This window comes from Podarcis muralis, chromosome 16, assembly GCF_964188315.1.
Source record: "Podarcis muralis chromosome 16, rPodMur119.hap1.1, whole genome shotgun sequence".
In the NCBI taxonomy this organism is placed as follows: Eukaryota; Metazoa; Chordata; class Lepidosauria; order Squamata; family Lacertidae; genus Podarcis; species Podarcis muralis.
Window position 1 is genome coordinate 1,274,596 of NC_135670.1, and position 130,463 is coordinate 1,405,058.

The 130,463-nt window shown below is 45.0% G+C and overlaps 8 protein-coding genes across 8 annotated transcripts; 1 reads left to right on the top strand and 7 right to left on the bottom strand.

Moving 5' to 3' along the window:
* Positions 1–286: 286 nt before the first annotated feature.
* LOC114586902 (vomeronasal type-2 receptor 26-like) lies at positions 287–16,557 on the bottom strand. The gene is made up of 6 exons (XM_028710756.2): positions 16,481–16,557; positions 13,775–14,066; positions 11,446–12,306; positions 10,467–10,694; positions 1,943–2,069; positions 287–1,188 (listed from the first exon to the last, which is right to left on the bottom strand). Exons 1-6 carry the CDS (start codon positions 16,555–16,557, stop codon positions 287–289), a joined length of 2,487 nt encoding a protein of 828 aa, XP_028566589.2.
* Positions 16,558–20,162: 3,605 nt separating this feature from the next.
* Positions 20,163–32,480, top strand: LOC144325866 (uncharacterized). Its single transcript, XM_077920638.1, has 6 exons — positions 20,163–20,199; positions 25,648–25,809; positions 27,421–27,507; positions 28,607–28,758; positions 30,064–30,173; positions 32,378–32,480. The coding sequence occupies exons 1-6, from the start codon at positions 20,163–20,165 to the stop codon at positions 32,478–32,480; spliced, it is 651 nt and encodes a 216-aa protein (XP_077776764.1).
* Positions 32,481–34,160: 1,680 nt separating this feature from the next.
* LOC114586909 (vomeronasal type-2 receptor 26-like) lies at positions 34,161–41,806 on the bottom strand. Its single transcript, XM_077920639.1, has 6 exons — positions 41,547–41,806; positions 40,165–40,342; positions 38,191–39,051; positions 37,274–37,501; positions 35,242–35,368; positions 34,161–35,062 (listed from the first exon to the last, which is right to left on the bottom strand). The coding sequence occupies exons 1-6, from the start codon at positions 41,804–41,806 to the stop codon at positions 34,161–34,163; spliced, it is 2,556 nt and encodes an 851-aa protein (XP_077776765.1).
* A 2,345-nt stretch (positions 41,807–44,151) lies between these two features.
* On the bottom strand, positions 44,152–50,786 carry LOC114586904 (vomeronasal type-2 receptor 26-like). Its single transcript, XM_077920640.1, has 6 exons — positions 50,590–50,786; positions 49,504–49,681; positions 47,841–48,701; positions 46,944–47,198; positions 46,300–46,426; positions 44,152–45,053 (listed from the first exon to the last, which is right to left on the bottom strand). Exons 1-6 carry the CDS (start codon positions 50,784–50,786, stop codon positions 44,152–44,154), a joined length of 2,520 nt encoding a protein of 839 aa, XP_077776766.1.
* Positions 50,787–52,764: 1,978 nt separating this feature from the next.
* On the bottom strand, positions 52,765–60,840 carry LOC114586905 (vomeronasal type-2 receptor 26-like). The gene is made up of 5 exons (XM_077920641.1): positions 60,623–60,840; positions 59,604–59,895; positions 57,755–58,615; positions 54,811–54,937; positions 52,765–53,666 (listed from the first exon to the last, which is right to left on the bottom strand). Exons 1-5 carry the CDS (start codon positions 60,838–60,840, stop codon positions 52,765–52,767), a joined length of 2,400 nt encoding a protein of 799 aa, XP_077776767.1.
* Positions 60,841–62,698: 1,858 nt separating this feature from the next.
* LOC114587197 (vomeronasal type-2 receptor 26-like) lies at positions 62,699–71,840 on the bottom strand. Its single transcript, XM_028711205.2, has 7 exons — positions 71,784–71,840; positions 70,729–70,904; positions 69,204–69,381; positions 66,834–67,694; positions 65,301–65,528; positions 64,741–64,867; positions 62,699–63,609 (listed from the first exon to the last, which is right to left on the bottom strand). Exons 1-7 carry the CDS (start codon positions 71,838–71,840, stop codon positions 62,708–62,710), a joined length of 2,529 nt encoding a protein of 842 aa, XP_028567038.2. The 3' UTR covers positions 62,699–62,707.
* A 1,454-nt stretch (positions 71,841–73,294) lies between these two features.
* Positions 73,295–80,593, bottom strand: LOC114586912 (vomeronasal type-2 receptor 26-like). Its single transcript, XM_028710764.2, has 5 exons — positions 80,450–80,593; positions 77,729–78,586; positions 76,693–76,920; positions 75,795–75,921; positions 73,295–74,690 (listed from the first exon to the last, which is right to left on the bottom strand). The coding sequence occupies exons 1-5, from the start codon at positions 80,591–80,593 to the stop codon at positions 73,789–73,791; spliced, it is 2,259 nt and encodes a 752-aa protein (XP_028566597.2). The 3' UTR covers positions 73,295–73,788.
* Positions 80,594–86,025: 5,432 nt separating this feature from the next.
* On the bottom strand, positions 86,026–111,243 carry LOC114587121 (uncharacterized). The gene is made up of 11 exons (XM_077920642.1): positions 110,876–111,243; positions 103,905–104,330; positions 101,957–102,262; positions 100,628–100,762; positions 100,347–100,477; positions 98,094–98,196; positions 92,805–92,942; positions 92,605–92,691; positions 90,958–91,260; positions 88,523–88,671; positions 86,026–87,010 (listed from the first exon to the last, which is right to left on the bottom strand). The coding sequence occupies exons 1-11, from the start codon at positions 110,946–110,948 to the stop codon at positions 86,816–86,818; spliced, it is 2,046 nt and encodes a 681-aa protein (XP_077776768.1). The 5' UTR covers positions 110,949–111,243; the 3' UTR covers positions 86,026–86,815.
* Between the last annotated feature and the right edge of the window lie 19,220 nt (positions 111,244–130,463).

Here is a 130,463-nt window from a genome sequence, read left to right on the forward strand (position 1 = left end):
ATCAGGAACAAGGAGGGATATATTAAATATGAAGAGCAATGGGCAGAGCATTATCTTCCACGTTCAGGCTGGGACTTAGCCTGTAATAGCCTATTGTTATCTGAACTCAAAGAGAATTGGTTGTGAAACACCACTTTCTGAATTGCAGGACTATCTCAAATAATTTTGATCCATCAGAGACAGTGACCAGGAATGGAATATAACTAATTTCTCGTTACATGCAGCTCAATACAATAGGGTTAAATTACAGGTACATTTAATATTTCTAGAAAGTAATGTTGGTTCTTTAATTATTCATCCTGATTAGCTGCCTCCTGCTGTTCAACTCAGGCCTCAGTAAAATGACATAGCATTTGGGGGAAAAGATGCAGCCTAGTAAGCCAGAACCAGATGCCAAGATGGAGAAGATCTCCACAGCCACCATGTATTTGCCCTTGGTGCTCAGGTAGGTTGGAACAAAGGACAACCAAACACTGCAAAATACTAACATGCTGAAGGTAATAAATTTGGCTTCATTGAAACTGTCGGGCAGTTTTCTAGCTAGGAAAGCCACAATGAAACTGCCAAAGGCCAGTAAACTCATGAAACCCAGGACACAGTAAAACATGATCGTTGATCCTTCATTACATTCCAGTAAAATTTCTGTAGTCATTGAATGCATGTCAAGATCCGGGAATGGGGGAGAGGTTGCCAGCCACACACAACAAATTGCAGATTGAGTAAGGGTGCAGGAAAGAATAATGGATTTGGACAATTTCCCCCCAACCCATGTTCTGTATTTAGACCCTGGTCTTGTGGCCATGAAAGCGAGAGTCACAAGGGTGGTTTTGGCCAAGATGCAAGAAACTACCAATGAGAAGATCATGCCGAAAGCAATTTGTCGAATGAGGCACGTCACCTTCTCAGGTTGGCCAATGAAGAGCAAAGCACAAAGGAAGGAGAGCAGGAGGGAGATGAGGAGAGTGTAGGTGAGGTTCCGGTTGTTGGCTTTGACGATGGGAGTGTCCCGGTGCTTAATGAAGATCCAAAGCACCCAAGCTGTGGTGATAGAAAAGGAGAGGGCAAAAGTGGCCAGACTGATCCCCAAGGGTTCTCCATAGGACAAGAAGGTTATTTTCTTGGGAAGGCATCCATCCTGGGCATTGTTTGGGTAATGATCTTGTGGACATTGAAAACAGTCATCCATGTCTGGAAAACAAAAATAAATTTAGCTTCCAAGGCAAATGACATTGTTCCTTCCTCCTTCCCTGCCTATGAACTTGAGGAGACAGCAGCAGCGGGGAGGAGGTCTATGGGCTTCCTTCTTTCTTGGATCAGGCCCCTGCGGCAATTCTTCCACCAGTCCTGTGCTCACTCCCCAGGCCATCCTGCTGCCCTCTACCAGGTTCCACATATCCACCTCATTCTGACAACTTGAGGTGGGACACTCTCTGCCCTCACTGTCATTTCCCCCGAGCAACCCTCTTCTGGGTGATCTTTGTCCTCCCCCAAGGCATTCCTGCACCCCTCCCTTTGCTGGCACCCTCTTCCATGCCCTCTGTGTATGGCCAATCTGACCCATGGCAATACAGTCATACCTTGGCTCTCAAACAGAATCTATTCCGGAAGTCTGTTCAATTTCCGAAAATGTTCAAAAACCAAGGCACGGCTTCTGATGGGCTGCAGGAGTTTCCTGCACTCATTCGGAAGCCGTGTCAGCCGTGTCAGATGTTTGGGTTCCAAAGAACGTTTGCAAACCGGAACACTCACTTCCAGGTTTGCGGTATCCGGGAGCCAAAACCTTTGAGTTGCAAGGCGTTCGGGATCTGAGGTACGATTGCGTTTAACTGCATACTATCAGCCAAATCCATACAATTTAAGAATCAGGGAAATTAGTTTCTGACATGCATGTACTGGATCATACCTGATGGAGTCTATAAATACTGTCCAAAACATCTCTTACCTTCCTTGTTGGAAATCTTTCCTTCTGAACATGGGAGACAATCATAGCAGCAAGATGGCTTCCCTTCCTTTTTGGCACGACTATAACCAAAGTGGCAGTTCTGATTGCACAGAGAAGCAGGTCGTGACTGTTTATTTTTAAGAGAGAGGGAGAAGAGAGAGAAGTTAGGTAGTTCATGTCTCACAGGCCCATCCAAGAAACCTGCAGTTTAGAAATCAGTTGGTGTAAAGAAAAATAACAGAAGTTTTGAGTGAGGGTTCCTTTTAATGCAACCACCACAATACTGGACAGAGTGTTGGAACCTCTGTCATTAGAAACCCATAACCATGTTAATTATTATGTTGTTATCAAAATGTTTAGAATAACACTGAAGATTCAGGATAAAGACATTCTCTTTTAGCAATATTGTTAATGTACTAGGGCTGTGCGAGGACCTCTGGAACCTGATCTGTGGCTCCAGTCTGTAAATCTTACCTGATTTATAGCCTCGTTTGGATCATGATCTGGATTTTACATACCTCCGGAAATCCCTTTGACTTGCATTGTGAAGCAAAATGGGCACTAATTTCTTGTTTATTTGACATAGTGCCATGAAGGCTGGGGACACTGAAGTCCCTACAAGGGGATTCACCCTCCCAAATTCCAGGTGGGTCACTCCAGGGGCTTCCATGCTAGTCCCCTTTAAAAATCCATTAAAAATAAAATATTACAAAGACCATGTGTCAGAGCTGCCCGAGGTCCCAGCTCACAAAGGACCAACGCCAGTTCGTTTTTATATACAAAAGTCTTTATTGAAGTTCAGTTTCACTTTCACAGCCGCGGCGCGCAGCTCTACGTCTCAAACTCTAGACCGTTGCACTGCTCCTGTCACTGCTTCCCCCTTCGGGGAGGCTAGCTGGACCTGACCTCCCCTCCGTTCCCCCACTCTCCGATAGAGGCGTGGTCAGCCCTGACTCATCTTCTCTCCCTGCTGGAGGAGACGCTGGCCCTGACACATGGGACTCTTCCCCCCCACTACGCTCTGGTGGGGAAGCTGGTCCTGATCTCCCGCTGCTGCTTTGGGAGTCCACGCTGGCCCCTTGTTTCTGGTGCGTCCCCCCTGGGACCCCCCCTTGCCCTGACCATCGGCGCCCCCTTCTGGGAATCTTCTGATTCGCTGGAGAAGCTCATGGAATCTCTCGGGTCACTGTCATTCTCCCCTCTGCTGCCCTCAGATTCTTCCCCTTCGCTCTCCATTTCCTCTCTCTCCTGTGCCTCTGCTCCTGAGCCCCTGACATCCATCCCCTCTCGAAGCCCCCCCTTCCCCCCTCCCCCTCTTCGGGTGCGGGTTCCGGGTGCTCCAGTGCTGTGGGGGTGAGTGCGGGATACCGTTCTTTCCCCCTGGTGTGCAGCCGGCCAGCGGGATCCGGCCAGCCCGTAATGGGCTCGTCGACGTCGATCTCCTCTGCTTCCATCTCTCTGCAGTTGTGCTCGAACCCAGGATCCTCCCCCAACACGTCCATGTCCTTCCCTCCCCCTGTTACCTCGGGTGATGCTGCGTGTAAGGGCCCCCTCAGCAGTTCCCTGCTCCACCCCACCTCCGGTTGATTGTCCCACCAATAAGAGCGGTCTGTGACAAACCCCGAGAGTGATCCCTCTGGGGAGCTTGTTTCTGGCGCCGTTTCCTCAGCTGATGAGAACCCCTGGAACGTACTGGCTGAAAGTGTGGGTGTGAAAAGCCAGTCGTCGAAATAATCTGCCGGCATCGGTCTGTGTGGGAAGAGTGCATTGAACTCATCTTTGAGGTAGTGCTCCTCCACGGCATAGTACGGTACCCACCTGTTGGTGCTGGCCGGGGTACCTTCCCTGGCGAGGAGATATTCAACTCCCTCTTCCCCCCATCTCGAGTCTAAAATCTCCGTGACCTCGTTGAGTGGTGCCGCCCTCGGTGACCCCTCCCCTGTTGGCGATTTGCTGAGTGGGTCTGGTGCGTTCCCTGGCGCCTGAAACCTGTGGGGTTCCTTGTAGGGTGTGAGCACTGACCTATGAAAGACCGGGTGCATTCTGGAGCCCTCCGGAAGTGTCAACCGGAAGGCCACTGGATTGATTTGTGCCTCGACTTGGTAAGGCCCTAGCTGCTTGTGTCTGAGCTTCTTCTTAGCTAACGTTCTGGCCGGCACTGCCTGGGCTGCTAACCAGACCCAGTCCCCCACCTGGATGTCTTCCCCAACTCTCCTGTGCCTGTCTGCCTGCATTTTGTAGGCGTGTTTTGCGAGTTCCAAGTGCCTTCGGAGTTGCTCGTGGACCTCCTGTAACTCTGCTGCCAAGTGCTCTGCTCCCCGTGGCTCCCCCTCCCCCTTCGTCTCTAACCCCGGGAAGGTTCTGGGATGCCGCCCATTGTTGGCGAAGAATGGTGTCACTCCTGTAGACCCGTGCTTCGTGTTGTTGTAGGCAAACTCGGCCAGCGGTAGGTAGTCCACCCAGGTCGAGGGCTGTTGATTCGCATAGCATCGCAGGTACTGCTGCATGATGGCGTTGACCCTCTCCGCTTGTCCGTTGGTCTGCGGGTGTCGTGCCGACGCTAAGTTGATCTTGACGTTCAGGATGCCCAGCAGCTTCTGCCAGAAGCTCGAGATGAATTGGCGCCCCCGGTCGGACAGGATGGACCGTGGTAAGCCGTGAACTTTGAACACGTGGTCTATGAACAGCTTGGCGGTCTGTTCCGCTGTGGCCACCTTCGCGCAAGGAATGAAGTGCGCCATCTTGGTGAACAGGTCTACGACCACGAGTACCGCTGTTTTGCCTCGCGAGCTGGGCAGATCTGTGACAAAGTCCAGGGCCACTTTCTCCCACGGTTCGAGCGGCGTCTGTAGCGGTTCCAGCAGTCCCGCCGGCTTTCTGTGTACTGGTTTGGCCCTTTGGCATGTGTCACACCTAGAGACGTAATCCGTGACTTCTCCCCTCATCTTGGGCCACCAAAAGTCTCTGGCTACTAATTCCGCCGTCTTGTCCTTGCCGAAGTGCCCAGCGCTGGGCGCGTCGTGTAACTGTTGCAGGACTTTCGCACGGAGGTCGTCTCCCGGCACGTAGAGAGCCCCTTTGCGGATGAGCAGTCCGTCGCGTATCTGGAACTCGTCGTCCTTCGCTGTGCCTCTTCGCACCTCCTCCATCTTGGATTGTGCGAACGAATCCGTCTGCAGCGCGCGACGTACCGCGTCCAGGTCCACGGTGGCTGACGCGCACGCCCACGCTTTCAGTGCGAAAATGTGTTTGGCCGCCACCGGTGCCGCTTCCTCGAGATACTGCGGCTTCCTGGATAGTGCATCCGCCATGACGTTGTTGTCTCCCGGGATGTATTCTATCCGGAAGTCGAAATCCGCAAAGAACTCCGCCCAGCGGATGTGTCTCTGGTTCAGGAACTGCGCCGTGCGCCAGTACTCCAGGTTCTTATGGTCCGTGCGGACCTGCACTGTGTGTCTGGCTCCGATGAGGAAGTGCCGCCACGCCTTGAAGGCTGCATGAATGGCCAGCAACTCCCTGTCCCAGATGGTGTAGTTCTGTTCCGACTTGCTGAGTTTCCTGGAGTAGAATGTGCATGGCCTCCAGTCCCCTTGCGGATCTTGCTGCAACAGGACCGCCCCCACAGCTCTGTCCGAGGCGTCCGTTTCAACCCTCATTGGTTTGCTGGGGTTTACGTGTAGCAGCTGTTCTTCGGATGCGAAGAGACGCTTGAGTCTCTGAAAGGACTGCTCCGCCTGGTCTGTCCAGGTGAACTTCTTCTTCTTGGAGCTGAGGGTGTCCGTGAGGGCCGCCGTCTCCATCGCGAACCCCTTGATGAACTTGCGATAAAAGTTGGCGAAGCCAACGAACTTCTGGACCTCCTTCCGATTGCGCGGGCTCTTCCAGTCCAACACCGAGCGGACCTTGGTGCTGTCCATGGCGAGTCCCTTGTCGGACAGCTTGTAGCCCAGGAAATCCACCTCCGTCATGTTCAACTGGCACTTCTCCAGTTTGGCGTAAAGTCTGTGCTCCCGTAGTCTCTGCAGGACCTCCTTGACATCTCCCTCGTGAGCCTCCTGCGATTCCGAGAAGATCAGGATGTCGTCTAGGAAGCAGACGCACGTCTTGTAGAGGAGTCCCGCTAACACGTGGTGCATGAAGGCTTGGAAACAATGGGAGCCATTTTGCAGACCAAACGGCATAACTCCATATTCATAGGTGCCTAAAGGCGTAAACATGGCCGTCTTCCACTCATCGCCCTCCCGCATGCGTATAAGGTTGTACGCCCCTCGTAGATCCAACTTGGTGAAGATTCGTCCCTTCCTCACCGTCGCGAGCAGGTCGTCGATCTTGGGCATGGGGAATGCTGTGGGCTTTGTCCTGGAATTTATGATTCTGTAATCAACTACCAGCCTCCGTTGGGGCGTGTCTTTCTTCTTCACGAAAAACATGGGACTGCCCCCCACTGCTCTGGATTCTCGGATGAATCCCCGCTTCAAGTTGTGATCTATGAACTCCCTGAGTTCTTGCAGTTCGTCTTCAGACATGGAATACAGTTTTCCAGTCGGCAGCGTCGCCCCCGGCAGGAGGTCAATCTTGCAGTCGTAGGGCCTGTGGGGAGGCAGCTTGTCCGCTTCCTTCTCGCAGAAGACCTCCAAAAACGCCTTGTACTTGTTGGGTACCGCTTGCACCATGCCTAAGTGTAGCTGTGGTTCATCCTCTTGCCCCTCCTCTTCCTGGCTGGTCCGGATGCAGTGTTCTGCGCAGTAGGAGGAGCAGAAGGTCAATTGCCGCTGGTACCATGCTAATGCCGGGCTGTGCCTATCCAGCCAACTCATGCCCAACACTATGGGCGTGTCCGACAGGTGGGTGACGTTGAAGCTGATGACTTCGCGGTGATTTCCAATTTGCATTACCATAGGCGGTGTTTGCTGTACCACCTGTCCTCCCAGTAGCTCTCTGCCATCGACTGTGACGATGTTTAGGGGCATTGTGGCTGGTAGGAGCGCTATGCGATGTTGCCTGATGAAGTCCACTCCTACAAAGTCTGCATTACTACCAGAGTCAATGGTAATAGGGACTTCCAGGGTGAGTCCATTGGGCAGCTGGAGCGATGCGGTGAGTTGCACCACTGGTTTGGGTGGGAGGGGGTCTGTGGGCTGTAAAATCTCTGGGGACTGCTTCACTGACTCGCCTGGCTGGGCCCCAGTGCCTCTGCCTCCAACCAGGCTTCGTCGTTTCCCTGTAGCTGTTCCCCCTGCTGAACTGCTCCCCTTACTGTTGCTGAGGCTGCAGTGTGCCTCTGGATCCTCTGGGGACACTCTTTGGCCATGTGCTGCGCACTGTCGCAGATGTAGCACTTCCTGTTCCCTCTAGGAGCCTTCGCCTTGACTGCTCCTGGTGTTTGGGCTCTGGTCGCTGTCTGAGCCCTGGCACCACCTGTCTCCATCGGTTCTTCTCCCCCCTCCAGTGGAGGCGTGGATTGCGCGCGCCCTGTCTCTCTGGGTAGGAAGGGAGTTGTTCTGGCTGGTGTGCGCCCCAAGCTTCCCTCATCCCTGCTCCAAGGGCGTTCTTCCAGTCGCACCCCTATTGCCAGCGCTCTCTGGACGACTTCTGTGGTGCTGTTAGGTCTCTATCCCCTCGCCAGCTCATCTTTCACGGCCCCATTTAGTCCCTCCCAGAACAGATCCCTTACGGCAGCGGAGTCCTTCTCCCAGCCCAGCACATTTACTAACGCAAAAAAAGCGGGAGTGATATTGTCTCACAGTGGCTTTGCCCTGCTTCAGCCCATGCATTTCCCTCCTGGCCACATCCACATCTACCGTTGATTTAAAACAATCGTCCATAGCCTTGATAAATGCTTTTGAATCTTGGAGGGCGGGATCATTTTCGCGCCATAAATTGCGCAGCCACGATTTAGCTTCCCCATGCAGATGAGTTATTATGAAGCCCACTTTCTCCTCCTCATCTCTAAAGTCTTTCCGAAGCAAATTGAGCGCGAAAACTATGTCTGCTCTGAAGTTAGGATACTGCTGCAGGTTCCTGTCGAAGTGCGCTACGATGCTGCCCCCCCTCTTCCCGAGGCCAACTCCCTCCGGCTTGGGTCCTGGCAGCCCCTCTTTGCCCAAACGTTCCCACCTGGTCCGCAGATCCTGGCAGAGCGCTACAGCTTCTTCCTCTCTCTTTCTGGATGCTGCTACTTCTGCGTAAAGCGTCGTGACTGCTTCTTGCAGCTCTTTCACCTTCTCCTCTGTAGTCATCTTTGCCTATCTTCGTGAGCTCGCAAAACACCAAGTTTTGCCCCTCGCTGCGCCAGCTCAATTCTATCATAAAGGGTTCAATTCTATCATAGAGACAGAGCTTACTGTCAGAGCTGCCCGAGGTCCCAGCTCACAAAGGACCAACGCCAGTTCGTTTTTATATACAAAAGTCTTTATTGAAGTTCAGTTTCACTTTCACAGCCGCGGCGCGCAGCTCTACGTCTCAAACTCTAGACCGTTGCACTGCTCCTGCCACTGCTTCCCCCTTCGGGGAGGCTAGCTGGACCTGACCTCCCCTCCGTTCCCCCACTCTCCGATAGAGGCGTGGTCAGCCCTGACTCATCTTCTCTTCCCGCTGGAGGAGACGCTGGCCCTGACACATGGGACTCTTCCCCCCCACTACGCTCTGGTGGGGAAGCTGGTCCTGATCTCCCGCTGCTGCTTTGGGAGTCCACGCTGGCCCCTTGTTTCTGGTGCGTCCCCCCTGGGACCCCCCTTGCCCTGGCCATCGGCGCCCCCTTCTGGGAATCTTCTGATTCGCTGGAGAGGCTCATGGAATCTCTCGGGTCACTGTCATACTCCCCTACGCTGCCCTCAGATTCTTCCCCTTTGCTCTCCATTTCCTCTCTCCCCTGTGCCTCTGCTCCTGAGCCCCTGACACCATGAGTGCTCAATTCTGCAACTTCTCATACTCATGTGTTTGCCCAGTTTCTTACACCAAGTATTTGAGAACCTTTGTGTTTATCTTTTTAAAAACCTGGAGATTAATGGGCAGGCAGCAGCCCACTTGGTAGGATAACAAAAGTCAGGGGTCTTCTGAGGGGCAAATTGTCAGCAAAGAGAAAAAGTAAAATATTCATTGAAGTCGCAGTAGAGACCCTATCATAGCATTGGCTGATTCAGGAAAAATACCCAATGCCTATGCCAAAGCCGGCCTAAAACTGTAATCAATAAAGTTGTGGCCATTTAGATCACAAGCCATTGTCATTCCATTTTTGCAGCATCTGCACTTCCAAACTCCTCCCACCGGTGACCTCTGGCCCGCTGCACTTGGGTTAAAAAATAAAATGGTGTAACACCACTAGGATGCAGAAAACAAGCTGGGTCCTTAATAGTTTGAGTTCCTCACTTGAAGCTTTATAAATTTATATATTGTAACATCACGAATGGAAATCATTAATTATGTAGCTGTTGACTAAGGGATTATTATTATCATAACTGAAATGTAACCAACATTAATTGAGATTATGGAACGCAGTGATATGAGATCGGAAACGCACCCAAACCATTATGGGGGGAGCCACTTTAACGAAAACGTATTAATTGGAAGTTGATTGGCACTTTGATAATTGTATTATTTGGGAATGAATTGATAATTGTTATAATTTGGCTATTATTGGGGGTATATTGGAAAACTAATAAAAATTATTTTAAAAAGCAAGTGAGCTGTGTCCTTCTGATATTTTGTTGTGAGAAACTATAAATGCAGCAACAACAGCAACAATGATTAGCAGTGAGAAAATTTTAAAACACAGCAAAAAAAAATTTAAAAAAAGAACACACAGAAGGATAGGACTGGGATTGACTGGGAAAAGATAGAAAATAAACCCCTTCAGTGTCACACTGCCCAGCATGTGATTGGAGAGTGTTGGGTGGGGTCTCCACCTAGGCGTTCTCCTTATCTTCAATTATAATTAACAGTTGCCACATTTCAGAGACATTCTGCTCTTAAAAGGGGCTGCTCTGAGGTACAAAATGGCACAGATTTCTACAAACTGATTTTGGATGTGCTGGTCCACCCTGTAGTGATTTGTAGCTGCTTCAACCCTATCAGGACAGGACACCAATTGGCCTGAATGGGCCTGGTTCTGTTTGGGAGTTGGCTGAATCTGCTGCACAGCCAATTATATCACACCATAGAATTGTTGGAAGGGATCCCAAGGGTCATTTAGTTGAACCCCCATATGTTAGTAAAACAGGAATTAGACAACCTATTCAGTTCCTTTGAATATCAAGAAGGGATAGCCCCAAAGCTTCCTGAATGCTTTCATCAAAATCAATCCTTGTCCCTCTGTCCAATGTGTTGAGCTCTTGTTTGATCCTGATGTATTCCTCATCAATATTGGAATCATTACTTTGGAAGATGATCTAGATTGGTGCTGTGGTCCCAGATCTCCCAGCCACATTTAATTTAACTGTGAGGGATATCTGTTTTAGGGTTTAACCAGTGAAACATTTATTGACCATTGAGGAAATGAATGGAGAATCCCTGGAGTGGACTTTACCTGGTTGAACCTGTTGGGCCACACAATGGCATCATAATCCAAGCTGAAGCCTTCTTCCGAGGCAACCTGTGTGTCCATTGCTCCAACTTTGACTCTGATAAAGGACTCATTTGGCAACACAACCCAATTGATTATATCAAATCCAGTAATTAATTCCCCATTTTGGTCAAGGGAAACTTTCCCCCCAACACTATTGTTAAAAGAGACTCTTCTCAGAATTTTGTGGAGCTAGATCAAAGGGAGAATAAAAAATGGAATTCATAACGATTTGTTGAACAATTTACATTTACAAGAAGTTGATTACATTTCACATGTGAGGGCTATGGTTCATTGTTCTTTAAAAGACTATGCAGGTTAATCTTTGTCATTTTTGTATCAGGGACTTATTAGAAATGGAAATGCTCTTTGGAGAGTATTTTTAGCACTAGGAAAATGATATGAAATCTTAAATTCAATCTGTCCACTGAGATCACAGCACTCAAAACAGTTAAATATCAGAGGATATACAAAAAAAGTGGGAATGATATGAATTGTTTTTAGAAAGAAACCAGAGCACTCCATGTCTTAGCAGTGATATGCATTTATTATAATATTTTTTATCCCACCTGCACAACTCTCAAAGCAGTTAACACCATAGGGTGCAAAATAACATAAAATGACATAAAACAAGTTCTAGATACTCACAGATATAGTAACCTTTTTTAGTTTAGGGTTGCCATATTTCAAGCCATTAAAATCTGGACAAAACAATTGTTTTGGGAGCAAAGTTGTTGAGCTTTTTTGGCAAAATTGCAGGAAAAAAACTACCATTTTTGAGCTATTTTTATGGAAAATCAGCAAAAACGGCACTGCTGACATTGGACCGATTACTTAGAAATTTGACCAATTTCCGCCCACACACTGCTGCTGGCTGCAGTATTCTGTATATGTCTGGGAAAATCTGGACATATGGCAACCCTATGTTGGACTCTCTCATTACCTGCCAGGAGCGTAGACTTAGGAAATCCCATTTCTCTTTTTCTGCCATTGCTCTGTATTTTATTGTGTGGTGATGCATAGCATTCAGAGCATGTGCAAGAGCATATAGAGCATTGTAGACGGCATAGCTGTGGCTACTTGTCTTCATTTCAAAAACAGATGCAGGAAGGTCCTCCAGCTTCTCCTCCCCAGTGCAACATTTGTTGTGTGCTTTCTCTAGAGATGGATGAGGGAAAACACATTCAAATGCTGCTTCCCAGAAGTCTCTGATAAAGCCATCTTCAACTTCCAAGTTAGGATTTCTCATCTGAAGAAATTTCTGGAATCCAGGAATCTCCTTTGAGTGGACTGCAAAGGATAGAGCTCCATGGAAGACTTGTACGTCCAAATATTTCACAAATGAACACGAAGCGAAATCCATCTGGGCTGTCATAACCCAGACCTTTGTCTTGGATTGCATTGGTATATCATCTGTTCCTTGAAGCTTGAGCATGGCCCGCATTACCATCATGGTATGAATTTCACCATTCACAAGCACAACATTGGCAGTGCTTTCCATAATAATATCCAATGCTTTTGAACCTTCCTCAAGTGTTTCATAAAACTCACTGGAAAATGTTAGTTTAGGAAATGTTTCTTGAAAAGCAACGCAAATGCCTCTCTCGGCAAACATGGGAAGAACATTTTGTACAAACATCTCTCCAGTGTCGTCTTTGAGAGATAACACCCCAATCCATATCCATCTGAAATGCAGCAGGAGCTGGAGAATCCCCTTATATTGATGAGACCCCTTTGGGAACATCTGATGGAGAAAAGCTCCTTGGATGTTGCTATTTGTCACAGGAGAAGAGCCGTAGATGAGCTAAAGAGGATAATTTTTAAAAGAGGGAAGTGTCACAACATTAAGATATCAGGTTTCAACAAAACTAAATATTTTGGGGCTTTTTTCCTTTGATTAACGTTTATGGACAAGAAGGTCCCCTGCCCCCCCAAAATAATTCCATTAGGTTAATAGAATTAGAAGGGAGTGGTTTTGGAAAAGTATTGATTTAAGTGACTTTTAGTTATACAAGGCAGGTGGGTGTATATATATCAATTCATAGAAAACATCAAAGAATTTTACAAAAACTGGACATAATAACTATACCATAAAAACCCTACAAAAAAAGAGTTAACATCAGAAATCAGGCAACTATGGTAGAAAGATGGACTCTTCATTGCCTACGTAAAACTGATGGTATATAAAACTTTTCAGCAGACATTTACAAGTTGAAGCAGAAGACAACTGCTAAGTCCCTGTTGACTTCTGTGGAGAATGTGGCAAAAATTTTCAGTGACGCCATGAAATTACGCCCCTATAGATCTTTAGAGCCAGCTTTGTTTCTCACATTGTCTGGATGGTTTTATCCCAAAGTACCTCCTACTATGTTTTGTTACCTGTGTTGTGTTCGGATCCATATATGCAATGCACTCTTTTTACGCCAATAAAGGAGATTGGGTTGAATTGAATTGAGTCAATACTGTGCAAATCACTAAAAGCTTGGTTTCTTGTGGTAGTCAAATGAGCCTTGTCAACTCATGGAATGACAAGAGATGCTCCTGCATATGATCTTAGTGATTGAGCTGAGATATAAGGGTTCAGGCAGTCCTTGAGGTACCCTGGACATAAGCTTTGTAAATTTGGGTGATGTATATATGCAGTTGGGATGCCAGGAATAGAACAGTGAGTCGAACAAGAAAGAAAGTATGTTAGAAAGATATGGGAACAGGAGAGAGAGAGAGAGAGAGAGAGAGAGAGAGAGAGGGGGGGGGGGAGAGAGAGAGAGAGAGAGAGAGAGGGAGAAAGAGAGAGAGAGAGAGAGAACTAGGTGAAACAAATTTAAGGTCAGCTAGTGTGCTGATTTATAGGAAATTATGTCATACGGATTGGCCAGTAACGGTTGATTGATTGAATACTGTGTTAAGGTGATAAAAAAAAGCGTTTTCCATTTCAAACAATGCAGATCATGGATTATGTTTCTAAAGCCTTAAGAAAGAAAGTCAATCCCTGTACAGGCAATGACTTTCTAACTGGCATTGGCAAATCTTTCTAATTGGCATTTATGGATATTATGTTTAGAGAGGAAATGCTTATCTCCACTGTAGCACTCAGTTCTTCCCATACTAGTACTGGTTGCTTTGTAACTTTATTCTACTGATTCAATTAACATTAGCAAATGTGATTTTTGTAAACCTTTGCATGAAATCAAAACACAAACCTCCCTCGGCAAACAGGGTAAGAATGTTTTGGACAAATCTCTCACCAGCAAATGTCTATACACTTAACTTACTTGTGGCATCTTGTACATGGACAGGACAGCTGACATGTAGAGACATAAGTCGGAGTTTGGTCCCCCAACGGCTGCTACTGGAGTGCTCTCACCATCACACTTGTAGTTGGGGGTGAGTCTGCCCCGTCCAGAGAGGAGTTCCACTGAGGCATGATAAGTCCATCCTGCGGTGAAATGGCTGTTATATATGTGGCAGCCCAGTGTGACATTGGGTAAGATATAGGGGTTTTCATTGATCTCCTCTACAGCAAATACAAAGGCCATAATGTGCTGGTAGAGTTGTGTCACTGACCTGGAAATGAGATTCATATATAAAAATGCACAGAACTAAATTAAACCAGAGGTGAATGAAATTGATGGCAGCTTTTGACAACAAAGAACTGGCAAGAGTGAGAGATGAAACTATGGCAAAGCTACAAGGAGCAACTGATGAGCTGGAAGAACTCACTTGATGAATTGGGAGAATACAGGCATATGGAGAAATGAAGCAACTCAGTGATAGAGCTGGGATTCTGGGAAACATAAACGAGGTTATAAATGGAGACATGGAGAGATTTCTGGACATCTATGGAATGGAGAGAGAAAGAGCTCTCCCTACGACTTGGAGTGATTAAATCCCTGGCATGCTTTGTGGGGGGAAACAAAACCAGAAGAAATGTAAATGTAAATGGGATCAGGCTGGAAAAACATAGCAAATACTACAAGAAGTGGAAATTGAAGGTAAAGAACTGAGTGTGGAGCAATATATATTGAATATTGTCTTAATGTATGTTCACAGATGTGATACTCTTATACATACAGAGAGGGAAAGATTTATCGTTATTTAATATGGAGGTATGCTTGCTGAAATTGGTGGAGGCAAAGCTGGTATGTTTAGCTACTGAAAAACTATTGCTAACTTTTAGCAATATTATAAATTGGGAACCGTTTCTGGACTTGTTTGAAATTGAAGGTGAACACACAATAACTGGATTTCAAGATTGGAAAAATACTGGTTTATGGGTACTGGAATACTTGAATGTTGTGGAGTGAATGTTCTGAATCATTCTTTTTATGTAACTGACAGACAGAATCTGAAGCCCTTTTATTTTATTTTTTCCTGTTTTTCTTTCTTTTCTTTTCTCCTTTCTTTTTCTATAAAGATATCTAGCTGTCTCAAAAAGATCAAAGGCTTCAGGGTATAAGAAAGGAGATTCTGACTAAACATCAGGAAGAGATTCCTGATGGTAAAAACTCTTCAACAGGGTAACCGACTCCCTTGGAAGGTTGTGGACTCACCTACATTGGTAGTTTTTAAGCAGAATTTGGATGGCCATCTGTCATGGATGCTTTAGTTGAGATTCCTGCGTTGCAGGGAGTTGGACTAGATGACCCCTGGGGGTCCCTTCCAACTCAACAATTTTATGATTCTATTAATATATGCACCCAGTGTAGGAGAATGTTTGGTAACATTGGCAGACAAATATGGATGTGTTGTTCCCATGAGCAGGAGGACATATGCATTCACATCACTCAACTATACATAGCAATACTTTAGTTACTACTGAACTCTGGAAAACTCAAAAAATAGAATGTGCTTTTCTTATATTAATTGCAATTTATTTTGAGTTAAATCCTGAGATATTTTGTAATTAAGGTTGTGCATTTGGAAATTTCACATATTCATCACACATTTACATGTGTCTCAGAGTCATGCTTCCCACAGCAATGTGCATGTATTTTTCTAGGGCAGAAACTTAATATACCATTGTTGTTGCTACTAATATTATTACTTTTGTTACTACAAGTCCTAATCCCATTACTGTTGCTGTTGCTGCTGCTTGTACAAATGATAAGAGCAGGGGGAAGATTTTTAAAATGAGTTGAGGACATCGTAGTTCTCATTATTCTAAGGATAACCTAAAACTCACTATTTGAAAGTGATGAACCATTCCTTTCAGCATAGGTGACCGATAAACAATAAATGAATCCAAAACTAAAAATGGGAAATATGGCGGGGGGGGGGGGAGTCTCTACACAAATAATGTGGAAAGTACTAAAAGCTGTTGATTTTGAAACAGAAATAGTTTAAAAGAGCTACTCACAGTTGTGTGTTTGCTCACTACGAACAGACACTGTTTATAGTTACCAATATTGATTGAGCAAATTTACCCTCAACCATAAACACTGGAACTGTTAAAAGGGAAAAAATGGTGCATAATGATGAAATAATATAGTTAAAGCTATAGTTTTCCCTGTAGTGATGTATGGAAGTGAAGGCTGATTGCCGAAGAATTGATGCTTCTGAATTCTGGTGCTGGAGGAGACTCTTGAGAGTCCCATGGACTGCAAGAAGATCAAACCTCTCCATTCTGAAGGAAACCAGCCCTGAGTGCTCACTGGAAGGACAGATCCCGAAGCTGAGGCTCCAAGACTTTGGCCACCTCATGAAAAGACTCCCTGGAAAAGACCCTGATGTTGGGAAAGATGGAGGGCACAAGGAGAAGGGGGCAACAGAGGACGAGATGGTGGGACAGTGTTCTCGAAGCTACCAACATGAGTTTGACCAAACTGTGGGAGGCAGTGGAAGACAGGAGGGCCTGGCGTGCTCTGGTCCAGGGGGTCACGAAGAGGTGGACACAACTAAATGACTAAACAACAATATCACAAATGTGGAATATTTTGATTACAGGTGTATAATATGGTTAGCAAAGTACATCTCCTTACACATTGTCATCAAAGAGTTCAGCAGATGGGGGCTCCTCGAAGGTTGTTATACTTGAAGCTATATAAAGCTGTGACATAACGCCAGCAATGATGAGGTCTCCAGACTGATAATATTGGTGAAGAATAGGAAGAGGTTCCCAGAAGCAACATTGAGAAATAAGAACCTTGCATGCAACTGGTAGCAGCAGCAATAGTAACAAGTTTGCAAATAGTGCTATCTTGAAGGGGAAAATCTTAATTTCTTCCCATACTGTCATTTGACTGTCCCTGAATGACAACATCTGAGCAGAATAGCCACACATGTAGCTGACGCAAAGCCGGAATTACACGATGTAAAAAAAACCAGTAATCAGACCGACAGAGCCCTGGCTCTCAGTAACACAGGTTGTGAATGACATTGGGGATATTAATAACACCCAGCAGTCTTGGTTCATAATTCTGCATTTGTCCACTGGAATTCCCTAGCAGCAATGAGAAGAAGTAGACGTAATTATGATTAATTTTGTAATTACAGGACAGACCATAATCTGCCCTGGCTTTTAAGTTTTTTGTCACATTGCAAGAAAAAACAACATGTTTTTCATATCTCACCAAAGTCTTAACTGGCGCTCCTGAATGGGCGATCAAGAAAGTTATAATGAGAAACAGTGGAAACAACTGTGGAAATTGGGACCACACACATACACACAAGTTCTACAAATGGATAACCATTTTATAATAAACCTATTTATTGATGTTGTATATAACCTTGAATAAATTCTAACAGGGCCATCTTTTCAAAACTTGAATACATTCATAATCCAAATTAAATATCCAATGTATAAGAGTTATCATATGTATTTCCCGATATGTATTAAGAGCTTCAATCAATTAAAATACAGCTTAAAATCAGATTAAGATCAAAGTAAAATCAGATGGCAGCCCTCCGGCCCAACTATTTATGCTGGTCTTATATGGGCTGCTTGGAAGAGCTAGGGAGGCCGCCTACATGCAGGGTCTTATAGAAGGTCCTTATAAAGGAGGGGGAGTCAGACTGGGCCCCAACCAAAGGCATGGCAGAGCAGCTCCGTCTTGCAGGCCCTGCGAAAAGATGTCAAATCCTGCAGGGCTCTGGTCTCTTGCGACAGAGTGTTCCACAAGGCTGGGGCCAGGGGCTGCTGAGAATAGTAATAAATGCCTTGGAATTTTAAGAAAGAAATATCAATACAGTGGTACCTCGGATTAAGTACTTAATTCGTTCCGGAGGTCCGTTCTTAACCTGAAACTGTTCTTAACCTGAAGCACCACTTTAGCTAATGGGGCCTCCTGCTGCCACCGTGCCGCCGGAGCACAATTTCTGTTCTCATCCTGAAACAAAGTTCTTAACCTGAAGCACTATTTCTGGGTTAGCAGAGTCTGTAACCTGAAGCGTATGTAACCTGAGGTACCACTGTAAACCATTTGCAATGTTCTTTTGGGACACAGAAAAGGCTTTTGATAATATATCTTGGGTCCTCTTAAAAAAAGTAATTGAAATCATGGAATTTGGAGAAAACAGGAAGAGCTATTACTGCCATATGTTCAGAACAATACGCAAATTTAATAGTAAATGGGATACTTTCCGAGAAATGTAGTTATGAAAGGTGCAATAGAAGGTTGCCTACTTTCACCACTATTGCTTATTTTGGTTGTAGAAACCTTATGAAGTCAAACTTCGGTTGCCAAATGCCTCCATTTTGGAATGTTTTGGCTCCCGAATACCGAAAACCCAGAATTAAGTCTTCCGGTTTTTGAACGTTTATCAGAAGCCAAATGTCTGGTGTGACCTCCGCTTGAGTGCAGGAAGCTCCTGCAGCCAATTGGAAGCTGCGCCTCAGTTGTCGAAGATTTTGGAAGCTGAATGGGCTTCTGGAATGGATTACGTTCAACAACCAATGTTTGACTGTAACGATAATAGTCTTTTAACCTTTCAATGATAATATATAATTATAAAATTGTTTATGTATGCAACAACTGCAGCAAGGATTGGAAAAATAAGTAGCATAACAGATCTGAAAGACACATTTTGCTGGGTTTATGCTTTATGTAGAATGCTAAATGGGAGGAGTTCTGGAATCCCTGACATCACAAGGGAGGTGGTTCTTAGCCAGTGGGAGGATGTAGCACCCTTAAGAAGAAATTAGAGAAGAGATTGGTATATGACAGCACCAGGGTATCCAAACAGAAAAAGGTCTGGAGGGTGGAAAACATTCATTATGAGCTGTGATATTTCTAGGGTCCTATTCCAGGGCCAAAAGGTCACAAAGAGGGGAAATGGTCAGGAGGTTTATGAAACTACAGATCGTTTTTCTCTTTGAAATACTAGAACTCAGGTTCATCCAATGAAACTGAGTAGTGGTACATTCTAGGGCTGTCTACAGGTGCTCTCTTGCCAGTGCCCCCTAATGGCTATTTGGCCAATGGCAACCACCAAACAAGCAAGAGGTTCTTTAGATTTCACTGGACAGACTCTTAGGTGGAGACAAACGTTTATTAATTGGTAAACATTAGCAAAGAAATTCATCAGCAACATAGAATGGAGTCTAATATAAAGCCAACAGCAACTGGAATAAACTACAAAGTTGCAATATAACCAATAAGCAAAAATTCTTAGGCAACAGTAATCGTAATACAGATAGAATAGTTCTACATGTTTCCCCAGCTGATGGAGATTTGAAAGACTTATCTGGGACACTTCAGACTGGCTGATGGTCATTCTCTTCACATTCTGGGCCCTGGAGATCCTGGACCCCGGGGAGATCAGGCTGGCCTCCACCAGAGCCTGGACCTTTTCAGCCATGGCCCCGGCCTGGTGGAATGGTCTCTCACAAGAGACCAAGGCTCTGCAAGATATGACATACTTCCGCAGGACTTGCAAGATGGAGCTGTTCCACCAGGCCTTTGGTCAGGGTTCAGTCTGACTCATTTTCTCTTTGTATAAGAACAAGCACGAAGGAGGCTTCCCAGCCCGCTCACAGGTCCTTATAATATCAGTCAAAACAGTTGGTCCTGGCGTGTATTAACTGCTTTCAATTTTAACTTTAGGATCATCATTTGTCCAGTTTTAATTTTAATTTATTTGAATTAATTTTTGGATGCATTTTAATTGATTGCTTGTTTTATGCATATTGTATTGTTTATATGATGTTAGCCTCTCTGAGCCCAGCTCCAGTTGGGGAGGGTACAAATAAAAATTTATTATTATTTATTATTATTCTGGAATGGAACATAGAACAATGTATCATGATCTCCCCATCTCCTTCAGTTGCTGGCCCTTATATAGTCCATAGCTTAGGTCTCACGCCACGCTGGCAACAGATGTAATTCATGATATAATTACATTCCCATCCTTTGATGTAATTATGTTCTCATCCTGTGTGGCCCTCATCCCACCCCCAAAGCCGTGGAAGAGGTGCTGACCATGGGAGGCCCAGCAGGCCTCAGGCCGTGCCAACCACGTGGCCCCAATCCAGCCCCGATGCCAGGAAGGAGGTGCCAGCCACGGAAAGGCCTAAGCCAGCCCCACCGTGGCCCCAGTCCCTTGCCTGGCCCCGAGGGGAAGCCATGAAGGTGAGGAACATTTACCTCACCAAGAGCGAAGTCCAGTGATGCATCCAGTAGGAAGAAAACAAAGCCCGTTGTCCTGCCGAGATGGGGGTGGGCGATGGCCAACCTGCACAAGGTGGGTGGCACCGGGCCAGGTAAGACCCACGAGGTGTCGCAAACCCCGCCCAACTCCTGGAGGGGGTGTGAGCAGAATTTACGCTCCCATCTTTTCACTTCTCAAACAGCCACGTTCCTTATATTAAAGCTGCAGCTACATTGGAAACCAGGAGCACCACATTCTGTTTTATTCCCTGGCAATACAGGTGCCCTGCTCTGATTCATGGGCCCAGTTTGTCAATCCAAATCATGATCAGAAAATACAAGTCTTTGGCAATCCCATTTGCTAGCTCAGATGAAGAAGAAGAAAAGAGGAGTTTGGATTTGATATCCCGCTTTATCACTACCCGAAGGAGTCTCCAAGCGGCTCACAATCTCCTTTCCCTTCCTCCCCCATAACAAACACTCTGTGAGGTGAGTGGGGCTGAGAGACTTCAGAGAAGTGTGACTAGTCCAAGGTCACCCAGCAGCTGCAGGTGGAGGAGTGGAGATGGCTTAAAAAAGGAATTAGACAAGAGCCCTCTTCGTTTCTTCTTTAAGCCACAGCATCAGCTGTCAGGCTGGGTCTTTGCAAACAGAAAACAAAATGCCACGCCTGGAGAGCCTGTGTAACAGCTTCCCCTCTGCTTCTTTTCCAGTTCCAACTCATGGTCTCCAAAGTCTTGCTAGATTCAATTGGATTTATATGCATCTCACTGAGACTGGATCTTGTACTCCATCTTTTATGATGATCAGGAGGTAGTTCTATAATTAAATGTATATACCTTCCATCAAGGGTGGGGAACATGTGACCCTCCAGATGTTATTGGTCTACAATGCCCATCACCCTCAACTATTGACCATGATGCCTATAATGGAGGGCATTGGCACCCAGGAACATCTGAAGACCTCATAGATCCCACACAATCTGTCAAATGGTGAACATCTTACTGGAGTTCTGTAAACTAGATGTCCAGGAGTTTAGAGAGGGATAGGATGCAAAATATGAATGTGCTATATTACCTTAAACAATTTTCAGAAATGCCTTGGAATCCATATAGAACATCTCTTTTGGTTTAAAACTGAGACTGATCCAGCAGAAGAAAAAGAAAGGTGTTTCAGTTATACTGGACTCAATAACTTCTTGACTGATGGTCGCATACTGATAGATGCCACTCTGTACCTAATGTGTACATAGTGTTATTCTACATTTGTTGTTGTCTTATTCTAGTTTGTTATTCCACAGACAAAACTGAGAGGATGGGGAAGCCAGCGCTAGCAAAGCGTGCAGCATTCAGAAGACATGCAGTGTCCAGAAAGCGTAAAAGAAAAGAAAAGGAAACTGGTGATCTGTATACAGCGCAGTCATATGGGTTGAGGTTTCTCATAAAGTAGAGGAATGCACAGGAAAGGGAAGTTGATGGAGAGGCGGGCAGGGAGTGGAACCGGTCATGTTGTGCCAGGGAGGAGTGCGGAGAAAAGCCCACACAGCTCTTTGGGTGCCAGAGGTCCACTAAGCCCCATAGAAACCCCAGGGGTGAGCCCACTCTTTGCTGCTGGCTGTTGTGTTCCTTTAGTGTGTGCAGTCAGGAATGGCTGTACAATTAGGCAGAATGAGGCAGTTGCCTCAAGTAGTAGGTGTTGGGGTGGGTAGAGATGTGTAGACCAGGGGGCAGCAAACTTTTTTGGCAGGGGGCCGGTCCACTGTCCCTCAGACCTTGTGGGGGGTCTTGAATTATTATTTTTTTTAAAAAAAATGAACGAATATTTTGAAAAATAATAGTGAACGAATTCCGATGCACACTGCATAGAATTAATCCGTTCCAGACTTTTAAAAACAAACCCTAAAACAATTTAACACGTTTTTGCAATTTAACATGAATTTTCCTATCTAACGAGACCATTGAGCCGTAAAATGAAAGCAATAAACAATGTACTGTACTGCAAAATAAATAAGGCAGTATTGTAGATGATAAAAATTAAAATTACGGTAATTTTTTTTCCTTATCTGCACTGATGATAGTCATTGTTTGGATGGGGGGGGGGGTCCTCACCTGGGTTTGGTGCATAGCTGTCAACTTTTCCCTTTTCTTGCGAGGAATCCTATTCAGAATAAGGGAATTTCCCTTTAAAAAGGGGAAAGTTGACAGCTATGGTCTGGTGCTGCGTTGTGACCTGCTGGGCCTCCTGCTGCCGGCACCTCTTCCGCGCTTCGGGGGTGGGATGGGGGCCCCCCTGCTGGCAGTGGAGGCCAAATCGCCACTGCACCGGCGGCAGGACTGTGGGAAGGTCTTTGGAGGCCCTCCCACCTTTCGCAGCCCTCCCACCGGCAGGGATTATCTTGGCGCTGCGTTTCATTGGTAGAGCTGCTGCAGCATCAGCTCTACCAATGAAACACAGTGCTGGGATGAGGGATGACCCTGTCACTGCGTTGGCTCTACCAGTGAAACACAATGCTGGGGTCAGCCCTCAGCCCTCATCCCGGCGCTGCGTTTCACCCTCAGACTCTCGGAGGGTCCTTAAATGGCCATGTGGCCAAGATTTACAACCCTGTCTGGCCTGACTCGGCCCGCGGACCATTGTTTGCTGACCCCTGGTGTAGACCACACAAGCTGCACTGCACCTCCTCAGCTAGTCTGCTGCCCCATCAGCAGCATAGAAATAGGAGCCAATGGCCAGCCCAGCTCAGCTTGTGTATGTGGAATTGTGTGTATGGAGGGAGCATCTTGTCATTTGCCTGGGGGGGCAGAAAGTAGTATCAAAGGCTACTGTCTTCTGATCCAGACATTGGTCAGAAAAGTTTCCTCAAGCAGCGAGGCATCTCGGCTTGCTTCTTCCACCTGCTTATCCTCCCAAGTGCCCACTCCTTGAACAGTTGAGTGTCCCTGGCTGATGGCTGCCACAGCACATGGAAACCCTTTTCCCTGGGGTGGGAATGGTATGTTGACTATTGATGGCTAAAGTAAAAATTTTCTTTCTTCAAGCATCAGCTTTTCACGAGTTGGTTACTTACTTCAAATCTCCAACGGGTGAAAGATTTTTCATACTTGAGATTTTCATCATTGCTGCCTTGACACTGCTGATTTATATGCTATGTAAGTACATAATTGGCGTATGCTGATACTACTGTCGTGGGCTTTGCTTCAATGCCAATAGCATTTCCAAAAAGAGATGGCAGGATCCACCTTCCCTTTACCCCTTTCATCTCTCTTTGATTTCCAGGGGTGAGTTACAGCTGCCACCCAGTGAGAGCAATGGCACTGTTTTGTTCTCCCTGAAAAAGTGAGTTCCAGCACTTGGAAGAGAGACATAGGCTAACACAAGTCCCTGGGACACCCTGGACAATTCCCTTTCCCGGTTTGCAATTTTCTCCTCCTTTCCCAACTAATCCTCATTTGCCGTGGGAGAGCCCCCATTCCTGGTTTCGCCACGCTGCCCTGTAGCGTTCCCAAAGCAAGGAAGGATTGGACTCTGATTAATAAAATACACACGAGGCTTGACCAGCAAGACTCTGGGAGGAGTGTGTATAATAATAATAATTCTCCACCCCTCGGCCCAGGTCGTTTTTACACAGTGTTGGTAAGAACCAATCAGATTTCCTCTGAGCATTTCAAAACCCCCATGTGGGGACAAAGTTAAAAGTTAACTACAAAGAGCTAATTTGAACATGTATAGTAATCCAGAGTAAATTATTGCACTTGGGCAAAAAAAAAAAAAAAAAAAGAAAAAAGAAAAAAAAAAGAGAGGCACAAATACAAGATGGGTGACACCTGGCTTGAGAGCAGTACATGTGAAAAGGATCTAGGAGTCTTGGTTGACCACAAACTTGACATGAGCCAACAGTGTGACGCGGCAGCTAAAAAAGCCAATGCAATTCTGGGCTGCATCAATAGGAGTATAGCATCTAGATCAAGGGAAGTAATAGTGCCCCTGTATTCTGCTCTGGTCAGACCTCACCTGGAGTACTGTGTCCAGTTCTGGGCACCACAGTTCAAGAAGGACACTGACAAACTGGAACGTGTCCAGAGGAGGGCAACCAAAATGGTCAAAGGCCTGGAAACGATGCCTTATGAGGAACGGCTAAGGGAGCTGGGCATGTTTAGCCTGGAGAAGAGGAGGTTAAGGGGTGATATGATAGCCATGTTCAAATATATAAAAGGATGTCATATAGAGGAGGGAGAAAGGTTGTTTTCTGCTGCTCCAGAGAAGCAGACACGGAGCAATGGATCCAAACTACAAGAAAGAAGATTCCACCTAAACATGAGGAAGAACTTCCTGACAGTAAGAGCTGTTTGACAGTGGAATTTGCTGCCAAGGAGTGTGGTGGAGTCTCCTTCTTTGGAGGTCTTTAAGCAGAGGCTTGACAACCATATGTCAGGAGTGCTCTGATGGTGTTTCCTGCTTGGCAGGGGGTTGGACTCGATGGCCCTTGTGGTCTCTTCCAACTCTATGATTCTATGAAATAAAAGAGGAAGCAAGGAGGAATGCTTTTCGGAAACCCCAGAGGTCATAAACAGGAGTAAACAGGAGAGGAAGGATAAGGTAGTATTTACCATCTCCTTGTGAACGATTAACAAACTACATCAAAGCTACCTTCTAGCTTTAGGACCGAGGATGCCAGATGAACAACTGGTCTGTAGTTTAGAATGCTGATATGTGCCTGTCAGGCAGAGAAATAGGACAGAGACGCAGAGGCGTGGATTGATCAGAAATCATATCAAAATGGCTCAAACCCAGTCAACGCAATGCTTTCATTGCTGACACAAATGGCTTGCTCCATAATTTTTATAACTCCTCATAGCAAACCCACCTGATCACTACATGGCCTCTGCTAGTGCTCCAGTCCCATGAAGGAAAGTGCTTGGGGGAAACAGGCTGGGGAGGATAAGGCCATGGCCAATGTGGGTGAGTCCAGAGCCTACCTAAATATCGAGATATATGCTGGGGTTTTTATCAGCTAAAATTAACCAGGACTCAGTTCTGGCCCCTCTCAGGTGGGTGCCCCTGCCATGTGTTCCGGTGCCTCTTTTTCTAGTAAAATAGCACTGGATAGATGAACACAAGGCCTATTTGGCTAGATAATTCTTTTTTAAAGGGCACTCCAAAGTAAGCAAAGCGCAGGGGGAGGGAACCAAATGACCAAGAATTTCCATATTTTAAGCATGAGGCAGCCTGGCAAATGCAAGTCTGTAGGACAAAGAGGGCAGGTGTATCGAGACACCCCAAAATCTAAAGCTTTCTAAGGAAGGCCAACCATCTGGTGACAGAAGTAGCAGGCCAAATGGACACAGGACTTCAGACCACCAGGGCAGCTTAAATCAAGGCACTGGAACCCTCAGTCTAAGGGCTGAGAGCAGAAAATATTAATAGAAGTCATTTTCATGTTTTTGTTGATTTGACTTTTTATTTGTCCTTCTCCATAAGGTCCCGGGGCATGTTTGTTGTACAAGTCGGCAATTTAAATTCAATATTAATAGCAGTTTGAAACCAAGTATCCCCTCCCCCAGTTTATCAGACTAGCGTGCTAGAACACAATTTCTTCCTTTCTTTTCTACCTACTTCCTTCTTAGATCAGAAGGAACTGGAAAAAAGACAGGAGTTTCAAATGGCAGTGGATATGATTCGAACCGTTCTGGTTGGCATTGATCCAGTCTATATAGACAAGGAGGGTAAGCATTTTATATGAACATCCACACTTCTGCTGTAACATGTTTAAATTAAACAGAGTTCAATTCTTGTAGTTCACTTTGGGATTCAAATTGTGTCAGCAAAACATATATTCAGTGAAACTCATCACCCAACAGAGTTTAGCACTTTTTCATTGCTCAGCAGGAAGAAAAGCAGACAGTCACGATTCTGACATCTCCCCACTAGAAATGCTGTCCTCCCCCATCAAACTGTAATTCACAGTGTTTGTGCTAGTGCAAGATTTTAGCACTAGCACAAGGGAATGTTTTCCCCACTTCTCTCTCATGCCATCACCAAAGCTGCTCTCCTGGGGGGAACGGGACTTCAGAACAAATTGGAGGGAAGGGGGCTGAAGATTGCATTGCACAAGGAAAAATCCTTGCACTGACATTATGTCCTACTTAGCTCTATGTGGGATGCAACCCAGAATTCAGCAGAAAAAGAGTTTTGGTGCTTCTATTTTCTTAGATCTCACAAAGCATAACTGAAAACTGCAAAGTATTCTTTGTATATTTGGCTTTCCTGTGGGACTCGAGGCGGGAATTGATTTGTGACCCTGTGATTCCCAGCAGAAAAGGAGGACATAGGAGGGGAACATTAGAGATACTTCATGAGCCACTTTTAAAATATAATAATAATAATAATAATAATAATAATAATAATAATAATAATATAGTAATTTATTATTTATACCCCGCCCATCTGGCTGAGTTTCCCCAGCCACTCTGGGCGGCTCCCAATCAGGTGATAGAAACAGTACAACAGAGTTAAATATTAAAAACTTCCCTGAACAGGGCTGCCTTCAGATGTCTTTTAAATATAGGATAGCTGGTTATTTCCTTCACATCTGAAGGGACGGTTTTCCACAGGGTGGGCACCACTACTGAGAAGACCCTAGAGGGACACGGGTGGCGCTGTGGGTAAAACCTCAGCGCCTAGGACTTGCCGATTACAAGGTCGGCAGTTCGAATCCCCGCGGCAGGGTGCACTCCCGTCGTTCAGTCCCAGCGCCTGCCCACCTAGCAGTTTGAAAGCACCTCCAGGTGCAAGTAGATAAATAGGTACCACTTTATAGCGGGAAGGTAAACGGCGTTCCATGTGCTGCGCTGGCTCGCCAGATGCAGTTTGTCACGCTGGCCACGTGACCCGGAAGTGTCTGCGGACCGCGCTGGCTCCCGGCCTATAGAGTGAGATGAGCGCACAACCCTAGAGTCTGTCAAGACTGGCCTGTACGGGCAGGGGTACCTTTACCTTTTAACCTCACTTCTCGAAGTGAGGGAACCGCCAGAAGGCCCTCGGTGCTGGATCTCAGTGTCCGGGCTGAACGATGGGGGTGGAGATGCTTCTTCAGGTCTACTGGACCGAGGCCAGTCTTTGGTCTGATCAAGCTGCAGGATTCTTTTGAGGCTTTTCGTTGGTGATCTCAGCCACAGAGAATCAAGTCTGCCCTCATATTCACAAGAACCCCATCCTGGAGCTCTGCTTCTTGTTTCAGACTTGAGTGTTTTTAAGTGTTTGGAAATGGTTTCCTGATATTTGCAGATTGTTATTTCAGATACTCCTGCCTTAAAAACTGTTTCAATTTTTTTTAGACTTAGAAATACTTGCTGCAGCTCAAAACATATCAGAGGAAATGCGGTATTTTGCCAATAAAAATGATGAACTGCAAAAAGATATTGGTAAGCTATCCCACGATGCTGAAGAATTGTAGTGCATTGGGAACCTGTCCTGAGTCTGCACCAGCTGAAAGCTCCTCCTCTATCTGAAAACTCTTAGAGCCACCCTAGGGAAACATCAGAGATATTCAGATCAGCTCTCCTGAACTGTTGAGATTTAGCTTCTATTGCGAGGAAGGACAAGCCTGTCATCAGAAAGAAGCCCTCATGCCCACTCACACAGTGAATTGACCCCTTGGCCACTGAATACATAATTGGTAAAGCGATTATAAAAATGTCTATAAAGCTTTAGATGTAAAAGCAAAGAATGGGAATGAATGCCTATCACATCACTTGTACATAGAAGCAAGCGAAAGATGGTCAGCAGCAAAAGACACCTTTTGTGAGAGTTGTATAATGCCATTTCCCCTCTTTCACTTTGTCCTTGGGAAATATCATTGCCTTTAAAGACATATGCCAAAACCAGGCCTAAACTGAAAAGGATCCAGAAAATCCTGATTGAAATGGATCTAGAAAATCAGTTTCCTCCAAGAGCACCTGGATCTGGTCCACAACCACCCGCTCAAGAACCTTGCCCAGGAAGGGGAGATTAGCAACGTCAGTTACGTTAATTTTCTGAGCCCAGGGAAGATTTCTGAAGGAGTGGTTTTACCACTGCCTCCTTCAGTCTAGGGTTCCCCTTCCTGCCTCCACAGAGAGCCTAGAGAGAGAAAGAGAATTTTGATAAGCCACAGCTACTTCCCCTCCCCAATCTTCAAGTCTGCCCTGATGTTGTCCTGAGTATCCAGGTGGAAACAAATAGGTGAGGCCCCTGAGGTTCAGATAAGGCCTGTTAGGGGACGTACATCTTTTCTCTATTCCCTCAAATAAAAGGTGCACTCCCAGCTATGTCCACCCAGGTATTTACTGCAGTATCAGCATGGCCTGAAGAGTTAATGTTGTTCTTGTTTTAATCTTCCTGAGCTTCCTAGATATGGTATCACACGGCCACAGAAATGAACTTAACAAAAATAATTGAAATCTGCACAGACATACGAGGTGGTTCCCATTAAATTCCCTATTTTTCTCTCTCTGCTTCCTCCATACATGGCTTGACTTAAAGATATCCTTACTGAAAACTTGAACGATGGCTGGGTTATATATGAAAGGACCTTATATTGGTTTTCTAGTGAGGTAGCCTCATGGATGGATGCCCAAAAAAATTGTGAGCGGGAAGGCGCCAACCTCATTTCTGCGGAAACAGTGGAAGAACAGGTGAGCATCAAAGCCGAGTATAGGGAAGGCAGGGGATCTTCTTGAGCCAATGGGCTCCTATCATTACTATCCATTTATGAAGGTTACATTTACCTGTATGCAGCCAAGATAGCAACTCCATCAGTCAAGCCAAGGGGTGGGTGAGGCAGGGAGCAGCTGCTACCATCTGGGACTAACTAAGGTTTCTTGGAGCTGCTGAGCTCTAATAGAATGAAGCTGGCATTCAGGAAGGAGGTTTTGAAGGGAGTGAAGGAGGAGATACTTGAGGGGCATCTATCCCTTGGCTTGCCGGTAAATTCTTCCTCTACTCTGTGAGATGTACTGAGTGCTTAGAAAGAAGGCTTTGCTCACCACCCTAACCCTCTGGCATGACAGTATCATGGAGATGACTTCAGAGGAGCTTGCAGGGTAGATCCAGTGTGGTGTAGTGGTTAAGAGAGCCAGTGTGGTGTAGTGGTTAAGAGCGGTAGTCTCGTAATCTGGGGAACTGGGTTCGTGTCTCTGCTCCTCCACAAGCAGCTGCTGGGTGACCTTGGGCCAGTCACACTTCTCTGAAGTCTCTCAGCCCCACTCACCTCACAGAGTGTTTGTTGTGGGGGAGGAAGGGAAAGGAGAATGTTAGCCACTTGGAGACTCCTTAAAGGGAGTGAAAGGCGGGATATCAAATCCAAACTCCTCTTCTTCTTCTAGATCCCTCTCCCAGAGCCTTAGCCCTGGCAGAAGGGCTACTGGGGTGCTACAGGGCATAGACATGGGTGAGACCCCATCATCATGCCATTAAGCATACCACAACCAGACTGATTCCAGTGTCTCTGGAACCAACCAACAAACATGGATGCAGAAACTGGAGTACTTGCCACACAGGTCACTGTCCCACTAGATGGCTCCAAGACCAACTGTTCTATGGCACAGTCATATTTGGAAATTTTAACTCTGTGTCATGACTGGAATACATATGTAGCCAGTCTTGGTGAGGGCAGGTGACGTTACCCTTCACTACAATATTTCCTGTTTGGGATGCTTCCTTGATTCCATCATCATCATTCATCATCATCATCATAATGTTGATCAGGGGGACAATACCACATCCACTGTATGAAATTATTATTGGTGATGGGAATACTATGTATCGTTTTGATCACTGCTTCCAAAAAAATGTGAGTAGGGTCTTCAAAGGTGACACCTGTTCCTTTTAAAATGTGTTTGTTTTATGCCTGTTGAATTTCTGTAAAGGGCTGTAGTCTCCCAGAGAAAGGGACATTGTCTTAAAATATTTTATTTGTTCTTTCTCCACCCCTTCCCTAGCTCTTTTTGAGCACTGAAGTACAAAATCTTAAAAAGGTTTTTTGGATTGGAGTCTTTAAAGACAAGGGAGGGACATGGAAATGGCTGTCAGGGAGGATAGTTTCAGAAACGTAAGTTTTTGAAGAAATATTTGTTAATGACATACGTTCCAAAAAGTTTCAGATTCTGATTACATAATTGATCCATTTGCTCTCCATATATATTTTGCCATGCACTTTTCTCTACTACCAAAGATCTACATATGCACTCCTCCACATCATTATCCAGGTGAGTGACTGCTTCTTCTCACAAGGTTGCAGAGGCAGGGAGGCTACTCTTCCTGCTTCTCTAAACAAGTGAATGTGCTGATTCAGAAGAGGGTGAAAACATGCTTTTAAATGGTTTGTGCTGCTTAGCTCAGCTTCAAAGGGACTTGTAGGAACCTAAAGCTGAGCAACACTCTCTTTAGGAAAATATTTCTACAGTTTATTATTGTTATTATTATTAATTCTATTGAAGTTTTTATCTCTACAAAATAACAGAAAGAAAGGTCTACACATACGTACATGTTAGTAACACAAAGCATTCCCCCACCTCACCCCCCCCCAACATTGGTTCGACATAACTCGAAATGTGAGTTAAAATCTGACTTCATTCCATCGTTGCTTGACCTTAATTCTATAACTTATCTTTACAGTTGTGTTGTTATATTGTATTTGACAAATATTCTGATTTTACTTGCATTTGTAACCTTTTCCCCTTACAAACTTTCTTCTTTACATATCAATATTTCTGTACCAGAGCAGTGTTTTAGTATATTCATTCATGAAACTCCATTCTTTTATTAAATTTTGATTTGTTTGACCTCTGATAGCTGCCGTCATTTTGCCCAATTCAACAAATTCAATAAGTTTAATTTGCCTGTCTATTATTGTGGGTATTTTGTCTCCCTTCCAGTTCTTTGTTATAAGAACTCTTGCGGTAGCGGATGCATAGAAGAATATCCTTTTCTTATTTATGGGGATGTCATTTGTTATTAATCCCAGAAGATACGCTTCTTAAAAGATACGTTTCCAAGTAATAGTAGAAGGCAAGGGGAGTGAGTGAGGAAGTAGACATCCAATCTAGATCGATCAGTGCTGCTGTTTCTTTTCTTTTCAGCTACTGGAATTACTATGAGCCAAATAGACAACCGAACCACGACTGTATTGCAATGTCCTTTGATTGCTACTACAACAAATGCTGGATGGCAGTAAAATGTGATCTACCAATAAACTATGTTTGTAAGAAGGTGCCTAAGGATACTTGGCTCTAAGAAGACACCTTAAGATGAACGTAACTGGATCCCATGATCACTACACAAAAACAAAACCAAGAGATCACCCACCCCGCTGTTTTAATGCACAATCCACACTCTGCCACCTACGTTTTGGGACTCTCTGGCAGCAGCCCTCAAAAACCACCTTGAAAAGGCCTTATACTGCAAGCTCAAATGTAGATGACTACAAAAATAAAGAATGGAAGGATCCAGTCATAGCCTGTTTTTCGTTCAATGCATTTATTTGCAATGCACACCAATATTTGTTTCCTTACTCTGTGTGTCTGATGCCCCATTGCCTCTTCTGATCTGCATGGTCACTAACTTACAGGGCACATAAGGGCAACTGGTGAGTTCATAGCCTGGGGGGTGGACACCGTAACTTTTTCATCCCCGGTGGTAGAATCATAGAGTTGGAAGGGCCCCTGAGGATTACCTAGTTGAACCCCCTGCAATGCGGGAATGTGCAGCCGTTACTTATGGGGCTTGAACCTGCAGACTTTGTATTATCAGCCCCATGGTCTAGCCAATTGAGCTCTTCAGTGTCTTGATGCAGTTGGGGACTGGATGAGGATCAATAAACCAGCTTTGTCTGCTTCACCAAATGCAGCCATTCCTGGGGACCCACAGGTTGAGAACCGCTGACATACATAAATGTATAAACCACATGTCTGAAACTCCACAGAAAAAAGTCCTGAAACCATTTTGTCTCCCCCAAATGACCTCAAATATTTCTCTGCAAGGTCGAAGGAAATGGGGAGCCTCCCCATTGTCTCTTTGCTCACAAATCCTTAACACATCAATCACTCTTGGAGTCAGCTGCTGCGACTGGCTTCCGTTTCCTGCCAAGGCAAGAAATATCCCATCTCCTATTCCACCTCTTTCTGGTCTTGCACTGTTCTAACACCCAACTCTTCGTTCTGGTTTTAGGGGATTCTGGTTCTGTTAACCCCTCCTCATCTGGAGTGGAGTCAAACCCCTCTCACTCTCCTCCAGCTTGCTCTGTATTCTTTTCAGATTCCACAGGCAGCATTCCAGAGTGAGGGTAGATTATCTCTTCCTGACTGTGCGAAGGACTCAAGTTTCTACTCCCCTCAGCTTGCCTCTCTTCCTCTTATGATTCCTCGCTGTCTCTCAGAGCAAAAGTGTCCCTGACACCATTATTGTTATTTCTGTTGTCTAGTCTTTAACCATAATAAAGATTGATTGATTGATTGCCTTTCTAGAACAGATTACCATTCCTAGAGTAGACAAACATTAAAAAGGAGAGATATAATAGTCATGGGAGACTTCAGCTATTCTGTTATCTGTTGGAAATAAAACTGCCAAAAATGTAAAGCCAACAATTTCCTCAGTTGCCTTGCTGACAATTTCATTTCCCAGAAGGTGAAAAAAGCAACAAGGGGATTGACTATCTCGGGCCTGCTCCTCACCAGTTAGGAAGAACTGGTCAATGAGGTGGGAGTAGTGAGAACTCTGGGAGGAAGAGACCACATCCTCTGGAGATTCATTATACAGAAGAAAGGAAAATCTGAGCATAGTCAGACACACACACTCTGGAATTTAAGATAAGGTAAAGGTAAAGGTACCCCTGCCCGTACGGGCCAGTCTTGACAGACTCTAGGGTTGTGCGCCCATCTCACTCAAGAGGCCGGGGGCCAGTGCTGTCCGGAGACACTTCCGGGTCACGTGGCCAGTGTGACATTGCTGCTCTGGCAAGCCAGAGCCGCACACGGAAACGCCGTTTACCTTCCCGCTAGTAAGCGGTCCCTATTTATCTACTTGCACCCGGGAGTGCTTTTGAACTGCTAGGTTGGCAGGCGCTGGGACTGAGCAATGGGAGCGCACCCCGCCGTGGGGATTCGAACCGCCGACCTTTCGATCGGCAAGCCCTAGGCACTGAGGCTTTTACCCACAGCGCCACCCGCGTCCCTGGAATTTAAGATAGCTGATTTAAAAAAGCTGAAGGAACCACTGTATGAGATCACTTGGCCAGAAAACTGAAGGAGAGAGAGAGAGAGAGAGAGAGGTTGATGAGGTGAGATGTTGAAAACACAAGTGCAAACAATTCAAAAAAAAAAAAAAAAAAAAGGGAAGGGGCTGCATCAAAAGAAAACCAGGGTGGCTGCATAAGGCGCTTTCCAATGAGCTGAGATTTAAAAGGGGAATGAAAAAGAAACAGGAGAAGGGACAAATCACAAGGGAGGAGCATGCCCTGTCTTGCTGCCCATTTTGCTGCAAACAGACCAGGCCAGTTGTGCTCAAAGGCATTGCCGCAGAATCAGTACAGTGGTACCTCGGGTTACATATGCTTCAGGTTACATACGGTTCAGGTTACAGACTCTGCTATCCCAGAAATAGTACCTTGGGTTAAGAACTTTGCTTCAGGATGAGAACAGAAATCGTGCTCTGGCGGCACGACAGCACCGTGAGGCCCCAGTAGCTAAAGTGGTGCTTCAGGTTAAGAACAGTTTCAGGTTAAGAACAGACCTCCGGAACGAATTAAGTACGTAACCAGAGGCATCACTGTACTGATCCTTGTCAGTGGCAGTAATGGAAATGATCAAGCAATTCACTACTGCCCTGATTGTGTCCTCATAATTTCTCCTAAAGGAGCTCTTTGGGGTTTCTCCAGATCTTTTTATTGTTTACTATTGTTTACCTGTTAATTCTTTTTTTATTTGTTGATTCTTTAATTTCTAGGGACAAGAGTATTCCTTATTTCTAATGACATACATGTAAATAAAATAGCAAGAACAGACATCCAGAATTATGAGCATGATTCAGACTTCTGGATTATTTAAAACTGTCTTCTTATTAGCTGCTCCCTGCTGTTCAGCTCAGGCCTCAGTAAAATAACATAGCATTTGGGGGTAAAGATGCAGCCCAGTAACCCAAAACTCGAGGCCAAGATGGAGAAGATCTCCACAGCCACCATGTATTTGCCCTTGGTGCTCAAGTAGGTTGGAACAAAGGAGAGCCACACACTGCAAAAGACCAACATGCTGAAGGTGATGAATTTGGCTTCATTGAAACTGTCTGGCAACTTTCTAGCTAGGAAAGCCACCATGAAGCTCACAATGGCCAGCCAACCCATGAATCCCAGGACACAATAAAACATATGAGTGGAGCCTTCATTACATTCTAGTATTATTTCTTCAGTCATTGAGTCCATGTCAACGTCTGGGAAAGGAGGAGAAGTTGCCAGCCATGTGCTACAGATTGTGGCTTGAATAAGGGAGCAGGAAAGAACAATTGGGGTGCCCAGTGGCTTCCCTACCCACTTCCTCATGCTGGACCCAGGCTTGGTGGCCATGAAAGCTAGAACCACAATGGCGGTTTTGGCCAAGATGCAAGAAATTGCCACTGAGAAGATCATGCCAAAAGCAGTTTGTCGAAGGAGGCAGGTGACTTCCTGAGGCTGGCCAATGAAGAGCAGAGCACAAAGGAAGGAGAGGAGGAGGAAAAGGAGGAGAATATAAGTGAGGTTGCGGTTGTTGGCTTTGACTATGGGAGTATCTCTGTGCTTTGTGAATATTTGAAGCGCCAAAGCTGTGATGAAGGAAAAGAAGAGGGCGAACGTGGCCAAACTGATCCCCAACGGTTCTCCATAAGACAAGAAAGTTTTGTCTTTGGGGAGGCAGCCATCCTGTTCATTGTTTGCATATTGATCTCCAGGGCATTCTAAACAGTCATTCATGTCTGAAAATGAAAAAGGAAGAAACAAATCTTATTTTTTTAAAAGGTCTTCTTTCCCCAAATTGGCACAGTGCATCTAAGAGATGCCAGAATGTATATTTGCTACTTCCATACTGTATTCCCACTAGAGAAAGGAGCTTCTGATGCACAGGTAAAATTAAAGCCTGTGATGCATTCCTTACCCTCCTTGTTTGCAATCTTCCCTTCTGGACACGGAAGGCAATCATAGCAGCAGAATGGCTTTCCTTCCTTCTTGTTCTTTCTATAACCTACATGACAATTCTCATTACACAGAGAAGTGGGTTGTGCCTGTTCATAAATGAAAGAAGGAAATTGTTTAGGAGTTTGCATCTCACTGACCTATCTTCAAATAATAAAAGCGACAGTAAAGCAATAGCTTGCTAGAGGTTTGTGCTTTTTTCTAAAGATGACCTTTAATCCAGCACTAATTATAGCATTGGAACTCCAGTACATTTCCCTTTATGAAAGCCATATTAGTAAGTATTTAAATTTCTACTGATATTAGCATGGCAGTGCTAATCTCTATCAAATTAGAAAATGTTCAGGTGAAAGCTTATTGGGTCAATATCTCATTATAGAAATTGCTCAAGCATTTTTGACATAAACATTGGCTCTTAATGCAATCTTCCAGTGCCGTTTGTTTCTAGAGTTACCTTCTTCATCACCTGCATGTGCCCTACAATTTACCGTATTTTTCGCTCTATAGGACACACTTTTCCCCCTCCAAAAATGAAGGGGAAATGTGTGTGAGTCCTATGGAGTGAATGCAGGCTTTCCCTGAAGCCTGGAGAGCGAGAGGGGTCGGTGCACACCGACCCCTCTCGCTCTCCAGGCTTCAGGCAGCTATCCGCAAGCCTTCGGAGTGCTCCAAAGGCTTGCGGACAGCAGCCTGAAGCCCGGCAAGCGCTGCACCAACTCCCGCTGCGCTCGCCGGGCTTCAGGCAGCCATCCGCAAGCCTTCGGAGCGTGACGGGAGTTCCTGCTGCGCTCGGAAGGCTTGCGGATAGCTGCCTGTTCTGGAGGCTGGGGTCGGGGGAAGCTTGGGAGCAGCAGCGAGGTTGCGGACAATCTTGCCACCGCTCCTGGACCTGGGGTGCCATCAAATTGAGCAGGATTGAGCCCTCTGCTCACCAACCTCTGAGTAAATGGTCCAATCCTGACTCCAGGGGTCTGAAGTATGGTCTAAAGAAAGGTGGAGAGCATTTCTGACAGTTTGTTCAATTGGAGTTTTAAGAACCCTAATCAAACATTGCCTTATCCCCACTTGATTTGGGGCCAAATAACTCCAGAATGGATTGGTGGTGTGCGCGCATGCAAAATACTAGGAAGGAAAGAAAAAAGAAAGGAGGAAGGAAGGAAGGATATTCTAATTAAAAGACATACTGGGCTACTTTGAATTTAATGGACTAGTGACACTCTGCAGCTCAGATACCTCTGCAAAGAGACTTGGAAACACAATAGCTTTCTTTCGAACAGACAGGTGTTTTCTCTTATATATCTAGTCTGATAATTGATGGTGATTCAATGTAATAATAATAATAATAATAATAATAATAATAATAATAATAATAATAATAATTTATTATTTGTACCCCGCCCATCTGGCTGGGTTTCCCCAGCCACTCTGGGCGGCTTCCAACAAAGATGAAAAATACACAAAAATGTCACATATTAAAAACTTCCCTGAACAGGGCTGCCTTCAGATGTCTTCTGAATGTCAGGTAGTTGTTTATCGCTTTGACATCTGATGGGAGGTCGTTGCACAGGGCGGGCGCCACTACCGAGAAGGCCCTCTGCCTGGTTCCCTGTAACTTGGCCTCTCGCAGTGAGGGAACCGCCAGAAGGCCCTCGGAACTGGACCTCAGTGTCCGGGCAGAACGATGGGGGAGGAGACGCTCCTTCAGATATACTGGACCGAGGCCATTTAGGGCTTTAAAGGTCAGCACCAACACTTTGAATTGTGCTCGGAAACGTACTGGGAGCCGATGAAGGTCTTTCAAGACCGGTGTTATGTGGTCTCGGCGGCCGCTCCCAGTCACCAGTCTAGCTGCCACATTCTGGATTAGTTGTAGTTTCCGGGTCACCTTCAAAGGTAGCCCCACGTAGAGCGCATTGCAGTAGTCCAAGCGTGTTGCAGTGAGGCAGATTTTGGACTGAGCAAAAAACTAGAGAAAATCCAGAACAACTTCTTACCTGGTTGAACCAGTTGGGCCACATGATACCATCATCATGAATGGTTAACCTCTTCTCTGGGGGAGCTTGTGGGTCCATTGTTCCAACTTTGGCTCTCAGAAATGACTGATTTGGGAATGTGACCCAATTTACTATATCAAATCCAGCTATTAATTTCCCATTTCGGTCAAAGGAAACTTCTTCCCCGGCACTATTATTAAATGAAACTCTTCCCAGAAAGTGGTGGACCTAAGTTTGAAGAGGAAAAAAGCAATAAATGAAGATGCCAAAAATAATTAAATATAAGTAATATTTGTACAAATAGAGTGTTTATCTTTAACATCTAAGAGGTATAGTTCATGGTCTCCTTAAAAGATGTATGTTAGTGTCTTTCTCTCTGTGCTTTTAATGAGTCAGTTTATCAAGCTTATCCAAAATGGATGGAGCTAAAAAGGAAAAACGAATTAATGAGCTGTACTATTTTCTAGAAAAGAGATGCTGGAACTCACCACAAACACCTCCTTCGTTCCCTTGGAATAGCAATGGCGCCCCCCTGAGAGGGGAGAGAACTGAGTTCACCTGAGTTATGGCTGAAAAAAAGCCCTGCTCATGAGGATATACAAAAGTTCGACATTGTGGAACACAATATTCATTTAACTGTTTTGTGAAGGCTAATTTCAATTGTAGCAATGTTCATTGTGAAGGTAAGATGTGGTTCTTTTAAGAATTACAGTTAGTCTTGGCCTAAATTTCATAGAACTTAGACCACAAATCTAAAATACTGGTGTCCATGTGTTTTATTATTCAACAACTGGGCGAGGGCTCAGGGCCTTGACACGCAGTGAGTTTCCCCTACTGACAGAGGTATTCAAGAAAAGTGCCCCCTTTGGCTCAGGAGTTGATTACAGACATCTGTATTAACAGGAAGACAACATTACCTGCCACTGCTGAAGATCTGTAAGTTTCCCTCTTGCTCCACCTGCCATAGCTCTGCAATTTAACTTGGTGGACTGCATGGTGTGCAAAGCATGTGCCAAAATATAGATTGCATTGTAGATGCTGTAGCTGTGGGCTGTCATGCTCGTTTCAAAAACAGACCCAGGAAGGCTCTCAATATTCTCCTCCCCAGTGCAGAACTTGTCATCTTTCTTCTCTGAAGCATGGTCGGGAAAACCACAATTAAATGCCTCTTCCCAGAAAGCTCTGAGGAAGCCATCTTCTTTTAACAAAATAGGGTTTCTCATCTGAATAAATTTCTGGAACCCTGGGAGATCCTTAGAGTGAACTGCAAAGGATAGAGCCCCATGGAGGAATGTGATGTCCCAACCTCTTTGAAAGGGAAATGATGTGAAATCCATCTGGGCTGTCATAATCCAGACTTTTGCCTTGCCTTGCATTGATATATCATCTGTTTCTGCGAGGTTGGGCATCATTCTCATTACCATAATGGTATCAATTTCACCATGAACGAGAACAACACTGGCAGTGCTTCTCATGACAATTCTGATTATTTTAGAACCACCGTCTACCATTTTATGGAGCTCATCAGAATAGGTTGCTTGGGGGAATCTTTCTACAAAATCAAAGCAGATACCCCTCTGGGAAAACATGGGAAGAACATTTTGTACAAATCTCTCCCCAGTGTCATCACTCAGAGAAAGCACCCCAATCCACATCCAGCTGAAATGCAGTAGAAGATGAAGTATCCCATTGTACTGCTGAACCCCATCTGGGAACACCCAGTGGAAGAAAAGTGTTTGCACATAGCTATTCATAATGGGAGAAGAGCCATACATGAGCTAAAAGAAAAGGAAGCAAAGGGTTAGCTGAAGGAAAGGGAAAGTGATACCCAATTGTCCTATCAAGCACCAGTTCAAGTGGAAACCAGTCAGATGGGTGGCAGATTAATAATAAATAGTTATTATAGAATAACGTTACCAGACGTCCCCGTTTCCTGGGGACAGTCCCCGGATTTACAAATCAGTCCCCATACAAAATCAATTGAAGTTAAAAAATGTCCCTGGATTCATTGAAAAAAATCTGGTAACCTTATATAGAATGTAGAGATGCAGTACAATTTTGTTTGATCTGCTTTCTGAAGTGCACTGATTGAATTGCAGCTGCCAGTCAAAAGATGCACTACTTAGAATTTTGCAATGCACATGGAAATATTTCCCTTGTGCAAAAGATACCTTCAAAAGCCACACTTTAGGAAGGAGTGCACTGAAAAGCCTTGGAAAGTGTGCAATTTAGAATGAAATGTTTTATTCTTTTCAAGAAGTATACACAAAAGGCATAGATTCCAAATATAGGCATTATGTGTGGCATTATGTTCTTTAAATGAGCACCAAATGAGATATAACGAGCCAGAAACATTGAAAGGGGACAAATATTTTAAATGGATGAAATTAGGTTGCTCAGTTGATGCACCCTTTCAGAGATCTATTAAGGATGCTCAATGGGGACCAACCAAACTGAGACAAATGAAGGAGAAGGCATAGAGGTTGGGGTATGGCTATTATATTTCAAATATTTTAGAAATCATGGTCAGATTGGATAACAGGTTGTGGAATTTAGTGGAGGGACTGATTTTTACAAAATGATTTTAGAAATATTTGGGAATTTGATTGCACGGTTTATATTAATTTTCAATATTCTGTCCAATTAGAAATTCTCCCTCCTATGTTGTCTACATAGGTGAGCATGAAGAATAAATTGTCATTTCAGGAATTATAGAACTAGGTTAAAAAATATCACCTACTGCAGATACACATGCACACAAACACACAAACATATATATCCCCTATTGCCTACACACACACACACACACACACACACACACGGGCTGAAATGCTTTGTCCAATACTAAAAAAGATACTATTCTATTGTGGTTATGATTGTTTTGTTCTTACTTGGGCCATCTTGTACATGGACAGGATTGTGGCCATGTGAATATATAAATCAGAGTTTGGCCCACCAATGACTGCTATTGGAGTGCTTACAGCATCACATTTATAGTTAGGGATGAGTGTTCCTTGTCCAGAGAGCAGTTCCATGGAGGCTTGGTAGGTCCACCTTGCACTGAAATGGCTGTTATAGATGTGGAAGCCAAGAGTGACATTGGGCAAGAGTTGGGGGTTTTCATTTATCTCCTTTACTGCAAGTGCCAAGGCCAGGATATGTTGGTAGAGTTGTGTCAATGGCCTGGAATGAGAGCTGTGTATGGCATTACAGTGCATCTTTGCAAAGAATAGATTGTATCCCTCACAGCCCAGGGAACCGTCTGGATATATTGACACACAAACCTGGACATTTGGCTTCCCTGAACAGCACTTTTAGTGCTGCTAACTAACACAATCTATGCATAGATGAATGCACAACACTCCCTCCTGCCCCAAACTGGTTCAGGTAAAACTCAGAAAGGGAAGTGTGCTTTAATTTTGTACATGTAAAAAACACACACCACATGATTGAATTATCCAATGAATGACTCTGGATACGAAAATATAGCACGCATGAGAGAGACTTCATAAAATCAAGTTATATCCTCCCCCCACAATTTTATTGTTTTAATTGTAAACACCAATATGACAGCCATTTGAAAGAGAGAAAGCAAATCTTCTACTGAGATGCTACAATGATATTCAGAAGTTTTATAGCTATTTCACACAACAGAATATGACTTAGGGCCCAATTTTAAGCAGGAACGTGTTTCTTTGTCCACAGAATGCAAGCAATTGTTTCTGCCAACTCTGCTACTATTATTATTACTATTATTATTATTATTAATGTTGCTGCCAATATCTGGCTATCCAATCATACAGGCATTGACTAAAGTTCATCAGAAAATCAATTCCAAGTCTGAGCGATTAATGATTCCTGACATATCTGATAAAAACGAAAGCTGAAACCTAGAAACCCAGAGACTTTCATTTAAAACAACCAGAATGCCTTAACAGAGTAAATGTAATTTCTGCTATGTATATTGCCATGTGATAAAGTTGAAATGGCTAATTTCTAAGTCTGGAACATATTTATAGGCAAAAATTCCAAAGCAAAGGTTGACACAGCTTGAAGAAAGCATTTTGAGATATCACAGCTTTTGAGATATCATATCTTCTCCAACCCCTTACAAGTACTAAAAAGGAGAAGATTGGTGGAAATCACCACCACAGTTCATTATCACCATGCAGTAAATTCATAAATATAACACACAGAACCATAGAATCTCAGAGCTGGAAGGGACCCAAGAGTCGTCTAGTCCATCCCCTCCCCACGCAATGCAATTCCTTACAAAGTATGATCCAAAAGTTCAGGAGAGGGAGGGTTCTTGAAGGTCAATATACCCGAAGCTATATAGATTTGCGACATAATGCCAGCAATGATGACGTCTCCAGACTGATAATATTGGTGAAGAATTGGAAGTGGGTCCCTGATAGGACACTGAGGAATAGGAGGCTTGCACACATAGGAGGCAGCAACACTGATATTAATACTGGATATAGCACCATCTTGAATGTACGGTTTTACGAAACTATTAACCTCTTTGCACATTATCAACAGAGCATTCCTGATTAGGAAATTCTCACTGGAACATCCATGCAAATTTGGTCTGTTCAGTGCAAAGAAATCAGTGATCAGTCTGAGAGTGCCTTGAGTCTAGCAGCCTTGAATGGCACAGGGACTATTCATGGCATCTTCTAGCCTTGGTTCCCAGTTTGTATGTGGCTGCTGTATGATTCCCCTGGGATGGAGAGAAGAAGCAGTAGTGACTATGATTAACTTGATAATCAGAGGAGAGATAATTACCAGTTTTGAGTTGTAGGTTTTCTATCAGATCGCATCAGAAAATCACATTTCCCTTATCGTAGTCAAAGCATCACCTAGAGGAGCAAAATTTCGAACAAGGCATATCTATCCCTGTGGAGGCAAAAGGTATGGGCAATAACGTTAATGCAAAAGCATTCTAAAGACATGAAAGCTCTGATGGGTGAACAGGACACATTTGATGCTATGGATCTGTTGTAACTCTTCATGTCTCACTGGAACGGCAAGAAATGCCAGATCTTTGCAGTGTAAGGAGCAATTGATCAGACTGAGAGAACATCAAGTGTCAGCCCAAGCTTGAATATATCAGGGGATATTAACAGCTTCATTGAGTCTTTGTTCATCGTTGGCATGTGGCTACTTGAATTTTCCTGGGATTTGGAGAAGAATCAGTTATTTCTATGAACTTGATGATAATAGTAGGAGAAATAATTTCCCTCAGTAACATTGCCACACAAAAATATGCTTAGCACATCACTGACATTGCCCCCACACCCAAAAGAAGACTTGGAGATATAAGTGGAGTAAAATGTTTATTTGTTAAAATATAAAAAGTTAGAGGAACAGTGAATAAAACTCAAAACAATTTGCTCATCAAAGTATGGACGAAATCTTTACTAAATCTAATAGGGACACCTCCCTCCATCTCTCTGGGCTTGTCACACAGCCTCAAGCTGTGGCTCACCAACTAAGGATGGGGAGGAAATGATTCCCTCCTTGGGACGTGAGACTCAGTTATGAATTGGCACTATTAGGAGGCACCATTGAGCAGTGCACACACAAGACCCCCATAGTTGATTTTGGGGGGAGCGATAACACAACTCCTTGCCAAAGGCGCTAGGGACCCCAGATACACACTATGACATGCACACATCTCAGCTAGGGAACCAAACTGATTCAGACAGGAATGACACAGGAGCCCAACTTTGAACTTTTATCAAGCCTCCTGAGACTGTTTCCACTGAAATTGTTCTTCAAGGTTGCAGGGGTTTAGAGGATTGAGGTTGAATCCCGACAAGACAGAAGTACTGTTTTGCAGTGACAGGGGGTGGGTGGCTGTGGGGGACTCCCTGGTCCTGAATGGGGTAACTGTGCCCCTGAAGGACCAGGTGCGCAGCCTGGGAGTCATTTTGGACTCACAGCTGTCCATGGAGCCGCAGGTTAATTCTGTGTCCAGGGCAGCTGTCTACCAGCTCCATCTGGTATGCAGGGTGAGACCTTACCTGCCCACAGACTGTCTCGCCTGTGGTGAATGTTCTAGTTACCTCCTGCTTGGACAACTGCAATGCACTCTATGTGGGGCTACCTTTGAAGGTGACCTGGAAACTGCAACTAATCCAGAATGCGGCAGCTAGACTGGGAGTGGCCGCCCATTGGCTCCCAGTATGTTTCTGAGCACAATTCAAAGTGTTGGTGCTGACCTTCAGAGCCCTAAATGGCCTCGGCCCAGTAGACCTGAAGGGGCGTCTCCACCCCTATCGTTCAGCCCTCACACAGCGAGAAGTGAGGTTGCAGGGAACCAGGCAGAGGGCCTCCTCAGTAGTAGCACCTGCCCTGTGGAATGCCCTCCCATCAGATGTCAAGGGAATAAACAACTATCTGAGTATCAGAAGACATCTGAAGGCAGCCCTGTTTAGGGTAGTTTTTTAATGTTTTAAGTTTTATTCTGTTTTTAAGGTTCTGTTGAAAGCCACCCAGAGTAGCTGGGGAAACCTAGCCAGGTGGGCAGGGTAGAAATAAAAAAGTTGTTGTTGTTATATTTAACTCAATCAGAGGTCAGAATTGAGGTTTCCTGTGATGCCCTTCATTCTTAACCCAAGTTTGGATGAACATCTGTCAGGGATCCTTTTGCTGTGATTACTACATTAGACCCTGTCCAACTCTTCATTTATATGAGTCTATATTCATTAAACTTCCCCAATGTTCAACATTATCCCCATTCCGCTGATAGAAAGGATCCAGAAGGGAGTGTCTCAATTCTAATGTCACACTATGGAGGAACACGTGATTTAATCTCAAAGATTTATTTAAACGTGCCATATAGAATTGAACAGACAGACTTGTTAATTATTTTAATTCTTTCTTATGTTTAGCTGCTCTTTGCTATTCAGATCAGGTCTCAGTAAAATGACATAGCATTTTGGGGAAAAGATGCAGCCCAGTAACCCACAACTGGAGGCCAAGATGGAGAAGATCTCCACGGCCACCATGTACTTCCCCTTGGTACTCAGATACGTGGGAACAAAGGACAGCCATACCGTGCAAAAGATCAACATGCTGAAGGTGATGAACTTGGCTTCATTGAAACTGTCGGGCAACTTTCTAGCTAAGAAGGCCAGCGTGAAGCTGACAATGGCCAGGAGACACAGGAAGCCCAACACACAGTAAAGCATGACAGTCGACCCTTCATTGCATTCAAGCACAATTTCTTTCGGCATTGAGTGTTTGTCAAGGTCTGGGAATGGGGGAGTGGTTGCCAGCCAGACACTACAGATTGTGGCTTGAATCAGGGAGCAGGACAGGACTATGGAGATGGCTAATTGTTTCCCCACCCACTTCCTTATCCTGGACCCTGGCTTCGTGGCCATGAAAGCTAGCACCACAATGGTGGTTTTGGCCAATACGCAAGAAACTGCCACGGAGAAGATTATGCTAAAAAGTATTTGTCGAAGGAGGCAGGTCACAACCTCCGGTTGTCCAATGAACAGCAAAGCAGAAAGGAAGGAGAGCAGGAGGGCAAGGAGGAGAGTGTAGGTGAGGCCCCTGTTGTTGGCTCTGACTATGGGTGTGTCCTTGTTCTTCATAAAGATTCCAAGCACAAAAGCTGAGATGCAAGAAAAGGAGAGAGCAACAGTGTCCAAGCTGATCCCCAGAAGCTCTTTGTGAGAAAGGAAGCTGATGGTTTTCGGAAGGCATGTATCCTGACCAATGTTTGGATATTGATCTCCAGGACATTGAAAGCAATCATCCATATCTGGAATCAGAATACAAAGAACATAGCAAGCATAAATGAGAATCTCAGCCCTTGCACCATGCATCAATTCATTTATTTCTTCCTTTGCAACAGTGTTGGTAGAAGAGAAATATCAAAGTTAATCTTGCAATAGGAATGGTACAGTATATATCCCTGTTCCCAGATACAGGGGTATGTTCAGGCCATGTGTTTTAAAGGGGTGATGAAATATTTTTAAAAATGCATTTTTAGAAGGTTTGAAAGTGTTTTAGATATTCATACACCTCAGACTTCATACTTTCTATATCACATTCAGGTGCATATGCAGTTTTAAAAATATTTATATGTTTATTAAAAGTTTTCAGAGTGAGAATACACCTGTACCTCAGAAGTCAAACAGAATCCATTCCAGAAGTCCGTTTGACTTCTGAAACATTTGAAAACCAAAGTGTGGCTTCTGATTGGCTGCAGGAAGCCATTGAAGCCCCATGGAACTACTGAGAGTTGCAATTGAAATGATCTGGAAGGCACCAGGTTAGTGACATCTGGCATTGACATTAATAATAATAATAATAATAATATAAACAAAAAATCCCCCTCCCACAGATCATTTAAAAGGGCATTGATGTCAATCAGCCCAAAGCCTGATTGAAGAATAGAACAACCACCACAGTCAAAGCAATGTGAATTCAATGTGTAAATTTAAAATTCCTGGAGTGAGTCGGTAGGTTGATGCAATGAAGAAGAGCTTCTTGTTGGGGGCTGGCACAGGCTTGTTTAAATCCCCTGGGTGGAGACCTGGTTGTTCCCTCAAGCCCACCCCTGGAGACCCCAGCCCTCTGCACCAGCCAACCACTGGCCAATTTGGCAGGCTGACGTGGAGCAGGATTTCAAGGCAGGAGCGTGAGCCGAAGCTCACGCTCCAGCAAGGATCGGACCCCAACACATAGCCCAGTATCTTTGGCGAGGGGGGCTCTGGCTGTCCCGCAAATCCACCACATCCCTAATAGGGGGTAAGCAGGCTTGTCCTCAAAGAAGTTAAGCACTTCTTGAAGCAGAAAAAAAATGCAGATTTTGAAGCCTGGAGTTGCAAATCTCCTTGAACCATCATCCAAGGGGGTGATGATGTGCTATGTTGTCTTGTACAGAGAAAAAGGTGGATGTTAAATAATGTTGACTTTTATAAACTGATGTGGATAAGCAAGGTCATAGCTGTTCAGTTTTATGAGGTACTGACTAGATCCACTATCTATATGAAATTTCTTACCTTTCTGGTTTGAGATTTTCCCTTCTGGACATGGAAAGCAATCATAGCAGCAAAATGGCTTTCCTTCTTTCTTGGTCCTGCTATAACCTGGATGGCAGTGGTCATTACACATGGAAAGGGGCTGTGACTGTGCATAAAAGAAATAAAAATGTGCTTACTTGAGATCTTATATTTTGGAAATTTTATCTCAGTCTTCTCTATCAGTTGAGAGATGTGACAGGAAAGGTCAGGGAATGGATTTGACCCAATGAATTAAAAGCCACCTTCATCCTCTGAAATATCCCCAAATTGGAATGAGATTTATACCAGCATAGGAACATTTAAAGGATAGGGGATTGCAAAAGGTGCTCTTCGGCCACACCAGTGAGAGCCCAGGATGGCTTTAGATGGGTGGTTGAACAGTCTGCAGATTTTCTCTACTACCAGCAACCTTCGACTAGAACAATGAAAAGGCCAAAGGACTTTGCATAGTAATGAAGTTCCAGCATTCTGCAAGGTGAATGTTTTGGTTTGAAAGCATGATTTCACCAGAGACCTCAAAAATTCAAGAACATTGAACTACAACCATTTGAGTATCTAGATAACTCACTTCTTGAATAGTGAGGAAATTAGTCAATGCAGCCTGAAATATGCAAGGACTGCACCTGGTTAAATTGTTTGGGCCAGATGATGGGATCCTCATGAATGGTGAAGACGTTGTCCAGGGAGGTCAGAGCATCTTTCTTATCTTGGAGAGTCGGAGGGTCTATCTTTCCAACTTTAACCCTGAAGAAGGTCTGGTTTGGGAATGTGACCCAGTTTATAATGTCAAATCCAGCAGCTAGTTCCCCATTTTGATCAAAGGACACCATTTCCCCCACACTGTTGTTAAATGAAATACTTCTGAGAATACGGTGGAGCTGAATTATGAGGAAGAGAAATTGTAAGTGTGTAAAGGTGCAAAAGATGGAACTATGAAATATGGTGATAAAATATTTTACTTGGAGTGTTCAGATTGTGTTTCCTTAAAAGTCTTTATACAGGCCAATGGCATCAACAGTAACAATAAATCACCTAAAATTTCAGATGAGCTCCATTTTTACCCAACAATGCCTCTGGGGTGATACTATATGATAATAAATTATTCTTCTAAATAAGTTATTTCTGAGGAAATTGTGACTACCAGGCTGCTCATGGAAATAGACACAACTCTTGTAGAGATGGTCGAATTACATTTTAAAGCAAAGAGGTGGGAAACTGAAAGAACGCTCCTCTCTTGTTCTGGTAACTACTTCCCAAAAAATACACATAAATTCAATGTGTGTTTTAAAATAGTTCCATTACAAAGTTTTATCATCACTAGTTATAGTCAAACCACTGTTCAGCTTTTTATAACTTGCAATGGGCAGGGGTTGTTGTTTTTTTTAGAAGAAAGTCATTTCTTCAACCACCATTTAGATGCCAATATTCTATCCTTAATAATGATGCAAGTTTCTGAACCATCTAAGGGTTGCTGTTGCACCAAATATGTGGTGGTGTCTTCCATGTGATCAGGCCATTACCTGCCACTGTTGTGGCTCCAGAAGCTTCCATCTTCCACCATGTGACATTCCTGTGTATTTGAATTGTGATAAATATCTGGCATGCAAACTATGTGCTATTGCATAAACTGCATTGTAGACGCTGTAACTATGAGCAGTCATGCCCATTTCAAACACAGAAACAGGAAGCATCTCCAGCCTCTCATTCCCAGAACACCTTTTCCTGTCCATCTTGTGTGCCGCAGAACTGGGAAATGAACACTCAAATGATTCTTCCCAGAACTCCCTGATGAAGCCATCTTCTTCTCCTGAAGCAGGGTTTCTGTTCTGAAGAAATGTGTAGAAAAGCAGCACCTCCTTTGAATGAACTGAAAGGGACAAAGCACCATGGAGAAAATGTATGTCCCAATCTCTTTGGAAGGGGAATGATGTGAAATCCATCTGGGCTGTCATAATCCAAATTTTAGCCATTGTCCTCCATGGCATATTCTCCATTTCTGCAATCTGAGGCATTCCTCTAAAAACCATCATGGTCTGAATTTCTCCATGCACAAGCACAACATGGGCAGTACTTGACATAGCAACACTGACTGTCTTAAAGCCTTCTCCTATCATGTCTCCAAAGCCACTGGAAGAAGTTAGTTTGGGGAATTTTTCTATGAAGTCGAAGCAGATGCCACCCTGGGAAAGCAGAGGAAGTATGTTCTCTATAAAGCTCTCTGTGTTGTCATCATCTTGGGAAACAACCCCAATCCACGTCCATGAGAAATGCAGAAGTAAGTGGAGAATTCCCTTGTACTGAAAGGCTCCATTTGGGAACATCCGGTGGAAGAAGACAGCCTGAGTTTCATTATTCATGACTGGAGAAGAGCCATATATGAGCTAGTTTTGAAAAGGTAAGGGAAGAGAAACATTTGTCGCTTTGTGAGTACAGAGAAATGACAAATTGTGCTTTCCCCCTCAAATTGTTTTACCCTTGAATACCAAAACCAATCCAGTACTAAATATCTATAAAGAAAGATTGATATGGATGTAATGAATCAGGTATATAATCTTAGAAAATATATTTGACCTGTGGTCCTGCTCACCCCATTCCTCACCTAACATCACTCTGCTAACTACAGGGCCATATAAGGTAGGGAAAACTTTCACATTCAAAATATCTAATGGGTAAAACATCTTTGGTACTGAAATCATGCTATATTTAAATAGCCTGCGAAAATTTAGCTAGCGGTCCATCAAAGAAGAACAAGGAGTAGGAAACTACCTTAGGTCACTGAGCCATGAGGCCTTTTCCTCTTTTTTTTCTATTGGTACAGAAATGAATAAGATGATAGATAGATGATAGATGATGATGATAGATGATAGATGATGATGATAGATAGATGATAGATGATAGATAGATAGATGATAGATGATAGATAGATAGATGATAGATGATAGATAGATAGATAGATAGATAGATAGATAGATAGATAGATAGATATAGATAGATGATAGATATATAGATGATAGATAGATAGATAGAGATAGATAATAGACCGCAAGGTGTTTTTTATTTCAGTAATATTCTGAATGTGTCTATTTCAGTCACAGCTTTTCCAGTTTTCAAGACGCATCAAGATGGAGGTGAATGGCATTCAAATGACTTGTTCAACTTAGAGGTTCCCCACACACGTCTTACTTGTGGCATCTTGTATATGCTCAGGATAGTTGCCATGTGAAGACAGACATTAGAGTTTGGTCCCCCGATGACTGCTACTGGAGTATTCTCAACATCACACTTGTAGTTAGGGATGAACTTGGCCCGTCTAGAGAGAAGTTCTATGGAGGCTTGATAGGTCCAGCTGGCACTGAAATGACTGTTATAGACGTGAAATCCAAGGGTGACATTGGGCAAGATTTGGGAGTTGGCATTGATCTCCTTCACGGCAAATGCCAAGGCCAGGATGTGCTGGTAGTTCTGAGTCAGGACCCTTTATCAAGTGTCATATGGTGAGAGTCATGTGTTACATTTTACACCATCGGCTTCAGTTCATCACATTCACAACATTTCAGTTCAGTGTATAAATTAATTGCACATAAATAGTTTTTAAGGCCAAGGTCAAAAGTAGTGTGAACAGGAGCTGGTTGTAAAACAAGGACCTCCAACTTCAAACATCATCTCATTTACAAACATACAGTCATTGTGTTGCAAACAGAAGCAGCAGCAGCAGCAATAGAAATTTGCAGCACAAATATTTTCATTGGAAAAGACGCCTCAAAGCACCACTCTTCCTAAACTCTTGGAAATCAACTATTCTCACATTAGATTTACTGCCTGTAATGTTGATGAACAAACCCTGAAAGTCATTTTGCCGTACCTCTCTCAGAAAGCAGGGAATAAAACACTAAACTAATGCAAAAATATATCATTGAAACTCAAGACATTACATATAGTATCCCTCTCTATATCAGTTCCAAGAAATGTCCCACATATTTAGCATCAAAATGGAGAGATAGTGATCATCTCTATGAAGCACAATTGAAAGCAGTATGCTGTCCAGACTACTATGTAACGAGAAAATGATTAATCTGTAGTTTGCTCTTCCTCACGTTAAAAAGAGGGACAGAGATTTCAGATATCCTCAATAATAATCCCCCAAACTAACTGGCTGACTCTAAAGACAATCAATAAAGCAACAGTTTCCACCCAAATCCAATACAAAAGGACAGCATGTCTGGGGAAAGTATCATTAAAACACTATGATATGGCTTTAAAGCAACATACATGTGGTCATCAGAAAGTTCCTGAGCCGGATGTTGTTCAAAGGTTATGGTGCTTGAAGATATGTAGATCTGGGAAATAATGCCAGCGATGATGAGGTCTCCCGACTGATAATATTTGTGAATTATAGGAACAGGTTCATTGATAGAACATATCCCCCGGGACAGCAGTAGGAATATCACCACCCCAAATAATAACATCTTGCAGAGAGTTTAATGGTAGACACCAAGCCATCTGCTCTGTGATTCTTATTCAGCAGAATTTGAATGATCACTCACCCAGCTGATTCAAGGGCAAAAAATACAGAAGAAAGAATAGGTGGCCATTCAGAGCTATGTCTATAGGCCCAGCTCTGAGTGACTCTTAGATATTAATAACACCCCTTAGTCTTTGATTGTTATTTTGCATGGGACCAGTAGACCGCTCCAAGGATGGGGGGGAGTACAAATAATGGTGATTAATTTGATAATTGCAGGTCTGTTAAGAACTTGATCTGATTCATTGTTTCTCTGCAATATTGCAAAAGAAAACATGTTTTTCACATCTCAGCTGAAGTCTTCTCTGGACAATCCTCAGTGGAAGGAAGTTTTAACTTGTGATAGTTACAAATGTGCTCACAACTGAGGTCTTAAAAAAAACCCCAGCACAGGCATGTAACTGGTTTGAACTATATTTAATCACTGAGGTGGAGTCAACTTTTGCATAAGTTCCAAATGGACCCTTATTTTGAAAACTTGAATGTTTTAGAATCCAAATGAAAAACCACATTTGGCCCTTCTTTGTGGTGTCACTGCATCTGGGGGGAGGCAGTCAATAGAGCTTCTTGTGCCACCAGGCCCACTGATTAGATGTCTGGCACATGGGCTCTGTCTGGATGAAGTGGGCAAGGCCTGGAAACAGACCAGAGGGGGGAATCTTCCTCTATGACCCACCCTGCAGATGTATTTCACTTTTAAAATTAATTACCCAGCGTTCACCATGAGGTTACAGCAACTTGCAACAAATAGGAAATAGAATTTTAAAATAGATACAAAAGAGCAGAATTTCAACATCTCTACTTTCTCCTGCTGTCTTCAGCTGATCCAGCCTTTCACGGATAACACATGCTTTGAATATGAACACAGAAATGCTTCCCTTAAAAAAACCTGGAGATGTTTGGACTATATTTCATAGTAGTCATGTTTGGTGCTCCTTGTTGTGGTCTTCACTGCAAAAGAGAGAGAACCCTGAAGATGCTGCGAGTCATTAGGAGAAATTGAGAAGTCAAAGCTGATTTCATGGAAAGCTGTTGTGATCCAGACTTCTGCCCCTATTTCCTTCTCATGCACACTGAGTATTGAGCAGGATACAATGATTTCCATGACATTGGTTACATAGCAAAGAAACATCCAGAGGAGGAAAGGTTCACTTGGGCTGATCGGGTTTTTAAAATGATTCAAATTACTTTCTTTCAATGTTTCGGATAAGGCAATGCAAATCCCTCTGCTGTGGCTCAGGCCTTAAGCAACTCAGGCCTGCGACCCATGTCTCAAACTTCAACACTTGCACACTGACATCAGCAGAAGTCACACAAATCTTTTCCAAAGTACAAAACTTAAACAGACTGGCAAATACTCACCTTTTCTCCACACAAGCTATTATAGCAACAATTATGATTTTTTTTCCTGGAAGTGCAATAAGTATTCAGTTGCTTCTGTTGATTAAAAAAATAAGGTTTTGATCCAGACAGTTTTAGTAGTTTAGCCTATTTCACTCCAAGATAAGTACTATTATAAGTCTGAATCCAGCCCAATATCTCACAGATATTTTCTTTTGTTTCAAACAGTCTCTTCTAAATATAAGTAATGTCTAGATCCAAACCGCAGTTCACATTGCATTTTATCTACACTAAATAAATAATAAAGAATGCAACAGTAACATAGGTCTCAGTCCAATAAATTACAGCACAATTTAGCTCATGTGTATTATTTTTCTTTATTAGATTCCTAGACTACCCTTCATCCGAAGATCACAGGGCAGTTTACAGTATAAAAACATAAAAATACATACCATAATAACAAAACCAGTACACTCCCCCTCAGTACAAAAGGCCACAGGAATAATTAGTTATTTCTCCTTGGCTTAATTCCTGTCACTTACACATCGCTAATTTAAAATGGTCAAATAATTTAGAATATTTCATTGTTTTGTTCTTCTTAGCTGTTCCTTGTTGTTCAGCTCAGGTCTCAACAGGATGATATAGAGCTTTGGAGAAAAGATACAAACCAGCAACCCAGCACTGGAGGCCAAGATGGAGAAAATCTCCACGGCAACCATATATTTCCCCCTTGTGCTGAGATAGGTTGGGACAAAGGTCAACCAAACACTGCAAAAGACCAACATACTGAAGGTGATAAACTTGGCTTCATTAAAACTACCAGGCAACTTACGGGCTAGGAAAGCGACACAGAAGCTGACAGTGGCAAGCAAACCTATGAAGCCCAAGACGCAGTAAAACAAGGCGACTGAGCCCTCATTACATTCTAGTATAATTTCTTTAACAACTGAGTGCATGTTGAACTCTGGGAATGGGGTAGAGGTTGAGAGCCACACCGTACAAATAGTGCTTTGAATCAGGGAGGAGCCAAGAACAATGGAAACAGCCAGTCTCTTCCCCAACCATTTCCTCATTCGGGATCCAGGCATGGTGGCCATGAAAGCTAGAACGACAATGGTGGTTTTGGCCAGAACACAAGACACAGCTGCTGTGAAGATAATGCCAAAAGCAGTTTGTCGAAGAAGGCATGTCAGTGTTTTTGGTTGGCCAATGAAGAGCAAAGCACAAAGGAAGGAGAGAAGGAGGAACATGAGGAGAGCGTAGGTGAGATTCCGGTTGTTGGCTTTGACAATGGGAGTGCCCTGGTGCTTAACAAAGATGCCAAGCACTAAAGCTGTAAGGAATGAAAAGGAAAGAGCCAATATTGCCAGAGTCATCCCCAAAGCTTCTTCATAAGACAGGAAACTTATGACTTTTGGAATGCATGAATCCTGGGCATTATTTGGATACTGATCCTCTGGACATTGCAAACAGTCATCCATGTCTGGAAAAGAAAACATAAGGTTTGAAATATGGGAGCCCTGTTTACAGCGGAATAAGCAAGAATAAAGAAATAATAATAATCACTAGTTGGGGTAGCCAATATTAATTCTACAAAACCTAGAAAGATGTGTTCTTGGTAGATGTATGACAAGCATATCTTTGTCTTTCTTATGCAATTATATACAGTGGTACCTCGCAAGACGAATGCCTCGCAAGACGAAAAACGCGCAAGACGAAAGAGTTTTTCGTTTTTTGAGTTGCTTCGCAAGACGACTTTCCCTATGGGCTTGCTGCGCAAGACGAAAACGTCTTGCAAGAGCAACTCATAGCACGCGGTGTGGTAGCCTTTTTTGAGGTTTTGGGGAAACCGTGCTTTGCAAGACGAAAAATTCGCAAGATGAAAAATTCGCAAGGCGAAGAAACTCGCAGAATGAATTAATTTCGTCTTGTGAGGCACCACTGTATTCAGGATACTGTACTCAGAGATAGTAGGTGTGGAACCTGGTTGTGGATTCCAATCAGAAGGGGATACTATCCCTGGAAATTTCATCCAGTTCTGTTAAAAAAGGGGGGGAGAGCATTCCATAGATGGGGTGCCACTGCAGAGAAGACCTGTTCTCGTGTTACCACCCTCCTGCCTCTCGAGGAGGCGGCACATGAAGGAGGGCCTCGGAAGATGATCTCAGGGTCCAGGTAGGTTCATACGGGAAGAGGTGGTCCTTGAGGTATTGCGATCCTGAGCCATTTAAGGCTTTATAGGTCAAAACCAGCACTTTGAATTGGGCCCTGAAACTAATTGGTAGCCAGTGCAGTTGGACCACGATTGGTGTAATATGTTCAAACCGTCTTGTTCCCTTGAGCAACCTGGCTGCTGAATTCTGCACTAGCTGAAGTATCTGAACCATCTTCAGAGGCAGCCCTACGTATAACGCACTGCAGTAATCTAACCTTGAGGTTACCAGAGCATAGACAACAGTAGTTAGGCTATCCCTGTCCAGATAGGGGAGTAACTGGGCCACAAGATGAAGCTGGGTCAATTTGCACTACCCATGCAAAGTAAAATTAAATAACACAGCATGTGCAAAGAGATAGTTAAACATCTTGCGGTTAAGTCATTTGTGAAAATTTTCCATTATACTACTTACCCTTCTGGTTTGAGATCTTCCCTTCTGGACAGGGAAGGCAATCATAGCAGCAGAATGGCTCCCCTTCCTTCTTGGTTCGACTATAACCCAAATGGCAATTGTCGTTACAAAGAGAAAGGGGCAGTGCCTGTACATAAAATCATAGAAACATATATGCTATAAACATGGTGTCCCCAGACTGACTCCAACATCTGCATCCCTTAGGACAGGTGTGGGGACCTTCAAGTCTTGGCAATGCTTGCTTGGAATATGGGTGTTGCAGTTTAGAAAAATCTGGAGACCTGAAGATTCCTCACTCTTGTCTTAGGGGAAGGGCCATAGCTCAACAGTAGAATATCTGCTTTGCATGCATAAGCTCCTGGGTTCAATCCCAGGCAGCTCCTGTTAGGGTTCAGAAAGACCTTGGTCTTGAGCCCCAGAGACCAGTTTCCAGTCAGTGTCAACTCTACTGAGCTAGATGGGTCATTTGTCTGGCTGGTTATAAAGCATCTTCCCGTGTTGCTATGTATATTGAATGGAATGTAAGAAAAGCAGTGTCTAGAAACATCTCATCATATCATGATTACCATTAAACTTATTTATTTCATTTATCACTTTGATACAAAACAATCTAAAGGCATCTTACAATATACAGAATAAAGTAAAAATGCAAGAATAGCACAAGAGGGTAAAAACACAACGAACAACAAAGCACTAAATAGCATCATGCACTAGTTCTCATAGAGTTGTATGCCTTATGTGGTCCATGCAATTAGGACAACTGTATGAGCAGGGTCTTCACTGCACCAAGTCCCTATAAATAGATAGCCATATGCATATGTAAACAAACATGTTCACATCTACCACGCAACATGCAAACATGGCGGACACGATTAGCAATAGCACAGTTTGTGGCATGCTCCAAAGGGTGTGAGCCTACCTGCCAGTGTGTAAATGAAGATGCAAAGGAAGATGACTACAGACAGATGTTTTGCCATGACACTTTTTAGATAGAGCCCACAAAAATGGGCCTGAACTGTACCTGGTTAAATCTGCTGGGCCACACAATTGCATCCTCATGAATGGTGAACTGTTTGCCCGAAGCGGCCTGTGGGTCTATCCCGCCAACTCTTACTTGAAGAATGGACTGGTTTGCGAATGTCACCCAGTTCATTATATCAAATGCAGACTCCAGTTCTCCATTTTGGTTGAAATAAACCTTTTCCCCAGCACTATTATTAAAGACGCTACTTCTCACCCAGTGGCTGAGCTAAATTCAGGAGGGGGAAAGAGAATGGGAATAGAAGGGTAATTAATAACTATATAGGTAAAGGTAAAGGACCCCTGGATGGTTAAGTGCGGCGACTATGGGGTGTAGCGCTCGTTTCGCTTCAGGCCGAGGCAGCCAGCGTTTGTCCACAGATAGCTTTCCAGGTCATGTGGCCAGCATGACTAAACTGCTTTTGGCACAACAAAACACCTTTACGGAAGCCAGAGCGCATGGAAACGCTGTTTACCTTCCCACCACAGCAGTACCTATTTATCTACTTGCACTGGTATGCTTTTGAACTGCCAGGTTGGCAGAAACTGGGACAGAGCAACGGGAGCTCACCCCATCGCACGGACTCGAACTGCCGACCTTTTGATCGGCAAGCCCAAGAGGCTCAGTGGTTTAGACCACAGCGCCACCTGCATCCCCAAATATAACTAGATATAGCAGGTTGATGGTGAGCTTTCCCACTTGAGGGATATGAGGTCCTTCAACAAAGGATTTATAAAGACTAGTAGTAGATGCAATTATAGTTATCAAGCACTAAAAGCCCCACATCTCCACCATCTTCTTTGTCATCACCTTCATTCCATCAAGAAGAATGCTTAACAACCAAGCAGCACAAGGAAAGGAAGAAGGAAGATTTAAAGTCTTTCAAGCAGCCTTTACGTCTTATGAACAAGTAAGGCTTGTTACTACCTTTTTGTTTAGAATAAAGGAGGGTTAAGCTCCACCAACTGAAGGGATTTTTAAAGAGGTTTGAAGAATTCACAGGGGATAAGGCTGTCAATGCCTGCTGACCATCATGTCCATGTTCTGCTTCCATGGTTGAAGGCAGGATGCCTCTGATTGCCAGTTGCTAGGAATCAAAATTGGGGTGAGCCCTGTTGCAATCAGGTCCTGTGGGCATCTGGCTGGACATTGTGAGAAGAGGATGTTGGAGTAGATGGGTCCTTGGCCTGATCCTGCAGGATCTGATTACGTCCTCAAGTAAGTGGATGCAGATAACTGACCTTCTGTATATGCTTTCGTAGTATATTATATTACTACTGCTGCTTGGGGAATTTGCTGAATTTCAGCAAGATTTTATATGATGCATCTTTTAATGAAAAACAATTATACAAAAGACACAGACCATTCTGCAGCAACTGCCATTTGGCATTAAATAAAACTCCTGTTGCAATCTCCTGTTAGTGAGATGAATGGCCTATCCCCATTCAGGATGAGTCCTCACTGAGCTCCCTGGCAGCTTCTACTGACATATGTAAAACAGATTCATAAAACAGTGAATCATGTTTTCAACAAGACATGTAATTTGGTCTTTAGATGCGAACCCATAATACTAATACTAATAATAATAATAATAATACCTATTCAGGTTGAGTAAGTTAAAAAGTTATAACACGATTAGGAAATAGAGGATATAGCAAGAAACAAAATTTAAGGTGGTAGACCTCTAGTCGAGAAGGAGGGAAGTCATAGGATCACTGGAGCCAAAAGGTGTGTTAATGAAAATATAATGTGATGTAATGATAATATATGTAAAAAATTAATAAAAATTGTTATATGGGGGAAAAAGATGCTAACCACTGTTGGTGAGAACAGAAACTTTTCAAACACTCTGGATTCTTCCCTTTTTTTATTATTTCCAAGGGTATGGGGAGCATTCCTGCATTATTGCGCTCCTGATCTTACCTTCCACACCTGTTGATTCCAAAACGTCAGCCATCCTCCATCCACGATTGCTCTGTGTTTGAATTGAGATGAGTGTGCGGCATGCAAGGCATGTGCCACAGCATAGACTGCATTGTAGATGCTGTAGCTGTGTCCAGTCATGCTCGTTTGAAAAATAGACCCCGGAAGAGTCTCCAGCTTCTCCTCCCCAGTGCAAATTTTGCCATCCTGTATATTTTCCCCAGAGTCAGGGAAATCGCACGCAAATGCCTTTTCCCAGTACACCTTCATAAAGCCATCTTCTTTTTCCAAGATGGGATTTCTCGTCTGAAAAAAATCCTGGAATCCCAAGACCTCCTTTGAGTGAATTGTGAAGGACAGAGCACCATGGAGGAAGTCAATGTCCAGATCTCTTTGAAAGGGAAGTGATGTGAAATCCATCTGGACTGTCATGACCCAAACTTTCCCTTTGGCCTTCATTGGTATACCTTCATATTCTGACATTTCAGGAAATGCTCTCAAAACTGTCATGGAATCAATTTCACCATGAATGAGCAACACATTGACAGTACTTCTCATGGCAATATTAAATGTCTTGAGTCCATCTGTAACCACGTCTGTAACACTGCTAGAATATGTAATTGTTGGAAATCTTTCCATGAAATCAAAGCAGATTCCTCTCAGGATAAATTTTGGAACCACGCTCTGTATAAACCTGTCTCCATTCTCGTCATTCACAGTCAACAAACCAGTCCATGTCCACCTGAAATGTAGCAATAACTTGAGAATCCCTTCATACTGATGGTCTAGATTTGGGAACATTTGGTGGTAGAAAGCAGCTTCAGTTTTTATTTTTCCCACTGGAGAAGAGCCATAGATGAGCTAAATGAAAGGTAGGGAGTGAGGAGAAGAGATACTTTTAAAAAAGGGTGAGGTGGTTTACTTGTTTACTTGTATTGGCAGCAGTTAAAATCCAACCTAGATTTCAGATTTGTTGCTGTTGTTGTTGAGTGCTGACGACCTGGGAGTTTTTCAGTTTTTCTCAAGCTTAAGAGAAAGTGGTGGAATTCAAAGGTATAAATATGCTGACCAATTCTCTAAACCAGAGCTTTCCAAACATTTCATGTTGGTGACACACTTTTTAAGAGATGCATCATTTCATGACCTAGTAATTCAATTTTACTAGCAAACTGGAGGTTAAACTAACCCTTTTCCAGCCCTGGGAGGAGTGTGGGGCACATTTGTGCGACACAGCGACACACCAACATGTTGCGACACACAGTTTGGAAAGCTCTTCTCTAAACCTAGCAAAGGAATTCACTTTGTCCTCACTTGTGAAACTATAGTGGCAGAAAGTATATACTGAAAGAGGGTTGTGCCAGTCTACTCAAACAATTGCACGCATTTGCCTTTCGTGGTTGTGCCATGTCTTACATTCACTGGCATAGCAGGGCTTCCACCATATTCTGTTGTTGGATTAGAACTCCCATAATCTATGAGCACTGACCACGTTGTCTGGGGCTAATGAAAGTTGGATTTCAATCTCATCTGAAGGACACCACACTGGTATATTTACTGTAGTCCCTCAGCCAGTTTACTTCAAGCATAGATCAGCACAATTAGACACAAATATTTATATTAAGATATCCGTCCAGCTCTTCACCATTTATTTCCATGGCAGTTATCATATATTAAGCAATAAGGGGAAAGAGCAAAGGGAAAAGGATGAACAAAAAAGGATGAACACAGTGACAGTTGTAAAGGTACAGCTGATCTTCAGAACTTGCAAAGTGCCATGCCTTTGCCTCAAAAGAAGACCCAATGGTCTGGGTAGTTTGACACCATGAGAGGTGCTCTGGGAGAATTTTACCTGTGGAATCTTGTAGATGCTCAGTATAGTTGCCATGTGGAGACAGACTTCAGAGTTAGAGCCTCCAATGACTGCTACGGGGTTATTCTGGAGGTCACACTTGTAGTTGGGGATGTATCTGCCATATGTAGAGAGGAGTTCCAAGGAGACACGATAGGTCCAGCTTGGGCTGAACTGACTGTTGTAGATGTGGAAGCCCAGGGTGAGGTTGGGTAAGATTTGGGGGTTTACATTGATCTCCTTTACAGCAAATACTAATGCCAGGATGTGTTGGTAGAGCTGTGTCATGATCCTGAAATGATAGTTATGTACATGCTGTGCCACAGTGCGTTTCCTTCTGGATGGGACATCTGCTACACTTCAGTTGAGCTAATAATATTTTACAGATCAATCTATCTCAGTCTAGGGAAATCTGGAGGAACATTAGCACACACAGATTCCAGCCCTAAACTGGGGGACTAAGCCTTTAAAAAAAAAGAGTTTGACTTACACAATCCCTTTTGCTAAGGTTGCTTCCACTGGGATGCTAGGTCATTTGAAGGAAACCCAATGGAGTATGGAGTAGATCTCCACCTGCTCCAGCACTGCCATGCACCTGGGAACATCTCCCGTTTTGGGGGCTTACCCTGGCCTTGTATGATCCAGGTGAGCTCCAAATCAGCTGGAATGGGAGACTTACATCACTGTATCTCTGTCTGATCTGGGATGAGGGGTTTCAGCTGGCTGAGCCCAGGATGATCCACCTTGCAGATCCTGGCTTTGAATTGCTCCTTAAGCTGCTGAGAGAAATAGGCTGGGGATGTTAGATTCATGGCTGCCACAACTAAAAAGACAACAGGAAGGTGATGATTAATGTGGCTTAGCTACAGGTATGATGCAATTATTTGACAAAGGCAGGGAAAGTTGAGCTGCCATTCTTCTCCCATTCACTGGATCTAACACTGATCTATGGGCCTGGCTCTTCCAGGGAAAATATAATAAATATGTGGTATCAGAGGATTTTAGAAAACAAATCTTACACAATGTCATCAAAGAGGTCACTAGAAGGACATTTTTCGAAGTCTATTGAGTTGAAGAATATGTAGATCTGAGACATAATACCAGCAATGATGAGGTCTCCTGGCTGGTAGTACTTGTGAAGAATAGGAAGGGGATTACTGATGCTGCATTCAATATTAGGAATCTTGCATGTCACCTGAGGCAAAGGCACTGGTTGCCATAGTACAAATCCAACCATCTTGCATGAAATAATTCTTCTTGTACATAAATTCTCCCACCTCCACATTCTCCTTTGCTGAGTCCTGTACTGCAGCCTGCACAGCCTGGCTTAAGGAGACACTAGGGGCTGATTTGTGGCTCAGATGGTGCAGGATAAAGTCTCTGTTATGAGACGGACCAAGCGCTGGCTATCTCGTCATACCTTGGAAATGTACAAGGGATATTAGTAGGATCCTCCTACTTTCCTTAATAATAATGCAGCTCATAGTACCCTTATATGGGGAGAAGTGTCTTCTGTTCTTATGTTAATAATTACAAGGGTGATAATCACATTATTATGGTTTACAGGCACTTAGATGTGATGGCTGCAATCATCCAGTTTATGTCATCACCTAGTTGTCTTATGGAAATTAATGGGCCCAGATGATGCAATTTGTAGCAAGAAACTAGATGGATGTAACTATAGTAGTTAGGGGCAGATGATGTTTATATTCTCAACTTTGCACTATCAGGGACCATTAAGCAAACAATATGCTAGGTGCATTATACTTGAAAGTGAAGTTGGGCTGCTTGCTCTGTGCAGGTCTCAGAGGTCTATATGAATAGAGAGAATGAGGGTATTTTGTGGGTATTTTCCAGAGTTCAAAAGTAGCAGAAAAGTTTCAAAAGATTCCCTATTAATAAGATGATGTTTGAAATCCCCTTGAAAAGTTATTGTGTGTGGCGGGAGTTTAATATCCTTGAGAACCAGCCCTAAGTTTGTATTCTCTGTAGTCCTGACTTCTGTTCATTTGTAATGAGACGCCTAGAGAGCAAAGGATCAACTCAGCAACTCAGCAGACTCTCCACCTCTTCCCATGCCAGAGATTGCCCGCCTTGTAAGGTCTGCCAGAGACTATTCATTGTCTGCCCAGTGATACACTGTAGAAACTTCCAAGCTTACTTAAGTAGAGTTTGACTTTTTCAACCCCGGTCTGGTGGAACGCTCTGTCACAAGAGATCAGGGCCCTGTGGGATTTGACATCTTTCCGCAGGGTCTGCAAGATGGAGTTGTTCCACCAGGCCTTTGGTCAGGGCTCAGCCTGACTCCCCTTTTCTTTTCGTATAAGAACTACAGTGGTACCTCAGGTTACATACGCTTCAGGTTACAGACTCCGCTAACCCAGAAATAGTGATTCAGGTTAAGAACTTTGGTTCAGGATGAGAACAGAAATCGTGCTCCAGCGGCGTGGCAGTGGCAGCGGGAGGCCCCATTAGCTAAAGTGGTGCTTCAGGTTAAGAACAGTTTCAGTTTAAGTATGGACCTCCGGAACGAATTAAGTACTTAATCTGAGGTACCACTGTAATATGAAAGAAGCCCCCCAGCCTTCTCACAGGCCCATATAAGAACAGCGTAAACAGCTGGGCCTGATGAACATTTACTGTTCCCAACCCTAACCCTGCAGAAAGCCTTCTAATTAGACTTTAATGTGATTTTGACCTGTTTTTATGAGGCAATATAATTATTGTTTGATTTTATACTAATGTTATATATCTGATGTTAGCCGCCCTGAGCCTGACTTCGGCCGGGGAGGGCGGGATATAAATAAAAGTTGTTGTTGTTGTTGTTGTTGTTGTTGTTGTTGTTGTTGTTGTTGTTGTTGTTGTTGTTATTCAGGCCTTAAGGTACTGAAAATTATAGACTGGTTAGCATAACATCTGTCCTGGGAAGACTTGTAGAAAGTATGATCATTCAGTCAGTCATAATTTTATTTGTACGCTTCTCTTCTACAAAAACAATCAGGCTCCAAGTGTCTCACAACAAAGAAAACAGGAAGACATCTCAAAATGAACCAAGTCCAAAAGTTTACTCGTGGCTTTTCTAAAGTGATAGAATTTTAGTGGCTTCAATGATTCCTTCTTCTTAACTGCTCCTTGTTATTCAACTCAGGCCTCAGTATAATAATATAACATTTTGGGGAAAATATGCAGCCAAGTATCCCAAAGCTGGAGGCCAAGATGGAGAAGATCTTGACAGCCACCATGTATTTTCCTTTGGTGCTCAAGTACGTTGGGACAAAGGAAAGCCAAACGCTACAAAAGACCAACATGCTGAAGGTGATGAACTTGGCTTCATTGAAACTGTCAGGCAACTTCCGGGCTAGGAATGCCATGATGAAGCTGAACATGGCCAGGAAGCCCATAAAGCCCAGAGCACAATAGAACATGAAGGATGATCCTTCATTACATTGCAATACAATCTCTTTGGTCACCGAATGCATGTCTAAATCTGGGAACGGAGGAGATGCTGCCAGCCACACAATGCAAATGGCGACTTGTGTAAGGGAGCAGGAAAGAACAATGGAAATGGACAGTCTTTTCCCTGCCCACATCCTCATCCTGCTCCCTGGTTTGGTGGCCATGAAAGCCAGAACTACAATGATGGTTTTGGCCAACACACAAGAAATTGCCACTGAAAAGATTATGCCAAATGCGGTTTGTTGTAGAAGACAGGTAAGACTTTCAGGCTGGCCAATGAATAGCAAAACACAAAGAAAGGAGAGAAGGAGGGAGAGAAGGAGAACGTAGGTGAGGCTCTGGTTGTTGGCTTTGACTATGGGAGTGTCCCTGTGCATAATGAAGATTCCCAGCACCAAAGCTGTGATGAAAGACAAGGAAAGAGCAGAACTGGTCAAAGTGATTCCCAAAGGTTCTTCATACGTCAGGAAGGTTATATATTTTGGAATACATGAATCCTGGTCGTCATTTGGAAACTGATCTTCTGGACACTGGAAACAGTTCTCTGTGTCTGGAAAACAAAACATCAGGTCTGAAATAATCAAATCTAAATGTGAGAAAGAGCTGGATGAATGTTGTCGGGTTAAAAATGGAAGTATAACTATTTGCAAGATGTTGTTCTCACAGATGAGCAACCCAGCAGCACTGGATGCTCAGTTTTGTCAATGAATAGGTCTTTCCCTACTACTTATTGTTGGGGAGGTGCGGAACAAACTACTTCTCCTCTTGGTCTGGGGAAGGGCAGCCTTGCCATTTCCACACTGACTGCTGAAGGAGCAGCTGCAGGGACCACTGTTAACCCTTTCCCTGTCAGCAAGAACATTCTGCACCAACTGTACAAAGGCAGTTGACAGCACCAATTGTCAATTTCTTTTGTACAGCAGAGCTGCAAGAAAGCACACTTTGGCCCAATCAATCACATAGAAGATTTTGAGCTGCTGGGTCTGGGATGAGTACATGTAGCTTGGTGTTCTTTTGCTTTTCATCTCAAGAGACAATAGACTGAAAGGTGGGGCATAAGTCTTTAAAACGAATGAATGAGTTTGGTCTGTGTCACTTTGACATTACCTTTTGAAAACTGTGGCATTCCATTGTTGATATTTTATCGTTAGATTGCTTTAAGATGTTTTACAGGAAGCAATTCATGAATGGAATTTATGTATCATGTGTGATGTCTTCCAGGTGCAAAGATTCAGGATGTGGCAGAGAAATTGCCAAGTCTTGTAAAGCCCATTCACCACAACCCTTTCCTTCTGATCCATGTGGGTACTCACAATTCTGCCGCAACAACCTTCGATGTATAGCAAGGGGCTGTGCGACTTGGGGCAGGAAGCTGAAGGACCTTGAGACACAGGTGGTCTTTTCATAACTCCTTCCTGTTGAAGGCCATGGCCCAGGAAGAGAGAGGAAAATACTGGAGGTAAACCACTGGCTGTGCAGGTGGTGTCATCAGGGAGGGTTTGGCTTCTTGGACTGGGCTATGTTGACTACATGTCCGTTTATCAGATTGCATCTTCATTCATATCAGCAGCTACCACCACCATTGTAGAATTGTGAACTACTCTTTTGACACAAGGGAAATGACTCTCTCTATATCCTGATGTCAATATCCCTGATAAACTGTGTGCACGATATTTCTTACCCTTCTGGTTTGAGATCTTCCCTTCCGGACATGGAATGCAATCATAGCAGCAAAATGGCTTCCCTTCCTTCTTGGCCTTCTGATTCCCTGGGTGACAATTGTCATTGCACACAGAAAGGGGCTGTGCCTGTCCATACATGAAAGAAAAGAATGTTTTAATTTTTGCAAGTTTGTACCTCAAGGGTTAGATTTTGAATCAAGGAGGATTTCGTTTCATTTTGCAATCTGGAGCAAGCCTCCCTTTTCTGCACCTGCTGGATTATACCTGAATCAGATAAATGATCACTTGTCTGTGAACCTTTGCAGAACACAGTTCACCCAAACTTAGATTGGCAAAGGGTGCTCTAATAGACTTCTTGACCCACCCTCCCTCTCTTTCTTTCTTTCTTTCTTTCTTTCTTTCTTTCTTTCTTTCTTTCTTTCTTTCTTTCTTTCTTTTTCTACCTGCTTGACATGCTTGCTGAAAACATTTGACCAAAAAAAACACACAATCCAATGTTCCCAGAGCGACCTGTGAACCACAGAATGCTTGACTATAGCACAACCTGAATGGCCTTTACCTGATTAAAGCTCTTGGGCCACACAATAGCATTCTCAGAAATGGTGAATGTTTCTTCCCGTAGTGCCATGGGGTCTATCTTTCCAACTCTGGCTCTCAGAAAGGACTGGTTTGGGAATGTCACCCAGTTGGTGATATCAAATCCTGTTTCTAACTCTCCATTTTTATTGAAGGAAATTGTTTCACCAGAACTGCTATTAAATGAGGTTCTTCTCACAAAATGGTTGAGCTAAATTTCGGAAGGAAATATAAGAACAAGAAGATAGGGGTGTTAAAGGATATGGGTAATGAATCTGTATTTTGGTGGAACCTCAGATATACCAGAGGATGGCCCACCTAGCCTAGCATCATGTTCTCACACTGACCAACCATAGAAATCCCACATATTATCCTCAATGTGGTTCTCAACAGTTAGTATTCAGAGGCATACAGACTCCAACTGTGGAGGTAGAACATAGCCTTTATATCTAGCAGCATCTGGTAGCTCTTGAGTTCAACTTGCTCCTCAGGATTCAACTCATATGAATAAAGCATATTGTGAGGGGGGGGGGGGTAGACCAGTAACTGTTTTGGAGCTGGCTCTTGAAGGCCGAGGAAAAGATTAAGTAAGGGGAGGGTGTACACATCCATCTCTAGGTCCTACTTAAAAGCATGGGTGCACTATAAATAATCTCTACACAGGGAAAGACAAACTCGGTGATAGAGCGTGTGCTTTGCATGGAGTGCATCCCAGGTCCAGTCTCTGACATCTCCAGGTAGGTCTGGCAATGTCCCATGTCTGAAACCAAGGAGCTGCCAGCCAGTGTAAACAAGACTGAGCTAGACAGACCGATGGTCCGATTCGATATACTTGGCCTTCCTCTGTTTATTCATGTTTGCTAGATACCTTTCTGCCTGTGTGATACTTGTAATGAAAGTTGTTACATAGACACCCACCCACGTACACACACTAGCTTCCATCAATACGAAGAAATTATCAAATTCCCTCTGAACCACTGCTAAAATCCTAGGTAAGGTAAAGGTAAAGGTACCCCTGCCCGTACGGGCCAGTCTTGCCAGACTCTAGGGTTGTGCGCTCATCTCACTCTAGAGGCCGGGAGCCAGCGCTGTCCGCAGACACTTCTGGAGCCAGCGCAGCACACAGAACACCGTTTACCTTCCCGCTAGTAAGCGGTCCCTATTTATCTACTTGCACCCGGGAGTGCTTTCGAACTGCTAGGTTGGCAGGCGCTGGGACCAAACGACAGGAGCGCACCCCGCCGCAGGGATTCGAACCGCCGACCATGCGATCAGCAAGTCCTAGGCGCTGAGGCTTTTACCCACAGCGCCACCCGCGTCCTGCTAAAATCCTAGCAACTATTATTTACAGTTTTTAAAAGGAACGCAATGCCAAGTGATGCATTCAATTTCTTAAGGGATTTGGCTTTTAGATGCAAAATAGCCTTGATAGACAGCTTTATACACTGTCTGGATTCCACTTTTTGTTCTCCCGGATATAGTGGTGTTTCCTGCATAAGTTTCCTCAAGACATTACCTTCCACAGCTGTTGACCCAGAATCTTCATTCTTCCTTCATCCACCAATGCTCTGTGCTTGAACCTGGATGAATGCATGGCATGCAAAGCATGTGCCACAGCAAAGACAGCACTGTAAACACTGTAGCTGTGGCCTGTCATGCTCATTTCAAAAACAGAGGCAGGCAGAGTCTCCAGCTTCTCCTTCCCACTGCAGATCTCACCATCCCGCTTGTTGACCATAGGTCTCGGGAAGAAACATTTGAATGCTTCTTCCCAAAATGCCTCGATAAAGTCATATTCTTTGTCTGAAGTAGGGTTTCTCATCTGGAGAAATTTCTGGAAAGCTGACACTTCCTCTGAGTGGACAGCAAAGACTATAGAACCATGGAATAAGCCTATGTCCCACGTCCTTTGGAAGGGAACTGATGCGAAATCCATCTGAGTTGTCATAATCCAGACTTTATCTTTGCCTTTTACTGATGTGTCCTCAAGTTGTGAATACTCGTGAAACATTCTCAAAATTATAATGGTATCAATTTCCCCCTGAATGATCACCGCATCGGCAGTGCTTCTCTTTACAATATTGCTTGTTTCCATCCCTTCTGACACTATGACAGCAATGTCATTGGAGTTAGTCATTACTGGGAATCTTTCAATGAAATCGAAGCAAATCCCTCTCTTGACAAACTGGGGAAGTATGTTGCTTACAAATGTCTCTCCATTGGCATCGCTCACAGACAGCACCCCAACCCACGTCCACCTGAAATGCAGCAGTAGCTGGAGAATCCCTTTATACTGATGAGCCACATCTGGGAACATCTGGTGGTAGAAAACGGTCTGGGTTGTCTGCTTGGTCACTGGAGCAGAGCCATATATGAGCTGAAGAAATGAAAGAAGGACAAAAGAGCAGGAAATTTCCAAAATTAAAGGGGGAGGGGATAATTCTGTGTCGTTTCTTTCTGTTGAAGTTGTATGCCAATTATTAAAGAAGATTTTAACCTTGATTAAGAAGTCTGCATTTATTGAGTGCTGCTGAGAATTTCAAGTGTATGTGTTTGTGAGGCAGAAACAGGCTGAGCATTCATATACACCAGGATTAGGACTCCTCAGACCTTGCTTTGGACAGTGTGACCTGCCAATGCTCTCAAGCTAGCCCTGGAACAACCACCCCACTAGCTCTGCTACGCACCTTCAACAGAGATTATGACATTTTATTTATCCGGAAGGAAGATACAGAGGGGTGCCTGTAAAAAGACTTATCCTACTGTACAAAGGTAACATTTACATTCATTGCACTGCCACTTTTGCCTCTCACCCCAACCATCAATTGCAGAGCTCTCAAAAGGTTGCTCAGGAGGGAATGTGGTCCTTGGGCTGGAAAATGTTCCCCATTTCTGCTATGCTTCCCCAGCTATGCTTAGAGAGAGTAGGGTCAAAAGCAACGCTTCATATTAGATCACAAAATAGAACCATATTATTTTAGTCTGACTTAATTTCATTTCCAAGCAAAGAGGAACATGGCCAAGGACTCAGGGTATTTGAATACTTTAATTGCTTCTACTTGGTAAAATGAGGGTCATTTTTTTTTTTTTGCAAGCTTGTCTTGTTTAACTATCATTTATATGCTATAAATGGTTCTAGTTGCTACTTTTAAAGCCTTCACATACCTGTGGTTTATTTACTTTGGCTTTATTTCATGTCTGGATTTGTCTGACAATGATAAATAAGTGTATATATGTTATGTATAATATCATCAGATCTTCTGTGAAAACATTGCAGTTTGCAGGATCATTAATTTTTTTAAAAAATAATAATAAAACTATTCTTAAAATTTTGTTCTCTTATTCTTGTCTTCACTCCCCCATTCTGAAAAAGTGTTGAAAGATACCTTCCTCAAAAACATCAGACCTTCATTTCCCCTGTGAACTTCACCTCCAACTTTGTACTTCTTTGTACATTAACAAACATTGCTGCTTATTTACAGTTTTTCCCTGGAGAAAACCTACAGTTCCTTCCATATCCCTCCTCTGAGTTTGAAATATACAAGGCAAAGAGGAAATGTAAGTTCTTGAGATAGGTTTCTTGGGACTGACATATATAGCTAACTTATAAGTTAAGCAGTGGAGTTTTTGTGGACCTCTTCAGACTCAATGTCTATGAGAACATCAGGCTGATCCTTCCCCCTTTTACATTTAAACATTTAATTCCCTTCTCTACTGATCGCTCAACACATTAAAATAATCTGTATTCTGAAGACAAGGATATATTCAGTACTTAATTTTTCTGAATGTACAAACTGATCTTGAAAACCACCTAAAAATACTTCAAATCACCAAAACACAAGTGAAAATTACTTGTTATACTCCCATGCTCTAGTGCACACCATACCTGTGGGATTTTGTAGATGCGCAGGATGTCTGCCATGTGGAGACAAACTTCAGAGATGGGCCCCCCAATGACAGCTACTGGATTGTTGACATTATCACATTTGTAGTTAGGGATGAATCTGCCCTGGGTGGAGAAGACCTCCATTGAGGCCTGATAGGTCCACCTTGGATTAAAATAGCTATTGTAGATATGGAAGCCCAGGGTGAGATTAGGCAAAATCTTGGGATTTTCATTGATCTCCTCTACAGCAAATATCAGTGCCAGGACATGCTGGTAGATCTGTAGCATGACCCTGAAATGAGAGGATTGGAGGATTTACAAATTATTTCCATCCCAAAGATGAAGAAACGTTGCCATGCACAGTTGGCCTTTTGTCACATGGGCTCAGCCACCCCATACTATTTTGAGAGAACCTGTTTGCAAAGTTCTCATTGAAAGTCACCTGCCCCCGTCATATTTTGGAGATTTAAATTTCTTAGCGTTGGTTTTCAGAATGGCACTGGTGCATCCAGAATTTGACGTTGTCTCATTTCTAAAAACATATATATGCACACAAATTGCACCTTATAAAATGAGAGTGAGCAGAATCCCTGAACTATCAGAAATAGTTAAAAACAGACCATTTTTATCCATACCTCACCTTCCATTTAAGAACAGTGGCCTAGTTTTGATGGCTACAATACTGAACTTTGCTCTACCTTATTTCCTTGTAAACCACTTGGAGGTTCTATTTCTATATTTCTATATAATTTTTCTGTGATCTTAGGGTTGGAGGTTGCCATTAAAATCAAAATACAAAATTTAGCTGAGTTTCCCCAGAATAGAGGAAGTACTGGGGAGATCAATTGGGATCTTATGCCCTTATTTTTTATTGGGGAGGGGTTAAACATCATGAGAGAACATGGGCTAATGTTTCATCTGAGCTGCTTCTCCTTGGAAAATAATATGAGTTTTATGACTCAATAATTTAGCTAGTTTACTAGTAAGGGTAGCATCTCCCTTTTTAAATAATTCTGCTTCCAAATATCGATGATCATTTTGGACTGTGGCTATTTATAATCTGCAGAAGCTGGTTGTTATATAGCGAATTATTTCAATATTTTGTGTCCAAGACAATCAGAGGCAAGTGGAAGTTAAGATCACCACTGGAGGTCCCTGCAGCACCATTAGTTGAATCACTCCTTCTATGGTAATCCCAGTTTGTAGGGGCTCTAACCTAAGATCCATCTTTTCCAGAGCTCAGTCACATAGTGGCCAACCAGACACTCATGGAAAACCCACAAACCTCCATGAGATTCATAGGACAGGCTATTTAATATATCAGGCAACCCAAGCTTTGGAGAGCCCATACCAAACACACAGGGCAACCTATTCTATCAGTTATAATACAAGACATCTTTCAAGATTAATTTCAGTGGAGCAAGGAGGGAACCCTGTGGGCACCAGGGAAGATCTTTGGGGGTGCATGCATGCACCACAGGTGCCACGTTGGTGATCCGTATAATGGAAAGTTTAAAAATCTTACAAAGTTCCATCAAAGAGGTCCATTGAGGGACATTCTATGAACGTTATTGGTTTGGAAAACATGTACATCATAGACACGATGCCAGCAATGGTGAGATCTCCTGGATGGTGGAACTTATGAAGAATAGGAAGAGGGTCACTGGTGCCACATTTGACATCTGGAATCTTGCACACTACCTGAGGCAAAAACACTAGTACTAATACTACAGATGCCACTAACTTGCAAGAAAAAAATTCTTCTCCACACCCATTCACATTCATTCTCTTCAAGCATGGCTTGAATGGACACACAGTTGGTTGATGCACAGCTCAAACTGCAGAAGATAAAGTATCAATGATCAAACTGACAAGAGCCCTGACTGTCTCTAGCCCCAGCATAGAATGATACAAGGTTTATTGACAGCATACCTCCTTCTTCTGTGCGTGGTTTTGCTGGTGATTAGTACTGAAGCTCCTTTGGGACTTTGTGGAAAAGTAGGAGTCATCATGTTCAATTTGATAATTAGGAAGAACAATAATTGCCTATTTAGAATCACAGATTCTGTGAGACGATGAGGACAACATGTTTATCTGATCTCAGCAGGTCTTCTGTGGTCTTCATCACGTGGAGAGCAAGAGAGGCATGAGCTTGTCATGACCAAGAGCAACTGAAAACCCCTCAGAAAACAAGTGAGCCTGGAATAAGACCAATCAACCACAAATGACTTCTTTGCAAAGTCTACGTAAAAGATCTTATATTTAGAAAGTTTTTAAAGACAGAGATACTTTTGGAAATCCAGGTGAAAACTTCAGTGGCCATTGAGTAACCAGTAGGGTTAGATAAGAGTTGAACATATTAGTAAGAAACGCACAGGGTTGTATTCAAAGTTAGTAATGCTTAGAGCAGACCCATTTACATTAATGGAATAACTAATTTAGGTCCATGAATTCAATGGGTCTACTCTGAGTATGACTAATGTTGGATACAACCCATAGTAGCAGGCACCAGTAACATGTAGTAAATTCACTAGATTTGCAGTCTGTAGAATAATCAAGATGTGCATCTGCTGAGCATACCGATAGATCCACCATCCTGCTGAATCTCGCAATGAGAGCATTAATATCGAACTTCATGGTGCTGCTGTCGAGAGAATAGCATGTAGATGCAACATAATTGTCAGCAGAGATAGCCAGTTTTGGGTTTAGGAAGACCTTGATCTTTATACTGTGGATGCGGGTGGCGCTGTGGGTAAAAGCCTCAGCGCCTAGGGCTTGCCGATCGAAAGGTCGGCGGTTCGAATCCCCGCGGCAGGGTGCGCTCCCGTCGTTCGGTCCCAGCGCCTGCCAACCTAGCAGTTCGAAAGCATGTCAAAGTGCAAGTAGATAAATAGGGGCCGCTTACTAGCGGGAAGGTAAACGGCGTTTCCGTGTGCGGCTCTGGCTCGCCAGCAGCGATGTCACACTGGCCACGTGACCCAGAAGTGTCTCCGGACAGCGCTGGCCCCCGGCCTCTTGAGTGAGATGGGCGCACAACCCTAGAGTCTGTCAAGACTGGCCCGTACGGGCAGGGGTACCTTTACCTTTACCTTTACCGGCAGGCGATCAAAAGTAGAGGGAATGTGCAACTTCTAAGAAGAAATGAAAACCAATAGAGACAACAGATACACATGTGCAATGGAGCTCACAGACAAATTTCAGTGTGGTGGCTGTAATCTCCAGACTGCTTGTGATATGGATGTTAAATGGACTGGTTTGCTCTCTAGCACATCTCAGTTCTGTTAAGTCCTGCTCATTCTCACAGCTAGAGATGCAGAAGCCAATACTTGCATAGGTTTCAAAAGAGTGAGCAAAAGAAAAACACCTTAAAAATGAGACCTTAAGGAGAGGGAAATAGTATAAAAGGAAAACATGATTTGCAAGATCTGTATTTTTATGTGGCACTAAAAGCTACCATCTGACTCACTTTTTTATACCTATAATACTTCAAAATTGAAATGTGAGCCATAGAATCATAGAACCGTAGAGTTGGAAGGGGCCCTGAGGAGCATCTAGTCCAACCCCCTGCAAGGCAGGAATATGCAGCTGTCCCATATGGGGATCATTCCTGCAACCTTGGCAATATCAGTGCCACACTCTAACCAACTGGGCTATCCAGGTCCACAGTCATGCAGTTCACTAGAATATTGAAAAAGTCATCCAAGCACCTGACCGATTTATATACTTGTTGCTTTGATAGCCCACCCTTCCTCCCAGGAATTCCAAGTAGCATATGTGTTCTGTGTTTTATTCTCACAACCAGGGATTTTTTCCCCAGCTGGAACTCAGTTCCGGCACCTCTCAGGTGGGTGCCATTGCCATTATAAGTTGTTGAACCAATTGCAGTTGGTGAAAGGCACTTCTAGCCTCTGACACTACCTGAGACTTCAGTAAAGTGCAAATTAGGTGCATTGGGCTTTCAACGTAAACCAAATCAAATTCCCCCCTCTCCCTCGCAAGACTGTCACTGACCCAATCAGTTTGTGTCATAGAAGCAGAGAGAGAGAAAACACTTCAGTGTGTATATACATTTATTCCTGATTGCGGAGTTCAACAAATGCAAACATATGGGGGAGAAAATAATTACTGTATTAAAATGACAAGAGATCTTACAGCACTACAGTTTGCTCAATTTTATTCTCTTGCCACACAGGTCTCCTTTTTAAATACTCATCTATTTAGCACAACACATTTTCAATGTCACCACAACTCATGCAACAGCAATGCAGAAATCCTTTTCAGTAAAAAGGTGATGCGATGACTCCCAAATAAATTCACTCAAACATGTTTCTTGCAGCTATGTGAAGTCCCTGTGCTTCCTTCTGACCAAGGGACGAGGGCCACAGAATATTAGATGCACCCATTTAGATTTAGGTAGGTAGCCGTGTTGGTCTGACGCAGTCGAAATAAATAAATAAAATAAGAGAATTGTCCAGTTGCACCTTAGAGACCAACTATGTTTGTTCTGAGTATAAGCTTATACCCAGAACAAACTTAGTTAGTCTCTCAGGTGGTACTTGACAATTTTCTTATTTTATTTATTCATTCAGACGCCACAATGCTTTCTTCTTCTCAGCTGCTGCTTGCTGTTCAGTTCAGGCCTAAGCACAATAATGTAGCATTTTGGGAAGAATATACACCCCAGTAAGCCAGCACTGGAAGCTAAGATGGAGAAGATCTCCACAGCCACCATGTATTTCCCTTTGGTGCTCAGATAGGTGGGAACGAAGGACAGCCAAACACTACAAAAGACCAGCATGCTGAAGGTGATGAATTTGGCTTCATTGAAACTGTCAGGCAACTTCCTGGCTAAGAAAGCTACAGTGAAGCTGACAATAGCTAGTACACCCATGTAGCCTAAGACACAGTAGAACATGGTGACTGAGCCATCATTACATTCCAGAAGGATTTCTTTAGTCATTGAGTGCATGTCTAAGTCTGGGAATGGGGGAGAAGTTGTCAGCCACACACCACAAAGAGTGGCTTGAATTAAAGAGCAGGAAGAAACAATGGAGAGAGTCTGTCTTTTCCCCACCCATTTCCTCGTGGGTTTGGTGACCGTGAAAGCAAGAAGCACGATGGTTGTCTTGGCCAGCACGCAAGAAACTGCCACTGAAAAGATGATGCCAAAAGCAGTTTGTCGAAGGAGACAGGTCACCTTGTCAGGCTGGCCGATGAAGAGCAGTGAGCAAAGGAAGGAGAGGGAGATGGAAATGAGGAGGGAGAATGTGAGGCTCCGGTTGTTGGCTTTGACTATGGGAGTGTCCCGGTGCTTAATGAAGATGCAAAGCACCAAAGCTGTGATGAAGGAAAACGAAAGAGCCAAAGTGGCCAGACTGATCCCCAAAGGCTCTGTATAAGACAAGAAACTGATGCATTTTGGAATGCATGAATCCTGTTCTAGGTTTGCATAATGATCTTGTGGACATGGAAAGCAGTCATCCATATCTGAAAAAGAAAAGTTTGGTTTCTGTACATGGCAGCATTATGTGCATTGCACTAAAATTATCAAGACCAGCATTACAACAATATGAATGAGACTTTACAGGTTCAAATCTGGCAAAGAACTAAGTGGTCTCCTCATGCAATTTGTAATATGCCAAACTATGGGATGTTCCATGGGCCACTGGGTCTTTATGCCCACCTCCACTTTAGAAGCTGAGTCCTATGACTGAGGGTGACTTCTCTTCAAAGATATTATCAGTTAGAAGTATGCAGAATATTTCTATTTTCCTTTCTGTTTTAGCTTATATTCTTTCAGCTGTCATTCTCTTCATTCCATTTCTGTTATAATCTCTCTCTTTCTTGGGGAGGAAAAACACCTCCTGGAAGTACAGAATACCCTTCCCCTCCCTCTCTTATCCTGTTTTCATCCCACACCTCCCAACATGTCAGTTTGTATTTCAACAGCACTTAGCATATTCTGTCCTTATTGGTCTTTTCTGGGAGGTTGACAGTGCAGGTATTTTTAAAGGGATATCGAAGTTCTGAAAAATGTAGCATTCCCAAAGCAGACCCTTCTATCTCCATTTTGTGTCTCGTTCATGTCCCCTCCCCCTCCCCAAATAATGATTGACACATGTGGTACTGTGATTCCTATCTTTATCTACATAATGACAAGTGATTCCTAATAATATTTATGTAAGATGCTGCCCTCATATCATTAACCAGGCAGAGGGCCTTCTCGATAGTGGCGCCCGCCCTATGGAATGCCCTCCCCTCGGATGCCAAGGAAATAAATGACTATCTGACTTTTAGAAGACACCTGAAGGCAACCTTGTTAGGGAAGTTTTTAATGTTTGATGTTTTATCGTGATGTTATATTCTATTAGGAGCCACCCAAAGTGGCTGGGGTAGAAACAAAGAAACAAACATCATCATCATCATCATCATCATCATTATTATTATTATTATTAAATTGACCACAGGTGGCTAGACTGGATGGCCCTTCTAACTCTTTGATTCTAACCATCCTTAAATTCTACATAACCTTTCCAATTGATGGTTAGTGACCCCATTAGTGTCCGTAGACTCTGCACATGACTTCCTTACCTGTTTGGTTGGAAATCTTCCCTTCTGGACATGGAAGGCAATCATAGCAGCAAAATGGCATCCCTTCCTTCTTTGCCTTACGATAACCCAAGGGGCAATTGTCATTACAAAGAGAAAGAGGCTGTGCCTGTCCACAGATGAAAGAGGAAAATGTTTACTATATTGTGAAATTTTGCAGTGTTACAGTGTCTGCCATGTATGCTTCAGCTGAGATGCCTTGGGGTCCCTTCCAGAGCTACAATTCTATGATTCTATCTCATGAAGGACAGCCAATCACTGTGCCAAGCTTGAAATCATTTCCCCCTTATAGTTTACTGTGATACCAGTCCTGTTTGGTTCGTCGTTTCTGTGATATTTCACTTGTCCAAGCTATTCTAGTACGTTCCAGGTGCTGTGTGAGTACGGAAAAAGAGAAAGAATGAATATTGATGACCCCCAGCCACTCTGGGGAGTCGTGGGCCAGACAGCCTCACCCCCTCACACATGAACGGCGAACCATTCTGGGGGTTGGAGATTTGTCCAGTCTTTTCTAAGCACATATTTCAGTGTGAGGGTCATGAAGAACCAGGAATAATTGGAAGAACTCTTGTAGGGCTCAGAGTGTGGGTTGGGTTATTCCTATGGGGTATGATGGGGGTCGTGTATCTATTGCCTCGCTCCAGGTGGTTAACACTCACTTTGGAGCTGTTAAAGTTTTCCAAGAAGAATATTTTATTTGATGAAAAGAAGGGTTTTGGATGGGTGACACCACCCAACTGACACAGCAAAGAAGACCTCTGCACCCATGTCACCATGTGTACACTAAAGCTATAGATGAGCAGAGCTATGCCACTATCTGAACTGTGAAAAACTGAAGATGGGACTAATGAATAGCCCCCAATACATGAATGGACCTTACCTGGTTAAACCTGTTGGGCCACACAATGGCTTCCTCATAAATAGTGAGCACTTCTTCTTGAGGAGCCATGGGGTCTATGCTTCCAACTTTGACTCTGCAGAAAGACTGGTTTGGGAACGTGAGCCAATTCATAATATCAAATCCAGCCTCTATCTCACCATTTTCATTGAAAGATACTTTTCCTCCAGCGCTATTGTTAAATGAGATGCTTCTTACAAAGTGGTTGAGCTAAATTGGCAAGGAAAGAAATAGCAATTCATGAGGAAATCATGGGGGTTTCAATGAATCTATCTAACGAAAAGTTTGCCCTAAGAATGACTAAAGCTGGATTCTTCCAAATTCAAATTTACATTAAGATTTAGAAACAGAAAATTTGTCAACTAGACATGCATAGAATGATTCCTCCCCTCCGCCCATCAACAGATGGAAGAGACAGGAGCAGATTGATCCATGGTCTCTAAACCAACTCTTATGAGGAACGGTTGAAGGAGCTGGGCATGTCTAGCCTGGAAAAGAGACTGGGAGCAGATATGATAGCCATCTTCAAATATTTGAAGGACTGTCATATGGAATATGCAGCAAGCCTGTTTTCTCCTGCCAGATTGAGGGAGTTGCCCCAGATTGAGAGAGTTGGGGATGTTTAGCCTGGAAAAGAGAAGACTGATAGCCATCTTCAAGTATCTTAAGTGCTGTCTAATGGGAAATGGAGCAAGGTTGTTTTCTCCTTTTCTGGAGTATAGGACTTGAACCAATGACTTCAAGTTACATGAAAGGAGATTCCGACTAAACATCAGGAAGAACTTTCTGACAGCAAGGGTATTTGACTGTGGAGTGGTCACCCTTGGGAAGTTGTGGACTCTCCTTCTTTGGAGATTTTTAAGTAGAGGTTGGATGGGCATCTCTCATGGATGCCTTAACTGAGATTCCTGCATTGAAGGGGGTTGGACTATGTGACTCTTCAGGTCTCTACCAACTCTATAATTCTATGATTCTATGCTCTTATGTTCCTACATTCTTAGTGTGCTCAGAACATTACCTTCCACAGCTGTTGACCCAGAATCTTCATTCTTCCCTCATCCACCAATGCTCTGTGCTTGAACCTGGATGAATGCATGGCATGCAAAGCATGTGCCACAGCAAAGACAGCAGTGTAAACACTGTAGCTGTGGCCTGTCATGCTCATTTCAAAAACAGAGGCAGGCAGAGTCTCCAGCTTCTCCCTTCCAGTGCAGATTTTCCCATTGTCTTTGTCTATCATGGGATTGAGGAAAGAACATTCAAATGCGTCTCCCCAAAACTCTCTGATAAAGTCATATTGGTTTCCTGAAGAAGGCTTTATCATCTGAAGAAATTTCTGGAATCCTATTACCTCCTTAGAGTGAACGGCAACGGAGATAGCACCATGAAGGAAATCTATGTCCCAATTTCTTTGAAAGGAAACTGATGCGAAATCCATCTGGGATGTCATAATCCAGATTTTACCTTTGTCATTTGTTGATCTCCCCCAGTCAGTGTAGACAGGCAGCATTCTCAAACCTACCATGGTATCGATTTCACCATGAATCATCATTGCATTAACAGTGCTATTCCGGATAACGTTGCATGTTTTTATTGCCTCATCAAGTTTCTTCTCCAAGTCATTGGAGTAAGTCATTGGAGGCAATGATAAAATGAAGTCAAAGCAGATGTCTCTCTGAGCAAACATGGGAACCACTGTATGTACGAATTTCTCTCCGTTGTCATCATGTGCAGATAACACCCCAATCCATGTCCACCTGAAATGAAGCAGTAACTGAAGAATGCCTTTATACTGATGATCCACATCTGGAAACATCTGGTGGTAGAGGACAGTCTGACTTTTCTTATTTATCACTGGAGCAGTGCCATAGATGAACTAAAGAAAATGGGGGGTGGGATCAAGGTAGGAACAGTTATATAGAGAAGACCTGAGCAGCCCTGTTCAACAATTACACCAGAGGAAACATATATGGCAGCTTCTCCAGAATGGAAGACAGAATAGATGCCCTCATGGAACAGCACAGTGGAGTAGTCAATCAGTTTCACAGGCACATCTCTTTTTATGCTTTACTATCCATAATTACATCCATACTTCAAAGACATATCTTCATTATTATCTGTAAATAAAACTTATCAGAACAAAAATTTCAACAAAAGAATATAAGTATTCCTATTATTAATTTAGTACATAAATTTGACTTCCCGTCCTTTTCAAAATCTTTTCATTCTAATAAACCTATTGCCCAAACTTATCAACATATTAGTAATGAAATAATAATGCACATCTGTATATGTACATCTGTTTTAACCCCTTTAACCTTAGTTATTTACAGAGATTACTCAAAAGTTGCAACCAAATTCAGATCGCAACAATTATTTTTTAAATATCTCTTTAAAGGTTCCCAGTTATCAATGAGGGAGAACCTTTAAAAGATGTTATACCGTTGGTAATTAAGCCCTTTCAAATTCACAGGCATATCTCACATGATGTCAGTGCAATTCAGGGGTAGATGGGATGCTGCTCAGTAGGTGTTTTGGACTTCAGTTCCCATAAGTCCCAGTCAACATGGCCAATGGACAGAGACTGTGACAATTGTAGTCCACAATTTTTGGAGGGTAAACATTTTGGCTGTGCCTGATCTAAGGAATGTGTTCATTTTAAGGAAACACAGCCTTCTGAAATTAAAAATAACAGATCTTAGTTAACTTAAACGTTTCTTTCTTTCTTTCTTTCTAAAAAAAGTTATTCAAAAGTTACAATACAGTTACAATACAATGCATTTCCAAGGAATATAGAAGCTCCAAAGATACCTCTGTGATGATGGTGATATTAAAATATCCTGTTCTTCTTCAACAAAAGAGAAAAAGGGAGACCAGATTGTGTTAAAGGTATCTTTTTGGGGGATGCCTTTGATTAGTTGCTGATGGTATGTTAAGTGTTTCTGACTACCTAAATTGTATAGAAATTTATTCATTTATGTGACTACAGCAGCAAGAATGTTACCTGCTCAAAAATGGAAAGAAGAAGCCCCAGCAAAGGAAAAATGGATACAAAAACTTATGGAATATGCAGAAATGGTGAAACTTACCGGAAGAATAGGAAGTTAATTTGGATATGCAGAAGATATTAAAAATAAATTTAAGGAACTGCAGAAAGAGGGGGAAGGAAGTTGAGTTTCAAAATATTAAAATGACTGTAAAATCAGTGAAATGTATATATCTGAAAAGTATATTTTAAAAATATATGTTTCTGATATATAGGATGATATCCAGCATTAGTCATACACAAAGGTGATCCTTTGTCCAACTTAACTGGGTATCACCCATAACCTACATGTTTTTCATAAGTGGAAGACATCACATTGGCTAATCCTATAGCAGGTCTTATAGCAAGGTGGACAGAAAGTACATCGGGATCTAATGGCAGATCTTGCAGATAAGACTCGATACTGGTACGCTAGCGCAACCATACGCATGGCCACAAGTGCATCAACATGTCTCCGCAAAGCACTATAACACACACACACACCAACAACCCTCCAAATGCCCCCAACCACTGTATTCTCTCAATAGAGGCTCACATTTTAAATACATTTAAAGGGACAACCTGTCAAATCTTCCACTGTTAAATATGGTATTTTGGAAGCAATTCCTATCTTCAATGTACAAATCAATATCTGAAACCAAGGCATTTGGCTAATGTTCTCTTAAACTCTCTAGCTCTGCACACATGTATTACCTGTGGAATCTTGTAGATGCACAGGATGTCAGCCATGTGGAGACAAACGTCAGAGGTGGGCCCCCCAATGACAGCTACTGGATTCTTGATATTATCACATTTGTAGTTGGGGATGAACCTGCCCTGGGTGGAGAAGAGCTCCATTGAGGCCTGATAGGTCCATCTTGGACTGAAATAGCTGTTATAGATATGGACGCCCAGGGTGAGATTAGGCAAAATCTTAGGATTTTCGTTAAGCTCCTTTACAGCAAATATTGAGGCTAGAATATGCTGGTAGATCTGAATCATTGACCTGTAATCAGAAATATAAAGAAATGCTGTCATGCAGAGGGGGATATTTGTCATATTTGTTTACAAGAGCACTACCAGTTTCTGCTTTGAAAGTTAGCAGTTAAGAGAAGGCTCTCTAAAAGAAATTCTCTTCATTCCAGTTTCTCTTTGGATTGTAACATTTCTCCCCAAATTCTGGAGAGTCGAATTACTTTTTGTTCTTTCTAAAATGGGACCGATATATCTAGAATTTAACATTCTCCCCCTTTTGAACAAAAATATTATTATTTTGGGATTTTGCACACATTTGCAAACATTTCAGACATAGGGAAATTGGAGGGGTGGGGGTAGGAGGTGAGTAGAATGTGAATAGAATGGATGCTAATAGTATGTGTGATGGATACACACAGGGAAAAATAGAAGTTATAGTTAAATGGCAAAGAAATGAAAATATACAGTCTGTGACAAGGCAGTTAGAGCTCAGATGCAGGCACAGTTGATAACACAAAAATCAGAGTACTTTTACTCCTCTTTAAGCATTGCTATCCCATAAATAAGTTCTGTGGATAGGCTTTTTTACTAAATGGGTAGAAATTAAGGTGGCTCACAAGGGTGGTCGCTACTTCATTTATTTTATGGCATTTTGTGCAATTGGCTATCAGTGACCATTTCCAGCTGCAAAAATTAACCATCTGGGGTAACCTAATATTCTTCCCCCAAAGCCAATGAGCACTGAAATGAAATATTTTATAACAGTCCCCCACCCCACCCCGCCAAGGGCCACTCGCTGATCTAACACCTAGATGAGTAGGGCTGGAGCAGGACCAACATTTGCTAGCTCTTTTTAATTAGAAAATTCTTCCAGAAGGAGGCTTGTGATACTGGATCCTTGTCTGGAATTATTTAAATAAAAATGGGAACACGATGGAGATGATGTGGTATTTAGTTAGGGAAGGTGTGCCATTCATTAAAGAAAGGAAAGATGGATTGGCTGTGAACTCCACCCATCCACTGGACTTAATAAGGACAGACTTGTCATGGAAAAAACATTGAAGGAAACTTACAGGACGCCATCAAAGAGGTCATTAGAGGGACGTTCTCTGAAACTTATAGAGTTGGAGAATCTGTATATATGAGACATAATACCAGCAATAATGAGGTCTCCTGATTGGTAATGCTTGTGAAGAATAGAAAGAGGCTCACTGACATCACATTTAATGCTGGGAACCTTAGACACCACTTGAGGCAAAAACACCAGCACCAACATTACAAATGCCACTATCCTGCATAAAACAACCCCTTCTGCATTCCAATACACTTGCCAATACATTATCCTTCTCTGATTCCAATGTTGAATAGCACATCCTTATATAAGTGGCGGCCCGGTTTATCTAAGTTTCAAACTGTGTCTCAGTGATCAGACTGACTGAGTGGCGATATCTCTAGCTCCAACTTGGAGTGATGCAGGGGATATTATAAATATCCTTTAGTCTTGTTGCTTTGCTGAAGAAGATAATAATCACCAGTCATAAAATTACAGGGTAGATAATAATCTCTTGCTGTTTCTATGAGACGTTGCTGAAGAAAATATGCTTATCACACCTCAGCAAAATTTGCTCCCAGTCCTCCTCCTTACAGTGCAATGACTGACATCAAGAAAAGATTCTCAAGATAACGAGACATCTGTATCTGTATGTGCATGTTGCAAATTGAGCCAATTTGTCTGTTCTAGTTCAGTCTTGTCGGTGCTGAAATCACAGGCTCATTACTTCAGGATAGAAGATTGTCCAAACTCTGCAAAGAGCTGTGTGAAGTTTAATACCAAAAAACAAACAAACACAAAAACAAAACAGTGTTCATGCCAGTAATATCTTTGGTGGGGATTTCCACAACCTAGACAGCACCACAGAGAAGGTCACATCCTATTTCACCTCAGAACGAGCTTCTCCAGACATTGGGAAAAACAAAAAAGGCTTCTTCCAGTCTTAACTAATTGGCATGTCCATAAAGGGAGTTAAACTTGATATATAGATATCAAAACGATTACAGCTTTACATGCTACAACCAGTCCTTGGAATGATGGGTACACATACCCCTAAACATTTTTTGAATCTAAGCTTGGCCTCATTGTTTGGCGGTATTTCAATATGTGTAGAAAAATGAGAGTACCCTAAACATTTTTTTTAAAGAAGAAAAAAAGCACTGGATGTTGCTAATGTATATGCAATCAGTGCATAGACAGGAGCTCGTCCTACACTCGAGTAGGACCCAACTGGCATGTTCTCTCCCTCTTGGTCGATTGTTCGGGAGTTTCAAAAGCTTTCTTCAGTGCAAACATCACAGCGACCGATGCCAACAGACATCAGTACACTTAGGGATCTGCAGAGTCTTCCCAGTTCACATAGCAGACCTCTGCAACTCAGCATTTTGGCTAATCTACTTTATTTACATATAAACACACACGGAGCACTGCAACATGGCTCCCTCTCTCTCTAGCATCAAACAGCAAAGAGAAAGAACAAAGGACAATAGTCCCACTTGACGGAACACAGGAACACAAACACCCTGTCTCCGTCACTTCCCACTCGGTGGAGTCAAAACATACACCTTCATGTGATTGACAACAATCCCATGACTGCAATCACAGAGCAGGAATTCTAACACCTCACCAAACATAAGATGCTAGCAGACACATTTGACAGTAGCTGCAACTTCCAGTTTGTCTTCAAGGCAGCCTCAAAAAGAGGGTGCTATGGAAATTTAATAGGGAGGTTACCAGAGCATGGATTGTTGTGGAAAGGCAATCATATAGATTACTGTGACAAAGTATCAGTATGATGAAATAAGCATGTGAGGCACTGAACAGGAAACATGTAGCTACAAAGATGGGGATAATCAAGTCCGCAATAAAAGATGGAAACAAAGTATAAATTTAGAGGTCAGGAGAGATGAGAGTGATACTGTGGAAGGAGAATAAAATAAAATATTTTTTAAAAAAATTGAAATTTGTGTGAGAAGGGCTGAGCAAGTGAAGGTTGGAATGTGAAGCTTGTGTTTGCAAGAGAACCAGGAAAGGGGGACAGAACGATACATGCAAAGGAGCTGTTGCTTTAACTGTTGAGAAAGAAGGAGGAAGACAAAGATAAGAAAGTTGACGTGCCTCATGATTAAAGCAGTATAAGCTAGTAGAATGAAGTATTGACATACACAGACATAACTGATCCTTTGCTCTCATTTGCTTGTGCAGTTTTTATATTTGCTGCTCCACCCTCCAACTACTTGTGGGTTGAGGTTGTGTTGCACCGGCTTGCTGACATTTCCAGCCCAATCCGAATAACTTTATTGTACTAGCTATTGGCCATGACAAATCTGAATCAAAAATAAATACCAGCAAAAGGGGTGTCACGCCACAATAGTCTCTATTTAGATCTCTGTGTCTCCCTTACAGTTCAATGCTATATTGTCCAGGGTCTTCTTTCTGATCTTTTTGGCCACCAGAGCAAAACGGGCAACTTTGTGAGTCACTGAAGTGTTTGCATCGCTAAGAAGCCATGGCACCTTCTCTGCCAAGGAGAGACATCCTTCTTGTATGGATGGTAGGGTGGGAAATTGCCTCCTAGGTCCAATGTATAATGAGCCATATAGCAAATAGCACAAGGTGTATTCCACTTGTGGTTGCCCACATATACAGAGTCTGTCTTCGTACAGTAAAAGGTAAAGGTAAAGGTACCCCTGCCCATACGGGCCAGTCTTGACAGACTCTAGGGTTGTGCGCCCATCTCACTCAAGAGGACGGGGGCCAGCGCTGTCCGGAGACACTTCCGGGTCACGTGGCCAGCGTGACAAGCTGCATCTGGCAAGCCAGCGCAGCACACGGAAACGCCGTTTACCTTCCCGCTATAAAGCGGTCCCTATTTATCTACTTGCACCCGGGGGTGCTTTCGAACTGCTAGGTTGGCATATGCTGGGACCGAACAACGGGAGCGCACCCCGCCGCGGGGATTCGAACCGCCGACCTTTCGATTGGCAAGCCCTAGGCACTGAGGCTTTTACCCACAGCGCCACCCGCGTCCCTTTTCTTCGTACAGTAGTACCCTGTTATATCGTCCATCTAGGACATTGGAGGGCGTAGCTTGAAAACAGAGCTTAGTAAAAGCAAATCTTAGTGAGTCTGGAGACTTGCTGACATTTGGTGTCTGAATGAATGAATCTTTATTTGTGTCAGCCATCGGCCACAGCAATAAAAGACAATACAACAATACAGTTTAGGGTTTTTAATTAACAGTCAAATAGTGGATCTTATTCTGATTGCCCCAGCTAAAAACCTTGCAACCTTTGCTGTAACCTGCTCATCTTGATCTGCCAAGAGAAAGGATACTGTGGCAGTGGTTAGGCGACCCAGAAGGACAATAAAAGAGGGGTGATAACCTCATTTATCAAGTCTTTATCAAGCCAGAAGGGCATGCGCCACCGATTCAGTACTGCCATCTCCACAGGGACATAAGTATTTTTCTTGTGGAATCTGTTGGAATCATCCCTCTAGTACAGCCGAGGGCAATACATTCAATCTTGCGAAGGCAAAAACATGCCTATATTTTAGAATTGCTAGCTTACGCAGATATGGTGCCAGAGAGTCGAAATGGGAAGGTGGAAAATCGTCATACCATGGGCAAAATTACCTTATTGTGACCAAGTTGTCCTGACATTCGATATCATTTAGGTGCTGACAAATGAGACTGTTTGCTTTACTAAAACCCAAAGTGAGTAGCTGTTGTGGTGATAAACCACAAGAGTGAAGTTTTTGGTAGACAATTTTAGTCCTGGCATTCTTGTGACAATCTTGCAGCACTAGGGATATTAGACAGGGTGAATTTCAGTTTAGGCGAAGCCAATAGTTAAGTGTCCTACGCCAGATCCGTAATTCTACCGAGGGAAGATTAGCCTCTAGGCGCAATGATACTTATGGGACACAAGGTGGTGTCTGGATTCTATAGGTATTGGGCTTGAACCACAATATTCCCCCGACAATACTTTCATCATCTGATTACACCACAAAAGCATGAAAATTAATCCTAGTCTTTACACAGGTCGCTGAAGAAATAACACAAGGGGCTTACTGGATGCTTTGTGCGTTTTAGCAGAGTTAGGCTTTGTTCATATCTCGTCTTCATGAAGCGAGAGCATGGGGGAAAAGACAAGAGAAAAGTTGTGATCTTTGGGAATAATGGGACACAGCAATCTAAAATGTGACATCCAGGAATTATAGTTGGATGCTTCTCAGCTTTGAAATTCCCAGCCAAAAGACATTTACCTCAACATTTTATTTGGTTCTTAGTTCATTCAGGGCGTTAGAATTTACAAAAAAGCAGGAAAAGTTGTTGAACGGTATATGTTTGGATTTTGATTGCTCCTTTGCAATTCCACCTGCAAGTGGCAAAACATGGGGGAGCAGTGGTTGGTGTAACAACTCACCTTGGAGCAGAAAATATTGGTTAAATGGCCCTGCCCAAAACCATTCAAATATCCATGGTGATGTTTTGCTTCACTGGCAACAGGATGGGTGATTAGCAGTGATTCAGAGGAAGGCAACTGTCTTCATTCTTCAGCCTGGTCTGGGACCTTTTTATACCAATGTTTCTGTAGGCAATGGGGGCTTTCCAGGAGTTTCTTTTCTGAAGGTCCACTGAAAGACTATCAGCTCTGGTTCTAGGGCACACCTTCCAACATTTTCTCTAATGAAAACAGGGACATCTTTCTCATTCATTCATTCATTCATTCATTTCTACCCCACCCATCTGACTGGATTGCCCCAGCAACTATGGGTGGGTTCCTATATATATATATAAAAACATAATAAAACATTAAACTTTAACAAACATCCCTATACAGGGCTGCCTTCAGATGTCTTCTAGAGGCTGTACAGTTACTTATCTCCTTGCCTCAGGAGTCACATAACTCCATACTCTCCAACATTTCTCTGATGAAAATAGGGACATCTTATGGAAAAGCAGCACGTTCCAGGATCAAATCAGAAACTGGGACGGCTTCTGTAAATCCGGGACTGTTGCTGGAAAATAGGGACACTTGGAGGTTCCGCTAGGGACCCGTTCGAACCCCAAAGCAGCAGCATAACTCAGTGCCCCCTTCATCCCCAAACGACCACTGCATCCCATAGTCCCAACGATCCTCGCGATCCCTGCCGAAACAGTTGTCTAGGGGACAACACACAACGCCCCGTTCTTGGGATTCACAGGGTGGCCTCACTGAACAGCCCTCTCTGTTCCAGTCAACCTGCAGGTTCAGAGAGAAAGAGAAACAGCTAAACAACACAATGCAGTAGACTCTGGGGTGCAGCTCCTAAAAGAGTTTCTGAGCACCGGAGGCCACCTAAACCCTGGATGTGGATTAAGCCCTGGCCAGGTCCAGTTTGATCTGAGAAGGGCAGATGGCTTAACTATACTGCTTGGTTCAAGTATTTGGGGAGTTTGCTTCTACTGACTGCTGGCTCACCCATCTGCATAGGCGACTTTGTTCCACATCTGAAGGTTGGCTTATACAGTGGTGCCTCGCAAGACGAAATTAATCCGTTCCGCGAGTCTCTTCGTCTTGCGGTTTTTTCGTCTTGCGAAGCACGGCTATTAGCGGCTTAGCGGCTTAGCGGCTATTAGCGGCTTAGCGGCTATTAACGGCTTAGCGGCTTAGCGGCTATTAGTGGCTTAGCGGCTTAGCGGCTATTAACGGCTTAGCGGCTTAGCGGCTATTAACGGCTTAGTGGCTTTAAGAAAAAGGAAACAAACTCGCAAGACGTTTCGTCTTGCGAAGCAAGCCCATAGGGAAATTCGTCTTGCGGAATGACTCAAAAAACGGAAAACCCTTTCGTCTAGCGAGTTTTTCGTCTTGCGAGGCATTCGTCTTGCGGGGCACCACTGTAAACTGCTGAAAGTTCAGAATGTGTAATTGCTGTATTGGCATCATTTACTGTGCTTACCTGGACCCCTCCTTTCCCACTCACATGTCATTGGTTCCAACTGCCTTGGGATGTAGAGTGGCAGGGTCATCTGTTCTGGGAGTTGTGGCAACATCTGGGCCCCCTATCCTTCACACAACATTATTGGACGTGGGTTGCACTGTGATCTAAACTACTGAGCCTCATGGGCTTGCTAGTCGGAAGGTTGACGGTTTGAATCCCTACAATGGGGTAAGTTCCCATTGCTCTGTCCCAGCTCCTGCCAACCTAGCAGTTCGAAAGCACACCAGTGCAAGTAGATAAATAGGTACTGCTGTACCAGGAAGGTAAACGGTGTTTCTGTGTGCTCTGGTTTCTGTCATGGTGTCCTGTTGTGCCAGAAGCAGATTAGTCCTGCTGGCCACATGACCCGGAAAGTTTGTGGACAAACACAGGCTCCCTTGGCCTGAAAGCGAGATGAGCACCACAACCCCATAGTCGCCTTTGACTGGACTTAACCGTCCAGGGGTCCTTTACCTTTTTTACCTATTGGAGTGACAAGAACCTGACAAATTCCATATATTCCTTAATTGCTAGTAGGCTGCATAGATCCGTACAATTGTAGGGATAGATGAGGAGGAGTGCTGGAGATTGCCTGACCAAGTGGCCATAAGGCAAGTTCAGGAGAGGACAGTTTGGACCCAGGTTGGTGGTGGTGGGAGACAGGACACAGTCCAGAGGAGGAGGAGAGGTGAGGAAAAGTGGAAAGTGGGAGTCAGGAGGATGAGGAACAGGGCAAACAAACAGGTGCCCCAGCCCTGATCAAGGACAGGGCATATAGAGGTGGCACATCTCACCTGGGGATCAACGTAGGTGGCTCCATCTCTCTCTCTTTTCCTGGATTTTCTTTTCTTCACTATGATTATTGTGACCACCAATAAACAGGCAACGACGGGGAGAAGAAGAATTAACATGAACTCCCAACGTATAATTTGTCCAAGGCCACCTGCAATGTACAATAAGAGTCTCTTGGAATATACTGTGATGAAAACTGCAGCATAAAAAAAGATTTTGAAGTAAGCGATAAAAAAGACACGGCAATAACACATTGTCAAAACCGAAAACTGTCCAGTAGCACCTTAAAGGTAAAGGTAAAGGTACCCCTGCCCATATGGGCCAGTCTTGACAGACTCTAGGGTTGTGCGCTCATCTCACTCAAGAGGCCGGGGGCCAGCGCTGTCCAGAGACACTTCCGGGTCACGTGGCCAGCGTGACAAAGCTGCATCTGGCGAGCCAGAGCCGCACACGGAAACGCCGTTTACCTTCCCGCTGGTAAGCGGTCCCTATTTATCTACTTGCACCCGGGGGTGCTTTCGAACTGCTAGGTTGGCAGGCGCTGGGACCGAGCAGTGGGAGCGCACCCCGCCGCGGGGATTCGAACCGCCGACCTTTCGATCGGCAAGCCCTAGGCGCTGAGGCTTTTACCCACAGTGCCACCCCGAGTCCCTTAGAAACAGTAGCACCTTAGAAACCAACTAAGTTGGTTCTGGGTATAAGCATTCATGTGCATAAGCTGGATATAAGCTTTTGTGTATCTGAAGAAGTGTGCGCATGCACATGAAAGCTTATACCCAGAACAAACATGGTTGGTCTCTAAGGTGCTACTGGACAATTTATTATTATTATTATTATTATTATTATTATTATTATTATTATTATTATTTCTTTTTTGAAAAGTTTTTATTGTTAAAATAATTCAGCATTAATACACACATATTGTGAATATACAATCATACAAACATACATTTCATACATATTATTTTTTCATCTGTGTCAACCAACACAGCTACCTGTCTGAATCTATTGTCAAAACCATTCCTTAACCCTTCCTTTTAATTTAATTTCGTGGCTGCTGTCACCATCTGCAGTGATCACGGAGTCCAAGAAAGTAAAGTCTCTCACTGTCTCCATTTCTGGGACAGCAGAGGACGAGATGGTTGGACAGTGTTCTCAAAGCTACTAACATGAGTTTGACCAAATTGCAGGAGGCAGTGGAAGACAGGAGTGCCAGGCGTGCTCTGGTCCAGGGGGTCAAACTTAGTTGGTCTCTAAGGTGCTACTGGAAGGATTTTTTACCGTAAATATTTTGTTTCAACAAACCCTTCCTTAATGTTAAAAGCCATGGGTGTAGATCTGACCCTGGAGGTTCCAGAAGAACAGAAGAAGAGACCACAGGGGGCCCATCCAGTCCAACTGCAGGCCCTCTTACCTGCCAACCAGATACTTTCAATGAAAGCTGGCAAGCAGGACCTGATTCCCCTCCCTTCTATTATTCACTGCCTGCCCAGAGCCACTTCCTTGAAGGCCACACCTCAAATCACTTTCTTTGTAGCTAGAAGAAAAGAAGGGTGCTAGTTTGAACAGCTTGGTTTTTTTCAGAGAGAGAGCAGTGGCAGACAGAAAGTGTGAGAATCTTCCTGCAATATTTATTATTACAAATTCATTTGTCTTTATGTATGTGAATGGGGGAGGGAGAAGGGGAGGAGAAGGGGTGAGGGCCATAGCTCAATGGATGAAGTTCACAGGCTTAACCCCTGATGGCATCTCCAGAAAAGGGCTGGGAGCGACTCTCAGCCTTAAACATTGCAGAGCCATTGCCAATCAGTGTAGACAATACAGTGGTGCCTCGCAAGACGAAATTAATTCGTTCCGCGAGGCTCTTCGTATAGCGGTTTTTTCGTCTTGCGAAGCAAGCCCATTGACAGCTTAGCGGATTAGCGCTATTAGTGGTTTAGCGGCTTTTAGCAATCAGCTGTTAAGCGGCTTATCAGTGGATCAGCTGATAAGCGGCTTAGCGGCTTAGGAAAAGGGGGGGGGGGTGGAAAGAACCCCGAAGGAACTTGCAAGACTTTTTCGTCTTGCGAAGCAAGCCCATAGGGAAATTCGTTTTGCGAAGCGCCTCCAAAACGGAAAACCCTTTCGTCTAGCGGGTTTTCCGTCTTGCGAGGCGTTCGTCTTGCGGGGCACCACTGTAGATGGTTTGACTTCATGTAAGGCAGTTTCCTGTGTAGCTGAGAAATGATCGGTCTTTTCTGTGCTTGTCACAACTTCCAGCAGAAGGAGTATGGAGGTTTTCCACTCCTGTTTCCATTTAGTTTCAAAAACCACAAATGCTCTGCGTGCCCACACACTTCTCCTTGGTTCCCTGATTTTTAGAGATACCCCAAGTATTCACCACCCCAAGCAACGTCTCTCAGAAATGTGGGGTGGGGGGGAAGAATACATTTCTCACCTCTGTCACTTGTGCAGATTTTGAGAATGTCAACTGAGGCTTCCTTTTGTTCTGAAGAACTGCTGACCCTGCAGGTGAACGTGGAGTCATTGGAAGCTTTTCTCCAGGAGACGTGGAGATCCCTACCGTTGTGGGAAAGCTGGTATTCACCTGAACCTCCAGCTAAGGTCCTTGGGGGATTCCCTTTTCCCCAGGAGATAACAAACTTTTCTTCTGTGGATGCAATGCACTGCAGGGTCACATTGCAGCCTTCTGGAGTCTTGGAGATGTTTTGGGGGAGTATCTGAGGCGCCGGCACTGGCTCTGTTCAATGCAAACAAAAGTTACATGAAGTTTGTGCTTCAGTGGCTGCCACTAACTGTGTAAGGCAGTGATGGGGAACCTCATGCCCTGATTCTCTCTAGTTGGCCCTTGAGACTCTTTCAAGTCTGCACCCATGTACACCCTCTGCTCCATGACCCCACTCAAGTGCTTTTTGCCTTTCTGGGATGTATCCTTCAACACTGATAATGACACTTGCTTGCTTGGATGGAGGATAAAGAGGGTTACGTGAGGTCTCTCTCTCTCTCTCTCTCTCTCTCTCTCTCTCTGTGTGTGTGTGTGTGTGTGTGTGTGTGTGTAAACTAGCCTACTCAAAAAAGGTAGAAGGCACATTTGTTGCTCTGCCAAATTTTGCCTTTGGCCTGGAAGAAACGTGGGCCTCAGAATGTGTGATCAGACCACTGTGCTGGGCCTGGAGGTTAGCCCAAGCAACGCGGTCCAGGTCTGGTCCCGAATCCAAGGGTTCCATGAGGAGTCAGTCCGACAGGGCCAAGGCAGGACACGAGGCAGGAAACCAGGTAAGGTCAGGCACAGGATCACAGGCAGGTTCCAGCAAGCAGCAATGTTGCTCCCACAACCTGGGGCGAGGGCCAGCAGCCTTTTATCTTTGTCAGGGTAACGGCCGGTCCTGATCCCCCAGTGACTCACCTCCCTGTCTCACCCGAAGGTGAGCACTCCTCCTGCGAGTACTCAGGTCTCTTCTTCTCCCAGACCTTAGACTCTGCAGCTCAGGAGATGTCAGTGGGCTACTAGACCCAGGGGCTGCCACAGCCCCCCTGACCTAACCAGTAGTGGAGCAGCTGTAAGTGACGGCCCAGCTGAAGGCAACGAGGTCACCCCCGCATCTGAAGCCAGAGCAGACTCAGGCCCCTGACTCGGCCCAGCTGGTGCTTGTTGCAGGGGAACCTGTGCAGACTGGGACTCCTCAGGATCAGGCCCCAGATGTGGTTCAGATGTCGCCTGAGGCAAAGGAACTGGTGTGGACTGAGACTCCTCTGGTTCTGAGTCTGAGCCCGAGTCCCAGGCCATCACACCAACAAGCGCAACAGCACTCTCCCCTCCTATGGTTTCCAGCAACTGGTGTTCAGAAGCATTACTGCCACCAAGTATGGAGTGGTCAAGGTTGGTGGCCATCACAGTCACCCCTGGGAATGAGTTCCATAGTTTAACTACTGTATGCGCTGTAAGGACATGTCGTTCATTCTTGCAGCTGAAATTCCCCCCCCCACACACACCCTTGACATGTCCTCAACAATTTCCTCCCGATATCCAGTAGGCGATATCTGGCTTCTCCAATTTCCCCATCTCTGGACTCACAAAGCTTACCATTTCTGGGATGAACGACATCCACTCTTCCTCCCTGGACTCTCTTCACCCGCTGGGTTGGATTCTCTGCTGCTTGACTTAAAGTGCCTTTAGGGAGACAAAGAGGGTAGGGAATATTGTTCAGGGCTCTGTTTCAGGTCCCCTATTGCTTTTGCAAACTGAATTTCTCCCTCCCTCCCTGCCAGCGCTGAAGGATTTACCAGAGGCAGAGAAGATCAACAGATGGAAGCCAAGAAGGATTAGCAAGCTTCTGTGAGTGACTTTCATGGCCGGTTCTCTCTGGGAATGAAGTGATATTTCAGTGTTTCCTGGAGAGGCGAGGAGGAGAGAGAGGTTGGCTTACCCCAATTGCAGTCCACTCCTTTGCTATCTGAAAACTACAACACAGAACAGGTGCCAACGGAGTAACATCCGCCAAGCCGTTGCAAATAAATGTAAGGCTAACGACTGGGAAGCCATAAAAATGAACCACGTGACACACTTGCTCTCCCATAAAATCACTTTACAAGTATTTAAAAGTATGAGTCAAGGTTAAGTAACACCTAAATTACAGTCAGGCTCGCTATCCTATGAACAAAATGAGTTCTTTAGATCTGCTTTCTCTCTCTAGTCCTTTTAGTGATGCTGTGTATCTTTCTGTCCTGTTTTAATCTCTGGCATTATCACTTATTCTTGTATCTGCCTTATTGCAGGGCAGGTTCGAGGGTAAACCATACATGGAACGAGTCTGCCCCTGCGGCTTGATGGAGGTAGAAACTGTCTCTCATGTCTCGTTACGCTGCCATTTCTACGGGGATAGACACTCGGTATTTATCACTCCTGTTATACAAAAATCTCCAAATGGGTCCGAACTTCAATGTCTAAAACTCCTGGTAGAGGACAAGGATCTTGAGATTATGCTAAGGGTGGCCAAATTCTGTGTGATTGCCATAAAACTTAGGGAACAAGCTGTACTTCCAAAATGATTAAGGTTTTAAATGATAATTTTAGGTTATATTTTAATGATCGAAATTTTTTTTTTTTTAACTGCCGCTAAGATCAAACCTCTCCATTCTGAAGGAAATCAGCCCTGAATGCTCACTGGAAGGACAGATCCTAAAGCTGGGACTCCAATACTTTGGCCACCTCATGAGAAGAGAAGACTCCCTGGAAAAGACCCTGATGTTGGGAAAGATGGAGGACACAAGGAAAAGGGGACGACAGAGGACGACATGGTGGGACAGTGTTCTCAAAGCTACTAGCATGAGTTTGACCAAAGGGTCTTTACCAGGGATTCTTCTCTTCTCATGAGGTGGCCAAAGTCTTGGAGCCTCAGCTTCAGGATCTGTCCTTCCAGTGAGCAGTCAGGGCTGATTTCCTTCAGAATGGAGAGGTTGGATCTTCTTGCAGTCCATGGGACTCTCAAGAGTCTCCTCCAGCACCAGAATTCAAAAGCATCCATTCTTTGGCGATCAGCCTTCTTTGTGGTCCAGCTCTCACTGCCATACATCACTACTGGGGAAACCAGAGCTTGAACTATACGGACCTTTGTTGGCAAGGTGGTGTCTCTTAAAACTAACTATGAAAATGGGGGGAATGGGACCTTGCTGAAATAAAAGTTCCTCACCTGGGAGGGAGGGAGGGAGCCTGTCTGCTCTCAGCCAGGACGGAATTCCACAGAATCAGCCCACAGTACTGGATGCAAATGGCTGATGGTGGAGACAAGTTGTGTTTCTGAGCCATTGGGGAGCACCAACAAGAGACACACACACCCAAGACCTCAAGGATAAGGGTTCAGGAGGCTCTTACAGTATCCTGGACCCAATGACTTTGTGAATTAAGGCAACCCGGTAAGATGTGTGGGGTATAAATTGTAAAATTATCATTATGGAATGGGACGTCACTACTTTCATCGGAGAAATGCTGGAGTCAGAAATTGGATCGTTTTTATCAAAACAGAAGAAATACAACGAGAAATCCAATTTCAAGCAATACTTGCTTTCTGGCGCCATCTGCTGTTGCATGTTTAAAACGCATTCAAATCACATTATTGTGACGAATGTAGCTGAGTCCTCAATCCGCTCAGAGCTGCTTCCTTGAAGGCCACACCTCAAATCACATTCTTTGTAGCTAGAAGAAAAGAAGGGTGCTAGTTTGAACAGCTTGTTGTTGTTTTTTTAGAGAGAGAGAGAGCAGTGACAGAGTGTGAGAATCTTCCTGAAATATTTATTTTTTACAAATTCATTTGTCTTTATTTATGTGAATGGGGGAGGGAGATGGGTAGGAGAAGGGGTGAGGGCCATAGCTCAATGGATGAAGTTCACAGGCTTAACCCCTGATGACATCTCCAGAAAAGGGCTGGGAGCGACTCTCAGCCTTAAACCTTGCAGATCCACTGCCAATCAGTGTAGACAATAGTGAACCATATGGTATGACGCCATGTAAAGCAGTTTCCTGTGTTGCTGAGAAATGGTGGGTCTTTTCTGTGCTTGTCACAACTTCAAGTAGAAATATGGAAGTTTTCCATTCCTGTTTCCATTTAGTTTCAAAAACCACAAAGGCTCTGCATGCCCACACACTTCTCCTTGATTCCCTGCTTTTTAGAGATACCCCAGGTATTCACCACCACAAGCAACGCCTCTCAGAAATGTGGGGTGGGGGGGAAGAATTTCGGATTTCGGGGTGAATTTCACAGTAGAGTTCCTCAACCAACAATTGTGGACAATATGTGTCCATTAGTAAAACGTGTGCATTAAATTGCATGGATTAATTAAAATAACACACAAAAGGGAGGGTATGAAATCAACAGTGTATTTAGCTATACAAGCCTGTAGTATCTGTCAGTTGAGGGTCCATATTGCCACTAAAAGCTTTAAACAACTCCTTCTCCATTTTGAATTTACCTAACACCCTTTAGCAATGACAAACCTAGACAGCATCTTAAAAAGCAGAGACATCACCTTGCCAACAAAGGTCCGTATAGTTAAAGCTATGGTTTTCCCAGTAGTGATGTATGGAAGTGAGAGCTGGACCATAAAGAAGGCTGATCGCCGAAGAATGGATGCTTTTGAATTCTGGTGCTGGAGGAGACTCTGGAGAGTCCCATGGACTGCAAGAAGATCCAACCTCTCCATTCTGAAGGAAATCAGCCCTGAGTGCTCACTGGAAGGACAGATTGTGAAGCTGAGACTCCAAGACTTTGGCCACCTCATGAGAAGAGAAGACTCCCTGGAAAAGACCCTGATGTTGGGAAAGATGGAGGACACAAGGAGAAGGGGATGACAGAGGACAAGATGGTGGGACAGTGTTCTCGAAGCTACCAACATGAGTTTGACCCAACTGCGGGAGGCAGTGGAAGACAGAAGTGCCTGGCGTGCTCTGGTACATGGGGTCACGAAGAGTCGGACATGACTAAACGACTAAGCAACAACACCCTTTTTAAGGGACCCCATTGAAGAGTCCTCTTGTGAGCTTCTGGAGGCAAGTTCAATCTTCATTGAGTAGTAAACTTATTTCTCTTCCCTCCCGACATTTTCTGCTACAACTCCCATCTGCCCCTGCAGTCAGAAGGCCTAATCATCTGAAGGCATATATTTTCTTTATTTCAAAAATAAATACACCAGTTAACACTGTAGTGCCTGAGGTTTCAAAAGATACATTTGTATTATGATTATTTGCAGAATTTATATACCGCTTTTCAGGCAGACCTCACAAGCAATTTACATAATATTATAACAACAATAAGCATCACATTTTTAAAAAGAATAGTTATAATAGATATAATATAATAATAATAATAATAATAATAATAATAATAATAATAATATAGCTTCTTCATTTGGAAGAAAAGCTGTTGCTACTTCAGATGCCCTCAACTGTCCCATTAAAACTGGAACATCCCATTTTCCCACACAGCAGCACAGTGGCCCAGTTTTTCGCCTTGACATGTTGGAGGCTATGCATTTGGTAGCACCTCAAAGCGGTTTGCAAAAGATAAAATCAAGGGGGAAAATACAGCCTGCCTTTAAAACAGACAAAAGTTAAAATACTGAAACAGATTAAAAGTGATGTTGTTGTTCAGTGTCTTTATAAACGACAGTGAAGGCACCTGCTTGAGTTCCACAGGCAGGGAGTTCCAAAGTGCAAGCTCTGCCATGCTATAGGGTTGAGTTCTTACACACACACAGGGCTGATATTGTGGGACACCTGTACTAGTGCAATTCTGCCAATCAAAGCGGATGAGTGGGCATATGTGAGGTAAGGCGGTTTTGCATGTAAACTGCTCCCAAGCTGTTAAGGGCTTTATATACAGGCAACTCCAATTTGCATGGGGATTGTGTTCTGGGTCATCTCGCGCTGCAGTGCAGTGCAGCCCAGCCCAATCCAACCCCATTATGCGCTTTTACCCCCTACTATGCCCTGTTATAAGGGACGCGGGTGGCGCTGTGGGTTAAACCACAGAGCCTAGGGCTTGCCAATCAGAAGGTCAGCAGTTTGAATCCCCGCAACGGGGTGAGCTCCCATTGCTCAGTCCCAGATCCTGCCAACCTAGCAGTTCAAAAGCACATGAAAGTGCAAGTAGATAGGTACCGCTCTGGCGGGAAGGTAAACGACGTTTCCATGCACTGGTTTGCCAGAAGTGGCTTAGTCATGCTGGCCACATGACCCGGAAGCTGTACGCCGGCTCCCAAGGCCAATAAAGCGAGATGAGCACTGCAACCCCAGAGTCGGCCACGACTGGACCTAACGGTCAGGGGTCCCTTTACCTTTACCTATGCCCTGTTATGCCACCACCCCATCAAGGTGTTGCTTTGATCATGCACAAAACAGCCATTGCCAGTCCTAATATGAACACCTTGAAGTTGGCAGGACATCGGCCAACTGGCAACCAGTGCAGAGCTCTGAAAAGGGGGTGTTTGTGCGGACAAAGCCACACACCTATCAGCGATCATGCTGCAGCATTCTGCAACAACTGCAGCTTCCATATCAAGAGAGGAAACCCGCATGTTGCAGCAATCCAGTCTTGAAGTATATGAACTACTGTGGCAAGGCTCTCATGGTCTGGGTACGGCTGTAGCTGTCAAAATAGCTGCAGTAGGTAAAAGGCAGCTTTTGCCCTGAAATCTCTAACAATGGCTTTATGTAGATATGAAATAGAACCCCAGAGAGTGGTTCTGCCTTCACAGCTGGAGACAGCAATGTTTCTGAAGATCGGTTGCTAAAAGCAAAGACTCAGGCAGCATTTCCTCTTTATAAGGGTCCCAGGAGGGGGAAATGAGCAAAGCCAAATGATGTTCCCAGTAGCTTTTCCATTGCAGCCACAGGATCAGAGAAATCAGAGAAAACTCCCTCTTCTTGATTTTCACCTTGGCCTATGAGCTTTTTCGGACAGTGTTCTCAAACAGGGTGGGGGTGTCGGTGTCGGCCATCTCCCCGAGCTTGTCTGGCAGTCACTCGGTTTCTTCAGTCGGGTCCTCAGCTCTGAATCCAGGATAGCTAGCTGCAGTCACAGCTGCAGTCACAGGCATCTGGGGCAGACGCGGTGCAATCAGAAACGGAATCACAGGCTGGCGGTTCTGAGCACAATGTACCTTCTCCTCCATTCCGGTCAGCCTGCAGGTGGAGGAGAAAGAGGAGCAGTTAAACAACATGGTACAGGAGACTGTGGGAAGCGGCTCCCGAAAGAGCATTGGAGCCCACCTAAACCACCAACTCAGCCACAAATTCAGCAAAAGGCAGATGACTCAACTATACCTCTCAGTTCAAGTGTTTAGGGTGTGATGGCCTGGGATTCCGAGTCTGAGAGTGAACCGGAGGAATCCCAGCCGGCACAGGAGTCCCCGCCTCCAGGGCCGGCTGAACTGGGGCAAAGCCTAGATTCTGAGGAGCCTGCACCTGTGACAGATCCTCAGGAGCAGGTACCAGGTGAAACCATTCTGGCCTCAGAGGTGCTTGAGGACTCAGTGTCTACAGATGAGCCTCCCCTGGGTCCAGTAACCCTTCAGCCTCTCCTGAACTGCAGAGGCTTAGGGCAGAGAGTCGAAGGGAACTGGTGTCTCCCAGGAGGAGTGCTCGCCTTAAGGCCAAGAGAGGCGGGGCTCCTGGGGGCCGGGACCGCCCCTGGCCTTAGAAGAAGATAAAGGTCAGTCAGCCCGGTCCCAGGTTGCGGGAGCAACGTCGTTGTGGAGTACCTTCTCTTACCCAGTCCTAGATCTGCACTTCCAGTGTGCCTGTTCCTCGCCCGGCTCCCTGCTTCTGCCCTACCAGCGTCCCTGTTCTCCGCCCGGCTCCCTGTTTCGGACCTCGCGTCTCATCTGGTGATCGTCTATCCGGCTCATGACTCTGGACTGAACTTAGGCTACGGTAATAGTACCTCCCCCCCCCCCCCCGGGACCAGCACATAGGGATAGCTTAAGGTCTATGAACAACCATAGTTTAGTGGTCCCGGGCCCTAAGTCAGACTATCCTCCCGGGCCCTAAGTCAGACTATCCTCCACCAGGGCCAGGGCCTTCTCAGTGATGGCTCCGACCTGGTGGAATGCTCTGTCCCATGAGACCAGGGCCCTGCAGGATTTAAGCTCCTTCCACAGGGCCTGTAAGACAGAGCTATTCCGCCTGGCTTTCAATTTGAACTTAGCCTGATCTTTTATTCTCCTTCCTTCCCTCCCCCTCCCCTTTTTATGAAGATTACCCGCTCTGGGATCGCTAATTCTCCCCTGGCCTCCTCGCTGGCTCAAACAGGACTAATTCAGCCAGCCAGCCCTGGTGACCATCTAATGTTTATGGGATGGATTCCCCCCCTAAATTGATTTTTGAATTCTGAATTTATTGATATTCGTGTTTTATACTGTATTTTATGCTGTTTATTGTTGCATCAATTAAGTGTTTTCAATTTGTTGTTAGCCAGTTTTCTGAACCGGGAAGGGCAGGGTATAAATAAAAAAATATTATTGTTGTTGTTGTTGTTGTTGTTGTTATTACAGGTTCCTGGATCTCTCATCACAATTAAGCTAATAACAGTTTGGCTGTGCTCTTCTGCTTTAGTCAGACAATATTGTTTTAATTCTATTAGAATTTAACGTTTTGGGCCAACAATATAATCAGTATTTTAGAAAGAGAGAAGAATAGATTTTCTTTTGGTGCGGGGAGTCACCAAACGATGGAGGCAATCGAGGCCAGACATTTTTCAGCCTGAGGCAAAGGACCAGATGGTGCCGCCACCCCTCATTAAATGTACAGAAGTCTGCCAGTTAAATCTGACTTTGAAACTGGCCGCAGGGCACTGTCCTCTACTGCACCTGTGGGCAGCAGGATAACTTATGTGGGGGGCAGTCGTCACAGACCCTTGAGAGCCAGTGTGGTGTAGTGGTTAAGAGCGGTGGACTCGTAATCTGGTGAACCGGGTTCGATTCCCCGTTCCTCCACATGCAGCTGCTGGGTAACTTTGGGCCACTCACACTTCTCTGAAGTCTCTCAGCCCCACTCAGCTCACAGAGTGTTTGTTGTGGGGGAGGAAGGGAAAGGAGAATGTTAGCCACTTTGAGACTCCTTAAAGGGAGTGAAAGGCGGGATATCAAATCCAAACTCTTCTTCTTCTTCTTCTTCTTCTTCTTCTTCTTCTTCTTCTTCTTCTTCTTCTTCTTCTTCTTCTTCTTCTTCTTCTGCCAAAACCCCTGAAGTCTCTCACTACTCTTGAGATGGCGGTGACATGTAACAGTAGCACCGAACCATCACCCCTTATTTTCTTGACATACGCATCTCACCTGGACCTCATCATAGGTAGGGGGGCTCATTGCTGTACTGTCAGGTGCAAAAACCATCAAAAGGCGGTTCATTATTGGGTTCTCGGGTGGTGGACGGTACGCCATCTCCTCTTGTGCCACAGAGGGAATATCTGCAGAGTGCAACATGAGACATGTTCTTTAGTCCTTGGCAATGACCAATCCCTGTCTTCCAGGATACACAAATGGAAGGTGGGAACATATTTGGCAGGGAGCCTCCATCACAGTTGAGATGGAAGGAAGAGTAATAGAGAGGGTTCTACCTGTGTTCCTCTGATTGGATTTCCCCGCCTCATAACACCTGCAGATCACCACCAAAATACATATAAGGGGTACAAGAACACCCAGTATGATACCCCAAGGGATATTTTGTTGAATGCTGCCTGGAAAAATGCTGCCTGGAACAAAAAAATAAAAATAAAAAATAAGAACCTATTGGAATAAGAACATAATAGCTACTGCCAAAGTGACCTCTGCCCCAACATGTGACCAAGAGCAACAGAATAAATAACAGAGAAGAAGTGAAAATGCCAATCGGTTTCATTTGTAGGGAAATTCCATAATGGCCAAAGTCATGTTTGTAAGCTCCTTCACGTAATATTTCTCCTACGATCATCTGATAATTGTCCTTAGCATAAAATGAATTGTCAGCTCGTCCCATGAGAAAGCCAATCTATCAATATGACAAGGGGTCATTAAGCTGTTCACATGTTTTCTCAGAGAGGTCTTTAACTGAACTTTACGAGGGTGGGAAATTAGAGAAATTCTGAGTTCCTGGTTCTGGTTGTTTCACTTACATGTTTAAAATGCTACATTGAGAAATGGTTGCTGGTTATTGAAAGCTTTGGAAAACTATATTTTTGTTAGGGGCTGCCATCCCTGCCCCCATTGATCACCAACTGCCCTAACTCCGCCTCCACCTCCATGCCAACCCCTACCCACTTGCAACCACACTATGGACCTCACCCTGGTAACCATCCCTCACGGTTGATTCAGCCATTTTGCCATACCTCCTTCCACCCCCAGCCCTCCCATCACAGCTCCTTCTACCCCACCTCCCTGCCACCCCAACCCTGTGGCCCATCCTCTCCCCATGAGCCCACCAAAATCCCCCCATGTCCACTCCATCACCCATTGCTCCAGTCCCCAAATACCACTGCCTGGAGCAGAGGGGAACGGAAGAGCAGAAAGTCTTTCTCGCTTTAGCTGCAGGCTGCTGAGAGATTGACGGTAATTTAAAGGGTGAAGCACCCCCAGTTTCCAGCCTCAATTCTATGGAAGGCCTGAAAGGGACTCACTGTCTTAAACCCCAGAAAACCATTGCTGCTAGTCCGTGTAGACAATGCTAAGCCAAATAGGCCAGTGTTCCGACTCTGTAAGAAGCAGCTTTATGTGTGCCTGAGAAATTGTGTGTGCAACTTTAAACAGAAGTCAGGATGTTTTCCATTCATGTTTTCCTTCAGGTTTTAAAAAAAATGTTCTGCATGCCTGTGCACCTGTCCTCGAATCTCCAACCCTTAAGGATATCATAATTGTTCACTGGCCCAAGCAGCATCTCTGGATAATTTAGGGTGGGAGGAAAGATTGCTTACCTTCATGACTTTTAACTTCATGACGTTCATAATCCTGGCAGATTCTGCGCAAGTCAAACCAAGCTTTCTTTTCATCTGCCGGATTGCGGAGCAGGCAGGTGATGAAGGAATGGGAAGAGTCTTTTCTCCAGGAGACATGGAGATTCCTGCCGTTGTCAGAAAATGAGAAACTATCTAAAGCTCTCACGTTTTCCCAGGAGATATTGTACGTTCCTGCTACATTTGTCTGGCACTGCAGGGTCACATCACATCCCTTTGGAGTCTTGATCAAATCATAATAGGAGATCCTTGGTGGTGGTGCTGGATCTGTTCAACACAAAAGTCATGTGAGGTTTGTGCCTCATTGGCTGTCACTAAGTGTGTAGGGCAGCAATGGGGGAACCTCAGGACCAGGGGACAATGCACCCCTCTGGGCCTCTGTATCTGGTCCATGGGACTCTCTCAAGGCCACCCCCAGGCTGTTAAGATTTTGACCCACCCAAGCTGCTCCGTAGTAGCACTATGGTTGTTTATATCATGTGAGTGTCTGAGAGCATGAGACAGAAAGTCTCAGGATTGTTGGAGAGCTTTGTTTCGCTTCTGTGTGTGATGCTGTTCTGTACTGCTGCTGAGAGAGCACAGACATGCTGCTGGATTCTTAGCATATAGACTGTAAATAAAGTAGTTTAGAGCTACTGATTGTCTCTTTCTTCTACAGTGAGATGCCAGAAGACAAGCGTGCTCCTCTCTGGAGAGGGGTCGCTTACCACCTGTCTCTCTGGACTGAGGAAGATTTACAGCCAGAGAGTGACCATCGGAGAGATGTCCCGGTGTCTTGGGAAGGTGGTGGCCTTCTCAGGCATTTCTCCAACACAGGCATCCCCTCTGCTCCACACTTTGCTTGAGTGTGATTTGCCTTGATGGAATAATACAATCATAGAATTGAAGAGCTGGAAGGGAGCCCAATGATCATCTAGTCCAAGTCCTACAATGCAGAAATCCCAGCCAACTAATCCCTGGTGGCTGGCCATTCAGCTTCTGCTTAAAAGCCCCTAATGAAGGGGACATCCACCACTTTCCCAGGGAGACCATTCTACAGTCATTCTACCTCTGAAGGTTCTTTATCAGAATATCTTTTATTGTCATTTAAATCCTTTGGTTTGTGTCTTCCCCTCTGGAGCAGCAGAAAACAAGCTTGTTACTTTTTCTACACCGTATCCCTTCAGGTATTTGAAGATGGCTATCGTCTCACCTTTCAGTCATCTCTTTTCCAGGCTAAATAGTCCCAGCTCCTTCAATATATCCTTCAACTCTGAAAATGATGCTTGCTTGCTTGGATGGATGGATGGATGGATGGATGGATGGAGGGTTAGACATGGATGTGCGTTGGAGAGGCTGTGTAGATATTGGCCAACTCTACAAAGGTAAGAGTCACATTCTTTACTCCGTCTACTTCCCCCCCCCCCGACCACAACCATGTGGCCCCAAGAAGATTCCCTAGGAGGAATTGTGGCCCTCAGTCTGAAACAGAGGTGTTGATGTGGGCCCCAGATTGTGGGCGCTCAGTGGCGTGCTTGCGTGCGATGTGATGTCATGACATTATGTCGCACACACAACGCTCCGCCTCCACTTCCCTCTGCCCCCTGCCGTGCCTCCGCCGGCTCACCAGCATCATGGCGGTGACCGGGCCAGGGCCTCTGCCATGGGGCCTCTGCCTGGGCCCACTGAGGCTGCAGATGCGCCCCGTCAAGATGGTGCCTATGTTGCTTTGTGTGACATCGCACGCACGGCACGTTTTTGTCACCCGGCTGGGCTCCCACAGTGGAAATTCTGTGGGTCCCGAGGCGCCCAGGGCCCATCAGAGTTGGTGCCTGTGGTCTGAAAAAGGCTCCCCATTTCATCCGATGACCATCCTTTTCCATGCTCAGCTCCAGCAAAAACTCAAGAATGGGGAAAAACAATTGCTTACCGTAAAGAGTCACGTTAAAAAAGTGGTCTTCAAACTGTTCTGCATCAAACCAGACACGGGCTTTATAGATTACAGCATCCTGCCTCTCCATCTCCCTGATTGTAAGAGTGGTCCTGTCAGCCATCAGCAGCCGACGTGCACATATGTGCCCCGACATTACATTAGTCACAAAATCATTTTCCCCGTATAACCTATGACCTTGTAGGTTCATCCATGTTGCTATCCATGTGCTGAAATTTGACTTCTTCAGCTTCCAGTCTCTGAATTCACAAAGGCGATAGGGCGCTCCGCTTACAGGGCTAATGACGTCCCATTCGATTTTCTCCACTGGTTTTCCCGGGGGGACCTTTACAGGAAAGGAGACCTGTCCTCCCACGACTCCCTTCACATGCTGGGATGCATTCATCGATGCTTCACCTGAAGTGCCTTTGGGGAAGCAAAGAGGAGCGCCATTGTTGTTTGCATATGGAATTTATACCCCACTCTTCCTCCCAGAGGCGGGGCTAGTTGCTCCAGCACCCAGAGCGGCGCACATGTTGTGTACCCCTCAGGGGCAGGGCACTCCCCCTGGGATGACACCCGGGGTGGGCTTCAAGGGCACCCACCGCACCCCACTTTCTTCACCAGTGCTTCCTCCTACAATTGAAAATATTTTTTGTTTAGTAATGATATTGGAAAGCTGTTACATGCAGATACAATGAAACTCAGAAGGGAAGGACTAGAGGAAGTCAATCAATATGTACATAAGGTTGGGCTTTTAAAGAATTAATTTCGTTTTTATCGTTTATTTGTTCTGGTGGTGGGTAGGATGATGTTTCTCGTATTGTTTTCTTCTTTGACGTACTTTTTTTGTTTTTGTTTGTTGTTCTGTTATGTGATATTTGTTATAATTGTGGAAAACCTAATAAAAAATAAAAATGAAAATGAAGGAGCCCTAAGCAACATCTCTGTCCAGAATGTCAACGTGGGGGAGTCATTTTCAAAACAGTTACAGGCCACATTTGTATCAAACTCTCCAACTTTTCTGAGATGAAAATAGGGGTGTTCTATTCAACATCTGTCTCACCCCCTACATATATGCACTGCCAAAAAGGGGGAAAGGGCAGGCCTGGCTGAGCTGCCCTACTGGGACTTACTTTTAAGCAAACATGCAGTAATAACAATAACAACAATAATAATTATTATTAATAATATCATTATTTATACCCCATCCATATGGTGGGTTTCCGAAGCCACTCGTCAAACAATAAAACCATCCTAATAAAGGGCTGCCTTCAGATGTCTTCTAAAAGTCAGGTTTATTTCCTTGACATCTGGTGGGAGGGCGTTCCACAGGGCGGGCACCACCACCAAGAAGGCCCTCTGCCTGGTTCCCTGTAACTTCACTTCTCGCAGAGAGGGAACTGCCATAAGACCCTCGGCGCTGGACCTCAGTGTCCGAGCAGAACAATATGGGTGGAGATACTCCTTCAGGTATACTGGACCCAGGCCATTTAGGGCTTTAAAGGTCAGCACCAACACTTTGGTATTTGGTGCTGAAATATACTCAGAGTCGCAAAGTGATTTCATGCTCTTTATTCAGCTCATAGTGGTGAGGAGGAATGAATGAATGTCCCCTCAAAGTATCTGCCTTATATGCATTATTTACACAATGGGCTGCACATGATTGGCTAATTCCGGAATTCTACTGTAAGCCAATCAGGTTGTGGATTCACTTCTATCTGGAGCATGATTGAATCATAGAATCATAGAATCATAGAGTTGGAAGAGACCACAGGGGCCATCGAGTCCAACCCCCTGCCAAGCAGGAAACACCATCAGAGCACTCCTGACATATGGTTGTCAAGCCTCTGCTTAAAGACCTCCAAAGAAGGAGACTCCACCACACTCCTTGGCAGCAAATTCCACTGTCGAACAGCTCTTACTGTCAGGAAGTTCTTCCTAATGTTTAGGTGGAATCTTCTTTCTTGTAGTTTGGATCCATTGCTCCGTGTCCGCTTCTCTGGAGCAGCAGAAAACAGCCTTTCTCCCTCCTCTATGTGACATCCTTTTATATATTTGTACATGGCTATCATATCACCCCGTAACCTCCTCTTCTCCAGGCTAAACATGCCCAGCTCCCTTAGCCGTTCCTCATAAGGCATCGTTTCCAGGCCTTTGACCATTTTGGTTGCCCTCCTCTGGACACGTTCGAGTTTGTCAGTGTCCTTCTTGAACTGTGGTGCCCAGAACTGGACACAGTACTCCAGGTGAGGTCTGACCAGAGCAGAATACAGTGGCACTATTACTTCCCTTGATCTAGATGCTATACTCCTATTGATGAGGCCCAGAATTGCATTGGCTTTTTTAGCTGCCGCGTCACATTGTTGGCTCATGTCAAGTTTGTGGTCAACCAAGACTCCTAGATCCTTTTCACATGTACTGCTCTCAAGCCAGGTGTCCCCCATCTTGTATTTGTGCCTCTCATTTTTTTTTGCCCAAGTGCAATACTTTACATTTCTCCCTGTTAAAATTCATCTTGTTTGTTTTGGCCCAGTTCTCTAATCTGTCAAGGTCGTTTTGAAGTGTGATCCTGTCCTCTGGGGTGTTAGTCACCCCTCCCAGTTTGGTGTCATCTGCAAATTTGATCAGGATGCCCTTGAGTCCATCATCCAAGTCGTTGATAAAGATGTTGAATAAGACCGGGCCCAAGACAGAACCCTGTGGCACCCCACTAGTCACTCTTCTCCAGGATGAAGAGGAACCATTGATGAGCACCCTTTGGGTTCGGTCAGTCAGCCAGTTACAAATCCACTGAGTGGTAGCATAGTCAAGACCGCATTTTACCAGCTTCTTTACAAGAATATCATGGGGCACCTTGTCAAATGCCTTGCTGAAATCAAGGTAGACTACATCCACTGTGTTCCCTTCATCTACCAGGCTTGTAATTCTGTCAAAAAACGAGATCAGGTTAGTCTGACATGACTTATTTTTCAGAAATCCATGCTGACTATTGGTGATCACAGCATTCCTTTCTAGGTGCTCACAGACTGTTTGCTTAATGATCTGCTCCAGAATCTTCCCTGGTATTGATGTCAGACTGACTGGGCGGTAATTATTTGGGTCCTCTCTTTTCCCCTTTTTGAAAATAGGGACAACATTTGCCCTCCTCCAGTCTGCGGGGACTTCGCCTGTTCTCCAGGAATTCTCAAAGATGACTGCCAGTGGTTCTGAAATCACATCTGCCAGTTCTTTTAATACTCTTGGATGCAGTTCATCTGGCCCTGGAGACTTGAATACATCTAGACTAGCCAAGTATTCTTGTACTATCTCCTTAGTTATTCTGGGTTGTGTTTCCTCTGCTGAATCATTTGCTCCAAATTCTTCAGGTCGGGCATTGTTTTCTTTATCGGAGAAGACTGAGGCAAAGAAAGCATTGAGGAGTTCAGCCCTTTCTGTGTCCCCTGTTTGCATTTCACCATCTTCTCCTCTGAGTGACCCCACGGTCTCTTTGTTCTTCCTTTTGCTACGAACATACCCATAAAAGCCTTTTTTGTTGCTTTTAACCTCTCTAGCAAGCCTGAGTTCATTTTGTGCTTTAGCTTTTCTGACTTTGTGTCTACACGTGCTGGCTATTTGTTTGAATTCCTCTTTGGTGGTTTCCCCCCTTTTCCATTTTTTGTACACATCCTTTTTTAATCTTAACTCAGTTAAAAGTTCTTTAGATAGCCACCCTGGCTTCTTTAGGCACCTTCCATGTTTCCGTCTCATTGGTATTGCCTGAAGTTGTGCTTTTACTATCTCCCTCTTAACAAACTCCCAGCCATCTTGAACTCCCTTTCCTTTTAGTATTACTGTCCATGGGATCTCACCCAGCACTTCCCTAAGCTTTATGAAGTCGGCTTTCTTAAAGTCGAGAAATTGAGTCCTAGTATGCTTGGCTGCTCCTTTCCGCTGTATAGTAAACTTCAGAAGAGCATGATCACTCGCGCCTAATGATCCTTCCACTTCTACCCCACTAACCAGGTCCTCAACATTGGTTAGAACCAGATCTAAAATGGCTGTTCCTCTTGTTGCTTCTCCCACTTTCTGGACAATGAAGTTGTCTGCAAGGGCAGTGAGGAATCTGTTTGACCTTATGCTCTTGGCTGAGTTTGACATCCAACAAATATCAGGGTAATTGAAGTCCCCCATTACTACTATCTCCCTTCCTTTTGCATGCTTGGCCATCTGTTCCAGGAAGGCATCATCTATGTCCTCCGTTTGGCTTGGGGATCTATAGTAAACTCCCACAATGAGGTCACTGTTATTCTTCTCTCCCTTAATTTTCACCCAAATGCTCTCACTTTGGCTTTGAGGTTCTAAATCTTGGATCTCTTCACAGGTATACACATCCCTGACATATAACGCCACTCCTCCTCCTTTCTTGTCTGGTCTGTTTCTTTGAAATAGATTGTATCCCTCCATTATTACATTCCAATCGTGGGATTTATCCCACCAGGTTTCAGTGATTCCTATTATGTCATATTTAGTTTGCTGTACCAGGAGCTCAAGCTCATCTTGTTTATTTCCCATGCTTTGCGCATTAGTGTACAGACATTGAAGTCCATTAATCATTCCCCCGTGTCTCTTATTTAAGGATTTTTTCCTCCCACCACTAGGTCTGCATGCTCTTTGCTCCATTCGGTCTATGACATTTGGATGATCATCTTCATCAATTGATAGACTCCTACCTTCAGGAGCACTGTCTCCCTCCCCCACATTAGTCTGTTTAAAGCCCTCCTGATGAGGTTTCTGAGATTTTTTGCAAAAACATTCCTCCCAACCGTTGTGAGGTGCAGCCCATCGCTTGCCAGAAGTCCATCTTCAAGAAACTGCAGTCCGTGATCTAAGAATCCAAACCGTTCCTGTTTGCACCATTTGCGAAGCCAGTTGTTCACTTCCACTATTTTTCCCTCTCTCCCTGGGCCACGTCGTTCAACTGGGAGGACAGATGAGATGACAATCTGTGCATTTAATTGCTTCAATTTCCTGCCCAGAGCCTCGTAATCTCTTTTGATCTTCTGGAGGCTATTGCTTGCAGTGTCATTGGTTCCCACATGAACCAAGAGGAAGGGGTATTTGTCAGTGGGTTTTATGATTCTTTGCAGTCGTTCAGTTACATCTTGGATCTTAGCCCCGGGGAGACAGCACACTTCCCGAGACATCTTGTCAGGCCCACAGATCACTGCTTCTGTTCCCCTCAGTAGGGAATCCCCTATCACCACCACACGCCTCCTCTTAGGTCTGGTCGGGGTTCTTCTGTGAGCTGTCCGTTCCAAGGTCGCCTGGACATTCCCTGAGGACTGCCTTTGCTGCTCATCTTCATATACCTGATCGACTGTAATGAGGGAGAGATCCTCAAATGGAGTCTGCTCTTCGTCTTCCATGGTAGGGGAAAGGACCTCAAAGCGATTGCGTATTTCTAAACAATCAGAGCGAACCCTGGGCCTCCTACTTCTTTGAGTCACGTTTCTCCATATATCTGGCTCCTGTGTTGGTGAACTAGCCACCTTCTCAGGGGAGTCCCCTGTCTCTTCCTTGGTGGAAACGGTGTGCTCTGTTGCTTCCAAGAAGAGTTCCAGGTCTCTAATTCTTTGGAGCGTAGCTACACGTTCCTCCAGTTGCTGGACTTTGTCTTTTAAGAGGGCAATCAACATGCAATTGCTGCAGGTAAAGCTGCCTGCAACCTTTGGCAAGATGGCAAACATTGCGCAGGAACCACAGGCGACTGCAGCTGTTCCCTCACCCTCCATCTTGAGAACGTGTCGTTGGGGGTGACTACAGTGGTCCTCTATCATAAAAAGTGTGGAGACAGGACAAATAAATCCCCCCAAAAAAACCTAGGTCTCCCCCAACAAATGTTTGAGACTAGCTCCCCTAAATCTAAAATATGGATCAAACTGCGCGCGCCGCTAGGCGCGCGCCGCTGCCCTAAAACTCTAATAAGCTCCTCCCACAGCTAATCACCTACCTCAACAGAAGCCCTGCCCCCTCTGACCTTTGCCCAGAGAGAGCAGCTAATCAGCCACAAGAAACTCACACAAGAAAACCCTTTTTGTTCCTTCTTCAGCTGCTGCCCTAAAACTCTAATTGGGTAGTTCCTGCCAACCAATCATACTGCTGCATTGTTCTAGGACCAATCAGACTGCTGCATTCTGAATCCTATTGTTCTAGGACCAATCAGACTGCTGCCTTTTGGATCCTATTGTTCTAGGACCAATTAGACTGCTGCAGTTTGGATCCTATTCAACTCAGTACATAACAGGTGCTTTGAAACATACAGGGAGCCAGTGAAGATCCTTTAGGACCGGTGTTGTATGGTCCCGGCAGCCACTTGCAGTCACTAGTCTAGCTGCTGCATTCTGGATTAGTTGTAGGTTCCGATTTAAAGGAGAGGTAGTTTCATAGTTTTGTAGGAGAGGAAGGGAAGCCCAGGTAGCAGCAATGTTATGGCCCCAGCTTAAACCACAATTTCCCATGGCACAGAAACAAAGTGGGATCACTCATTGTTATCCACGAGTGCCAGGGCTAAATAGGAGCACTCGGAGACTCTGTTATATAAGACATTCAAAGTCGTAACATTTTCTACCATATTTTGAAGGGCTAAAAAGAGGACACATTGGCCGACTTCTACATTTAGCTACCGATCACTATGACGACTCGACCCATGAAAAAGAGGGTGTGTCCTGGAAAAAGAGGACATCTGGCAACCCTAAATTGTTCCCCCACAAAAGAATCCTATGATCATTGTTGGTGCTGAGGTTTTCTTAAGAGATCCCCCTTTCCCCACACAGAACTACAATTCCCAGAGTGGTTTAACAACCGATCTCTCTTCCTAATGAACACTTTAAAGGTTGGAAGCCTTTCAGGTCCCATTCTGATAGATTTGGCTTCGACTGAGAACTGAATGGAATTCCTGCCTCCATACTCACCAGTTTTGAAGGACTTACCAAAGGAAGAAGAGATCAGTAGGACGAAGGTGAGAAGGACAGGAAGGCTTCTGTGAGTGACATCCATTGCCATTTTTGTCTAGTGACGCAGCAGGTCTTGGACGTGGTTCACAGAGTGAGTGGCAAGCGGAACGGAGTTGGTTCACCCTGTTTGCATTACACTCCTTGGATTCTTCTCTCTGAAAGTAGCAATGCAGGAGAGAGGCTGCCGATGTCAATAAGCGTTTTCAACTGTCATTTCCAGTCATTCCTTCAAGCAGGAAATCCTCTGCCAAGCCCTTCAAGAGAAATCTGGGGTTAGCAAGTACATACGACCAATTACATCACCTCCTTCGATGAAACCACGTGACCCCAGTTGAAAAGCATCTGTGGAATATAAGCAACAGTTAACCCTTAGGCAGCCTCACTATCCAATAAACATAACGAGCTTTCAGATCTGCTCTCTGCTTTTAAGTGACGCAGTATATCTTTCCCTCTCACTTTTCGCTCCTTGGCTTTGAAGCCACTTACTGTTGAAACCAAGCAGCTGCATTTATTATTTTGCGGTTACTTCTCCTGAATTTTAAATGGTTTATTACCCAGAAACTCCCCGCCCCAGGAGAAACACTTGTTGAGAGCAGCATTTATAAATGTTGTTGATCTGTGAATTAAAGCTGACCTAAACCTTTTTGCAAGCCCTCTCAGCTCCAAGTTGCTCCGAGTTATTTTCTCCTGTAACGGGAGGGTCCGCGCAACAGCTGTGATTGCTAATAGCTTTCAGCAAGAACCCCTCCTCTTTTTATTTTCTGTACACTCTTCTAAAGCCACTCCAGTTGATGGTCCTCCTGTGTGATTGTGGAAGTGAGTTCAGTGTAAAATGAATTATGCATTGTGTGACGAAAGGCTTTCTCTTACCCTTCAGGTTGTAGGATCTGAATCAAGAAGAATTTGGCCTTAAATTAAGCGTTGGTTGTGCTCCGAGCCCCAAAACCCAGCCCTCATGGAAATAAAGACACAGTCTTCATTTAGGAGACAGAATTTAGTTTAAATGTTAATGGGCAAATTTTGGCCACAGCTTTATTGAATACACAAATGTGACTGGTATTGACTTAGGCATTGGTATCAGAACTATATCTGGCTCCTGCTCCACCCTTCAGGAAGCCTGGAAGGCTAAACAACCAGCAGGGGGAGCTCCGTCAATGTACATTGACTGGGTTCCCGGGGGTCCAGGCATGGCCCTAGCCCCTCTCCGGGCTTCGGACGAGATCCAGACCCCCAGATTCCTTTAATTGAATACCCTATTCATTGGAGGGGCAGGTGATGGCTGCACCTCCCCTCCCCACATTCCCCTAAACCAATGCCTAACCGCCAAACTGTACAAGGTTGTGACAATTGCTAAGAGGTAGGCAAAAACCAAGCGGCCACAGCCAATCTGCCACATTGGGAAGAATTCTTACCCGGCCTGCGTTCCAAAACAGGTGACCAACTGAAGTCCAAAGCAAGGCCAAAGGTAAAGGTGAAGGGACCCCTGACCATTAGGTCCAGTCATGGCCGACTCTGGGGTTGTGGAGCTCATCTCACTTTACTGGCTGAGGGAGCCGGCGTACAGCTTCTGGGTCATGTGGCCAGTATGACTAAGCCGCTTCTGGCGAAGCAGAGCAGCGCACGGAAACACCATTTACCTTCCCGCCGGAGTGGTACCTATTTATCTACTTGCACTTTGACATGCTTTTGAACTGCTAGGTTGGCAGGAGCTGGGATGGAGCAACGGGAGCTCACCCCGTCATGGGGATCCGAACTGCCGACCTTCTGATCGGCAAGTCCTAGGCTCTGTGGTTTAACCCACAGCACTACCCACATCCCAAGGCCAAACATGACCTAATTAACGGGTGGGTGGGCGGGTGTTCGGCAGCGTGAAGTAAAAGGAGGTCCCTACGTCGTACTGCCAACCCCCAACCTTTGCCATGATGCTGATTGGCTAAAGGCCAGTGGCATAACTGTGGCACCACTGGCTTGGAGCAGGGCAAGCCCCACCCACAAGCCAGTTGGGGAAGATTTTCAGGGGCCGAGCACAACATGGACCCTCTGTTAGGAGGATCCAACTTGTCAAGCCTGTGCTTGCATAAACTGTGTGGATGAGGAGAAAGACAGTCCCTCTCAGGTTGTTGTGAGGTGTGTATCTCAACACGCATGTATGTCCAGCAGGCTGGTGTATTCCGCAAACAATTCAGAGAGGAAATCTTGGCCTGGGTGTCTGTCGTGAATATGTGTTTGCCCTTAATCTTATGCTCCATAAACAGCAAGGTTAAATTTGTGTTCTTTAAACTGCTCTGTGTTAAACCAAACACGTGCTCTATAAATTCCAGCATTCTCTGTCTCCAGAAAACTGATATTCAGCATGGTCCTATTAACCAATGCCAGCCAATCTCTAGACAGGTGTGTGCCATTTAAATCCCCACAAAATATGGTTTCATTGTGGTGTTCAGTCCAGTCACTGAGATTTGCCCCCATCCTCAACAGGTTCTCAGCAGTCTTCTCCTCCAGTTGCTTAGACCTGCTGCTGATATCTGACTGCCCCAGTTTCCCACCTTTGACCACAGCAAGGGGACATGGCTTTCCATTTGTGGGGTGAAAGAAGTCCCATTCGATTTTCTCTACTGCTGCTGCAGAGGATAGCTTTAAGGGAATGTAGACTGATCTATTCAGGACTCCGTTCACCTGATGGGGCAAATTCTCAGCTGCTTGCCTTAAAGTGCCTTTAAGGGAGTAAGAAAATATTGGTTATTTATTGAAGTCATACCACGCCTTTCCTCCTAAAGAAGCCCAGAGCAGCAGACCTATCTGCAACCCAACAATTTAAAGGAGGTAAAGGTAAAGGGACCCCTAACCATTAGGTCCAGTCGTAGCTGACTCTGGGGTTGCGGTGCTCATCTCGCTTCACTGGCCGAGGGAGCCAGCATACAGCTTCTGGGTCATGTGGCCAGCATGACTAAGCCACTTCTGGCGAAACCAGAGCAGCGCATGGAAACGCCGTTTACCTTCCCGCCAGAGCGGTACCTCTTTATCTACTTGCACTTTGATGTGCTTTCAAACTGCTAGGTTGGCAGGAGCTCACCCTGTTACTGCTAGGTTGGGACCCAGCAACAGGAGCTCACCCTGTTGCGGGGATTCGAACCTCTGACCTTCTGATTGGCAAGTCCTAGGCTCTGTGGTTTAACCCACAGTGCCACCTGCATCCCTTTAAAGGGGGTAGGACACTCTTAAAAATAAATAAATACATGAGCCCATCTATACCATACATTCAATCCTTGGAGCCGATTAGTTTAAATGAACATGTTTTCCCTCTGCCAAAGAATTCTGGGAACTATAGCTCATTAAGGGTGCTAAGAGTTGTTAAGGAGTCTCCCAACCATTCTCTTCATAAAGTTGCAATTCCCAGAGGGTCTAGCAGTCAATAACTCTTCCCGGCGCAAATTTCAAAGGACAAATTTCAGTTTCTGTATTGTTTCAGAAAGTGCGATTTCGAAAGATTCAGCTTAAATGCAAACTGAATGGACTGTCTCCTTCTCCACCTACATGCCAGCACTGAAGGACTTACCAAAGACAGAGAAGGTCAGTAGGCTGGAGGTGAGAAGAATCAGGAGGCTTCTGCAAGTAACCGTCATGTTCGATCCTCTCTGGGAATGCAGTGAGCCTTTGGTGCGGTGTGTCCCATAGAGTGCCTAGAGGGGCAGAGTTGGACCTCCCCAATTGAAGCCCACTGCTTGGGCTCTGATATCTGGTGGAAACAACACAGGAGAGTTGCTGGAATTGCCAGCAAGAGTTTTATGCAGGAATAAGAAACTCTGCGCTAGGCACACATCAGCTTCACGATGCGTTCAAACATGGAAGCAGCTGTCAAGCCCTTGAAGAGAAACCTGAAGATCATTTTTTGAGGCCGAGGACAACTTAAATACAAATGGTGTGGCATATTTTCTCTTCTGTGGAATTCCTTGACAGCAATATGAAACTTATGAGTCAGTAGTAAACAGTCCTGAATCCCTAATCATCCCAGGAACACCATTGGTTTTTAGACCTGCTCCCTCTATTTTTAGTGATGTTGCATATCATTTTTCCTGTTTCACTCACTGGCATTGATACTTACCTCTGTTGAAACTGGGGTGCTGTTTCCATTATTCTGTGCTTGATGTTTCGTTGTATGGAAGTTTCCCCTGGAGGAAGCACTGTGATTGGGCAGCAGAGATCAGTAGGCTAAGGGTGAGAAGGTTGCAGAAGCTTCTGCCAGTGCCATTCCTGGTTGCTTCTTGCCAGGTATGCAATGAGCCTTGGATGGTACAGAATGAGAATTGTTAGGTTGGGGAGGGACCAAAAGGGTCATCTAGTCATTAGGAAGAACTTCCTGACCTGACAGTAAGAGCTGTTCGACAGTGAAATTTGCTGGCAAGGAGTGTAGTGGAGTCTCCATCTTTGGAGGTCTTTAAGCAGAGGCTTGACAACCATATGTCAGGAGTGCTCTGATGGTGTTTCCTGCTTGGCAGGGGGTTGGACTCGATGGCCCTTGGGGTCTATTCCAACTCTAGGATTCTATGATTCTAGTCCCACCCACAGCAATGCAGGAATCCTTGGCAGATGGCCATTCAACCTCTGCTTGAAAACCTCCAATGAAGGAAGCAGTCCACAGAATGGGTAGGGGGCAGGAGTTCTCTCTCTCTCTACCTTTGGGGGCTGCTCTTTGCAGGCAACAAGACAGAAGAGGTTCTGGAGATGTCACCTACAGGGTTCTGCTGTCATTTTGAGGCATGGGAAGAAACACCTCAGCTTCAGCATGTTAGTCATCAAGTTTTAGGTGTCTGGGAATCTGATTCCCCCATGGCAGGCGGCCAGGGTTAAATAGACAGCTTTACCTGCAGCAATTGCATGTTGATTGCCCTCTTAAAAGACAAAGTCCAGCAACTGGAGGAACGTGTAGCTACGCTCCAAAGAATTAGAGAGCTGGAACTCTTCTTGGAAGCAACAGAGCACACCGTCTCCACCAAGGAAGAGACAGGGGACTCCCCTGAGAAGGTGGCTAGTTCACCAACACAGGAGTCAGATATATGGAGAAACGTGACTCAAAGAAGTAGGAGGCCCAGGGTTCGCTCTGATTGTTTAGAAATACGCAATCGCTTTGAGGTCCTTTCCCCTAGCATGGAAGACGAAGAGCAGACTCCATTTGAGGATCTCTCCCTCATTACAGTCGATCAGGTATATGAAGACGAGGAGCAAAGGCAGTCCTCTGGGAATGTCCAGGCGACCTTGGAACCGACAGCTCACAGAAGAACCCCGACCAGACCTAAGAGGAGGCGTGTAGTGGTGATAGGGGATTCCCTACTGAGGGGAACAGAAGCAGTGATCTGTGGGCCTGACAAGATGTCTCGGGAAGTGTGCTGTCTCCCCGGGGCTAAGATCCAAGATGTAACTGAACGACTGCAAGGAATCATAAAACCCACTGACAAATACCCCTTCCTCTTGGTTCATGTGGGAACCAATGACACTGCAAGCAATAGCCTCCAGAAGATCAAAAGAGATTACGAGGCTCTGGGCAGGAAATTGAAGCAATTAAATGCACAAATTGTCATCTCATCTGTCCTCCCAGTTGAACGACGTGGCCCAGGGAGAGAGGGAAAAATAGTGGAAGTGAACAACTGGCTTCGCAAATGGTGCAAACAGGAACGGTTTGGATTCTTAGATCACGGAATGCAGTTTCTTGAAGATGGACTTCTGGCAAGCGATGGGCTGCACCTCACAACGGTTGGGAGGAATGTTTTTGCAAAAAATCTCAGAAACCTCATCAGGAGGGCTTTAAACTGACTAATGTGGGGGAGGGAGACAGTGCTCCTGAAGGTAGGAGTCTATCAATTGATGAAGATGATCATCCAAATGTCATAGACCGAATGGAGCAAAGAGCATGCAGACCTAGTGGTGGGAGGAGAAAATCCTTAAATAAGAGACACGGGGGAATGATTAATGGACTTCAATGTCTGTACACTAATGCGCAAAGCATGGGAAATAAACAAGATGAGCTTGAGCTCCTGGTACAGCAAACTAAATATGACACAATAGGAATCACTGAAACCTGGTGGGATAAATCCCACGATTGGAATGTAATAATGGAGGGATACAATCTATTTCAAAGAAACAGACCAGACAAGAAAGGAGGAGGAGTGGCGTTATATGTCAGGGATGTGTATACCTGTGAAGAGATCCAAGATTTAGAACCTCAAAGCCAAAGTGAGAGCATTTGGGTCAAAATTAAGGGAGAGAAGAATAACAGTGACCTCATTGTGGGAGTTTACTATAGATCCCCAAGCCAAACGGAGGACATAGATGATGCCTTCCTGGAACAGATGGCCAAGCATGCAAAAGGAAGGGAGATAGTAGTAATGGGGGACTTCAATTACCCGGATATTTGTTGGATGTCAAACTCAGCCAAGAGCATAAGGTCAAACAGATTCCTCACTGCCCTTGCAGACAACTTCATTGTCCAGAAAGTGGGAGAAGCAACAAGAGGAACAGCCATTTTAGATCTGGTCCTAACCAATGTTGATGACCTGGTTAGTGGGGTAGAAGTGGAAGGATCATTAGGCGCGAGTGATCATGCTCTTCTGAAGTTTACTATACAGCGGAAAGGAGCAGCCAAGCATACTAGGACTCAATTTCTCGACTTTAAGAAAGCCGACTTCATAAAGCTTAGGGAAGTGCTGGGTGAGATCCCATGGACAGTAATACTAAAAGGAAAGGGAGTTCAAGATGGCTGGGAGTTTGTTAAGAGGGAGATAGTAAAAGCACAACTTCAGGCAATACCAATGAGACGGAAACATGGAAGGTGCCTAAAGAAGCCAGGGTGGCTATCTAAAGAACTTTTAACTGAGTTAAGATTAAAAAAGGATGTGTACAAAAAATGGAAAAGGGGGGAAACCACCAAAGAGGAATTCAAACAAATAGCCAGCACATGTAGACACAAAGTCAGAAAAGCTAAAGCACAAAATGAACTCAGGCTTGCTAGAGAGGTTAAAAGCAACAAAAAAGGCTTTTATGGGTATGTTCGTAGCAAAAGGAAGAACAAAGAAACCGTGGGGTCACTCAGAGGAGAAGATGGTGAAATGCAAACAGGGGACACAGAAAGGGCTGAACTCCTCAATGCCTTCTTTGCCTCAGTCTTCTCCGATAAAGAAAACAATGTCCGACCTGAAGAATTTGGAGGAAATGATTCAGCAGAGGAAACACAGCCCAGAATAACTAAGGAGATAGTACAAGAATACTTGGCTAGTCTAGATGTATTCAAGTCTCCAGGGCCAGATGAACTGCATCCAAGAGTATTAAAAGAACTGGCAGATGTGATTTCAGAACCACTGGCAGACATCTTTGAGAATTCCTGGAGAACAGGCGAAGTCCCGGCAGACTGGAGGAGGGCAAATGTTGTCCCTATTTTCAAAAAGGGGAAAAGAGAGGACCCAAATAATTACCGCCCAGTCAGTCTGACATCAATACCAGGGAAGATTCTGGAGCAGATCATTAAGCAAACTGTGCTGGTCCCAGGGGGGATAAGGTACTATTACCGTAGGCCAAGATCAACAGGGAGCCGGGCGGGGTAGCAGGAACGATGGTAGGGCAGAAGCAGGAGTCCAGGCGAGGAGCAGGAACACTGGTAAGGCAGAAGCAGGAATCCAGGCGAGGAACAGGAACACCGGAGAGTCAGAAACAGGACGCCGGGCGAGGAACAGGCACACTGGGAGTGCCGAACAAGGACTGGGTAAAGCAGATACTTCACAACAACGTTGCTCCCGCAACCTGGGACCGGGCTGCCTGACCTTTATCTTCTTCTAAGGCCGGGGGCGGTCCCGGCCCCCAGAAGCCCCGCCTCTCTTGGCCTTAAGGCGAGCACTCCTCCTGGGAGACACCAGTTCCCTTCGCCTCTCTGCCCTAAGCCTCTGCAGATCAGGAGAGGCCGAAGGGTTACTGGGCCCCGGGGGAGGCTCACCTGTAGCCACTGAGTCTTCCAGCACCTCTGGGGCCTGAATGATTTCACCTGGTGCCTGCTCTTGAGTTTCCTCAGCATCTAGGCCTTGCCCCAGTTCAGCCGGCCCTGGAGGCGGGGACTCCTGTGCCGGCTGGGATTCCTCCGGATCGCTCTCAGACTCGGAATCCCAGGCCATCACACCATCCCCCCTCCCAGGCCCCCCCCTCACTTGAGGGTCCGGACCCGGCTTGCTGGGGTACGCTGCATGAAACTCCCGGATGCAGGCAGGTGCGTGGACGTTGACCGCTGGTTCCCAGGAACGGTCCTCTGGCCCATACCCCTTCCAGTCAATGAGATACTGCAGCCTTCCCCTGCGGTATCGGGAGTCCAGAATGCGTTCCACCTCGTACTCAGGCTCTCCCTGCACCAAAACCGGCTGCGGTCGGGGACGGTCCGGGTGGAACTCGTCGGGTGGGGCCACCGGACTCAGAAGGGACCTGTGGAATACCGGGTGAACCTTCAGGTTTGCTGGCAACCGGAGACGGAATGCCACAGGCGAGACCTGGTCCACGATAGGGAACGGGCCGGTGAACCGGGCGTCCAGCTTCCGTGAAGGTCGAGAAGGGTGGAGGTGGCGAGTGGAAAGCCATACCAAGTCACCGACGTGAAGTTCCGGCCCCACCTGGCGGTGGCGGTCGGCCTGGACCTTGTACGCCTCCTTGGCCTGGCGCAGCTGCTCCATCAACAGCTGTTGCTGGGACTGGAGCTCCTGAAGCCACTCTGACACCGCAGGGACCGCAGATGCCGGCAGCACATCCGGAAACAACCGTGGATGAAGGCCATAACTGGCTTGGAACGGGGTCTGCTGGGTGGACGCATTCACCGCGTTGTTATAAGCGAACTCCGCCAATGCTAGGTGGTCGACCCAGTCGTCCTGCTGGTAGCTGCAGTAACACCGGAGGTACTGTTCCAGCACCGCGTTCGCCCGTTCCGTCTGGCCATCAGTCTGTGGGTGGTAAGCAGATGAGAGACAGACCTCTGTTCCGAGGGCCTGGTGCAAAGCACGCCAAAACCGGGACGTGAACTGAACGCCGCGGTCGGACACTACACGCTCAGGTAGGCCATGCAGGCGGAAGACATGCTGAAGGTACAGCTGCGCGGTTTCCTTAGCTGAGGGTATGGATGGGCAGGGGGCACAGTGCACCATCTTCGTGAAGTGGTCGGAGAAAACTAGAAGGCAGGTGCAGCCACGAGACGGGGGTAACTCCACTACAAAGTCTAGAGAAACTGTGTGCCAAGGACGTGGTGGAACCGGCAACGGCTGAAGAAGGCCGGGGGGTCGCCCGGTAGGCCCCTTGGCCCGCCTGCAGACGTCACAACCAGCGACGTAGCGAGCCACGTCAGCCTTCAAACGGGGCCACCAAAACTCACGGCTTACCAGATGGGTGGTCCGATACCGCCCAAAGTGCCCCGCCGCTGGAGCGTCATGGGTCATCCGGAGAACCTCAGCCCGCAGCGGCCCTGGTGGGATGTACAGGCGCCCGTGGTGCAGCAGAAGACCCTGATGCGAGACCAGCCCTGGATACTGAGGGCATGATCCTTCGGCCAGTTCCCGGAGTCGTTCCTGGGCCCAAGCGTCGACCCGCTGCTGTTCCCGCACCCGAGCCTGCAGTGGCTCAACCTCCTGGGTGGCCAGGAATGCAGCTGGTGGTAGGATCGTGGTGGGTGCTGCTTGCTGAACCGTGTCTGCGTTGTCTTCAGGTTTCCGGGACAGGGCATCCGCCTTCTGGTTTTGGGAGCTAGGGATGTAGCGGATCCGGAACTGGAACCGGGAAAAGAACAACGCCCACCGGATCTGCCTTTGGTTCAGCTTGCGGGTGGTCTGGAGGTATTCCAGGTTCCGGTGGTCGGTTCTCACCTCCACCGGGTGTCTTGCTCCTTCAAGATGGTGGCGCCAAACCTCAAAGGCCACCTTGATGGCCAGTAGTTCCCGCTCCCACACGGTATAGTTGCGCTCCGCTGGAAGGAGCTGGCGGGAATAGAAGGCGCAGGGTAAGAGTGGCGCTTCCGGTTCGTGCTGCTGAGACAAGACGGCACCGAGAGCCGTACTGGAGGCGTCAGTCTCTACCACAAAGGGTCGAGAAGGATCCGGATGTTGCAAGATTGGCGCTCTCTGGAAACAGGCCTTCAACCCTTGAAATGCCTCCTCCGCCTCCTTGTCCCAGGAAAACGGCGTCTTGGGGCGCAGAAGCCGGGTCAACGGGGTGGTGCGGTGAGCATAATCCGCAATGAAGGTCCGGTAATAGTTGGCGAACCCCAGGAAACGCTGTAGGTCCTTGCGGTTCCGAGGTGCCGCCCATTCTCGAACCGCTGCCACCTTCCCAGGATCCATCTGCACCCCACCTGGTGAGAGTCGATGACCCAGGAAGTCCACTGACTGCTGATGGAACTCGCACTTGCTGAGCTTTGCATACAGACGATGCTCGCGCAAGCGCTGCAGCACGGTCCGGACATGGCCCTCGTGGCACGCCGGGTCACGGGAGTAAACCAGAATGTCATCCAAGTACACCACCACGTACTTGTCTAGCAAGTCCTGGAACACGTGGTTGATGTACCGTTGGAACACAGCAGGCGCGTTGCACAAACCAAAGGGCATAACCAGGTATTCGAACTGTCCGTACCGGGTCCCGAATGCTGTCTTCCACTCATCCCCGGCGCGGATCCGAATCAAATTGTAGGCTCCCCGGAGGTCTAGCTTGGTGAACACCTGCGCCCCTTGCACCCGCTCCAGTAACTCCGAAATAAGGGGCAAGGGGTACCGGTCCGGGATGGTAATTCAATTGGTGCGGCCCCATTCTGTGCTGTTTGGGACCCCAGGTAGCCAGGGCCATCAGCTACTGGGGTTGGCGGTTTCTCAGGACAGGACCGTGCATAGTGTCCGCTTCCGCCACAATAGAGACATAGATTCCCCTCCCGACGCCGCGACTTCTCTGCGGGGGAGAGGCGTGGCCGCACTGCCCCAAGCTGCATGGGTTCCTCCAATGACTCAGCTGGGCCTGTGGGGCTGCTGGTAGACACTGGGGCCGAGAACTGGAGGTGCCGGCGGCCCCGAGCCTGACGCCGGTCCTCTAGCCGATCGTCTATTTGTAGACTCCGCTGAATAAGGGCGTCTAGCGTGGTGGGGCGTTCCATTGTGGCCAGCTGGTCCAGTATCTCATCTGAAAGCCCCTCGAGATACTGGTCCCGAAGAGCAGAGTCGTTCCAGGTCAAGTCCTGTGCCAGCAGCCGGAATTCTGTGGTGTATGCGGCCACCTTGGACTTGCCCTGTCTCAACCGCCGAATCGCCCGGTTGGCTTGACTCCCCTTCTGAGGGTTGCCGAACGCGGCCTCCAACAGATTGCAAAACCCCCCGTAGTCTGCCAGCAAGGGGGAGTCTTGCCTGAGCAGCGGCAACGCCCACTTGGCCGCCTGGTCCTTTAACAAACTAATCAAAAAATGCACCTTGGTGCGGTCGTCAGGGAAGTTCCGGGCGCGCCCCTGAATATACAGCTTGGCCTGGGCAAGGAACATGGGAAAGCTGGCCGGAGCCCCATCAAATTTCTCAGGCAAGGCCACTGGGTACTTGCCAGAAGCCGGGGCGTCAGCCCCAGGAGCCGGTAGGGCGTCCAAACGCTGCTGTAGTGCCGTAACCACGTTACTGAGCTGCTGCACGGTGTGCCTCAAGGCCTGGTTCTCCTGGGCTATTGCCAACAATGTAGCCGCTTGGTCAGCCATGGCCTCTGACTCTTCCCGAACGCACCCCAACAAAGAGGGAGTGCGGGTGTGGCGGGAGCAAACTGTGCTGGTCCCAGGGGGGATAAGGTACTATTACCGTAGGCCAAGATCAACAGGGAGCCGGGCGGGGTAGCAGGAACGATGGTAGGGCAGAAGCAGGAGTCCAGGCGAGGAGCAGGAACACTGGTAAGGCAGAAGCAGGAATCCAGGCGAGGAACAGGAACACCGGAGAGTCAGAAACAGGAAGCCGGGCGAGGAACAGGCACACTGGGAGTGCCGAACAAGGACTGGGTAAAGCAGATACTTCACAACAACGTTGCTCCCGCAACCTGGGACCGGGCTGCCTGACCTTTATCTTCTTCTAAGGCCGGGGGCGGTCCCGGCCCCCAGAAGCCCCGCCTCTCTTGGCCTTAAGGCGAGCACTCCTCCTGGGAGACACCAGTTCCCTTCGCCTCTCTGCCCTAAGCCTCTGCAGATCAGGAGAGGCCGAAGGGTTACTGGGCCCCGGGGGAGGCTCACCTGTAGCCACTGAGTCTTCCAGCACCTCTGGGGCCTGAATGATTTCACCTGGTGCCTGCTCTTGAGTTTCCTCAGCATCTAGGCCTTGCCCCAGTTCAGCCGGCCCTGGAGGCGGGGACTCCTGTGCCGGCTGGGATTCCTCCGGATCGCTCTCAGACTCGGAATCCCAGGCCATCACACAAACAGTCTGTGAGCACCTAGAAAGGAATGCTGTGATCACCAATAGTCAGCATGGATTTCTGAAAAATAAGTCATGTCAGACTAACCTGATCTCGTTTTTTGACAGAATTACAAGCCTGGTAGATGAAGGGAACGCAGTGGATGTAGTCTACCTTGATTTCAGCAAGGCATTTGACAAGGTGCCCCATGATATTCTTGTAAAGAAGCTGGTAAAATGCGGTCTTGACTATGCTACCACTCAGTGGATTTGTAACTGGCTGACTGACCGAACCCAAAGGGTGCTCATCAATGGTTCCTCTTCATCCTGGAGAAGAGTGACTAGTGGGGTGCCACAGGGTTCTGTCTTGGGCCCGGTCTTATTCAACATCTTTATCAACGACTTGGATGATGGACTCAAGGGCATCCTGATCAAATTTGCAGATGACACCAAACTGGGAGGGGTGGCTAACACCCCAGAGGACAGGATCACACTTCAAAACGACCTTGACAGATTAGAGAACTGGGCCAAAACAAACAAGATGAATTTTAACAGGGAGAAATGTAAAGTATTGCACTTGGGCAAAAAAAATGAGAGGCACAAATACAAGATGGGTGACACCTGGCTTGAGAGCAGTACATGTGAAAAGGATCTAGGAGTCTTGGTTGACCACAAACTTGACATGAGCCAACAGTGTGACGCGGCAGCTAAAAAAGCCAATGCAATTCTGGGCCTCATCAATAGGAGTATAGCATCTAGATCAAGGGAAGTAATAGTGCCACTGTATTCTGCTCTGGTCAGACCTCACCTGGAGTACTGTGTCCAGTTCTGGGCACCACAGTTCAAGAAGGACACTGACAAACTGGAACGTGTCCAGAGGAGGGCAACCAAAATGGTCAAAGGCCTGGAAATGATGCCTTATGAGGAACGGCTAAGGGAGCTGGGCATGTTTAGCCTGGAGAAGAGGAGGTTAAGGGGTGATATGATAGCCATGTTCAAATATATAAAAGGATGTCACATAGAGGAGGGAGAAAGGCTGTTTTCTGCTGCTCCAGAGAAGCAGACATGGAGCAATGGATCAAAACTACAAGAAAGAAGATTCCACCTAAACATTAGGAAGAACTTCCTGACAGTAAGAGCTGTTCGACAGTGGAATTTGCTGCCAAGGAGTGTGGTGGAGTCTCCTTCTTTGGAGGTCTTTAAGCAGAGGCTTGACAACCATATGTCAGGAGTGCTCTGATGGTGTTTCCTGCTTGGCAGGGGGTTGGACTCGATGGCCCTTGTGGTCTCTTCCAACTCTATGATTCTATGATTCTATGATTCTATGATTCTATGACATGAAAAACTCTTATCAAAGTATTTTATTCAATATTCACAGAGAGAGGTTTAGAAAGTCAGCCTCTTGGAGTAATGGCATTCTCAGAGTAATCCCCTCCCCACCTTCCCATCTCAATCATCAACAGCACCCCCCCCCCCTTACAGTGGCTGCTTAAGACCACTTGTCTCTTAGCTCTTTGCTCTCCTACTTTCAATGCTTGCCAGGTTCTGGGAGAAGGGGATCTGGAATTATTTCTAGTGACAACGTGTCAGCCAGCTGCTCCAGCTCTCCTTCCCACCCACACCTCTTCTCCCATTATTTCCCAGCTTTGCCCCTCATCTATCTCTAAGTTGTGACCTCCTGCAAACCACTGTTTTAAATCTATACAGTGATACCTCGGTTTAAGAACAGTCCTGTTTATGAACGATTCAGTTTACGAACTCCGCAAAACCAGAAGTAGTGTCCTGGTTTGCGAACTTTACCTCGGTTTAAGAACGGAATCTGAACAGTGGAAGGGCACCAGCAGTGGAGGGCCTCATTAGGGAAAGTGCACTTTGATTTAAGAACGGTCTCAGTTTAAGAACGGACTTCCGGAACAGATTAAGTTTGTAAACCAAGGTACCACTGTACTGTCTTCCTCTTCTCTGGAAGTTTCAGGAGGAGGGATAGGACGGTCTCCACCATTCCTCCCCAGTCCGTTCCACTGACATCAGGCCATTGATGAGGAATGTGGGGTGATTTTGGGGTTGCAAGCACCATATGACCTATTTCCTCTTCCATGCAATCACATGACAGCGATTCCAAACTGTGAGTCAGAGATCAGCAGTGCGTAACCCTCAGTCAGCCTCTCTATCCCATCAACAGAATGAATATTTAGATGTGCACCCTCTATTTTTTATTTTATTTTTAAGAAATGCTGTGCCTCTTTCTGCCCTGTTTTCCTCTCTGTTGTTCGTACTTATTCTTGCTGAAACTGGGTTGCCGTTTTATTATTTTGTGGTTTTATTACACAGACGTTCCCCCAGAGGAAACACCGCGATTGAGCAGCCTTTATAAATGCTGATATTCAATAAGTAATGCATTTCTAAGGTTTCCTTCACACTTCCTGAAACAGCCCCTGAAAGGAAACGGAGCTTTCCTTAGAAATCTGCACTACTTCAAATTCTGCAGGGCATTTCTCTAACAGACAAATGTCTACAAAATTGTGTAAAATTGTGTAATTTCAGAAAAAGTGGGCCTTAGAGTGCATGGATGAGTGAAAGCAACACACAAAAGGAAGGGAATGAAAATGAGTGCTTTGCAGCTGTATTTTCCAGTAGCATCTGGTATCTGGAGGTAGACTGTTTCTATAAAGGGAAGGTCCACATAACAGTCGTCATCCCTAAAATCTCTTGACAACAGGTGCCCCTGTTTGAATACGCCCAACGCTCTTTTGAAGCCACTGCATTTAATGGTTCTCTCATGTGATTGTAGAAGTGAGTTCAGTATACCTATTTTTCGCTCTATAAGACACACCTGACCATAAGACACACCTAGTTTTTGGAGGAGGAAAACAAGAAAAAAAAATATGAATCTCAGAAGCCAGAACAACAAGAGGGATCACTGCGCAGCGAAAGCAGCGATCCCTCTTGCTGTTCTGGCTTCTGGGATAGCTGCGCAGCTGGCATTTGCTCCATAAGACGCACACACATTTCCCCTTACTTTTTAGGAGGGAAAAAGTGAGTCTTATAGAGCAAAAAATATGGTAAATGAATTTACGCATTGTGTGGTGAAAGGCTCTCTTTTATCTGCTGGCTTGTAGGATCCAAATGATCTAGAAAGTGGGTTTAAATTAAACTTTAATGTGCACTTGCATAAACTCTGTGTGGATGAGGAGAAAGACAACCCCTCTAAGCTGGTTGTGAAATGTATGTCTGAACCCACATGCATGTTCAGCACCTGTGTTTATTCAAGGATTGGATTCTTGTGCTGGAGTCGGTATTCATGACTGTTACGAATATGAGTTTAGCCTTAAGCTTATACCCCATAAAGAAGTTACGCACTCCAGGGGATAATTTTGGGTGTTGGGATCCATCTGTCTTGAGAGATAGTGGTGAAGTCAAAATGTAGTACTGAGATGGCCTCCCTGGGGTGCAAGCCTGGGCAGTATGTACAGAGGTTCTGTGATGCCCAGATGACAAGACACAACCAGCCCCCCAGGCCTTGCTGATGCTGAGGTCCAAAGAAAAGTAGAGCACTACGTAGACCAATAGATTGGTCTCAACTAGGGCCAGGGCCTTTTCAGTACTGGCCCTGACTTGGTGGAACGCTCTGTCCCAAGAGACCAGGGCCCTGCAGGACTTGACATCTTTCCACAGGGCCTGCAAGACAGAGCTGTTCCATCTGGCCTTTGGTTTGGACTCATAGGACCCTCATTTTTCTCTCCCCTTATGGTTTTGATCTATGGGCTACTTTTAAAATGAGGCTGCATTTTAAATTGCATTTTAACCCATATTTTAAATTGACCCCCCCCCCATTATGTTTTTACTGTGATTTTATTGGGAGGGGTATAAATAATAATAATAATTTGTTGTTGTTGTTTAGTCGTTTAGTCGTGTCCGACTCTTCGTGACCCCATGGACCAGAGCACGCCAGGCACTCCTGTCTTCCACTGCCTCCCGCAGTTTGGTCAAACTCATGTTCGTAGCTTCGAGAACACTGTCCCACCATCTCGTCCTCTGTCGTCCCCTTCTTCTTATGCCCTCCATCTTTCCCAACATCAGGGTCTTTTCCAGGGAGTCTTCTCTTCTCCTGAGGTGGCCAAAGTCTTGGAGCCTCAGCTTCAGGATCTGTCCTTCCAGTGAGCATTCAGGGCTGATTTCCTTCAGAATGGAGAGGTTTGATCTTCTTGCAGTCCATGGGACTCTCAAGAGTCTCCTCCAGCACCATAATGACCGCTCCCCGCTTAAAACGGGGGGCGTCCTTTGTGTGGATGCGTGCAGCCCCTAGATCTGGAGCAGCTCCAACAGCATAGGCTTGGCTTTGCCTTCCCTCAGGTGGGATACCTGGAGGTCTCCGCCTACCTCAGTCAGTTGTCCAATCCCACCTGGGGGAAGCATTGCCAAGGTGACCAGGCCAGGTAGGGGAGGGATTACCTGCCCACACAATAGAGGGAGGATATAATTCAAAAGCATCAATTCTTCGGCGATCAGCCTTCTTTATGGTCCAGCTCTCACTTCCATACATCACTACTGGGAAAAATAGAGCTTTAACGATACGGACCTTTGTTGGCAAGGTGATGTCTCTGCTTTTTAAGATGCTGTCTAGGTTTGTCATTGCTTCTTCTTCTTCTTCTTCTTCTTCTTCTTCTTCTTCTTCTTCTTCTTCTTCTTCTTCTTCATCTTATTGGCACCAGTTGCAGGATTTGCTGGAAGGAGGCATACAAAGTGCCATCCAACTGCCTTAAGGACTTTGCTCTGGATTTACCCCTTAGCCTTTTCTTCTCCCAAAGATCTTTCTTAACAACCCATCTCTCTTCCCAGCGCAAAATTTCAGTTCCCACGTTGTTTCAGAAAGCATGATTTCGATAGATTCAACTCAAAATCAAACTGAATGGAATTTCTCCCTTCTTCCCTACCAGCCTGCACAAAGGAAGAGAGGGTCATAGAATCAAAGAATGGTAAATTTGGAAGGGACCCTGACGGTCATCTTAATCCAACCCCCTGCAATGCAGGAATCTCTACTAGCTCATATGTGAGAAATGGCCATCCAATCTCTGCTTAAAAAACCTCCAAGGAAGGAGAGTTTTGGTGTTTCCGTTGCTCCCTAATCACTAGTTGACCCACAGAAACATAAAGAGTGTATGTTTGACTAAACATACTCTCAGCCCGGGCTTTTTTCCACATGGAACTCTCTGGAACAGTGTTGCATCCCCTCTCAGCTGGGCCCCAGAAGTGTGGGGAGAGACTTGACCAGCCTCAGCAAAGCCGCCTTTGGGCTCTGAGGTGGGTCTTCTGAGATAAGTGCATTCTGGCACCTTTTTCTCTTGGAAAAAAAAGCACCGTTCTCATCAAATCCACACCATGGAATAAACAGGAGAGAACACAGTGCTATGGACTTATTCATTTGCAAATAAAACTAAGTTGACATATTGCAAAACACTCGTCTCTTGCACTATGTCCTCTAGGAACTTTCACGCTGTGGGAATTATTTTCCAGAAGAGGACTTTGCAAGACTTTTGAATACCGGTAACCTAAGCTGTCTAAACCAAACACCTTCCAAAATTTGCTCTCATTGCCGTTACAGGTGTGAAATTCTAATTTTTTTTAGCTCTATCTGCATCTATATAGAGACTTTAAGGAGCCAGAACTTTGTAGAGCCCATTTTCCCACGGTGATAAAAACAGAAGACAAAGAAGATTGAACACAAGTATTACGGTAAGTGCACTTGACTGAGGATGCTTCCTCATTGACCACATGAGGGCACTCCTACACTACAATGGGTAGAGAAAATACAGCAAGTCAAACAAAAAAATTTTTGGGAGGCGGGTGGAACTGAGGATGGCATGAAGAAATAGACCCAGTAATTAGGAGAGACTGTGCTTCCTAAAAACTCTCTCTCTGTCTGTCTCTGTAGTCCCTGAGCTAAGGAGGTAAAAACTAGGCTACTCTACAAGGGTAAAATTCACATTTTGTGCCCTCCCCATTTTCCCCTCTGCCCCACAGTGGAGTGAGTGGGAGGCCGGAGTTGGTTCACCTTGCTTGCAACCCAGCCCTTTTGGCTCAGCTCAGACGGAACAGATTCTCGTAATGTCATGAAGCGGTACCTGCTAATATTTCAGGGCATAAGAAGGCTTATGGGACCTTAAGCGGCCCAGGACCCTCGTACCTACAGGACCACTTCTCCTGGTATGCCCCGCGGAGGAACTTCAGAGATTCAAAACAGAGTCAGAGATCAGCAGCTTTTAACCCTTAGTTAGCCTCCCTATCCCATAAACAGAATGGTCTCTCTATTTTGTGTGCGATGCTCTGGCACTGATATGGATTTCTCTTGAAACTGGGGTGTTGTTTCTTTTTTGTGGTCACTCCTCCTACAAATAAATGGATTTTTAAAAAAAAATCTGGAAGCCCCCTCCATGAAAGGAAATACTCTGAGCGGCTTTTATGAATGTTGTCAGTCAAGGAATGGAGCAGGCCCTGTGTTTTCCAGGCCCTCTCACCTCACAGCTGCTCTACACTTCCCCAGGTACTTTCACCCCCATGTCCATCACAGAAGACGTCTCCAGACCATACTCAAAATCTCCTTCCAGTGGAAGTTGACGCCAGGTGGGAGATAGAGTCCCAACTTTTTAGCGTTTAGCTATTGATAAGTTACTTTACGAAAAGTCTCTCTGCCTTTGTGATGTGAAGGATGTTGGGAAGGCGGAAAAATGTAGTTCAATTTGCCTTTGTAATTCACACTTCCTAAAACAGCAGATGAAGCGAACAAGTGCCCCTAGAAACCCACGCTTCTTTGAATTTTGTGAGATAGTTCCCCAAGCAACAGAAGTGTGCACATTAGCAGAAAGTGTGCATTGGGAATGCCTTGGTTAGTGAAAACAGCACACCAAAGGTAGGGTGTGAAATCAATAATAATAATATAATAATAATTTATTATTTATACCCCCCCATCTAGCTGAGTCTCCCCAGCCACTCTGGGTGGCTTCCAATCAAGTGTTAAAAACAATACAACGTTAAATATTAAAAGCTTCCCTAAACAGGGCTGCCTTCAGATGTCTTTTAAAGAGAATATAGCTGCTTATAGACCGAGGCCTGTATACCTGTGTATACAGTGCTCTTCAGCTGCCTGCAATCCTAGCATCTGA

Bases quoted from the DNA above. Each gene is read 5' to 3' on its own strand.
- LOC114586902 (XM_028710756.2), bottom strand. From the start codon at position 16,557: ATGTCACAGCTTTATATAGCTTCAAGTATAACAACCTTCGAGGAGCCC. The intron at 14,067-16,480 runs GTAAGGAGATGT...TCTCATTTCCAG, and splicing joins GAACTCTTTGATGACAATGT to GTCAGTGACACAACTCTACC. The intron at 12,307-13,774 runs GTAAGTTAAGTG...TATCCTCTTTAG, and splicing joins CCATGTACAAGATGCCACAA to CTCATCTACGGCTCTTCTCC.
- LOC144325866 (XM_077920638.1), top strand. From the start codon at position 20,163: ATGGCCAACCTGCACAAGGTGGGTGGCACCGGGCCAG. The intron at 25,810-27,420 runs GTAAGCATTTTA...AATTTTTTTTAG, and splicing joins AGTCTATATAGACAAGGAGG to ACTTAGAAATACTTGCTGCA. The intron at 28,759-30,063 runs GTGAGCATCAAA...CCCCTTCCCTAG, and splicing joins CGGAAACAGTGGAAGAACAG to CTCTTTTTGAGCACTGAAGT.
- LOC114586909 (XM_077920639.1), bottom strand. From the start codon at position 41,806: ATGTGCAAAGAGGTTAATAGTTTCGTAAAACCGTACATTCAAGATGGT. The intron at 40,343-41,546 runs GTAAGGAATTGC...CATCTATAACAG, and splicing joins GAACTTTTGGATCATACTTT to CCATTTCAGTGCAAGGTGGA. The intron at 39,052-40,164 runs GTAAGAACAAAA...CTTTTCTTTTAG, and splicing joins CCATGTACAAGATGGCCCAA to CTCATGTATGGCTCTTCTCC.
- LOC114586904 (XM_077920640.1), bottom strand. From the start codon at position 50,786: ATGTTATTATTTGGGGTGGTGATATTCCTACTGCTGTCCCGGGGGATA. The intron at 46,427-46,943 runs GTGCAGTCCTTG...TTTTATGCACAG, and splicing joins GGCCCAAACAATTTAACCAG to TCACAGCCCCTTTCCATGTG. The intron at 45,054-46,299 runs GTAAGAAATTTC...TTCTGATTCCAG, and splicing joins GAAAATCTCAAACCAGAAAG to ATATGGATGATTGCTTTCAA.
- LOC114586905 (XM_077920641.1), bottom strand. From the start codon at position 60,840: ATGGTTGGATTTGTACTATGGCAACCAGTGCCTTTGCCTCAGGTGACA. The intron at 59,896-60,622 runs GTAAGATTTGTT...CTATCATTTCAG, and splicing joins GACCTCTTTGATGACATTGT to GATCATGACACAGCTCTACC. The intron at 54,938-57,754 runs GTAAGATCAGGA...TTTTATGTACAG, and splicing joins GGAATCAACAGGTGTGGAAG to GCACTGCCCCTTTCTCTTTG.
- LOC114587197 (XM_028711205.2), bottom strand. From the start codon at position 71,840: ATGAAGTTCGATATTAATGCTCTCATTGCGAGATTCAGCAGGATGGTG. The intron at 70,905-71,783 runs GTATGCTCAGCA...TTTTTGCCTCAG, and splicing joins GCAGGATGGTGGATCTATCG to GTAGTGTGCAAGATTCCAGA. The intron at 67,695-69,203 runs GTATGGTGTGCA...TCATTTCTTCAG, and splicing joins GCATCTACAAAATCCCACAG to CTCATATATGGCTCTGCTCC.
- LOC114586912 (XM_028710764.2), bottom strand. From the start codon at position 80,593: ATGGAGCTCTTCTCCACCCAGGGCAGGTTCATCCCCAACTACAAATGT. The intron at 76,921-77,728 runs GTAATGTTCTGA...TTGCCAATTTAG, and splicing joins TGGGTCAACAGCTGTGGAAG to CTCAACCACTTTGTAAGAAG. The intron at 75,922-76,692 runs GTAAGGTCCATT...ATCTGTGGACAG, and splicing joins GGCCCAACAGGTTTAACCAG to GCACAGCCTCTTTCTCTTTG.
- LOC114587121 (XM_077920642.1), bottom strand. From the start codon at position 110,948: ATGGCAATGGATGTCACTCACAGAAGCCTTCCTGTCCTTCTCACCTTC. The intron at 98,197-100,346 runs GTGAGATGCGTA...CTCCACCTGCAG, and splicing joins CTACCTATGATGAGGTCCAG to GCTGACCGGAATGGAGGAGA. The intron at 92,943-98,093 runs GTGACTGCAGCT...AATTGGGGTAAG, and splicing joins AGATGCCTGTGACTGCAGCT to CCAACCTCTCTCTCCTCCTC.